The sequence below is a fragment of the Melozone crissalis genome, unplaced genomic scaffold (genome assembly GCF_028551555.1).
Source record: "Melozone crissalis strain CALT ecotype California unplaced genomic scaffold, PUWL_Pcris_2 ptg000004l_1, whole genome shotgun sequence".
NCBI lineage: Eukaryota > Metazoa > Chordata > Aves > Passeriformes > Passerellidae > Melozone > Melozone crissalis.
Genome location: NW_026535782.1, coordinates 28,900,988 through 29,035,862, shown reverse-complemented (window position 1 = coordinate 29,035,862; position 134,875 = coordinate 28,900,988). Strand labels below are relative to the sequence as shown.

The following is a 134,875-nucleotide window of genomic DNA, read 5'->3' as shown; positions in this document are numbered from 1 at the left end:
CAAACATGAACCATTGTGTGCCCAGGTGGCCAAGAAGGTCAGTGGCATCCTGGCCTGTGTCAGCAATAGTGTGGCCAGCAGGAGCAGAGCAGTGACTGTTCCCCTGTACTGGGTGCCAGTGAGGCCACACCTCACCAGTTCTGGGCCCCTCACTACAAGAAGGAGCTGGAGCATGTCCAGAGATGGGCAACAGTGCTGGTGAAGGCTCTAAAGAATAAGTCACATGAGGGGCAGCTGAGGGAGCTGGGGTTGTTTAGCCTGGAGAAAAGGAGGCTCAGAAGAGACCTTATTGCTCTCTACACCCACCTGAAAGGAGGCTGTAGGCAGGTGGGGTTGGCCTCTTCTACTGGGTAACCAGCAACAGCACAAGAAGAAATGGCCTCAAGCTGCAATGAGGGGAGGTTAAGATTGGACATCAGGAAAAAAGATTCCACTGAAAGGGTGAACATTTGAACAGGCTACCCAGAGAGGATGGATTAACCATCCCTGTAAGTGTTCAAGAAATGACTTAGCACATGGTGTTTAGTCAAAGGTTGGACTCAGATCTTTTACTGTCTTTTCCAACCTTACTGATTCTGTGATCAGTTGTTGCCTCATTAGATGTGATGTCTATGATGAATTTTTAATGGCATTCACAAAAGTCAATCTTATTTTATCCACAGTTTCTCATGGTCTAAACTTCAGATGGTGGCAAAGAATTCAAACCAAATTCTTCCCAAGATTTGCCCACCATGCTTACTGTGAGTAGAAAAACACAGTAACTATTCAGACCAAGGTCTGTGGTCTCTGATTTTTATTAAGAGTTGTCTCAATGGCCTGAATAATTGTGTTCTGACTTGCTCTTCTGTACTTGTGAATATTTAATGAACTGAATTCTTTCCTTTAATCAATGCTTTGTAGCTTTAAAACCATTTGGATTTACTGGGTTTAAAAACTACTGGCTTTACTGCCTTTAAATGCATTTCAATTAAAGCTTTCTACATTTGCTATCTTTTTCAGAATTGCCCATGTTTTCCAAATTAGAGTGTGTTCTTACTTAAAGTGGGGTTCTCAAAGAAGATTCTTCACTGAAATTCACTGCTTAATAAACTACTTGTCTTCATGCCACCATGATTTACATTTCTGCTAAAAAGTTATAGCAATTTGCTGTAGTTGAGGACGTCAGAAGTGCATTATGATGTGAATGTATTTTGTCGTATTAGATGTGCAGGCTCCCAGAAGACAAGCAGAAATTAGTTAAGTGATTTAACTCCTTATTCCTAAGGTCTGTAACTACTTCATTAAGTGAATATGCACTGACACTGTAAGCTGGAATGTTTAAGAGCACTTTGAAAAATCGAAGCACAGGCACACAAAGAGCAAACCTGCAGTAGCTTCACTTTGTCTGCTAATGGAAATACATCATCCTCACCAGGTTTGGCTTTGTTGCTGAGAGAAGACATTTTTACTGATTCATTTTTACTGATTCACTGATTAGGGCTAGGAAAAACTCATTTCTCTTCCATAGGTTATTGCCAGGTGATCAAATTGTGTGCATGCTTGTGGCCAGAACAATAAAAAGATTAAAAACATGTCTACCACTGTGTGTTTGTAGGGACGTACTGCTTACTTTTGGAGTTTGGTTTTTTGTTTTTATGTGCATTGGTTATTTGGTTTGTTGGTTGGGATTTTTTTGTTTATGCATTTTTTTATTGTGTGAGAGTGTTTTTTGTGTTTTTGTTTTTTGTTTATTTGGTTTTGTGGTTTTATTTTTGGTTTGGTTTGGTTTTAAGCATGATATCTCTGCATAGTAAAAAAGCCTAGAACTGATTTCTGATATGTTGAAGAAAACAGGTAAGTTTCTGTGCCAGAAAAAAAGAAGGTAGAAAAATCACATGCTTTTTTTTTTTCCTTGATATTACTCTAATAGTTTAACCTTCTTCTTTATACTTAACAATTCAGAGAGCAAGTTAGTTCAGTACTTGCTTTTCATGTTGTTAACCATCTTGTCTTTGACAAGTTGAGTCAGAACTATTCAGTTGTAACCATCAGCTGTCTCCACTGATGCAAGAGGTCTGTTTAGGTATTTGTTTCACAGGGGACATTTCATAATATTAACCAGATTGGAAGATACTTAGGAAAGAAATTTGCTAAGACATTATTTGCATGATGACCCAAGGAAATATCTTTATTTTGTGACTCCTGTACTTTTGTGATGTCCCTTTTTGACTGTGAGGAACTTGAGGCCTAAAGTTGATAAAAAATACCTTTAAGCAAAAAAACCCCCAAAACAAATAGATGCTTATCACAGGTTTCCTAATGTTTATTAGAGCATCTGTTGTGTTTATCTGGAATTTGTAGTATCTGACTACCTCTTTTCTGGGTATGTTTTCCTCCTCTCTCATGTGTTACATATTGGGTGGAATTAAATGGATATGTGCACAGAAACTTCAGTATCAGCATTTGCTGCCAATGTCATAACTTAGTGTGTCCAGTCTCCCCAGAGAAGCAGCTCTGAGTTAAGAAAAGTAATAGTAATTTCTTTGTGGTTTGATTTTTTGCTCCATTCTCATGAAAGATGTTTAATATTTTAACAGCTTTTGATGGCTTGTGTATGCTTTTTCTAACTCCTGTCTTCTGACCTTTTACTGTAATTTCCACTCCCAGTTTTAGGAGAAAAAAGGAACCTGAGAAATTCTGAAAAATGAAGGAAAACTGGTTTTTAAGAAGGTGTGATGGGTATTTAACTAATGAGAATTTAATTTAGGTATTTAATTAATGAGAATTCTCCCTCTAGACACTCAGCATGGCTTTCAAACTGCCCTTTTGAGTCATCTCAAAGGATCTCTTTGCTGGACTCCTTCCCAGTGGAGCAAGACCTGCGAGGTTCTCCCCTGGGACAGCTGAGGCCAGCAGGCACAAGCCCTGGTGAGAAGGGCTGCCCTGGTGGGGGCAGAGGCAGAGCTGCCTGCCTGTCTTTGGGGTTACATCTTCTCCCTCAGCCTTGTTCACTTCTGCCTAGACCTGAGATAATACTGTCACCTTTATCTTACCCCAATTTCCCTAAGCTTGCTTAACTCACACTCCAAAGTTCAGTGGTCAGAGCTTCTTTATACAGTTTTGCCAGAACAGGCAAAAAGTGCTTCATAACAATGTTGAAGCCATCAGCCATAACATTTCAGTCTCTCACACCTTGGGCAGGGACACTTTCCACCAGACCAGGTTGCTCAAAGCCCAATCCAGCCTGGCTTGAACACTTCAGCCTCTACTTTTCCACATATTTCTGTTCCATGCCATGTCTTATATAAATCTCTCCACTGAGGAAGACTCCATAGCCTCTCTGGCAGTCTGTTCCAGTGCAGCCAACCATAGTCAACCCTAATCATAGTAGCAGCTTGGGGTTGAGCCTGAGGACCCCAGGAAAGTGGGAGGCCCAGATTGGAAAGGTGTGAAAGGAGCAATGCTGATGCTAAGCTGTTCTCCCCTTGGCATGCTTTTTCCAGCCCAGGTATCCCTGGAGCTGTAAGCTTTGTAACTCTCTAAACCCTAGCACTAACCCTAATGGTGGCTGGGGGCTGAGGTGACATCCTCAGCACCCTGGGGGGCCCACATGAGGGGACAAACCTGCTTTGGGATGAGCATGCCTTAAATGATAACGGCTTTACACTGCTGTATACTTCACACGGGGAAACCCCATTCTGCTATAGTAAAGCACAGGTTAATATCAGTGAAAGCTAAAATAACAGCTTTGGAGATGTATCTTAAAGCAACCTTCCTTTTTTTCTTACAACTTGTGTTGAGTAAGTGAACACTTAATCACTCCTGTGTCTAATTCTGGGATCCTATGATTTGTCTTGGCATGAATTAAATCCTGCACTCACAGTGGTAAAATGATTCCCCTGAAGTAATTTCTTTTGACAATAGCATTTGCCTTGCAGATGCAGTGATTAACTGCAGGCTTCAGCTGTGAATACTGCAGTTGTTTTCATCCTCTACACATTCTTGAATTCTTCTCCGTTCTCAATGTTTCATGACCAAAGGAAATAGCAACAAAAGTTAAAGCAGTGCTTTTATTTTTCCCTTAGAACAATAATTTTGCAAGTGCCTGATGTAGCAACACAGTTTAAACCAAGATATTCTGCTTTTTATGGGCTTAATATGCTTTTGAGAGGTATCTGTTCTAGATATTATTGTTGCATAGGTGAAAGTAACCACAGGAAAGAGGCACTCTAAAAATTCAGTTATTTATTTATTCAAACCGGTGCAGTTAGAAGGGAATCAGTTGTCAGTGCCAGATAATTAACTTTCCATATTCTTCATGTTTATTTTTTGATACTTTTCCCCTTGTTTGAGACTATGTGATTTCTAAGTTCTCTTTCCAGTTTTATCTTGGTATGCCTCCAAACTTTTCTTTTGGGAGCATCCTTCTTGGAAATGAGCTTCTTCAGTAACACCCATAATGCTAAAATATGTTTAGAAATAATTCAAAATATGAACTAACATCCAGGAAGAAAAGTCCCTGGGGAAAAGGAGACAGGGCAGATAAAAGCAAATAGTAGCTGCAATGGTATTCCAAGTCTTTAATATTTTTTGTTCATTCATATCTTTTGACTTTCCTCTTCCTTCTGGAACACCAGTCATAAAGAAAAGCCTACCCTGTAGTATTGGTCCATGTAAATACTCTTCCTTCACATTAAGTCAGAAGAGATCTGCCTGGAAGAGATTTTACAAGGCTGTCTACTCCATTCTTCTGTATTATCTGAAAAAGCCCCACTTGTGCTGCTTTCTCACTTGTGATGGAGACTCCACCACATTCCCAGGTAATCTGTTCTGTTGCTGGTACAAGTTGCCTGCTGATTGACCTGAATATTTCTTGCTATGGTTTAAGCTGATTACAGTTACTGCAAGCCCATCCTTCCCTTATGTAACAGCTTTGAAAACTATTATTACATCCCCTTTGATCTGAAGTCTGCTAAATGTGGCTGTTTAGGAAAATTGCATTAACAGGACAGATTGAAGACCATTCTCATTTTTCCCCCATAAGTGCCAATGGTTACTTTCCTTGTGTTGATTTCAATGTTCTACACGAGGTGCAGGGCTCTGGTTAAGGTCCTGCCACTGAGGTACTTGCATTATGTAGCTTGCTTTTATATCATACGTCTTTTCTCCCTCTCTCTTTCCTTTCACTACCTGGTTTTATTAAGTCTTGCTGACATTGTGATTTTAACTCACAAATTTTCTTCTCAAGAACTGCTTTCTTCTAGCATTATTTCAGTTGAAGTGAAAGGGTGAATGCTACCATGCTTTGAGATATGGGGAGATGTTCTTGCTGGAAAATCTGGTGTGAGTGTCTCAGTTTTGTGGGAGCTTTGCTCTTATGCTTCTTTTCAGGCTCCTAACAGGTTTGCATCAGCTTTACCTGACTAGAAGTATTATTTCTCCTTCCCAGTTTAGCTTCATAGGATACCTGTTAGTGAAATCCACAGCATAAACATGGAATCTTTAGTGGAAAATAAAGAAGAACTGAACAATTTTATTTTTTTTAATCCTTACATTTTTAAGAGCAGGCTAAGGGTAAAAGGAAGCCAAACCAAAATGTAAGGTGTTTAACAGTAGCTTTTGTCAGGTGCTGTATGTAAATAGTCTCTTATGCATTTAATAAATGTAATATAATTATGTGTGCAGGAATTTATTAGAATAGGTTTTACCATTGCTTATTTTTGATACCATATGGAAATGGAATCTATGGAAAATACTTTGTTTCAGCTGAAAATATCTTTATGAGACTTTGAGATGTGTGGCAATCCCTGTTGCAGTCTGATGCACAGGAATGCAGGTAAGACAAGCCAAAGCTTGCTTCTCTACAACCATGTTTAAGATGTAGGATGTCTATTTCCTGCTCCTCTCTTTTCTTTTTTTACTTAAGTTAGGCTGCCTCTAACTGGGTGAAGTGAAAGGTTTTATTCAGTAAACATAGTGGAGGACTGCTGTTTCCAGGTGAGATTTTTCTTCAGCCCCCTTGTCAACTTGTTACTGTATTAATGTCTGCAGTGCCTTCCTCCTCCTCCTCCTCCCTGTGAAGTTACTACCATAAATAATACATAAATCTGTGAACTTCCTTTCACCCTGAAGGAGCAGTCCACAAGGTTGCCTTAGACACTAGTCAGGATTATGTCAAGATTACTAACATTTTAGCCTTCTTTTTGGCTTAATTGCATTTTTCTCTCAATAAAATAAAAGGAGTACTAAAAACTGTAGCTGTGTTAGTTCCAAATAACATGGACTACAAACTGTTCCTTTGCATTTCTACTTCAAAGAGTCTACTTCAGTCTTTTTGATAATTTGTTAGATTGAATTGTACTCTTGGGCTGTACAGACTATTTGATAGCAGCATGAATGTAGGTTGTGAATTCTTAACATATCTATGAGCAATTTAAAGGTGGAAAAAGATGGTTTTTTTAAAAAATCAATGCAGAATGAGGACAACATCAGTTTAGACTGAGTTTTAATTGCTGGTTTCTAATATCTGTCTTGATAAAAAGTGTTCAGAAGCATCAAACAAGAATTGGTATGATAGGTGTCAGTTTAGGTAGGGATCTAATAAAATGTAAATGGAGGCTGGTGTCGTGTCTGTGCTTCTGGAAATGCCTTATGTCCTCTCTATAGCAGGAAGCTGATTTTCCTGTCACCAAAACAGGATGTGGACATGCTTTTCCCTTTTGAAGAGATGATGAACCAGAGGACTTCTTACCCAGCTTGAATGCATTTTGCCTATGGGAAGGGCTGGGTGGCTGTAGGGTGGGAGCTGGCACATGGAACTTCCCCAAGAAATTTTCAAAATTAGTATTAAAAGCCTAAGCCAAGGAGTTATTAAAACATGTAAATGAACCTGATAAGCAGTGCTCCTTTTCCCCTCCCCCAGGATTTGCATAATATTCACATTAATTATGATACTGCTAGATTTTAAATTAGAGCTTCCTTTTATGGAGGAGGAGTACAAATCTTTTAGTCACAGTAGTGGGAGAAATTTAAAGGTATACTTAAGTCAGCAGCTCTGCTCTCAGAGCATCGTTTTGCATTTTTTCTTCTACTCTGCCTCCCCTTTTGCTGCTGAATCTCTTTGAGCTGGGACATCAGTGACTGTTTCATTAATGTGCTTTCTAGCTTTGAAGAGCCTAAAAGATGTGTCACGGCCTGAGCAAGACACAATGCACACCACTACATTGGGATATAATCCTTGCCTCAGAAAATTTAAAATATGAGTTGGAAAAAAATATGAGACCTGGAAGACATGAGGATGGGAGACAGGGATACTATGTTAATAATACAAACAGCCCACTTTTAATGTAATAGCAAGCATCTCAAATTGCATCTTGCTTAACAAGTACCTATGGCAGCAATTTATAGTGTGAAAAGATTACTGAAGAGTCAGAGCCAATCTTCAACTCTGCATAGTCTAGCAGAAACACTAAGATACGTCCCTAGATAGGCAGGGGTTAAAAATATTACAAGGATTTTCTTTGTTTAGGCAATTTTCAAGCAGATATTTAGAAGCCATTATTTTTTAGAGAGGGCCTTTGAATCTCCCATGTGATATTTCCTGGCTGTATAAAATTCTATAAAAACCAATTATTACATGATATGAGAATACTTCTTCCATTTGAATACTGAATACATGAGAATACTTCTTCCAATACTTCTTCCACTTTGACAGTGACATTTGTAAAAAAATATAATAGGGAAGATTTTGCTGGCTTTGTGTATGTGGTGTTGTGAACCTTGATCTTGAGGAAAAGCAGATGAGGACCTGAGTGGAACACAATGACAGCAAGGGGCTTCCCTGTGCACACCTTGCAAGCAGCTGTCTTGCACATTTAAGTGGTGTTTCCAACTACAGCTGATTGACCTCTGTCTCTCTGCCAGTCCTCTTAAAGGCCAAATTGCAAGCTAAGTAGAAGGGTGAAAGTTACAGAACTGGCACCTTGAATTCCCACCAGAAGCTGGTAGGAAGTTTGTACCCATGCTGCATATGAGCTGGGATCTTGAAGTGAAAATGTCTTCTGAAAAAGGGGTATTAAACTTTCAGGACATTTTAGCCTGTGTGCTTTCAAGCTGGAGGGAAATGGAGGTTTTACAGCAGCCCATTCTCAAGAAAAGGTGTCATGAGAGTTGTGGCAGGAGTGTGCTGCTTTAGGCAGCTGTTTTAGGGTACCTCTGTTGTCACACTCTTTAGGCTGCCTGCTTATTCCAAAGAAAAAGCAGAGCCTTCCAGAACTTTAAGGCACGTATTGTTCTCTTTCTGAATATATAAAAGTTTATGGAAATCACCACAGCTATAGTGACCAGCAAAAGTGAAATGAGTATTTACTCTTTCTATCTGACACAGATTTAGAGGTTGATCCCCATTTCCCTGTTTCTATGATTGAAAGGATCAGATTAGTCTAGGATCTGTGTCCTACTGCAGGAGGTATGGGTCTTGGATAAGACTGTTTATGCCCTGCTGGCCCCATTCCTTCAGTCCAGGCACATCCCTCCGCATCTCCACTTACACCCAGGACAGGTAGGTGCCTGTGGCTGGTGTTTTGTTGGTTGTGTCTCCAGGAGGTGCGCTCAACAGTATTTGCTGCAACAGCAGCCCCTCAGCCTGCACCTACTCCACCTTGGTCCAAACCAGCTCTTTTTTTTTTTTATTTTAAGGAAGGCATACTTCTTCTAGAGCACTGCAGTTCAAAACAAATTGGGAAAAGATCTCAAGGGTATCAAATGCTGCTGAAATGTTTACAGCATCAGCATGGACATGGCAGGTCCTCTGACAGCCAAGTGTAACAGTTAATGTGACCAATGTGGTTTTACTCTGTGACTAACTATATAAAATGACTTGTTCAAAGACATAGAGAAACTTGCAGTTTTACAACCTTGTATTATTTTCCTACTACTAAGAAGGGCTACTAACTCACAGTTAGTTAGGCTGTTTCTGGCAAGACTTCCCACCTCAGCATGACCTTGCACAGCTGTTTAATGCTCACTGGCACCTTGTCTCTGAGGAGGAAATACTGATGATGCTGTCTGCAGTGGATCTGGTGATTCCTATCTGGCTCTCCCCTGTCTGGTAGGGTAATGGTTCCAGTTTATGGGTCATAGCAGAAATCTGTAGCAGCACCTCTAACTTTGGTAAGCAAGACCTAAGCACAAGCAGAGGAGATGCTGTGTTTGTCTCTTGAGAATGCTGTTCTGTTTCCATGGCAGTAGACAGCTCAGTCCAGATTTGGGCAATCTTGTCTGCAAAGTAGCACAAAAAAAATTGGAGAGGAAAAACTTGACTGCAGCTGAATGGAGGCAGTCAAAATTAGTCAAGCTTGCATGCACTGAGATTGAGTCTGCCATGAGAGACTGCAGAAACTAAGAAGAAACCTCTTTGCTTCCCATGCTGCTCAGGCATCTGATTTCAAATCTGCCTGCCTCAGTCAGTGATGCTCTGTGGGAGACTTCTGTGCCTCAAACTCTTGGAGTTGCCTTTCTAACAGGTAAACTATAGCTATTCACAGTGGGAAGACAAAAGTGTTGCAAAACAGAATTATCAATCTTTGCATCAATAGTAGAAAATTATTATTACAAAGTATCCTCTATACACTGATAATCAATTAAATCACTGCTGCTCCAGGGTTGCCTCAATGATCATCAGTGCAAACATCTTCAGAAGATGATGTATTAAAGCATATGCCTGCATTCTTGAGGCATTTGTATTATGGTCTCTTCCTAAAAATTAACAAAAAGAATGGAGATTGCTAGTCATGGGAAGGAGGAAGATGATAGATGAGGATTCCAGTTGAACTTTGGTGAAACACAGAAACTAGGTGTAACAATGCCAGTCACTTGAAAAGCTCTGTAGTCCTTATAGTGTGTTTCCATTGCTTTTGGTAGCATGTGAGGGAGGGTGTGCTGCCTTCCTCAAATAAATCACTGTCATATGTAGATTAAGTCTCAGATTTGAAGTGATTTTAGAAGATTAGTAAAAGTTAGAATTAACTGAACCATAAGACTCCTTCCAGAATATTTTATTGAATGGACCTAATGTTTTAAAAACACATACTAGCTGTTCAATAACTGTTTGAGTATCAATTAGATGGTAGATAGAGTGTATGCTGGATGACAGATAATTTAATTTACCAAAATACAAGTGCAAAGGTCTCTTTTCCATTTTTTTCCCTACAAAATACAAAATACATCCAAGTCAGTTCAATCACTTCAAAGACTTAGAAACTAAATATCACTTTAAATTTCTTTCCAAGGTTGTTTAGTGGTACATACACAGTCCTCTATAAACTGGGTGTTTCTTGATACAGTCTTTGCCAGTGAAATGAAACTGACAGATGTTTCAGAGCAAAGTGTGTTACAGATGTTCTTGTTTTGTTTAGGGTTGTTGTGGTTGGTTTGGGATGTTTTGGTCTCTGTTCTGATGAGACTTCTAAAATTAGTTAATAAGGCACTTCTGTTTAGACAAGTTTAGTTCTTTCTGAGCACGCTCTTCTGTAGCTGAAGAAACCTAATTGTCCTGCAATCTAGGGGATTGTTCATTATTTATATTATATGAATGCTTAAGACTTGCAACCAGATGAGGACCTCATTATAATGACACGAAGTTTTATTATTAATGTGTTGCCCAAAAACTTCAGTTAAAATTAATGACAGGGATAATAAATGGAAAATCACAGAAATTTTAGAAGCAGAATTCCCCAAAATTTTCACGAGACTGACAGTAAACAGAAACTCCTCCAAGTTGGTGGAGACTACCTTGGGTCTGCTGGCCACGCTCTAAGACAAGATACACGGCTTTGGCATTTCCCCATTTTCCATCTCTCTGCACTTTCCAGATAGAAACAGAAAGCTTTATTCCTTTTGAATGAGGAAAGCTTGTACCTGAGAGCTGTTGGAGGTACTGCATTCATTTTCCTGTCTCTTGGGTCTCTGTATGCTTGACGAGGACATTCCAAGACCTGTTTCTTTCAGTCTCCTTAAGTACTAAGAGCATCTGGAAGAAGCTCAGTCCATGTATTTACACTTGAACTAAGGAGTAAATGGCTGTGGAGTAGCTCAGTACTGCTCTCACTGCCTAATGAGTCTTTACAAAGACACTGTCTCGCTGAGAGGTGCCAGACCCTTAGAAATGGCTTCATGTGCTGGCTAGTTACAAATGAGAAAAACACATCACTGACCTTTCCCTGAAATTGAAGGAAATATTCAGGATAGATAAAAAATTCATTTCAACTATTTTAGCACTGGACACTAAAAAATGTAAGTGTGGACAGAGCCTGAGGCAATATCTCCTTTTATAAGCAGAATGTAATATCCTAAAGCTCTTGAGAAAATCTGCATCCCACAAACATGAATCAGCACTGACGAAGACACTTGAATCACAGCAGAAGCAGGTGAGTAATCTTGCCTTCCACCATCTTGCATTGCTAATGCCTCTGGCATTGGTACTGGGCGGGAAAGGACACCCCAGGGTCATGAAGGAAAAAGGCAGTGACTTGAAGATTCTGGTGAGGATGACATTGGGCAAAGGCCGTGTGCTATTGACCCCTGATCTAAAGGAACAGTGGAACGGTGCCAGTTTCTAAGGAAGAGTTTCACCAGGTGAGAGCAGGTACCTGTGAGAAGAGGCACCTTGGATCTGAACTTTATGAGCCTGGAGGAGGTGATCTATTGGAAAGGCTGCAATTTCCTATGTGTGTTCTTGTAGCATCCCAGGCAAAACAATCCCGAGGTGGGGGATTTTCACCGTTGGACACCAACCTCTGCCTTTCTTTTCAAGAGAGAAACCCAAAGCCAGTTTAAATGTACACACACTTTAGAATTCCATCCTCACCACTAGGGAAGGCAATGATTTAACCATACAGCCTGGATCACACTGGGGATTCCTAATCAGGCAATGCAATTAGTGCTCATCTGTACTTTTTTCTACTGTGTCATCTCTTCTCAGAGGTCTCCAGTCTTGTGTTCACTATTTTTAATTTCCTGGATAAGTGTATTATAAAAGAACTTTTTCCAGGTTTTCATTTATTAATGAGAGATACCACATTCCCCAGAATTTCACAGGGAGGTGAAATGTAAGAGAAAGCATATAAAGCACACCTGTCTGTATAAAGCCACTCATATGGAGAGCTCTTGTGTGCTAGTGTGGGACTAAGAGTAGGCTGACTTCATCCCAGCTTTCACATTTTGTACGTCTGTCTTGTCCAATCTTACTTCTATTCATATTTCTCTACAATAAGATGTTTTTCAATAATTCTGTGTTATTGATCAAACCAAGCTTATATCTCAACTGCCTTAAAAAAAATGCAGTCCTGTACTGGAATTTACAAACAATAATAATAATAATAATAATAATAATAATAATAATAATCTTTCTGCTGGCTTTGTTTTGAGCTTCATCCAATTTAACTACACCATGGCTCCTTGCAGTTTTATTTCAGAGATGTTTGCTTAATCTATTAATTCAGGGTTTTTTGCAGTTTCAGAGTAAGATTCTGACTGATCATCAGTGTACTTCAGTATAATGTGGCTGCCATGTTCTGCAAGATGTATAATGAATTAGTACATGTAATTGTAAAGAGTAGAGATGATTATAAATACTAAGGGAAAATAACAAAATACATGAAAGAAACAAGTAGAGGCTTAATAAAATGTTAATGACAGTGGATACTTAAAATTATTTACTTAATGATTGATATAAATTGATATAAATAGATCATATTATATCTTTTCACTGTCTTCAGTTATAATTTTTGATTGTAAAATTGATTATTTTTTGTTTCCCAATTCAACATCATATGAATAATACAAAATAGTGATCTGCACTAGAAAAACTTGGTGGCTTCAACCCCTCATGTCCTCCTCAGGATGGCAGATATTATCTGGCCAGGTTATCCCTCCCAGGGACCCACTAGTTAACAGGGACAGATCTCCTCCAGAAGGTGATTCAGAGCATGACTTTAGCTGAGGTGAACTGTGTTTGTCCTCAAATTTGCTTTTCTTTTGTGCAAATCCCTACTTCCATTTACCCTTGTTGTTAGACAGCTGGTAACCCAATGAGTTTGCATTACAGTACTCAAGCTTGCACAAAGAATGATTGCTCCTAGTAAATAAAATGCTCATTTGCCCGGGTTTTCTCACAGTGATCATTGCATCTAATTTTATTGCTTTGCTGGTGAAAACCATAACATAGGACCTTTCCCTTTGTAAATGAATTATTAGCCAGCAGGAAAAATCAGCTGCGCACTGCTCAGTATCACTCAGTTCCTCAAATAAAGCCCCAAATTCTGAGCTACAGAAATGTTTTTACTTATATTTTAAATGAATATGTTTGAGCATGTGTGTAAATAGTTTTTGGGTTTGTTGGGGTTTTTTTTTCCCTTTGTAGACATATTTCATGGTAAGGCTCACTCCACAGACACATTTCTCTCTCTTACATATGTCTCATGCTTTCACTCTTACTGGAAGCACTGAGGAGTGCAAAAATTCAGGTCAAACTCTTGTAAGGAGGAAATTAATTCATAAATGTCACTATGTCTATGTAGGATATTGTGATTCAAGAAAATTTCAGCTCTGGAAAGTCAACATCTAACATAATTTCATCCTTCATTGAGAAGTCTGCCACATTATGAAACTACAAGGAAGAATGACACACAGAGAAATTAACAGCATTATATTTAGTAACAGACAAGTTATAGAATGTGAAATTTTTTATATGACTGAAAGACTATTATATTCTGGAAGAGACCATTCCTTTTCTTACCAACTGGAAAAATTCTTTCTGTTGCTTATTCCCACCATGCAATAAAACCCCCTGCATGCTTCATAAGTCTGAAGTGTCAACCAGTTGCTCATAAAAAATGCCTTTTTCATGGCAATGGTATTACAGGTATTACTGTAAAGATATTGTTTATGAGATGCCATCCTTGTTAGTCTCAGGTTTCTTAGGATTTTGGGTGGGTTGTGAGGGGTTTTTTTGGGGGGGGGTGGTTAGTGGGGCTGGGTTTAGGGGGGGGATTTGTTGATTTTGGTATTGTTGGGGCTTTTGATTTGTTTTTTGTTTTATGTGGTTTTTTTCTGGAGGGGTCAGTTTCTTAACTTGGGCACAGATGTGGGACTTGAGCAGATGGTGACAGTTCAGAAGGAAGTCCTGGTACTCTGTGATGATACAGTTTGTGTAGTGTTTTGGCAGCTACTGCCACCCTATGGTTTTCCATAATGGATGAATGCTGCAGAGCTTTAATGTGTTGCATTTCTCCAGAAACCTCTTACAGGTCAGAGAGAAGACAAAAGATATGCCTTTTGTCTTACTCACTCCTTTTCAGAAAAATCCCATCTGCAAAGAAAATCAAGTACAGCATGAGAGGCCATAGGTGGCATTAGGATGGTAGAATCTTTTCCACTGCATTTACAACTATGTAATTGAATATTAATATTGGTTCCAAGGGTTTTCACTAACTGATTATATCTGCTTTGGCAGGATAGATTTTACTCTTTTTTTTTTTGGAACTTCAAAACGTACATCTGGAGAAAGCTTCCAAAACCCATTTCTTAAAGTTACTGCTGCTTTGGGAGCCTGTGTTTACATCATGGATGCCACATATAGACAGATCTGGGTTAAAGCAATCTGGTCTAAGCAGAGTGTCCTCAGAGCATTGCTTCCAGCAGAGCTCTGCCCTCCAGACACCAGCAAGTGCCCAGCCACAGGCTCTGATGCAGAAGGAGGACGTTTCAGACACCATTATTCCACTCACTGCCCTCCTTCAGGCCAGGGAATACCCTTTGCGTGGAGGAAGACTTTTTTATTCTTTTGAGGAAGCGGCAAGAGGGATCACCTCTCATGTTGTATATCTTCTCTTTGGGACTGGAAGCTTCTTTCCCTTTCACCAACCTGGCTGAAACCAGGCAGCAATGTAGGCTATAGAAAATAACTCAGCTGGCTTGGAGGCAGGGATATGGGACTCTCTCATATATTGTAAGAGTACAGGCATAGGTTTCCCTCATATATTATTGGGGACTCTCGAGTTCCATCCCCTCTGCCACACCCAATCTCACACCTATGGAGCGCACGAACTCTGAAGTGCACCCACTGCTCTTTATCGTTCTTAGCCGACATGGGAACTGGATGTCCTCTCCTTAAGCCGGATCCCAAACCCCGCTGCGGGCGGCTCAAGAGCCGGCTCTGGGGCTCCCCGGAATCGGGGCACTCGCTCCCCGCCGCAGCCGCGGTGCCGGCACCCCGCGGCATCCCTGCCCGCCCGCCGGGCTCTGCGGGCGCTCCGTGACCCTCCTGGGGCCGGGCAGCTCCTCTCCAAAGCCACCTGTAGCTACGGCTCATTTCCCCGCATTTCTCCGAAAAAGAGCTCTTCTCAGCCCCGCTCCCTTCCCGGGTGCTTTACTTGAGTGAACCAAATGTCCATGTATTAAGAGCGGAGATGGTGCCTTTTGGGAAAGGTGCAGCGTTTGCGTTCGCTGTCGCCTCCGTGCGCCCCCCCGGCGGGCAGTGCGGGACCGGAGGGGTGTGTAGGGCCGGCTCGGCCGCCCTGCCCCCGCCCCGGGGCGGAGCTGCCGCCCCAAATGAGGTGCGATTTCACCTTTGGGCTCGTCTTCCCGGAGCGCCACTGGAATTACGGTCGTCCCGGTCCCCGCTCATGGCTCTGCGCTCCGCCGGTGGTCCCCGCTGCCAGCCCCGACGTGGAACGGCCGCATCCCCCCTGTGAAATGCGGGCAGCGGGATCTCCGCGCGGGCGGCGGGAGCCGCTGTTACGCCTGTCGGAGTTGAGCACGGAGGGAGGTGAAACAGCCACCTGAACGCGGAGAAACACCCGAACCCACAACAAGTAGTCTCGCCTGGCAGAAGCCGCTGTCGCTGCTCCGGCAAAGGTAGCGGCGGGGCGGCGGGAGGAGCGCGGGGCTGGCGGGGAGCGGGAGGCTGATCCCACCTGCCCTTCCCCGAGATGCGCGCTCGCCTTCGTGATTTGTCTGAGAAAGTAGCGAGCCGAGCTCCACACAGACAGCTTTTCCTAGAGTATGCCTGCTGCCTGCGCTGGTGGGGTGCTCTGTATTTCTTCCCAAAAAGCAACCCTTTCCTCCCTCCCACGGTGGGGGTGGGGAGGAAGAGAAAAATATCTAAGCCTAATTTTTTCCCCCTGGTTAAGCTGTTAGGACAATAAAAGATAGATGCCCATTAAATAATTAACCGTACACTTTCTGTTCCATCAGCTCGGTTCACACAGCCCCGCGAGGGAGAAGGGGGTGGGGACGGTGGCGGATCCATAGGCGGTCGAAGCAGCGGCAGTGCCATTTCGGTAGCCTGCTTCCAGGGGAAGCGGGAGGCAGCCCGGAGCTGTGCCCGGAGCGGGCAGGCGGCACAGCCCTTCGCGGCGGAGCGAGCGGAGCTGGCCGGCGGTGGGTGCCGGGCCGGGCCGGGCCGGGAGGGCTCTCCCGGAGTGCGGGTCCGCGGGAGATCGTGGGAGGGGTCTGGGACAGGCCGTGACCGCGGGGAACGGTCCTACGGTGGTGCTTGTGGGGCTTCTCCTCGATTTCTTCTGTTTGCGTTTAAGGCAGAGGCTCGTTCCCCACGGACCTGCCGGCGACCGGCTGCCCCCCGCCCAGCGACCGGCGCGCCCCCCTCCCGATCCGCGCCGCCGCCTCCCGCGCTCTCCCCAGTCATGTCCCACCCGGAGCGATGGGGAAGCTCGAGGACAACGAGAGGGTGATCCTCAACGTGGGGGGCACGCGGCACGAGACCTACCGCAGCACCCTGAAGACCCTGCCGGGGACCCGCCTGGCCCTGCTCGCCTGCGAGTCCCAGAGCGAGTCCCCGGGCGGCGAGGAGCCGCCGCCGCCCCCCAACCCGCCGCTGCCTCCGGCGGGCGGCTGCCCGGAGCCCGGCAGCGGCTGCAGCCCCCGGGGCAGCGGCGGCGCCAGCGAGTTTTTCTTCGACCGGCACCCGGGGGTCTTCGCCTATGTGCTCAACTACTACCGCACCGGCAAGCTGCACTGCCCCGCCGACGTCTGCGGGCCGCTCTTCGAGGAGGAGCTGGCCTTCTGGGGCATCGACGAGACCGACGTGGAGCCCTGCTGCTGGATGACCTACCGCCAGCACCGCGACGCCGAGGAGGCCCTCGACATCTTCGAGGCACCCGACCTGCTGACTGGCGAGCCGCCCCCCGACGGCGACGACGACGACTTGGCCGCCAAGAGACTGGGCATCGAGGACGTGGGGGCGGCCGCCGAGGGCAAGGGCGGGCGCTGGCGGCGGCTGCAGCCCCGCGTCTGGGCGCTCTTCGAGGACCCCTACTCGTCCCGCGCCGCCAGGGTAAGCGCCGCCGGCCGGCGCTCCCAGCGGGCGCTGGGGAGGCCGCGGGGCTGCTGGGGCCCCGGAGCGGGAGCCGGCATGGCGGGGAGGCTGCCCCGCTCCGGGTGTGCCCGCAGAGGGGATGCTTTGGTGGGCCACTGCAAGGGAGACATCGGCCCGCGTGGGGTGGTGATGCTTGAACCCGGTACGGCTGCAGGCAATGCCAGGCAGCACGGGGGTCCCGCTGTGCCAGCATCCTTCCCCTGGGAGTGTGCGGGGCTGAGAAAGGGAGCTGTGCCCCGAGAAGGCTCCAAGGGAGCCCAGAGTCAGCCCCTGGCCTGTGTGGGGTGTGGAGGGGTGACTCACTCACTGGTGGACCTGTTTGTGTGTGGGTGTGAGCAGGAGCAGCCCCAAGGCACCCTCATCCTCCCTGAGCGCCTGCGTGAACGTGCCTTTGGGGCCGGGGCAGGTGGCCTGAGGTCTCGGGTTTGGGGTCAGGTGGTGACAGTGACACCGGAGAGCGACCTCAGTCCATTCTGAGCTTTGCTCTGTCTGCGCTGGTAGGTGATCCTGGTTCAACAAAGCAAATGTGACAGGGGGTCACCCTGTCTCTTCCTCCATTGATTTCTCAGGGTGACCCTGACTGGCTCAGTGACTCAGGGACTGGGGAGAAGACAGTAAGTGATCATACTGACTTTCTTTTACTTAGATAGGGGTTTTAGGTTTTTATGCTCACTACTTCATACTTTGATGAGTTGGATTTTAGTTCTGTCTTTTCATTGCAGTTGTCAGGGGTGATGAGGGTTTGCTTTCTAACTCAGGGCTTTGGTGCAAACAAATGGTTGTAATTCCTTTGAGAGAAATATGCAGTGGTGTCTCTAATTTAACCAGAACAGCAACCACCAGCAAATCCTCCCTCCAATACAAGACAAAGGACTTGTAACAGGAAATGCTTGATTATAAAATGGCAATAAGTATTTTGTGGCGTATTTATCAGGATTTCCATGAAGTATTCAGAGCTAAACCTCATTTTGCAGAAAGTGTAGTTATGGTGGGTGTAATCTCCTAATCAGCTCCACTTATTCTGCTGGCAGTCTCATAAATGTGCACTTAAGTTTGTGGTTTAGCGACTTCTGGAATTGTACCCCATGACATGATGCAGTTTCTGCCCCCTCACCCTATGAACTTATTGAGGTAAGTTAAACTGAAAGTAAAGGTCCTCACACTTACTACTGTCACTTACTGAGTGCCAACGTTGTTTGTTTTTGACGGTTGCCTACCAGTATGTTTTCCCTCAACAGCTGGCTCCAGTTGATTCTTAAAGTATGTTTTTAATAAATAATGGGTTCTGAAGAAAAGTTACCAGAAGTGTCTATCTTTGCTCCTCAGAGCATACCCACATCTCAGCTGTCGGGATCCTAAAGAAAATGTGGCTGTCAGTTACCTGACAGACAGACTGTAGTGTGAGCAGTGATTGCCCTGCAGGTTTTCTTTCACCTACTGTCTTGTGGAAAGTTGCTGACAGTGTCAAAACTGCAGCTTTGGTGACAGAGAGTCTTCCTGCTCAACTTTTCTGGAGAACTCAGGAGTACGGAGTAAGTGTTAAATGGAAGATACCAGGAGAAGTAGGAAGGTAGGCATGCCTACCTTGGAGTTAAAGTTGGGTTTTCTGTCCAGTCTTTGACAGGAGCTATAGGCACTTGCTTTCCAAATTTTCCATCTGTACTAGGTCATCCTGAACCATTAGTGGCTTGGGTGAAGATATTTCAGGTTTGCAAAATGAATACTGTAATTAACACTATAGTGGGAAAATGCAGCACTGCAGTATTAATCTCTTAGAAGGCAAGAGTATTTACCTTTTTATAACTTAACTGGTTTTAAAGATTTTATTGTGATTTCAAACCCAGGCAGCCAGAATAAGGCAGTGTCAGAACCATAATAACAGCGCGTCTAAGTCTGTAATTTCATTTTCTGAAGATCTACAGTTGATCTTTCAGGTAGGGAGACAATTTCGAGAATTTCTGGTGAGTTTTAAAGCATTAAAGTGAATTTGTATTTAAGGACTTGCATGCACTTAGTAAGCACTCTTGAGCACAGTAATTTCAGGTGATGGTAACCTTAGTTTGAAACTGAGACATTGTTTTTCCATACCTGAATTGAGAGCCCTTATTTTCCCAGTATTCTGGCAAATACACTCTTGTTTTATGTCAGCTGAGATGATGACTAACTCTGAAAACATTTGAGTGAAATCCTGGGCTTACTGAAATCAAGACGAAACTCTGTGAACATCATCTTTGCCTCACAGTGTTAGTTACTGACTCATACACCACTGAGATTATGGTGGGACTGCTTAGTGGTAAACTTTCCTAAGAACTGTGATAATGATTTTCTTTTAGCATTACTGATTTAGGTTCACTAGTGTCTTTTTTTGGGAATTATGATGCTGATAAAAATAGGGTATTTTCTGTTAATGAAATGGTACTTAATATTTGTGATTTTCTTTATTTGAAACTGTGATCTCTAAAAATAGAAATTTATAGAAATTCAAATATAAGTTGCCATGGTAACCTCTTTGGGGATAGTGCACGCACAAGATTATTCTAGCAAGACCATCCAGTGATGTTATATAAATAGTGGAACTAGTTTGTTGACAAGAAGGTTTAGTTTAGTCAAGATTCTAAAAAAATTCAACTTTTAGTGTGTGCAGTTTCGTAGTCAGATAGCGACATCTACTAAACATGGGGTTTGTAAATATGAAATACAATCCATGTATATATGATTGCTTTGAAACCTGCAACACTTCCCTTTGTTTCCCAAGTTTAGGAGTTAGGTCTGAATGTTATTTCTGTCTTCATATTATCGTTTTGGATTTCACAGACCATGAAATGAAATTAGAGTGCAGTCCTTCTCCTTTCACTCCACGCGTAATGGAACGATCATTCACAAAAGGCTGTTTGACACAATGCTGTTAATGTAGATGTGGAAATCTACTGGCATAAGGTTCTCTCACAGGAGGAGGAGTGCTGGGTGACTAAATCTTTGTGTGTTGGTTTAAACCTGTCTGAAACAGGCACCTTATCTGACTAAAACCTGTGCACTGTTTTGTTGGTTAATATCTGTGAGTGATTTTGGTGTCCAGTGGCTCCTAGGTGCCAGGCACTTGTTTGAAAGCACAAGAGGCAATATTGACTGCTGAGTTCAAAAAGTGTCTGCAGGTGTCCAGCAGGGACTGGAATGCCAGTGCTCATCACAGATATCATATTTCAAAGTAATTACCTCTAAAGCCTTTTTACTTTTGAATAGTAGTTGTAAAATGATGCTGTTTAAAGATGTAATTGGTATTTGTCATTGATTTTTCCTAAGAATTATGGATTACTCCTGTACTGGGTGCAGGAATGCAAAAATGGCCCTGAAATTCACCAGGTCCATAGCTATATATCCTTAATATTTTGGGGAGACTGTGAATCTCTTTGTGGATAAGCAGTGTGGGAGTCAGCATGGCCCAGGGCACTTGAGCTGGCACTGCTGTTTGCAGCAGCTGAAGGCAGCTTACACAGCCCCTTTGATAGGGTTTTTATCTCTAGGAAAGATAATCGTTACTTAGTTTACAAGGAAATACAAATCCTAATTAGCAAGTATTTGTCAAGTTTGCTGGAAGTAAATATTCACTGCAATGCAAATAAACCCACAAAAGCCTTGCAGTCTAGGCATCAAGATATATCTTGAAAGTGTTCTTAAAAATACTGATGCTGCTTCATAGTGACATGGGGAGCTGTATTTGAGCAGTGGGTGGTATTTTTGGAGGGAAAAAATACCACCCCCCTCTACTGCTTTATATGATATTTAGTTGTCAGAGATTCCTTTCAGTGACCTATTGCATCTACACCAGCTTTGGACATTGGGTGAGGTGAAGAATCAGCTGAAATGAGTGGAGTGGGAGAGGGGAAAAATATGGTTTTATAGATTCCCTCGAGGCTAAAGATACAGAAATTATGTTGGAGAACATTCTTAACAAAGATAACTTAGGTCGTTATGTGGTGGCTTGCTTATGTTTTCTCCAGGTACCTAGATACCTGTTTTGATACCTGTCAAGAAAGCCTTGATTTAGGAAGCCTGTCATGTACTATGGTGAATGATTGAAGTGAGTTATATTTTTAGGGCTTTGCCTGTTCTGATGAAAGACAGGTTTTATTTTTGGTGGAAATAACACTGCTGCATCAGTCTGAAATACTGTGAATGGAGTGGTGGAGGTACATTGATCTCAGAATATATGTTTGTAGATTAATAGTGAATAGCAAAGATTTGCTATCTTAACTGATAGGATGCCCTTTAATAAATAAATGGAAATCTTTACTCTGTCTTTTATTCAATGAGGAAAGCAGGTATATTTTGGATTTTACCATTCAATTATTAGTTAGGCAGACATCTGTCTAATAATGGCTCAAGGGAAATAGTTAAGGTTGACACCTCAAAGAGTGTATTCCTTTTGTTGGTAATGAAAACACTGGATTTATTTACATGTGAGAAAATATTCAATTACATTAAATTAGTGAGAAACAGTCATTCTGCTTGAAGCATTTATGCTGTGGGAGCTGTCTATTTTAAAGACACATCAAGATATGTTCTTAATGACAAAAATCATACTGCATTAGCGTTACAGATATTCATACACTATGTAGCTTCATGCATACATGGGCTGCCCAAATCACATTGTAAGTAATTTTTATTAATTTAATTCTGGCATGCTGGCTTTTACAATTTTGACTGGAAATTTTAGCATAATACATGATGTATAATCAACTAGCTTGATCTGCCCTAAGTGTAAATGGTTTCTGATGGTACTGACATCAGAGAGGTATAATCAGCAAGATTTCTGCCTTCCTAACTTCTGCCTCTTCCTCTACAGCTGTTCTGCCTGATGCTGCTAGTGTTTCCATGGAAACAAGCCAGCTCTTCGCTTCCTCTTCCCATTGAAAACAGCCTTCTCACTGTCACTTATTCATCTGGGAAAAGGATTTTGTCATGGCTCTGACATAAATGACACAGAGATGATCTGTCCTATCATTTCAGAAATGGATGCTATTAGATATGTGCATACAGCCAGATTGTCCTTCAGTGACACTAAAATAATTTGGTTAATGGACTCAGGTTGAATTTGCTTTGGTGTAACTGGGAGTGGAAATCAGCTAATTAGACATAGCCCAATATAGTAACAGTGTGAGAAATATTTTAAATTCAGAAATCTGGCAGACAATGTTCTCTTTTTTTATGTAGTTATTATAGATAGTAGTATTTGTCATGTTTGTTTACAGTGATAAAATTCTCAAATGCTTTACTTTGAGGATGAGAATTTATTCTCAAACTGATTAGGATGGTGGTGGGAGGAATAGCTCACAACTTGGGATGAATATTGTATAGGTTTCAGTGCTACTGTCAGATGAGGAATCAGTTATCATGCACATCATGTGATGCAGTCAGAATATGAAATAAGTGATGCAAGAAAACTGGTATCTTCAAGGTCCTTTTAAGGTGTTTGGTACTTAGTCCAAAGTAAATATACCAATCAATACCCTGTGAAGAAAACAGCATTTTTGCTTGATTTGGAGAATTTGTGTTAAGTCATAATTGAAAAAGTTCAGAACTCAGACAACTTCCATATCCTTGATTAATATCCTTCACTGTAGGGACTTTAATATACTATAAGAGAAGTATGTGTAAAATTTGCCTATTCTTCTCTGCCTCAGTGATCATTGGCAGAATATTATTCCCTTCCTGTGAAGGTGCCTTGCAACTGGGGTAGAAGAATAAGAGAAGAGGAAAGGCTCCCTCTGTAAATTTTTAATGTTTTAGTAATCTCTTATAAAAGTGGTGTCCAGTAGTTTTAAGATGGAAGAAACAAGTTCTTCTCATGATCAAGTGCTGTTTCAGCATTGTTCATTTCTCCAGAGATGGTTCCTGCTTGTCCTATGATTGGGATTCGTGGCTCGTCTTAGGGAAGGAAAGTTTCCTTCAGCCATGACTGGAAAGAGAGGGTTTATGCTCTTTTATATTTAGCATCCAATGGAGGTAGTGTGTTCCCTTTTAATTTTAAACTTTTCTCTAGACCTCACTTCTGTCAGCATGGTTTATGTAAACTTACTGATTCAGTGTAAAAATTTGTGGGGATTGCTGCAGAGTTTCAGTGGTGGATTTTTTTTTTTTAATTGTGAGTAAATTAGTTAGGCAAATTAAATATGGGTATAGTAATATTCAGAATATCAAGCTATCGGCTGTCAGTCTACTTAGTGTATTTGTTATAGTTATACAGTTCCTTTACATACTCTTGTTCTTTCACAAGTGCACACTTTTCCAGTATAAATCAGTAATTACACAGGAATAAAAAATTTATTTTAAGGAAATGTTAAGCAAGACTATTCAATGATTTTATGTGGAGAGGAGATAAGGGATCTACGTCCACTCATATGTGTGCTCTTGCTTCCAAAGAGCCTTCTCCCTTACGTGAGGGCTGAAACACGAGGATATTTCACACGTCAGAAATAATTTATTCTGGTGAACAAAATATTCAGTTGGGGTAATGTGCAAGGACATAGTGGTATAAATTTAGCTTGGTGATATTTATCAACGTGATCAAAGGGATTCAAGTTGTACTGATGACCTGGTACATTTTTTCCCTGTAGTGGTATACATGTGTATATGTTGATATAACTAAATGGTAATTTTGTCAGATGCTATAGAAGTAGCTGTAGAGAATGAGCATGAATCACACGGTTTTGGGGTTTTTTTGTTTTGTTTTATTAATTTGTTTAATTAACATCTTTGTTGGTACTTTATGATGACTAAAGCAGTTTGGAAAGAAAAAATACACTTCCATCTGTTAATCGGAAGTGTTAAAAATAGAATGCCATCTAATCACATGAAATACAATGTCTTGTGATTTGTCATTTGCTTTACAGATTTCCTGGCTGAAGTGGTGGCTTGAAGCTTAAAAATCAAATAATCTAATTATGTATTATAGTAGTGTGTTGTTATTCCCCCTGCTGCTTTTAAGTTGAAAATTCTGAGGTGTTGCTGTGGTTTTGGTCTTTTTACCAGTAGGTTAATTATTACAGTAGTATGATAATTCACTTCTTTCTTGTTACAGACAGCCTTTTGTAGTTTCTTAGTGTTTCTTGGTGAAACTTAGATATTGGTTCTTTGATATATTCCAGCAAAAGGCTGTATACAGGGAAAAGTCTCTTAGCCCAATGCAGAATAGTGTGGTAGAGTTCATTAATATGCATGAAGTATGACACTCAATATGATCTAAGCTTGTTTCTGAAAAAACAGAAACAAACTTAGATCATATTGAGTGTAGTTTTAAATAAGTATAGTTTAAAGTGTTTACATTTTCATTAGTGTATAGCATAGAGAATTACATTTTTCCACTCTGCCTAGTCTTTATAAAAGGGTAAATATCCCTTGAAGGTTGTGCATTTGGCTTGGATAATTTTTAGAGTACTAAAGATACAGTAGATATATAGCAGTAAACTTCTTTTTAACTGTTTAATTCTTACCCTAAGAGAAATAATTCTTCTTTGGCAATGACTTTCACCCTGCTGAAATGCTTGTTTTGATAAAAGCACAAGGCTATTCCAATATTAGGGATCTGGTAGTACCTGGGATTTTAGAGCAACAGAAATCAAATGCTGAAACTCAGTTAATGGCAGAGAAAATTGCATTGGAGAAGATGAAATGTAGTGGAGTTGAAAGAGGGGGCTGTGGAACAGTGCTGTGAAGTGCTGGGTACATGTTGTTGCCATAGTGCAGAGCACAGGCTGAGTCTCTGAGAGGTTTGCAAGGGGAATGTGTTGGTGCCTGGTGCAGCCCTGGGCGAGAGTGTAACCATCCCCAACAGCACCCTGCTGCTGCTGCTGGGCACTCTTGAGGGGTGTCACATTCCTGTTGGCCTAAGTAATTTCTCAGATTGTGAATATTCACAGAATATATTAGGCTTTTGTATGCTGTGAACTAAAAGATTGAGGATAATCAAGTATGTAGTAGTTAATATTTTATATAAAGCCTGTGCAGTAGCAAAACTTTAATGTACAGGAAAATGTAAAAATATTTTTGAAGTATACTTTATGAAGTATAAAGTATACTTTATACTTTGAAGTATACTTTATGAAGTATATTTTATGTCTGAGTATAAATTTTCTTTAGTTCTTAGACAATATCAAAGGAGATGTCCTCAATAGTCCTTACTTTTACATAGGTATTTAAAAATTCTCTGAACTTTTCAAGTGAGCAGTAGTCTTTATTGGGTGTTGGTAATCCTACTAATATGAATGGCAATTATGTTTAATAATTGGTTTCAGGAGTATCTTCATTTTCCCAGGATTAAATGCTAAAATCTGAAAGAGGTGATTTTGATATTTTTTATTAGTAGCATCAAAAGTGTTACACAGGTCTTTTTTGTGATAGGAATTTTTCAGTATTCTAACTTTAATCCAGATATGGTTTGGAGAAGAGCCTTATTTGTCCTCCTGGTTTCTGGTCTCATTTGAAAAATAAATTTTCTTGCATTTGCAGTTCTAGATCTGACACCTACTGTCAGATTTTCATTTGAATTTTAGGACGTAATTGATGCACAAGCACATCTGAATTTCACCTTGAACATTCTTCTCCTGGTCTGAAAAATTATTTTAAAAAATGGTAAATAACTCAGTTGGGATGGAGTTATGCCTTTCTATAGCTTTCTGAGAAGGGAAAATGGAGAAGGAGGTGCTGATCTCCTGATATTCAGTAACAGGATGTTGGAATGATGCAAAGCTGTGTCAGAAGTTTAGGCTGGACACTAGGAACCATTTCTTTACTGAGAGGGTGGTCACACACACTGGAAAGGGCGTCCTAGAAAGGTGGTCAATGTCCCAAGCCTGTCAGTGTTTCAGAGGAATTTGGGCAGTGCCCTTAAAACCAAGCTTTAACTGTGGATTCAGCTGTGAAATGGTCAAGCAGTTGGATTAGATGTTTGTTGTAGGACCCTTCCAACTGAGAGAATCTATCCTATTCTAAAGAAGTAAGTTCTGGTTTTCCAACCTTACTTTCTTTCCCTTACAATGGAAAATCAAGTTCTTTTATCTAGTAATGATAGTGTTTCATATTTTCATAGTTTAAAAACAAAAGTGTATATAGTAAAAGACATATAATAAACGACATCAACTTTTTTTAGGGTAAAAATCAAACAGGGTAGGATTTCAGTGTAGGTTTTGAACATCAGCTTTGCTGTATAATTCATTATCACTTCATTATATGGTAATACTGTATGTTAAATTGATTTAAATTCTTAAGGCATCTTAATTCTTTTGCCCAGTGAATTTTATTGCTGGCTGTATTAAGAGATGGTTTGAATATAGTTCAAATTTGACAATTGAGACTCTTGTCAGCAAGACAGAGTTATTTTCCTGATTGCCTAGGTGATGTACCTGTGCAGCTTGGAGAAGAAATGGCTGTGGTTGTCATTCCTCCAAAACAGGCATGTGAAACTAATAGTGCAGTGACCTGTGAATGGTCAACGAAACTGGTTTGATGCATTGCAGCTGCAAGGTCTCCTTGGTTAGTCATTGCATTTTTAAAATTGGTGCTTTGATAGCAGAAAAAATGAAATGGGAGGAATTAAAAATGAAAATAAATATTTAATAACAGGGAAAATTGTGTCTTGGGAAAAAAAAAAGCTGCTACGGACTGAAGCAAAGTGTTTTCATTGTCTTGGTTTGTCAAATATAGCCAGCCAAACCTTAAAACTGGTTGCATGTGTGTTTCTTTTGACTGTGTTCGACAATTTCTTTTGACTATGTTCACTGTTTTAAGGATGGAAGATGCAGAGTTTTTGTGAACTGCAGGTTTATCAACTTCTTGCTTCAATTGCCATTTCTCTAATGGCAATTGTGAGATGGGAGCTTTGATCTTTCTGTCTTTTGTGAGATGGGAGCTTTGATCTTTCTGTCTTTTCAAAATTACTTCCCTAATGACTACATTATGACATTTTTGAAACAGCTATGGTAAGTAGGTACAGTCTGCACCTCCATCCAGGAGCTGTGACAGCAGTGCGTGTCTCTTAGAACTATCATTGAAGGCTCTCAGAATTGGTTCTTACTTGCTTCTTCACTCTTCAGCTGCACTGCATTGCATTCAGCATCTTGCACTGTCACCGAGCCAATGACTAGCTATTCTAGTGCTCCTGAATCAATGTCTTTTCCAATGCTTTTATATTAAAATTTACCATTTTGCTATGGCTTGAAGTGCAATGATAGCTGTAGATACCCATCAACTTTAGTAGCTGTGTTAGCAATTTTTCTTTGAAAGTGTGATAGCTTGTCTCACTTACTGAAATGAAAACTCTGCAAAATTCCAATGACTTTGTATTCTCAACAATTGAAAGACATTTAAATTTAGTATTTGGTAGCAGAAATGTACGCATTAGTTTCTAGAGAAGTGAAGATGTAGTTTATGTTGGGTTTGTATTTCATTAGAGCAACCTCTCTTGCAATGCAGTCCTGACAGATTTGTGAGATGAAGGCATTACTCTTTGAAAAGATATCTGCTTTCTTCAAATATCAAGAGCTAATTTTCGTAAAAGTGAAGAAATATTAAAATCCTATTTTGTACTGCTGCTGTTTGTATGCTCCTTGAAAATAAGGATCAGGAGGTGCCTGTTAGTAATTATAATGAACAAACTTTGCAAATCTTATTTTGTTTGTTTACTGGCAAAGCAATTTTAAAATAACAAGGTAATTGTTACAGTTTCCTAATCACAATATATGAGTAATATGTTGCCTCCAGAAACCCAAGCCTTGTCTGTGGTTGGGAAAGTCCCTGAAAAAGTGGAGACTAAAGGAAAGTGTGTGACCTAAATTTTTCATTGCAATTCTACTGTTCAGACAAGTAGTGTGATAATTGTGTGCACTGAAGAAATGTGAAAATGTGGTGAAATGCAAGTGTGAGACAGGAGGGAGAATGTTTGGGATCCTAGTGCTTTCACACTTCAGGTGATCTTATCCATATATATACAAATGTGGATGCAAGTATTTGCTGTGTGTGTATAAATGTATGTACATGCACAGGCACACACATACATTTATAAACAAACTAATACGTAGGTGTTTCTAACCTGTAATTATGATAAGATTTTCTTTTAATTTTTTTTATTTTCTAATTTGTCCTTGAAGATTTTAGTGAAGAAGGCTGCATCCTCTATTTAATTATTAATTCAATGTTCTTGCTTTTACATTGCTGGCTGTAAGTTTGAGTGGAGTTTTGTGGACTGTATGAGTATCTTGCTTTTTTAGGCTATGATGAGTCAATCTTACTAGATATGCATCTGTATTACAAAATTGGCATACAGTAATTAATCATTTTTGATAAAAGGAGTAGTGTTCCATTTGTTATAAATATTATCTCACTGAATGTGGGAGAAACCTGAAGGAGTTACATCACTTAAGACATCTTATTTTCTGTGAACTGCTATCTCATTGGTGACTCTCAGGGCTCAATAAAGTTATTCTTGTTTGTTAAAACATACGTTCATTATGATTTTTTATGAGACATTTTAATAAAGTCATGTCTCCCAGGGATGCAGCTTTCCCTCCTTCAGCTTTAGTAGGGGGATATATTAAATAAAATCAGATTTGGCAGTCATTTACATCAGGTCATGTTGATAACACACACAGTGATTTTTCATCTTTGAAGTATTACAGCGGGTTTTATTATTGATCTGTCTTTTTTTTTCACTTAGTTCTTTTTTTTTAAAGGAATAGAGGATCAGTTCAAGTTAAGTTCATACATCTCTGCTTCTTGTGTGGATTATTGACTAATGAGAAGCATAAAACTACAAAACTGACATTTAAGCAGAAGATGCAGAATGCCAATACAGTGAAAGCTGGGAATGCTTTGGAGATTATGTGACAATGAACTGGTCAGGCTTGGAGGGACATTGCGATTGAAGAGGGATCGGGAACTAAAGTGCTAGCAGGGAGTTCTGGAAATCCAGGTTTATGTCTCCTGTGTTTCACCCTTGACTGGAAACTGAGAAGATACAACCATTCTCTTACCTTACAAAAAAAAAAAAAACCAAAAAAAAAAACCCCAAAAAAACAACAAAACAATTAGTGCTCAAATAACAGTTTCTAAAAAAGAAGGACTTGAATTTTTGTTTGTGACTGTAAAATATAGTGCAATGAGAGCTAAGGTGATTTTCAAAGAAGGTTGGGGTTGTTAGCTGGTTTCTGTGCCTGAAAATGTAAGTGTACGTAATCATTTAACAGTCCCTTTTTTCCTTCTTTCTTTCTGTTGTTTTTTTTTTTTCATTCAGTGGCTCTGTGGTAGAAATAAAGTGTGACTGTGTAGCAGTTTGAATGTATGCAGTAATGAGTATGAGAGGAAATCCTCAATGTATTGATAATAGTGTTTGCAGAGCAAAGTTGGAGGAGTGTACTCAGAGAAGAAGGCTTATATCTTACACTGAGGGATACAGAAAAAACCCCAACATTCTAGCTTCCATAAGAAAACAGTAACAATTTTGAGGCAAAGTCTACATGGAAAAAAACTCTTCAGTCATGTTAGTAGTAGTTGCTTTGTTGGATATAAACACAAGGAGATTGAATTAAAATCGTAGAACAGCAGAAAAGACCTTTAAAATCATGAGTTAAGGAGGAGGTTGGCACATACTGGTCTGCCATGATTTTTCTTCCACAATTTTAGTAAGTAAAAAAGTTTGCAGAATTTGATACTGTTCACCGAATGTCTGCAAAGACCTTTGGTATTCAGCCCATGCAGGTAAATTCTAGCACAACAGAATGTGAAGTCTCAAAGTGAAAAATGTTGTTAAATCTTTACAGTTGGCTCTGCTGTCAATTTGATCTGCAGTTTATTAGAATAATGAATATGTTGAATGAGCTCATGTTGATTGTTGCTTGTGTTCTGTAGCTGCTTTCTAGGGGATGCATTTCATCGGGCTTTAAAAAAAAAAGAGGGTAAGATTCCCAGGGCATGGTCAGTGTCATCAGCACTTACAGTAGCACCTAATTTTGTATTTCAGGAGCATTTGTATTAGTTACTGAAAGCTAGTTGCTATTCTTTGCTGCATTTTAATAGGTTAATAGTTTGTACTTAATTACATAGATCAGCATTGGCTAAGCTTACAGCACTGTTGTAATTGAGTTACTGTAAATTTTAGTATGAGTTTTTCAACAGAAGTTGATCCTTAATTCTGAAATAAGACCCATCTTTGTGTCCTGCTTTTCATGTATAAGAGCTCTAGCTGTAAGTTTTCTCCATAGAGATGGATGAATTTTGTCCTATATATGGTGAATGCATTTTCATGAGCAAGATGTGTAATATGTTGCTTAACGGTTTATTGTGAAACAATGTCAAACATTTTGCTTATTTATCAGAAATGTGAACCGTTATCTAATGTGAAAGCCATGAAGAGGAAGAGCATTGCCATCAAAATTGAAGTGGTGTTTTGAAGATTCCTGGGGGCACTTATACTTGGATATTTTTTTTCTCTTTTCTCTCACAAGGGGAAACTGTACTGAGTTACTATATCAGGAAATACATTTTAAGGAAGCTCTACTGAGTTATTACAGGAAATTCATTAATGGTTTAACTGTGGTGTTTTCTGCTGGGGAGCAACGAAGCAAAACAAAACTAACATTGAGTTATGTCTGGCCAAGATTTGAGGATGTGCTGAAAGCATGTGACAGTATTGGCTGAATGAATTCCAGGAGACGGCAGTTGGCAAGCCCTAAGTCTGCTGTGATCGTGGACAGGCAAGCAATTTCTTCATTCAGTTAATTGCTTTGGAACAAACAAGATGCAGGATAAACAAGTGAGCCCGGTGTTTTGTTCTACCTGAAATGAAGGCTGCCTATACTTTTGACAGAGAATGGCTGTATTGTGGGGGTTTCTTCTGGGGCTTTTTAGGTTTGAAAACTCTTTTCTAGTGTGTTGTTAATAGCTGTGTAATACAGGGCTGGATTTCAGCATTGATGCCCAGTACAGAGTAATGCCAAAACTTAAACCAACATACAACATTTTACACTTAGAAATCAATGCACATTCCCAGTCAGTAAACCAGCTGTAAAGTATTTGTCAAGAGAAAATTTATGGCACTATAACTTCATGTCTGTCACATGCACTTTCTATTTTGTTCATATACTGTGCTGATGTTGTGTGTTGTTCTGAATTTGGCAAAGCTGGTTCTGAACCAGGAGTTTAAGGACAGATCTGGTTTCATGTTCATTGTGTATCTTAAAAATCCCCAAACCTTCCATAATAGGAGTTTAATATGAAAAAATAGTTCTGTGTATTTCTAGTTGTCGTTGCAAATTTCTGGCATGAGTGACTAGTTTGACCCTGAAAAAGCTACGAGCTGGTAGCCACGATAATAATTTGTAGTGTGTTTTAAACTGAGTTTGCCACTAGTTTTTAAGAAGGCTCTCCTTCACTCCTCTGATATTTATTAGAGTGAAAACCCTAATGGATGGATCTTCAAGGCTTACTTAGGTAAATACTCACCTTGCTTTTTGTGAAGAGTGGAGTTCATAGTACTGTTCTGTTGAGTCAAGGCTTTTTGTGCGTAAAAGAAGTACACTGCTTCCTGCATTAGTCTGGCAATCTCTGAGTCAGGAAAGGATTTCCTAGAATGTGCAGGGAATACTGGACAAAGTGAGCATTGTCCAACTGGTAAATTAAACATGCTAGAGGATGGAAATGTGCCTATAAATAGGAAACCAATGTGCAAAAAATACATAAAGATCTGGAGGAGAGATAATCTTAGAGGAGAAATCTAATTGGGGAATACTGAAGAAAAGTGATGCATTTGAAATGGCAGTTAAATAAAAAGAAAGGTCAAGAGTGAGAAAAGGAAAGGCCTGTTGGAGAGTGGTGTTTTGTTTGAAGACTATAAATTAAGTATAGCTCCAGAAACTAGGAACTGGTGATGCCCAGGAAATATAGGTTGTGTTGGTTATAGTTGCTTCTGGATTTGTTTTATTCTGCTGCCTAGGGAAGAAATAATACACATTACCAGTTTTGTAGGGTGAAATATTTGCATTTATCACAGTCCTTGGGAATTCTTCAGCTGATTAAAGTATTGGCAGGGGAAGAGAAAGGAGGAGGGCAGGGAGAAGCCTCAGTGTCCATTTGTACAAAGCTACAGTCTTAGGTTTTATTAAACAGTTGTTTTTTTACTTTTGAAAAGCAATATATTAAATCTTTGCATTTACCATGTATCTCTCTGAAGATATATCTGAATGGCAAAACTTCTGTGCACCACTGTAATGGGATCCTGTACATGCATTTGCTTTTTATTTTCTGGGGAGTCCATAGCTCACAATCCTGATGCTGTGCTTAATAGCTCTCTATTAAACATGGTACCTGTTGTGCAGTATCTGTCACTTTTTAGATAAGACATTTTGAAGTAAAATATATAACATATGTAGCATTGAGGTCTGACTATATTAGATTAACTATCTAAGTGTGTACCTGTATGTAGCCATATTAAGAATACTGTTTAAGTGGTGAATTTCAAGAAATTGGAACATTGAGTTGTTTTTTATTTCAGTTCAAAGGAAAGTAAAAAATAGGTCATGTAGGAAGAAGAGAGGCTAATAAGATAAATGTTTAATATTTGAAATTCAGGAAAACCACTAAGTGGCATAGAGTTTTATTTTTAATTTCAAACTCATTAGTTTTTACAAAATGGCCTTGAATAAAATTATCCTAAAGGGACTGTCTTATACATTCTGAGCTGATATACTCAAATGAAGGCTTTTTCTACATCTCACAACCTATTTTAGGGCTCTTGTTGAAAGAACATTGATAGTAAGAATGATGATTCTACTTTTTGTGGCACTAATCCATAGCAGAAGCAGTTCACTCTGAAATTCCCCTTGAAAATAAAGTAAGACTCCTAGAAGCAAGCAAAGGACTTCCAGCTCCAGATCACTAAGAAGCATGATTTCTTTACACAATATCAGAATTAGAGGGGCATGCCAAGTGAACAGTGAAGCAAACTGCCTCTTCTGTGTTGCTCTGAGTATAAAAAGACATTAAAAATCATAAACACTGTATAGAAAAAAATTCTTACTGCCACATTTTAAGTTTACAAAAAAAAAAAAAAAGGACTCTCTAGGATACATTTTTATAATTTTTATTATTTGGTTTAGGAGACTTAAGTGTCCATTCAAATAAGATGAAGAGCAGTAAAAATCAAAAATGAAGCTTGGAGATTTGTAATACGCCTTTTCCTGAATTATAAGTCATGGCGATTAAAGTGTCAGACAGTCTTGGTAATCTGCTTTTTCTGTGTTCATAATCAGACTACTTCATGAAAATTTGAATTATTTTGGAACAAACAGGAAGAAGGGGAACAACTAAATGTTTGAAAACTGATATGTGTGAATGATGATTTTATGACACCTTTTATCAGAGGTTCACTTTAGAATGCCTTACTGATAATTCTGTGGAAATGAAAATTCTGCCCAGATGTGCAGAGTCAGAGACAGTTCTACTTCTCCCCTAAATTTAGATTTTACTTAATTTTTTTTAATTAATGCATATGAATCATCATGATTATATTTCATGAATTTGTTACATTTTGGAACAAACTAATTTTCTTCACGGTATTTTCTACTTTTTCAAATTCACTTATTTTTCTGCTTGGTTTTTTCAGTTTTTTCCCCTCCCTATTATTTGAGGACTCTCTAAATTTAGGTAACCTTTTGCTCCTCTGGAGGAAGATTCATCAGCAAGGCTTCTTCCTGTAAGTGTGGGTTTTATATCTGTAGAGCAGTGGTGTATCTCATGAGTTCAGATATCTGATCCTGTAATACAGAATAAATGGGCAAAGTCCATACCCCCTTCTTTTTCCATTTTATTGAGTATTGTTAAAAAAAGCCATAAATCTCTACAGATAGGCTCACTGTTAAGTATAATGAACAATATTATTTTCTTTTCAAACACAGACTTAACAATCTTAAAACTGCAGAGAGAACTGCATCTAGTTTTTAATTCTCTCTGCAGATCTGTTATGTCCCTGTTACAGAATTCTCTACACAAAGTCTCCCTGAAAAGCTCTCAGATGTTGTGGTATATAATTTCTCAGTTGCATGGCCTGGAGGTGTAATTCAGTGCATCTAATATTAGGAATCTAAGTTCCCCATCTTTGTGATGATTTGAGGTACAGGCCTAGATGATTGAAAATAGCTGAGAGAGATGCATTCATTTGGACACAGTAAACTCTTTTGAGTGTTTTAAATATAATCCTGCTATATGTGTGACTGAAATGGGCAATTTTGCTCTCTACTTCACTGGACTGCATTTGTTTTCCCATATGCTCTACTAGTGTGAACTAAACAATGTGCAAAGTGAAAATTGCATTTGTGGCCTAAATGTAGAATTGGCACTGATCTAACTAAATTGTTAGCTAAAGCTGGTTTGCCTAAATCCATGTAGCAAGCTTCTATGACTATGCTTCAATCATTTAAAGAGTGCCCAGTACTCATTCAACTTAGTTTGGCTTCCAAACCCATTTTCCTACACTTAACAGAGTGTACTGCAGGCTGTCTCTGATGTAAATAAGTTACTTTGCAAATCAGTTTAGCTAAACTGGAGAAATTTCTCAGTGATTTCTGTAAAGGTCACTTGCAGTATTAAAGTGTTCTGACTCTTGTAAGAAATTCTAGGAAGCCACTGTTGCCTGTCTTGAACTATCAGTGTTGGTTCTGACTGCCTGAGATACAGACATGTAACCATAAATGGTTCTCTTGAAGTTGGAATATCTGAGTGAAATCAGGTTGAACTGACTCTTACCTACTTCTGAGGTACTTATTGCTTGTGTTTTGTACTTTTATTTTTCCAGTCCTTGCCATAGCCTCTTCCAGCTGTAGATTCCATGTACGTGCAGACTGATGTTGCCATATGTCTGCACATATTTGGCTTGTGTGTGTTTTGGATGGCACAGCATGAACCCTGGTAGGGGGAGTAATGAGTTCATAATGCAATTCACTGTCAAGTTTGTGACCTCATCTAAGTCTAGCATATTTTAGAGAGCTTGAATGTTCTTTTTTCATCAAGTCAGTAAAATCATCTTTATTCCATTCTTGCACATCTTCTTAATGTGGAGGAACTGTGACAGCTGCCAGCATGCTTTATTGCAATTTATAACATCACATAACCACCAATTGATTTTTTTTTTTTTCACTCCTTGCATTCGTGCTGAATTCCGTCCTTGTTTGCCATGCCCTCCAAATGCCCAATAGAGCCATTGAATTATCTTGGGATGTGCTTTGCCTGCATGGCCCCTGTTGGGGCAGACCTCTTAATCTACGACTTCAATATTAGTGATTTCCATTCCCCTTGGCACACCCCACATTCTGCATTTCCAAGCCAGGGAGCAGAGGCTGGGATGGCTGCATCATATGGGAGGATTTATATGAGGCTGGGGTTTGTTCAGAATCAGCAGAGAAATTCCTGTAGTGAGTAGCAGGCTTGTGTTTTTGTGGTGACTGGCAGCCAGGAAGATCACAGGGTGAGGGTCTGTTTTCCTGTGATGTGTGGGGCAGTGAGAGCAGTATTGAGAGGGCTGCCATGGGCAGCTGCCATGGTAGACCTGTGGAAGTCCATGGCTTTGTTTTTCAGGCCTTTTTTGGTGACAGAGTAAGAGACAGACCAAAACACCAGCAACCATAAAAACTGTTTTTCTACATGAAGGAATGGCAGTCACAGTCAAAATGGACGACAGCACGTTTTGATTCTAAAGGGTATGTAAATAGTCTCTGTTCAAAGGGAAAGTAAAGCAGGGGCTCAGCAGGAAGCCTGGGAAGAGGCTGCAGTAGGCTCAGCTGTGCTGAAGTGATGTTCTAGTGGAAGGCACAACGTGCTTATGCAGCATCATGGTAGCTCAGTTTAGTATCTTTTTATTTTATGAAGCTGGAATAATTCCCTAAGTGTAAATTCTAGTTCTGCTGTTTCAATTTTTGGTACAAGAAACTATTGGGTAACTTTTTGATAGAATAAACTATATTTTTGCCTGTTGCCCTCTTCTTCATTAACTGTCTCCTTTGCAATGCTGTGTATTCCTGTTCATTTTGAGGAAATAAATGTGGCCCTCTGTGTTGAGTGGACTAGTAGGTTATACAGTTGCAGCTTTTATATAATTTTCTGTGTCTTTCTCCCTGGGAAGCAGAAACACCAAGATCTTCAGAAGATTTTGTTGTTGTAGGTAATGGACACGTACTTGTGGCTCTTGTGTATACTCACAATATATAGCCTTTAAATGTAGAAATTGCAGTAAAAGACACTGTTAGCACCCTGAATTAGGGAATGCTGAAATTCTGTGTTTAGCAGTAACACCATCCTATGTGTGTATTTAAGACACAAGATTGTAGTACTGGGGGTACTGTTCACTTAGACTGTGAGGGCTGTTACTGCCTCTACAGTTTGTTCACCATACTCCATTGCATGATAAAGACATATTGGTAGGTAGTTACTAGTTTTTCATGTCCTTATATTTCCTCTAAAACTTTGCAATGGATTCAATATCTGGTGTGAAAAGCAATGATCCCAGTGTGGACTGGGACTTGCTTTCATTTGGGAATACTGTGTGTTCTTTTGTGCTAAAAGGGTTTCCCTTTCATTAGATTATATCTATTCTTTTTTTGTGGGAAGTGAAAATATTCTTATAACTCTCAAAGCCATTGAGTAGATGAAAGGAACAGATTCAGTGATTAAATGAAGAAGAACAAGGTGGTGCTGTAAAGATGACCTTGGTTTTCTCATTATACATATTAAGCTGCCTTCTCAACAAAGCTGTGGGCATCAGCATGATTTGTATCCATCCCAGCTGACTTTTTGTTGGGGTTTACTAATGTGCACACTGGTCTGCATGGACAGTTTGCTGCGTAGTGTTCAGTGGTGTCAGAGTAGACTACAAATGGAGACTTTCTGCCAAAGACCAAGAACTGCCCTCCAAATACTGCCAGAATAAATAAACAATCATGGAAAAACTGCTTCTGAAGAACTCAGCTCCCTATTGCAGCTTTGTTTTTCCCAAAGCTGGAAGCCAACACTTAATTGTCTTAACTGCAGTTAATGACTTCACCCATTTCAGAGAAGACTGTCTCCTAGTTTTTTAGAAAAAGAGATTGCTTGTCTACATGTCATTGTAAATGCCAGAAATATGAAAAAACCCCCCCTTGATTTAAATTTTAAAGCAACAGTTCTTGCCAGTAGGACCCTAACCTGGTCATGCAATGTGTGGCTGCTCATCATCATCTTCAACATCTTTTGTTTCCTATTTATATTATAGTTTCCAGCAAATGAGATGAATTGTGGGAACCAGGTTTGCTGCTTTACTGGATGGTGAATGCTTATGTAGTACATTAACCTCATACTGATGTATTTCTTTAATTAAGTTTGTTCCCAAGTAAAGTAAAAATTGTTACATTTTTAAATGTTTATGCTTACTGTAAGATCTGACTTAGAGAAATTGCTGTTTCATGATTTTGACCTGAGGACATACAAACTTCCAAGGTTTGGCTGTTGCAGAGCTTATGTTTAATTCTGGGTCCAAAGTAATATTTTGTTTCAGGAGTCAGGCAAGGTAAACATTAATGTCAAGAGGCACGAACGATCTCATTTGCTTCAGTGGATGCTGAAGCCCTGATTTGACCAAATAAGCATCAACATAATTAACCCTTTAACTGATTAACACATTAAAAGAAAAAATCTTATTTTTCTAGTTATATAATCTTATAAAAAATGTGAGTCCATTAACTTCAAAAGATTGTAACGTAAGGACTTAGATTAAAACTAAATACTGAGATAGACTGATATCATAAAAAATAATGCATTCATTAATTAAATTGTGAAATTCTAGTATTATGAAGACAACACTATAGAACCTATGTGGCTTTTGTGTTGTGCTTTACAAAGTTTTGTTGTTTTTCTGTAAAACAGAATTGTCTTAGTATGCACAAAAACTGTATCTTGAATTGAACAGCTGTATAAATATTTCCTGATGACTTCCTTTCAACAATAGCTGACAGACAAAAAAACCCCAACAAAACAAGAGAAGAATAAAAAATACCTGTTTATATTACCCTGAGCTGTAAAAACACCACAGTATTCCTCTCTCCTGAGATTACACAAAGCTCTCTCCCTTGAGCTTTGCCAGTGCATTAGTGCTCTCTTCCTTTTGGTGAGCCCCTTCTGAGTGGCTCTTCAGGGCCACCTCACAAGGGCTTGGTGGCTGTCATCCAGGAACAGGAGTAGTTTGGTGATGCTGCTTTTCTTCCCAGGGCGTTTGTGTCATTGGGTGGGCCAGGCTCGTTGCATCTTCTGCATAAATCATTTGATTATTGCCTAAATTCCTGTTGAATATCTTTTCATCATAGCTTTTCTGGTGCCCATACCAAGGAGAGCAAAATTGGATTTAACTGGAGCTGGAAAGATTTAGTATCAGTTTAGTTTAATTTTAGTTCAGTGCTTTAGTCTAGGCAGAACAGATTCTAATGATACTGAGCTGAGTCCATAAGTATGAAGCACCAAGACTTTGCTCCTGTCTCCTTGCGTCTTTCCACATTCTGTGCAGTTGCCAACATATTTTAGGATTTAAAGTTCAAATTGCAGTTCTGTAGCCAGACAGTTATAGAATAAACAAATAATTGTTTTGGATAAGAAAATCCATGTTTCATTCCCATCCACGCTTGTTTCATGTTTTTTTCTTAATTGCAAGAGTATTTTGTCAGAGTTTTAACAATGGTAGAAATTGTTAATAATTAGGAGATTATATATTTCTAGTCACAGAAATCTGAGAAATGTGCATTTGCACGGTATATAGAATAAGAGAGTGGTCTCAAATTATAGGTTAGGGTTTTGTGTTGTCTTGATTAATTTTTTTTAAAGCATTCTTACCGCATGTTGTTGATCTGTCTAGCTGCTAAAACCACAAAGTGACAAAAGCAGCTCCCTGTGACTCCTGTGAGAGAATTGTTGTGAGCTAAGAGAATTATGGAGTCAGAATGGAGACTAAAGTTATTTGTGTTCATATTTAAAGAACTGTGTAAAAATAGTGGTGTTGAAGAGAGCAATAGCTCACCAGGACGAGTTGGCTGGGAGGTTGGAACATTTTTGCTCTGCAGTCTCTATGGGCAGTCATGAATTTCTGCTCCTGGGTTTCTAGTCACGAAGCAAGCTTTAGGCTTTTTTCACAAATCTGAAAGGTGACTAAGGAGGTGCAGCATCCTATTGGTTTGGCCACATCAAATCCAGAATCGTCATTTATGATTTCTGTCACACAAATAAAGATTTATAAGCCTGTTTGGCAAAAGAGAAGATGCCAGCCAATTTGTACCTCTGTGTCTAGAATCCATATGAAAGACTTGCACTAGTTTCTAAATAATCCAGTGAGGGATCTAAATAAGCACAGGGAAAATAGAAACATTTATAGTTTGTGCCTGTGCCAAAAATACTTCATCTTAATTGAGAGATCTGTCTTCTTATGGAAAGTGGTAGCAAGATTTTTTACCTGAAATAAGATCTGAAAATAGATTCTGAAAGACTTGAAAATAATAACAGAGACCTTCTGAAATACCCTCCAAAACCTTGACATCAACCAGACGTTATCTCCCATATATTTTATATTTGTTCAACTGTTTCTTCTTCTGAATTTGTCATGCCTTCTTATGTTGTGCCTTTTGTTGTTAGTGCTTATGCAGGAAAATGCCTTTTTTATGCTCTTAAATACTTTTCTAATCAGGGCTGTAATGCTAACAGTAGTGAGTGTCTTTTATAAGTGGAAGTACATTCAAATGCATGAAAGGCAACTGAAATGCTGAGTAATTATTATTATTTGACTAGTAATAAGTTTGTCCAAACTGAAGCTTAGAGGAGATGGAATGTATTCATAAATTTTGTGTTGTTATTGTTGGATAATTTAGATCTGGGCAAGGAGAAACAATGGGAAGGGGCAGCATTTTAAATTTTTTTGAATCAGCTAATAATTCTGAAATGTCATATTCAGTAGAAATCTCACTAAAAATCAGAAAAAAATTGTAAGATAGGTTTTAATATTTTGATATTGAGAGAAAAAAAAAAAAACAAAAAACTCAACCCCAAATAAAACCAGAAAAATTTCCATTATAGACTGATCTCTTTTAATGTTTAGTTTTTCTGTGTGCGTCTCAAACTGAGAAACTCATTATTTTTGTTGTTGGAGTGACTGTCTCTGGTTAGGCATTTAAGGCTTTCTGGGGAACCAAGAAGAAAGCAGGCAGAATTTGGAGCTCTCTGGAGGACTTGTACAGTAGCAGCATTAAAGGGCAAACCACGCTTGGATGTCAAACACCCAAAGCAAAACCAACAGATGGCTCAGGTCAGAGAAGCTGGTGGTGTGGGTTAAGGCTGCCTGAAACGTGTATCAGGACGCCTGAGCCATGTGCACTTCAGAAAACTTCTGTGTGGCTGTCAGGAGAAGGTTCATTAATTTCAGAATAATAGTTGTCCTGGGAAAGGAGAAGTGGAAATCTGGGCTAAGACTTTCAGTACAAGTAAGAGATGTGAAAAGCATTTAAAAAAGAACCCAAAGCCTGGTATGGTTGGTGGTCTTAATGAGTTCATTAAATCTCAAGCTCAAGTAGAGGCAAATTTTAGAAAAATATAGATGAGATTTCTTTTATAAACATGAATGTATTTCATTAAAAGCCTGTGTAGATAGATGTAGTGAGACTTTATGAACATCTGTTGACTTTTCCTCAGAGTTCATTATGCAGAAATATGCCTCTTCTGCTCATTTTGAAGTTTGGACATGAAACTTAATTGATTCATAAGAAGGTGACATGGATAATAGACTGCTATTAATGTGCATAACTTACTAAGGTGAGCTTTGTTCTGCTGAATTAATAAGTGAATTTTAGCAAAAATAGCCCAGTTGCCAACATAAAGGGAATAGAACTCCTTTGTATAAATAAGATATAAACAAACTTTATCAATCCAGATTTTTCTCAGTGGAGGAGAATGACAGAAGTTTCAATATGAGAAATCACAACAGTTAATGTTGCTGTTAGAGCAGCTGTCCTGAATTAATGGAGTATGACTGCACACAGGCAAGGGAAGGGCTTTTCCTCTTAAAGAAGTAAATATTATCCTTACAGACACCCCTGGGGAAAAACCCCACCGCAAACCAAAAAAAACCAACCAGCTTTAGAGGCCATCTCTGCTATTTGGAATGCCTACACAAAATTTATTTTTATATGCTCCTGCAATTTGTGCCATGATGGATATTCTTTACACTGAGAAGTTTGCGTTAGTGCTGTTGTCCAGGTGTCACTGAGTTGTTGTACAGGTGTGCAGGCTTGTCCCTGCCCTGTCAATGGCAGCTGTCCTGCAGGGGCTGGGTTACCTGGTGCCACTGGTGTGAGATTCTGCTGTCAAGTCCCACCTGGCTGGTGTGTTGGCAGCTTGCTGACCCATGTGAGTCTTTCGCTTCTTGAGAACTTTGTAGACCTACAGTGAGGGATTTTCCTTTCCCTTTCACAGGAAAACTAGGAACTCCAGCCTACGTGCTCTCTCTTTACATGTGTTGTAAAGTCTTTTACACAGCACTCAGTTTTGACTTGGCTTCTTTGGTGAAGCTCATCAGTCTCAGTTTCGTTTCCAAAGGTTGAATGACTGTATCACTTTAAAACTCAACGCAGGAGAAATACTATTTCAAGTAAATGGTATTTTCACCAAGGTGAAAAAGTTCTGATTGAGTCAGAAATTTAGACCAGAACTGTTCTTTGCAAGAGTAGTTACTGGTTGCAGGTAAATAAGCTTTTGAGGAGAAAGGGTTTGTACAACTTGCTGGCAGTTTCATACGAGAGGAGTGTACTGCTATGTGTTCCCTGTGCAAGGAGCCTTTTACAAAAGTATGACATAAAAGCTGTGTTGTGTGAAGGAATAACTACTAAAAAAATCCTAATCCGTAGGTATTTTAATTTTTTTTATTATTAGCAGAATTTTTCCCAGTCCTTATATTTGCTATACTGAGTGCTGTTTCTCAGTCACTGTAGTATGAGTTGAAATATGAGTTAACTCAGTTCAGTGATCTGTTTGATGGAGTAATGAAGATGGACAGAGTCTGAGGTGAAGGCCTCCTGTACAGGAACATCAGCAGGCACGTATGCCCACCATGTAGGCTCATTTTGTTACTAATACTTTAGCTCACAGCACTGTCTAGGTTAACTGTCTTCAGCAGATGTTTTACCAGGAGTGTTACATTCCTGATGTTACTGAAAGGTTTTTGTTGGAGAGATACAACAGCATGTTTCCCTGGTACTCACAGTGCTGTAGAAAAATTGCTTTCAGAGCAATTTTGCTAAAGGGAGAAAGAAATGCTAAAGTGGAAGAATGTGTCTTGAATATTTAAGGTTAACAATGTCTTTGAATGATCAAAGCTGCAAATAATTCAATCCAAAGGGAAGGGGGAGGAAAGAAGCACTGAAAATATCAAGTGGCCTCTGATACCTGTATGACCAGATATGTCATACTGATATATCTGTATGGGATAGATACCCCAGATGGGCTTTCTCAAATGAGCCCAGAGTTTGAGCAGCGCCAGGATTATTTTGACAGCTATGCAGAAATGGGCAGTGTGATAATTCAGCTTGTGGTCTTTCTGCTTGGGAGTTTGAAACATGACCTTTATGTCCTGTTTTATTGGCTGATTTGGCTGCCTTACAAATTAATAATTGGCCAGATAAATCTGGATATTGAATACAATTGAACCAACAGTAGACAGGGGGGTGAGCAGTGACCCACATAAGGATCTTTTTGAACTGACTCTCCAGAATATACATTGTGGGGGGATTTTTGGAGCAAATTGACCCTCATGGTTGTTGTCTGTGTTAAGGAGACTTCCTCAGAGAAGGAAAAGCAGTAGGAAAAGCTGTGGTGAGGAAAGAGCACAAAGGCTAGTTGGAAATGTGTGTGGTTGAAAGGGCCAAATGCAGCATCTCTGCTCTTCCTTCTGGCCATCCCAGGAGTAGAAAGCCAGGCCAATTTTCTAGAGTGCTAGACAGAATCTGCTTCATAGCATTTCTAGTATGATTATAAACTGGCACTCTTTTTGGAAGAATGTTCTCTTGCACCAGTGAATTGCATTGGCTGCAATCAATAGCTTTTTTTACAATAGAATTGTATTAATTTTCTTAGTAAAAATGGGTGTTTTGCTCTCTGTTTAGTTTCAGGATATATCCAAGGCAGTTGATCATGAGTTTCTTGCATTTAAAGAGTACCAAGCAGTCTAATGAGCAAGTGGGGAAAGCACTATAGAGCTCTTTCAATCCCAAGGAAACCATGGTAAACGATTTATTTGAAGAAGTCTGCCAAGGTAAAGGCACTTCTAGCTTAACTATTACTGATAGTAAATAGAACTTGAAAAAGCAGAGTTTTTATGTCCATCTATTCTATATGGAAACTACTTGTCATAAAATAATGGAAACTAGAATAAATGTTTAATTTTTCTTTATTTGGAACAGATAGAATAAGGTGAGAAGAACAAAAAGAGATGAAAAATGCATTTTTCTTAAATTCTCTCTGTTTATGTCTATCTGGGGTTTTCTCAATAAAGTGTGTTAGTGTGAATAACAATTTACTAAGCCATATTTTTAGTGACTTCAAGACAAGTTGGCTACTAATGATGGGAATAGAGGCTGGCAGATGACTACCCCAACTCCACAGTAACATTGGTTAAATCCGTGTTTTCTTGCTGTGTTAAATAGAGCTAGTAATCTGAATATATTTTCTCTTCAATGAAGAGTGATAACTACTATAATTATTAATGCAATGCCAGTCACTTAAACATGTGGTATTTAGTATGAGTAATAGTCTTTCTTTTAAAACAATTTTTACTCCCACGGTCATAATTTCATTACTTACTTCATGTCATGTTATTATTAAATGGAGTATACCTAAATGGTCTTCAAAAAAGATATTGCTGGCTAGGTCTAAATTAGTCTAGGTCTAATTAAACTTCCAGCATAACAGATCAGGTATTTGGGGTTTTCCAAATTATCTTTTTTTTTTTTTTTTTTTTAAATAGCAGGTGAAGTGCCAAGGGAACAGAGAGAGAGAGAGAGAGAGAAAGACAAGTTGCTGTGACATGCTTTATTTGGTCAACCATGCCAGAGTCCTTTTCCCATGTAGTGGAAATATTAAATGCAAAGTGCCAAGTGTGTCAGGACACAACAGAAAATTAAAACTGTTACATTTGAATGTCACTTGGGATGCCACAGAGCTTTATAAGGCAAAGTAAGTACATCTGATGTATTGAAGCTGATGGGATTACTGGAATTGGTAAAAGTCTTGGAGAAGCCCGTTTTGTAAGTTAATGTTATTAATCACTATCTTCAAGCCTAGAGCCTGTTAGGTTTTCATTAGCAGACAAATAGTGAGGTTAGGTCCAAACATTAGGAGTCCTGAATGTCCTCTTTTGATATACAAGAGTCAAATGGTCTGGTCCTCCCAATATCACAGTGGTAGAATGGTTTGTGTTGGAAGAGACCTTAAAGATAATCTAGTACCAATGCTCCTGCCATGGACCAGGTTGCTCAGAGCTTCATCCAGCTGAAACACTTGCAGGGCTGAGGCATCCACAGCTTCTCTGGGCAGCTTGTTCTGGGCCCTCACCACTCTTACAGTCCAGAATTTTTACGTGATTTCCAGCCTGAACATGTCTTCCTGTTTAAAACCATTGCACCTTGTCCTGTCACTCCTTGCTGTTGTAAATAATCTCACTTCATCTTTCATGTGGGCTCCCTTCTGGACGGCTGCATTTATGTCACCTGGAAGTCTTTGCTTTCCAGGCTGAACAAACCCAATTCTCTTAGCCTTTCTTAATAGGAAAGGCGCTCCATCCCAAGTGCATCATCTAGAACTTGGTTTTGTTGTACTGCATGAGATTCCTCTTGGCCCATTTTAAAAATTAGTTTTAGGCCTGTGAAACACGTCAAAAGAGTACTACCTCCAGTGAAATTGCAGGAGGGATTATTTACATGTTTTATTTGCTTGTGTCCTGATCGCAGCATGAGTTTCTGATTTGTGGTAGTTGTATTTTTTTTGGTCTGGATCAGATGGAAATATTTGGAATAGGTTTGAATTTTTCAGCACTAAAATGTTGGAGAATGAAACATTTGAGAAGGGAAATCATGGATCTATTGCATCCACAGTTCTGGAGTTAAGAGAAGTGTCACCTGATTGTCTTTTTCTTGCATGCAACGAATAAAACTGCTGTCACATGTGACTTTTATTCCAAAGGAAGAATTAAATGATATTCTGGCTTCTTTTTGCTGATATTCTCCAAGGCTCAGAGTTGTAGTTTTCAAAGGAGAAAACCCAGAATTTGTGCCAAATTGTATTGAATGCCAATAATGTTTCAGCTTATTAAACTGCTCTGTCATTTCTGCTTGACAGAGGTCAATAGTCATTTATCACTCGTCTTATAAATTGCTGTAAACTGGGTGTAATGGATAGTTGTTAGTTTAGTGGAGAAACTCTTTGTTTATACCATAATAGAACCTGTCTTTTTTATTTACTGAATGCACCAGAAAGCTCTTATTACTTTAATTTATTTCAGGATTTTTTCCCCTCAGTATCATTATCCTTTATTAAGTAGGAAAAAAGTCTCAGTTTTGTATGCAAGAATTCCAAGGCTAAACTTTTGATAGAAATTCATGTTCTTAGGTTTTTGCTTATAGATCAGATGTTGAAAAATATTTATTCTTTTGACTATTCCGTGCAAAATTGGCTTGGGAGAATATTTTAGTTTTGTCAATTTTAGGGGTCATGAAATGATTATTTTATATTAGTCCAAGTGCATGAGAGGCAGTTGCATAAGAGTTTGGCAAGGGGTTCTGCTGTGTATATCTGCAAACCTTTAAAATTAAGTTAGTGTGGGGTGGAAACCAAAATATGGCGCTATTTATGAGACTCTGAACAATTCTAGATGTAGTATCAACTTCTTGTTAAATATCACTGTCACAACCGATGGAGGTATTTCCTAGATCTGGTTAGGATTTTGATTGCATGCTCTTACTTGTTGATAGTTACTTGCATAATTTGATGATACAATAATTTTTTTTTGCAATACTGATTATGTATTTATTTTCCTCTAACACTGGTAGGAGTTTGAGCCACATTTTTTTATTTTCCTCATGTAGCACAGCTGTGTTTGCAGTTCTGGCCCAATTAAGATCATGAAGGTGCTTTTAAGTCAGAGTTGAGCCAGTAGGTTTGTTTGTTGACTTCACTGTTCAGGCTAGCAGGAGGGCTGAGGTCATGGCACACATACTACAATGATCCAAATGAATTCCAGTGAAATCACAGAATGGTTGAGGTTGGAAGGGGCTTCTGGAGATTGTCTAGTCCAAAACCATGCCTAAAGCAGGGCAGCCTGGAACTGGTTGCTCAGTAATGTATCCTGTTTGAGAATAGCAAAGGATGGGGACTCCACAACCTCTCTGGGCAACATGTGCCAGTGCCTGACCATTCTTACAGTAAAATGCATTTTTCTTGCACTAAACATAGTTTCCTATATTCCAGTTTGTGCCAGCTTCTTTTGTGCTGTCTCTGGGCAGATATGAGAAGAGTCAGGCTTTTGTCGTCATTCATTTTCACTGAAGCATGACTGAGCTGGGACAGCCCTAAACTTGTCTTGAATCATTGTGATTACCTGCATCAAGTTTTTTGTATGGAGAGACTTAAAGCATTAAGATGAAGATCTAGTTTTTTTTCTAAGACCATATGGGAAATCATTATTCTTAATGTTCCATTTGGTGTTATTTACTAGTGTTGCATTTTGATGACTTTTCAGTGTTTAAAATAAATTATCACTCATTTGATTAAAAATAAACACTGGGTATATTGGAAGAAAGGTAAATTTCTATTTCAGAGGAAGCAGCACCTTCTTATTGCACAAACAGCTGGTTATAGCTTTCAGCTTGTGGAATATTGGGGTATTTTACTTTCAGCAAGGAAGAAATACAGCACAGAAAAGAAAAAGTCCAGATGTTTACTTCACAACATGGGGAAGAACTTTACTAATCTTGCCTGCCATACCAAAGGGTGAGAACATTTTTCTCTGTTAAAGCTTGTGTAGCCTTCATGAGTTTATAATTGCCTACTCTGAGCAATGCATGTGCAACCTCCTGTTTTACAGTGGAAAACATTTTAATAAATCCGCTTGAAGCATGAGCACAGCACACTAGCAATAAAAACCCATCTTGGATTAATAAAAAATGTTTTTGTTTATAGTTTCTGCAGTGCTGAGCCATTTCCCTCTTATGTAGGAAGCTTAAACAATTTGAAGCAGACTGGACTCAGAAACTGCAATTGCCTGTTCCCAAAGCTCAGGCCTTTTGATCTCTTGTATTTGGGGTCATCTGTGATCATCAGAAAAAAATCATATTGTCTGGACAACTTCTTTTGGGTGGCATTAATAACTCTACCACTACTCTCGACCCTTGTTTCTAAGCTACTACAACAGTTCTTCAAAGCTTATTTAGCAATCACATTGCTACTTCTGTCCTCAAACAATTAAGGATATGTCAGTGCTTCTCTTTTAAGTCATGGTTTTCAGGATGTCACAATGTTCTTTCTGCTCAGAAATATCATGGACAAGGTATATTAATAACAAGATTCGGTTTTAATTGATTTGTTCTGATGGAAAGCTCTTGATGACTTCGGCTTGGGTTCAAAGCTTGTGTGAATCCTGTGGGTTGCTGTGTTGCCTCACCCCAGCATGCAGCCCCAGCCTTCCATACATTGTCTTTCCTCTGGGAGGCTTTGCCTTAATGGTGAAATGATAAAAGGCTGCTGTGAGGGCTTTTCTCCTCTAAATGCTTAGGTTAAGAGAAACAGCCACAGTTTCATTCCAGCTAAATATTGAGGCCAGTTTAATGGAAAACAAACAGTTCTGTTATTAAGACATTCAAATGCATGGTTTTCTGATTTAACTAGTTCATGTTCTCTGCTAAAATAAAAATATTTATTTGTGGAATTGTTCTGCATCTCCAACAGCATTACAAATAAAATTTGTGTACTTGCTTTTCAGATAAGTAGAAAACATGGCTTGATAATTACTTAAAGAGGAAATAGCAGAATTAGGTAGAAATATCATGGTCTGCTTGTTTTAAGCCTGCAGATTTGTATAGGGGCATGAGCCTTCATATAAATAATTTTTTGGTGCTCTAGTGGGACATATGTTCTTTGAAATTGTTCTTCCCTGAAAAGAATATATATATATATATATATATATATATATATATATACACACACACACACACTCAGACTGTTCAAAAGTTAAAGCAATAGGACATTGCCGCTGTTGTACTGTAAGAAGTCTGCAGGCTTTGTGAAGGATAATTGCAGTTCTTTTGGGAAATAAAAATCCCTTCTCTTCAGAAGCTGCAGAATATATGATTAAATATCATGAAGCATTGCCTTGGATTATAACCAGTCTGATTGGTGAGCCTGAAAATCTGGTCCTTTAAACTGCCTGCTGTTTGATTATAACTCTGTGTCAGGATTTGGGATTACAGCAAATGACTCCAAAGAGCAGAGTACCAGAAGTAGATAGAAAACAGCCCGTACACTTCTACATATTCCCTTGTGGCTGGTCAGGAGTGTACATGCATGTGTGTAAATGCTGAGAGGAGAGTGAGAACTTTCTGTTTTGAGCAAGACTACGCATTCCTTGACAATCTGCTCATCTGGGGGTAGTTGCGGATCTTTCAGGAAGAGGGCAGCCATGGGTGGCAGTGCTTAAAAGGGAGAAATGCTCAGATGCCAGGAGAAACTACATATCTTTGTCTTCCTTGTTTTGGTCACTCTTTTTATGCATTATGGCTTTTTTTATGGACTCTAGTGGCAAAATCAGTGTTGGTTTAGGGTAGCTTAGGCTTTTCACTCTCTGAAACTAGAACTCATTCTGTCCAACAACAAAGAAAAAAATTATTTAAGGTAGAACTTGGTAAATTTATGGGTGGACTTGGGTGATAACATTGCTAGAAATTGAAGCAGCTAGTCTGAGTTCATGGGTGTCCAGCATGATAACCCCAAAGGAGATATGACTGGTATTGACAGTGTTTATCTCTATCCTTTGTGTATGAGTCATTGCCCACAGCTTACTGGAATTGTCCCTGGGCCTTCTGGTGTATTTCCTGTCGTCTCAGGGGTTTTCTCTTTTCTTTTTTCTTTTTTTTTTTTTAATTTTATTTTTCTTTTTTATTGTTTTCCTCTTTTTTTTCTTTTCCTTTTTACAGGTCTTTTCTTTTTTGTTTGTTTTTTTTCCCTTTTTTCTTATTTTCTTCTTTTTTCTTTTTTCTTTTTTTTTTTAATTTTTCTTTTTCTTGTTTCTCTTTTCTTTTTTCTGTTTCCAGGGGTTTTCTTTTTTCTTTGTTTTTTTTTTGTTTGTTTTTTTTTTGTTTTTTCTTTTTTCCTTTTCCTTTTTTAAGCACACAAGAGTGTCTGCAAGTAGATGGGAAAAACTGGTGGTATGTGTTGATGCTATGAGAAGTACGAGTATGTCATCGATCCCTGAACAGTTTGTCATGTTCACATGCTCAGACATGTCAGCACTGTTAAAGGTAGGGGAGTATTGTCACCCAGGTTTGAAAGTCAAGAGTTGGTCGGTCGGTCGGTTGGTTGGTTGATTGGTTGATGTGTTATCATCTTAATTCCATTGTAGAGTGGGGTCTGGGTCACTTCCTTTGTTTTTAGATCTCTTCTAGGACAGAAGTGTGAGGTTTTTGGTTTGGAAAGGGTTTTTTTTCTTTTAAATCATATGGTAAAATGTTTGTTAGCAGGAGCATGGGGTCACATCTTAAAAAACATTAAATATCTGTTGTTTACTTGCCTGCAATACCAACACTTGCCTACTTGACCTCTGGGCTTAGGATTGATGATGGTGGTAACATGTTCTGTTCCTGTGAATGGAGCTGGAGCAAGTGAGTCTGGCATTTCGGTCTTCTGAGTATTTGATTTTTATGATCTCATTAATATTGTTAATGCCTTTTTTTGTGAGTGGAGAATATAATGCAGAACATTGCTTTGTGCAAAACGTTATTATTGGAAAAATACAAATAGAAAAATATCTCATTCTTTTCAGTTCTAAAAACCTACAACTTTCATGTGTAGGAAATACCTACAAAGGTCATTCAACATACTTTTTCCATCAGTTTGGAGTATTTGGTTTTTAAATGATTTAATATTCAGTTCCTTTAAGCATTTGCTAATTTACTTTGTGTTGACATAGTCCACAAATATCGTACCTTTTCATTCAGGAGGTATTTTATTCAAACATATTAACAGATTCCCATGTTTAATGAGTTATTTTAAACTTCTCTTGCCATTATGTAGGCTGCAGCTGTTAAGAATTGACTAATGATTACTCTTTTATGTACATCAGTGAAGGAATTGTTTACCTAAATGGTATTGATCACCTGTCTGTGAGCTGTGGGAGTGCTTATTATAGAAATTTTCTTTTGTCAAGAGAAGTAAAAAACTGCTTCAAAACCTTCTGAATGGAGCACTGGTCCAGGCTGTGTTTGGAAATAAAGCTGCTGCCCTCAGAAGCTTTGCAATATGTCACCATGCCATCTAACTATAAAAGCTGTGGTCCTGGAAGCTGTCACCTCTCGCTCTGTTTGGGATGTGGGAGGCAGCATCACAGGAGCTCTTGGGCTGAAAGAGAAGTGTGCTGTGAGCTGGTGTGACCCTGCAGGGGTTGTGAAGGCCTCCACCCCAAGAGACATTACGAATTCAAGCGATGTGGCTACTGACTGCTTTAACTCACTACAGAGCAGGCACAACCAACATGGAATCAATAGAGGATTTTTTCCACTTTCTTGAGCCTCACATTGGGCACCACTAGATGTGTTTGTTCTGGTTCAGGGCAAATTTTGGAGAGACCCCCCAAAGGGGCTCCTGTAGGAAAGCAGATTCAATTGGCCCCTCCCCAGCCGATCAGAAAAATACCTCCTTGGAGAGAAGTGGAAAAAACCCTGTTTATTAAACAATGAAATCTAAAATAATATTAATCAGTGAAACCACTTGGTGCTCCAAAACAGATGACAAACTGAGAAAGTCCCCTCCCCGGGTTGCAGCTCAGCTCACTCAGTCTCTGATCAGTCCCTCTGGTGCTGGAAATGCTGCGGCCCAGGCCTGGCCCGGTGGGCCACAGGTGCAGCTGCTGGTGCTCTGCTGGGTGTTGAGTCCAGAGCAGGTTTGAACAGGTCCAAAGAAAAGGGAAAAAGAAAAAAAACCCCACAGTCCAGGGAACTTCTTTGTCTCAGCTAGCTAAAACTAGAGAGCTCTGTCCTGCTGTCTGTCCATCTGCAGACAACACAGTCAGGAGCAGGAATGTGGAGGAGTGAGTGCAGTGTCTGAAGACAAACCGCGCACTTCTTCTCTCCTCCCTTCACTCTCTGGAACAAGTCTTAAAGGTGCAAAACTTATTATTCAGCAGAACAGACGATTGGGGATAAAATCATGATATAGTCAACCTAGGACAACATGCAGATGTCCTGGGAAGGGTCCCAAGGCTGGTCCTTCATTGGCGTCACAGGTGGGGCCAGGTCTTCTTGAGGCCTTCGTTGGGGCCAGAAATCAGTCTGGACATTGATAGGATAACCAGTTTAGGTTATCCTGGACGTCATGTATGGCTAGATAATAGATAGTAATGGGAGAAGTGCAAATTTCTCCTGTATTCCTCATATGATTGAAATTCAAATCAGAATTAGGATGAAGATATTTAATTCTGTAAGTTTTTCAAACTAAAGGTGTGCTAAAATTTTCTTCTCAGCTTACATTTCCTCATGTGGTTTTTATTTTTTACTTTACAATACTTGTTTTCCTCTAAATAAATGCTTCCCTTGGTTGCATTTTGCCCTGCTGTCTTACATAAATTCTGATGCTTTTAGCAGTGTTTCTGCTTGAGTTGGAAAGACAGAGGAAAGTCACCAGCCTTCTTTGTCTCTTTTCCATGTGATATAATGCCTTTTGTGACAGGCATTGGCGGAGAACCAAGGTGCAGAAAACTGTGAAATACATGAAAATCCTAAAGCCATCATATAAAAAATTGAATATCTAAGTGTATGAAGCTCACACAGCATATCATCCTGCTACATATTTAACAGTTTTTCCTGAGTAGTAGGCAGCTAGCTTTGGAAAGTCCATGAATATTTAATTCTGTGAGATGAAAAGTAACTATGTAGCAAACATATAAGACTTTTTGTTGTTTGTGGTTGTTGTTTATTGCTTTTATTTGTGTGTGCTTTGTTTTCATATGGATGAATCAGCATGTATCTCCCAAAACACTTCTAAAATTATTCCTTATTCCCATCAAGTTAGTAGTACTCACTGCTGAGGCAGACCTCATCAGCTGGAGCTTGCCTTTGTGAAGATGAGAGCTAAGATGCAGAGCATGACTGTTTCCTTAGTCTTGGGGCAGTTTGTAACAAATAAAAACAAAGGGAGTTCTGAAACTATAATGCTGAATTTCAGTATTAAAATACAGTTTGAACCCTTCCTGCTGCTGCAGACTGTAATCTTCTGTAACCTTCTGAACTGAGGGGAGAAGCAGAAACCTGGGATGTTGGCAAATGGTTTTTTTGACAGCAACTAGCTGGAGAGAAGTGAGCTGCCCTATATAAGCTGTTTGTCCTAGTTCTGGTGTTCAGGCTGTTGTAGTTCTGCTAGAATACAGATGGAAGAGAAACATGATTTACAGGTAGAAATAAATATTTTGTGAGATCAGAAGGCACAGAGGGAAGAAATAAGAAAGGCTTTGGCTGTGTAAGCCCTTGTCAGATGAGAAACAGTAACAACAGAGATAGTAGGTTGATAACAATTGCTATGAATTTAATTATGTAGATCATCTAGACAAGTCAGAGAAAAGAATTCTTCCTACCTGTGGTGCAGAGTGCTGCTATGATAGATCATATTGTTTGATCTGGAGGAGGAGAGCCTTAGGCTGGTAAAATTTGCTGACATGCAGATTTTCCTTCAAGTCTATAGGTATGTTGGGGGAATACATACTCATTTTTGTCTGGGAAATTACTTTGTCACTATGCTAGAATTTATTTTGCTGCTTGTTGACAGAAATCTGTTCAAATTATTGTAATACAGTTTTAAAATACTGTTTTATGTCTTTTTTTTTCTTCCCAAGGACTATTGATTCTGTTGCACTCTGCCCTCATTTTTTCTAAAAAAAGTTTTCTTTCTTCCCTCTGTCTCCCTCCCTCCCCCCACCCATCAATCTGCTTAGCTTACATCTCACTCTCATTTCTCTTTGTTAATCAGAGTTCTCTTTTCTGTGGCAAGATACCAGGGAAGGTAGCTGAACATGCCAGTACAAGTTCCCCTGATGTCAAGTCACATGCATGGTATCTAGAATGGAATGATTGCTCAGAAAAAATAAAGACATTATCTGTATGTAGTGTTGTTGGAGGCAGAGAAAAGGAAACCTTTCAGCAGCTGCCAACATTTATTTAGTACAGGTGCTGAAACCAGGCAATCAGTCTGCAGCTGTAGTTCTGAGGTGGCCAGATCTCCTGTAAGGGGCCACCAACTTCCTAACTGTCTTTTAAAAAGAATGGAAGAGATAGTAACTGGTATCAAATTCCAAAGTTGTCCCTTGGAGCAGAACACATGCAGTAGGACAGCCAAGAGCACCTGCACAATTCATGCCTGTTGAAGGGGGCATAAATCAGTGGAAAAGACAGTTTATACCAGCTGGAGAGTTGCCATCATTTGTTGTTTTCCTTCTGTAAATCTTAAAGTGTGTAGTAGTATTCTAAGTGTGTTATCCCTTAAAAGGAGTAAGCCAATACATGCAGAAAATACCTCCAATATCCATAGCTCCTCGTTTGAAACTGAGAATTTGGAACACTGGTTAGTGTATGCTTGAGAACACTTCAGGATATTTTGTGCCTGCGCCTTGTGTGTAATAAAATGTGTTTGTTTACAGAGAGAGCAGTTGGAGGTGAGAAGAGAAGGTTTTGTGACAGCCTATTGAAGGGGTAATGTGTTGAACTGTGTTTGGCACAGGAAACTCCGTGAACCTGCTGCCTTTCTTCCACTTTGTACAGTCTAAAGACGGCTGCACAAATGGGCCTGCACCTGCCTCCCTTGAAGGGACCTTTGCTTTGCAGATCTATCAGGAAAGATGAGAATTGCAATTAGAAATACACTAAGTGACTGCATTTTCCCATTTGCACTCTTGATTTTTCTTTGTTTTTTTCCCTTCTGTGTGTGTGCCTACCTTTCATGCAAGGGTGGTCATGAGGATTAAATGTACTGTCATGGTATTGCAAGCTGGGCAGGAACTCCTTGAGTCCTCCTGCAGTTTTTCAAGTCCTGATTGCTTTTCTTTTTGCACATGAGCTTGAAACTTTGCAGCTCTTCAAAGCCTTTAGGCTTTTTCCTCAGCATATGTTTATACCAGCAGAGTACCACTGAGTATTACTTCATTACATTCATGCTCCCTAATCAACACTGTCTCTGAAGGTAAGACAGATGGAATTTGTTTGCTCATGAATTATGTGAAATTATAGTTTATCAAGTTCCTGCATTTTAATGGACAAATGAGCCAATGTCTTTCGTGGGTGAGCTGGGTACCACACAGTGTGTAGATGGACTACAGTTGTTTCAATTTGCCAACTGTACTTTCAAGTACACCTGTTCTGCATTGTGGCTTTCAGTTGGAAAATCTAGAATCAGACGAGGTTTGGAATGAAAACAAACAAAAAAAAAACTCAAACCAAAACAGAATGGCCATCAATTTAGGTCTATAAACTTTTTTCTCAGCTGAAAGAAAGCACTTTGTCATGGAACTTGCTAACAGAAACAACTGTTTGTTGAGAAATATAAATATAATTAGAAAGCAGAGTTTCATATTGCATGCTAATGGGTGATGAAAGAAGAAAATGAGAGAAATATGTGAAGTGTATTGGCACCACTTTAAATTTTGCAGACTGTATTGAGTCAGAACCCATTATGGCTTGAAGTGGCAGTTTGTGGAAACTCCATTTTTTTTAGTGTTCTGAGAGACAGAATATGAAGCTCTGATGCCTTTTTTTATTTAAAGAGAGTGAACTGGAAAAGATAGGATGACAGGTGTGTTATTTGGCTGTTGCCTAAATTTATTTACTTTGCATACAGACAGGACATGGGCATCTTTTTTGTAGCTGGACAAAGTTTGATGCAAGATTCTTTTAAAAATCATCTTCAGTTTTGGTTTTGAAGGACACTGCACCAACCCAGTTTCAAAGTAGTAACCCTAAAGGTAGGAGGAATTGTATTACAGAGTCTCCAGTAGTGTAGTAAAAGGCAGTAATTAAGATGGCAGAATGAATCTTAAATTACTATGAGTTTTCTTGTAAACATGAAGAGTTAACAGCCCTGTAAACTTAAGGAAAAGAACCAGTACATAAAGAGAAACAAGAAAAGTAGGTATTAGCAAATTGATGTTTAGTGGTTAGTTTTATAGATCCTCTTTATCATGGTGCAGGAGAGTCAGAAACTGAAAAGATGAGCTAAGGTAAGCTTTTTATATACACTAGTGTCAGTTCATTGATCTTGGTGTGATTGCAAAGCTCTAGCAAATGCTGAAATGTGGCTCTTAGGAGGGAGCCTGAATGAAAAACCATTTCCTGCACTGCTGAGGGCAAAGGCAGATGCCCTTTCCTGCAGGCATCAAAGACAATGTTAACAGTTACCTGTGTATTACCACCAGGATAGAGGTTATTATGACTGAAGAATAATAGTTGCAAGGAAGAATAATTTATCTATTTGTCATCCACATGTTATAAAATGCTTTAGGAAGGTATTTAGAGCTAAGATGAAAAGCTTTGCTTTGAAATGAATGAAATGAAGATACTTAGAGGTTTTTTTTTTTTCCTATGGGACTGATAAGCCATAGGAGAGGACAGGTAGTCCCAAAATAGTCAAGGATATCTTCTTCCTGGTTCTCCAGTCACTATTTTTTGGTGATTACTATTTCCTGTTGGTATTTTTATGCCAGAGAGAATGATTTTAGGTGTTGCTTTTGGGGATTTTAAATATTTTCCCCCCTTCAGAAGGGGAGTATTTTACTGCTGATACTGCAGGATGCATAAATGATGAGCACTGATGACAGCTGCTCACTCACATTTGTCATCATTATGTAAACTGCCATCTGCCAGAAATGGGCGCTGTCCGAATAAAAAGCAGAGGAGCTCAGCTGAATATCAACCACTAGGCTGGGCTGAGCTTCAGCAGAGCTTGATCATAAAGATCATCTGGTCATAGATGCAGCTTCTTCTTCTTCCTGTGGCTGCCTTTCAGACAGAGTTGGTGCACCTTTTTTGGGCATTTTGCATGCCTTGCTTCTGATGCTGTGTTCCCAAATGAACATTCAGCAGCAAAGAGCAAAGCTGATGATCTAAATTGTTTCCAACATTGCCACTGACCATGGTGGCCTTTATACCATGTTCACTGTGTACGTCAGTGCTATATTTGGGAGAAACATTGGATGACCTGGTTATTGCTTTTTGCAACAATAAAGCTCTGAAACCCTGCAAATAAATAATGAAAGCATTCTGTGGCCAGAAGAGAAAGAAAAGTAATGACTGATCTGAAACAGGACAATAGAACTGTTTTTTACTTTGCAAAATGGTGTAGCTTGGATACAAGCTGGATCCATTTTTGTCCAGTTAGTAAGAGATTATGCATGAGAAAATTCCACTTAAATATGTTTTAAAAAATCCCAACAACGGTTACAAATCGTTGTAGAATCAGCACCAGTTGGCAACTGTGATGCCTGTCTTCAAGAAGGGCTGGAAGGATGATCTGAGTAATTACAGGCCTGTTAGCCTGACCTCAGTGCCAGATCATCTTGAGTGCCGTCACACGGCATGTGCTGGACAAACGGGGTCAGGCCCAGCCAGCATGGGTGAATGAAGGGCAAGGTCCTGCTTGGCCAGCCCTATCTCCTTCTATGGCAAAGTGACCCACTGAATGGATGAGGGAAGTGTTGTGCATGTTGTCAACTTGGACTTTAGTAAAGCCTTTGACAGGATTTCCCACAGCATCCTTCTGGAGAAAGGGATTGCTCGTGGCTTGGACAGGTGCTCTGTTTGCTGGATAAAAAACTGGCTGGATGGCCAAGCTCAGGGAGTGGTGGTGAATGGAGATACATCCAGCTGGTAACCCATCACTAGTGGAGCTGCCCAGGGCTCAGTGTTGGGGTCAGATCTGTTTAATGTTTTTACTGATAGTCTGGGTGAGGGGATGGATCAAGTGCACCCTGAGTTACTTTGCAGATTATACCAGGTTGGATGGGAGTGTTGATCTGCTGCAGTGTAGGGTCTGCAGATGGGGCAAGGCCAGTTGCATGAGGCTTTAGCAGGGGAAGTAGCAACTGTATGCAGCAAACAGGCCTGGGAAAGTGGCTGGAAACCTTTTCCAGTGGAAAAGGACTTGGGGGTGTTGGTGAACAGCAGCTGAACATGAGCCAGTGTATGCTCAGGTAGCCAAGAAGTCCAGTGGTATTGGGGCTTGTGTTAGAAATGGTGTGGCCAGCAGGGCCATGGCAGTGATTTTCCCTTTGTGCTTGGCACTGTTGAAGCCACACCTTGAGTCTGTGTCCAGTTTCGGGGATGCCTTTGTAAGAAAGACACTGAGGTGTTGGAGTGAGTCCAGAGAAGGGCAGCAGAATTGGGGAAGAGTCTGGAACACAAGTCTGATGAGGAGCAAGGGAGAAAGCTGGGGCTGTTTAACCTGGAGAAAAGGATATTCAGGAGAGATCTTACTGCTCTCTGCAACTATCTGAGAGGAGGTTGTAGCCAGGTAGGAGGTGGTCTCTCCTCTAGACAACCAAGGATGGAATGAGAGGAAATGGCCTGAAGTTGTTCCAGGGGAGACTTAGATTGGATGTTAGGAAATTTCTTCACCAGAAGGGTTGTTAAGCATTGGAAACAGCTGCCTGAGGAAGTGGTTGAGTCACCATCCCTGGAGGAATGTAAAACAGGTGTAGATGTGGCATTTAGGGACACGGTTTAGTGGTGAACTCCAGTGTTAGGCTAATGATTGGATTCAATGATCTTAGAGATTTTTTCCAGCCTAAATGGTTCTATGATTCTAACCTCTGTGCTGTTTAAGTGCTCTTTTGCAAGTTTATCTCCTTATTTTTAACTTGTAGCTACGTTAGCAGTAATCTAAACCCAGCAGGGTAATATTCCACATTGGCCATTATACAGTAATACTGTAGTGATCAAAAGCTGAGACATTTTCTTCAGCAAGAGGATTTTATTTTGTTCACGAGCATTAGGTTGCTGTAATGTTCAAAATTCTCAGTCAAAATTACTGATTGACTGTGAGTCTTGATTAAAAAATATTGAAACTTTGATTTTTCTCACATCCTGTGGGTAAGAGTCATCAGAGAGTAATGATGCCTGCCTCAACAATGCTGCAGCACAGTGCTTAAACAGGGCAGGAGACGAACAAGGGCTGAATTTTGTGTACTTGAGAGGTTTACTGCTCTGTGTTGACAGTGACACAATATGGTAAATCCTTCTCTTCATAACAGGGCCATTTAAAATGTGATTTGTGCATTTAGTCAAAACCTAAATATAAATAGAAAATAACCATGCATATAAAAATGTTTGTTGTGTGTAGATTTTTCCCAGGAGCAACAAATTAGCCAGTAAGAGGTTTTGTGCAGTTTTGTGATGTTTATTAGTTACTGTGCCACATTGCACTTTAGGAAAAAAAACACCTCTATTCAGTTTGATGAAGCGGTAGAAGAACTTGTATTTGAACAGTTTGTGACTACATGTCTCAGATGATGGGTGCAGGGAACAGTAAAGTTAATTTTTAGTTTAACTTTGCTTCATCAAATGCTTAATGCATTAGAAATAAAATAGATGCATTAGAAATAAAAATGTTTTTTGTTGCAGTTTACGCTTGGTCTCCCTTATCTGAGGAAGCAGATTTTGTACTAAGGAGTTTGGAAATACAGGGACACCAGTTCAGGGTGTGTGGAGTTTGCCCTCTGGAGCAGAGCTATGGACCACACAGTCAGGTAGCACCAGTATCAACATCCAGTATGTCCAGTCTGTAGACTATAAACAGTTCTGTACACACACCAGCAAACAGCCACAGATTTTCCCCCAAGCCTAGACTCCTCCTTAACCTCCTCTCTGTTTCTAGCAGTGACACAAAGCCTTCCTTGCTCACGCTTGCATTATTTATGTTTTGCTGCCAAGCCTTTCTCCTGGTTCTTCTTAATCCACCTTGAAAAACCTAGTTTTTTCCCCTCCTCTTTTGGCTTTGCTAGGAGGCAGAAAGCTACAAGTCAGCTATGTTTTCTTTTTCTGTATATAATGCAAATCTCTTTTACTGCTTTCCAAACTCAGTTAGTCAGCTTCAGGCATCAAGACTCACCTGTATTCTTCTGCTGGTGACTTGACTTTAATACTAAGTGTATCCACACCATCTTATTGGGTGTGATACATTTTTCAGTAGTCTGTGGCAGTCCATACTGTAATGCCTAAGCTTTGAAGTCTCTTTTGTCGTGTTAGCTTGGGGCTTAAGTTCATGCTCAGCCTCAAATTCTGTATTGTCCTTTTTTATTCGGTTTGGTTCAAGGGATGTAGCCCATGTAGTTGTGACATGTGAAAAGAGCCAAACTTCTGGTGGTTTTCCCTGGTTGGTACTGGTTGAAGGAGGACCTTCAACCAAAACATAGGCTCGGTGATTCAGACTTAAATCTTCCTAAAGTGAGCAGAGTATTTCAAAGCCTTTTTCACTTGCTGTTTGCAAGGGATTTAGGATAAAAAGATGCATGAAACATCTGATATAGACATTCTGCTAATGTAGTTGGCTGTCCTTGGGTGCCAGATACAGAAGTACCTTAATTCCAAGTGATTTTGCAACATTTATATTAGGAAAAATTTATATTTGCAGTACTTTTAGAACATTGAAAATAAACCTGTTCTCCTCCAACAGTTACAGTGGAACAGCTTCTTCTTTTGTGTTGAGTTTGGTTGTTTTCTTCTTATTCTTTTCCCTTTTAATTTTCACCTGAGAAATGATTAATAAGATTTGTTAAATCTTTCTGTAACATGAAACATTTCTGATTCTAAGAAACTTTTAATTGTTCATTTGCTGTTGAGATAAAATAAGCAAGGGGAAAAATGGAAAACTGCTTTGCGGAAATGAACCTTATTACAGCTTTGAGGAAATGACACTGTAATTAAAGCTGAGACAGATATTCAAATCCCTTCTCTTCAGCTGTGCATAGCATGTTGAAAATAATGCTGTGATAATTTATCATGTTGATGCTCTTTAATGGACAATTTGTGGAGACAATTTGTACTTAATTCTGAGAGAGAAAATAGAGTATTTCTGTATATATTTAGACTTGAGTGGATGTTTGCAGAAAGTAAATTGGAAGCTGGCTTTAACTTCCTGTTTTGTCCCAAACTCTGTGTAGATTCTTTCCATGAATGTTCCTATAGAGTGGAATTCTGTCTTCTCTCAAGAGCCATAAAATCAGAGTTTGGGTTATAACATCAGTATATATGATATTTTCTAATGATGAATGATTACTTTGCCAGAGCAAAAGTGGAAAGGGAGCAAACAAAGAAAAAACCCACCCAAAATAGATACAGTGGACTAGTACTTGTGTTGCACACCTTACTGTACCATGATGAAACTTTCCATTTGGGATTTTGGGGGAAAAATAATTTTAAAAAAAGGATATGAGTAGTTACTAGTGTACTTGCTCTCATTTGCTCCCATCTCAGACATGTTTACTATTGAGCTGAAAAAGCCATGAGATCAGATTTTTTTTTACTTGGAAAGACGAGTTGCTCTCTTCTGTCTTTCTTTTACAATTCATTTCCAGTAAGTCAATTAGATGTCAGTTCTCATTTTCACAGCCTTTCCATCCCTTTTTTAAAACCAGCAATATAATGCTGGTAATAATTTTTCCATTTAAGAAAAAAAATTAGAATAGACAGACAAAATATTGCAGAATTTATAACTATTTATAACTTACTCAGACATGTTAGATAATTAGCTGTTCCCCTTGTTCTGGTTTACAATGCCTCATTTTCTCTTTTCAGTATTTTCTTATTGCAGCCTTTTTTTAATGCCTTCTTTTCATTTACCAACAAACACTATAGTTTTTCAGAGCACAAAGAATCATTTCAGGTTCTTTGAACACAATGAGAACCAAAACAACTCATAGCTGTAGCCTGCAGTTAGATTGTCTGTTATTTTTTTCATTGCAATTCCAGTTTTTTTTAGTTGCTTATATCTTTGTCAAAATCACTCCACACTGATAAGTACTAAACTAATTTGCACTGCAGAGAATGCAAATTTTATCAAGCATATTAATTTCCCTGGCAAAGGAGGGCTGTGCTTTAAAAGCTTTGTGCTTACATGAGGAACCCAGGTTATATACATGAAATATAACATATTTCATATATACATACAAAAATATACAGTAGTTGCAAAGATGGAAATATAAATATTTGAGGAATTTAGACTTTTTTAAAAAGAAGTGTGAGTTTTGTGATAGTAAGTGACAGGTTTCTGTTTTTAGACAGCAAGAGTAATAAATGCTATTTTCAGTTTTCTTTGCTGGTGTAGGGTCAGGGTTTCCAGCTATGAAAAGCATATAAGGTCTTCAAAGTGTTTTTTAAAAACTGCTTAAGTAGATAAGTGGTATCTCATATTAAGTTTGAAAACCTTTGATACCAGGTGTGCAGGCTAAACTAAAATCCTTTCAGGTGAGGGGAAGGGTAACTTTCTGGCCTGTGCTCTGAATTCATATAGAAAGTTTAACTACTAGCTTCTGACTGTGAAAATTCATGGTATATTGTCAGATGCAGAGGTAAAGTAGAGAAGCAACGTTTTTTTTTTTCCTATTGCAAGCTTATATTTAAAAAAATGTTATTTTTCTTAGCAACAGGAAAAATGAAAGAACAACTATCATTAAATACTACATGGCTTAAGATCTTGACTGTGAGGAACACTTACCTGAAAAAAAAATAAAATCTACTCCTGCTTCAGCTTTAATTATCTTTTGTGAGAATATTTTCACAGGTGCTTTTTGAGGAGAGCCTCCCCAGTACAGGTGCTGAGCTGGAGGGGAAGACCTGATCAGCCACTCTTAACAAGATCAGATTAGTAAAAGGGTAAGCTCCTGTCATCTTGATCTGTAAGATGAAATTTTTAAAGTTGTTCTAATAAAGTCTGTGTGTAGCAGCAGATAACTTATTTTCAGTTGTCAGTTTTGAAGTCACACTGAGATATGTAAGATTGTTCAGAAATAATTATCAATAGTGCCATGCACCAGAAAGGTCTGTGATGCTTCAAAGGGATGCACAAGCCCTGGAGGGATGCTCAGAGTTACTGCTGTGTGTGATTGCAGAAGAAAGTCATGAGGCTTGCACACTTCAAAAGTCAGGGCATGCAAAAGTTCAAGCAGCTCAAGCAAATTCTCCTCCTCCCTTCTGCTTGCTCATTATAGTGCATATAATTGCTCAATCAGTTTCATTTCTTTGGAGCATCTCCTTTAGCAATTAAGAGATTTGATGATCTAAGTATGAATGGAGTTCTTAAATTATATTTTTTGGTATTGAGGTTTTCGGCTAAGTAGAAATGCAGACTTTTTGTTTCATTACTGCTGCTTTGCCTTTACAATCAATTTTTTTACTGTGATCTGATCTATTAAAGATCTCTCCTGTGTATCAAAGCAAGATGCTGTTCTCAAATGTCTATATGGTGCATAATTTACTGGGTTTTTTTGGTCTATGGGTAGCATTTTTATATGCTCCTATAGCTGAAAGAAGAAATACACATGAACAATACCCTGTTTGCCAATGTTTAATCTCCTCATGGAAAAGATTTTATTTCCATACAGAAAAGAAACACATTTCCTTGAAAAAGATAAGAGTAATTTCTTCACGTGTCCAGAAAAATGACCCTAAGGAGATGCAGACACATAAAGGTTTAAGCCTGGCATAGTTTAAGCCCTCTCTGGAGTGTATAAAGGAAGGTGAAAATATGCTGATCAGTGTTACAGCTTTATAGTGTAAATAACAGTAAAAACAACAGCAAAAATGATAATAATGATGATGATACAACTGCTACTACTATTGCTTTTTTATTTTTAGTGAGAACACCCAGCTTTCTTTATTAGACAGACCAGTCTTTGACTTTGGTTTCAGTGATGTCAGGCCACATGTAGAAGTGTTCTGGATCTGGTCTTGTCTCTAGCAAAATAAAATTAATCCATTCTTAAATGTGACCTCAACAAAAACCCATGACTGCACTGCACTGTCTTCATCCCTGTAGAATCAAGTAGTTTCAATGTAATGGCTTCAAATAAGCGCTTTTTGACATTTCCATTTCTTGAAGAGCACTTTCCATAAAGATAAAGGCAATAAATGGGTTACAAATATTACTGTGAAGGATTTTTATGGTGAGGCAAAATAGTCTATATAAATTTTTATTGACTGATTATACTTTAGACAGAAGTGGTAGATGAAGTTTGATAGATTTGACGTGTACTAATGACTCTAGATCTAGCTGTTGCTGACTTACTAGTTAGTAAAGATATACAGTAATGTCAAATCTGCAAATACAAGCTATATTAAAGTATTCAGATTTATGTTCATAAAATATTCTATTCCCCTGCACACTGGGACAATTTACTTCCAATCACTGAATTTTGAGGTTTTGATGAGGCTACTGCACTTCAGGCTCATGTTTAAAAATCAAATAGTTGTGTTTTTTTTTACTCCCGTCTCCCTAAACAGAGAAATGCTAAAGCTGTGGTGAACTGGGATGTTAACAGTGAAAGAGAAGCAAGGCAGAACATTTTGAAAAAGCTGGTATTTATATTAATGAAAAATTATTTTCGAAGGAAAAGGAAATTGCTTATAACCAAAACAAAGAAATAAGAATCAGGAATGATCTTTATTTGCAGTGCTAGCAGAAGATTTAAGAAGTCACTTGATATTTTTGCATGTTTTTGTTTCCATGTCTGTAAAATGGCATGAATAAGGTGTACAAGTAAGGTTAGTTAACTCAAGGCTGCTTTTAAAGACCCAGTGGATGTGTCAGATGAAAACAACTGCAATATCTTTCAGCCTGAGAATTTACCTTATTTAAATTGAATTGATTACCATACTATTTACTTTTTTATCTAGAGCATAAAGCTATTGAATGGCTCAATTTTGTAAGTCATAACTTTTATAAGTCATAAAAAATAGGGGAAAAAACTAGAAATTAATGTCATTTTCATATCACATAAGAGAGACCACTTGGAAAGTCTATATTGAGTTCATTCCAACACTGAAAGAATGTGGAATTCCTATCAGAAATGTGTAACAGCAATAATTTTCAGCCATTATCTAAAAATATAAAGTATTTTAGATTTTCAAAGAAAGTAAAACTTAGAAATGCTGATAGCTTTAACTCAAAAAGCTTATTTGGGAACCCTTGAATTAACTAACTTTCACAGATTTTTAATGGATGATCTGTCCTTCCTGGCTATCCTACCTATTTGATTTTAGAAATGCTTTCAGGGTTCTCCAGACATCATTTGTTTGGGTTGATAGGGAGCTGAAGTTCTTTGGAAGTACTTTGGTTAAGATGATTGAAAAAAAGTGTTTGGCTTTGAAATTTGGATCTGGTTTAATTTCACATTACAGCAGATGGTGAAAAGTAAATATCCTTCAATACAATTGTTTTCAATTAGTCATATTTTTCTAGTGGAAAGAAACATTATATTTTATAAAATAACTATCCCATTAGGACTGAACGTACCATTGGTTTTTATTTATTCTGGATTAGAACAGTTATTGTCCCATGGTAAAATATTTAAGAGCCAGTCTGTGCAAATGAAACAAACAGCTAAAAATAAGTGAATAATGAATTAATCAGATGCATGTTACTTACTAAAGTGTCGCTAAGGATTTATTGCCTTAGTGAAAAGAAAATTAAATATCGTGTGTATTTTTCTGGTGGAAAATCATTCATCAGGAGATGCTGTCTTTGCCATGAGTAACCTCTCTGGGAGCAAATACCGGCAAGAAAAATCTGAAACCAAATTAGTTCTTCATCCAGGAAAAAATACTGAAAGTACCAGGATCAACCTTCTTTTAATTAAATGATACACTTTTGCCAAGGTAGACAAGTACCTTATGTTTGAAAATTTTATCCCTAGCATATTATTGTAGTTACTAATTTTGCTGTGCCAAGAAATATGGATTCATAAAACAAGTGAAATGAGGAGGTTATTTGAGATCCAGAAAGGAATACTCATTTAGTGTTTTCAAGTTTGCAAGAACTCAAGGGACTTGTTTGCAGGGTGTTATATAAGAGAGAGGAATGAGCAACCTTTCAAAGCGCATGCCTTCCTAACACAAAATCAGTGTAGATTTCAAAACCAAATAGTTACCAAATTCATTCCACCTTTTCCTCCTGTACTCAGCACTGGTGAGGCTGCATCTCGAGTCCTGTGCTCAGTTTTGGGCCCCCCTGCACAAGAAAGTCATTGAGGTGCTGGAGCAGGTCCAGAGAAGGGCAGCAGAGCTGGTGAAGGGTCTGGAGTGCAAGTATGATGAGGAGTGGCTGAGGGAGCTGGAGCTGTTTACCCTGGAGAAAAGGAGGATCAGGGGAGACCTTATAGCTCTCTGCAGCTACTCGAAAGGAGGTTGTAGCCAAGTGGGAGCTGGTCTCTTCTCCAGACAAGCAATGATGGAGCAAGGGGAAATGGCCTCAAGTTGTGCCAAAGGAGGTTTAGATGGATGTTAGGAAAAATTTTTTTCAATGAATGGATTGTCAAGCTCTGGGACAGGTGGCCCAGTGAGATGATTGTCACCATCCTGGAGGCTTTTAAAAGAGGTGTGGATGTGGTACTTGGGGACGTGGTTTGTTTGTCGACTTGGGCCATACTGGGTTAATGGTTTCACTCAATGATCTTAGAGATCTTTTCTGACCTAAATGGTTCTAAGATTCTATATTGTACCTTTATGCCAGAAAGGATACCTTCCTCATTCCTGGCTGCAACTTTGAATGAGTTTTAGGTTATGCAGTCCACATCTCTTCCAATGTGTAGAATAAGAATGATAGGAATGAATCAGTCCAGTGAATTGACCCAGCCTCATGGTGGTAATCAAAGTGAATGTGCCAATCTTTTTTTTTTTTTTAAATTTATTTTTTAATTTGAGGAAAGAAGCTGTGATTTTGATTGTTAGATCTGTTGACACGCTAATCTCAGTCCTTCACAAGGCATCCCTACACATCTGTAGTTTTGTATTGTTCCACATTGTCAACTCTTAAAAAAAAATTGATCTAGTGTGTCTGAGGCTTTTCCTTAGCTACTTGTCTTAACTGCTTTACTTGTTAGTTCTTACACTTTTTGCATGGCAACTTCAAAAGCTATTCCACAGTCCTGCCCAGACAAAAGTGGTTGTTTCATGGATGCAAAAAGCTGTCTTATCAGAGCTAAGTTGCTCACTGCAACTAAATCAGAATCAAGTATAAGAATTACATTGTAGCTGATAGGCTAAAGATGGTGTTATGAAGCTCTTTGACTTAATAAATTACAATACTTAATTGTCTCTGTTCCTTCCACTCTTAGAACTGTGGACATTTGTTTCATTTAAGTAAAAATTAGTTGAAATAAATTATTTACTTTATTCTTACTTAAATCTAACCATGCAGAAGACAGAAAAGTCTTAAAAGTTGAGACAAGAAAAAAATAAATTCCACAAACTTTGGCTTTAAAAATTTTTATTTCTGTCCTGTTTTATTAGTGACTTTGGAAAAGAACTGAACAAGTGAGCTTCAAGTTGGCTTTTCAAAATGGGAAAGCTGTAGTTCCTGAAAAAAAAATATTTGCACATAAGCATCTTTGTCTTCACATAAAGGTCTGACTAGAGCAGTTTTTATTAGCTAGTCATATGTGGTTTCTTATATGAATTTTCTTTGGAAAGCAATGACTTACATTGAAAATCATGCAAATTAGAATGCTTTCTAGAGACCTTGTCCATAGAAATGGTAGTTATGAAGTGTAGGTTAAACCATACTGATCTTATATTGTGTTACATAAAACTTTAGAAGGCTGTCCAGGCAGAAAGATTTGAAACACTATATGCATCATCTAGTGTGAATATGCATGGAAAATTAACTGAATGATAACCTAAGCTCATACGCAATTGCCTGTAGTTACGTATCTTGATGTATCTGTAGAGAAATTCAGAAGAAATTCATCAGGGGAAGATTTTCAGCTTTCTCATGAAGTTCTTTTTTCCCCCATTATTTAAATGCAAAAATTAGGAGGCAGATATCTGGGTGACAGCTATTGGAAATAGAAAATGAGAACTTTTTATGAATGGGAGTAGGATTATTCTTGGCAATTTATGTCAGGCTTGTAAAACATCTTTCGCCTACTCTTTCAGAACTACAGTAGCAGATTCACACTGAGCTTGAAAGACATCTGGGCTTTCAATTATCTTTCTTCCTTTTTGTTCCTAATAGATTGAACAACATTTGGTGCTGTCTCAGGGTTGTTACCTATGCTGGAGAGCCGATGATTTCACCATGTTTCTGTTAACTTCATGGGGAATCAGGATGTGTCTGGTTTTTCTGAAGTTCCAGCAGCTTGGCTTCTGAAGGGAGTTACCAAGTCTCCTGGATTCTCCAGAGTGAAGATTAGGAAACAAATGCAATTGTTTATAGTACCTCTGAAATCTATGAAACCTTTCAGAAAAAAAAAAAATAGTACTGACTTTTGTCCTTTACACCTTCTGATAGTTCATGTTCTACCCTCATTACAACTTCCAGGAGCTATTCCTGAAGCTCAACACTCATTTATTTGGCAGAGGCAGGTATATTCATTGGAATGTCACATGCATAAACTTCTTGTAAATCTCCTTGGGGTAGTGGTGATGATGATGATGTCATGATGATGCACATTGACACAGGTTAAAAATAAAACTAAGTGGAAATTTCTCTTGTAGATATTTAATTCCTAATTTCTCATATTACATGGCTTGTGGCTGGGGGCCATGCACAATTTTTTCCTGCAGTGGTATAAGTTGTCCAGTGATGTGCATGTGGGTCACTGACGTGTTACTCTTCATACTGGTGGTAGAAATGGTCAATGAGCAAACCATGCTCTTTGCCTGGCGTAATCTATCTAAGCATTGTTTGTCTGTATTCCATTAGTGTCTGCACTCTCACCACAGTCCATGGAAAGAGTTTCCAAAGGATAAGAATCTCCTTCCTGAAATGCTGCCTCTCTCCAAAGACTGTGAAAGAGTAATTCTGCTCTTGATTCTTCATCCAACACTCCTCCTCCAGCATATTGCTTTCCTGAAGGCATCCCTAGTTCAGAATGATGTTTGACAAAAGTATTTGTGTTTCTCCTAACGTACTGATTTTTTTTTTCCTCATATTATGTGCAACCAAATTTATATTCAAACAGCCAAGGGTATGTATTAGTCCTACCTGGATTTATAGTATGAAAAATGCAACCCTTAGTATCTACTTTCTTCCTGCTGATTTGAGCTTGGCTGTTGTGGTACTTCAGGTTCTTTGACCCGAATCCATCCTGTTCCTTAGTACAATCCTACCTGCAGACCTACCCAGGCTAGAAGGTCAGTCACTTGGGTGTGTGCATGACTCCTTGGCTGGAAGTATTTGACATGTTTTACACTTGAGGTTTAGACTGTTCATTCAAAACTAAGCCTATTTGCAGCAATTAGGCTTTTCCCCATGGCTTCTCAGCAGCCTTTTGCATGTTGGTGATTCCAGCTGCTGCTGACCCTCTCTGCAGTCACTCCCCTTCTTTGTTTCACACTGGCTTTCCTTCTTGAGGAAACCTTATGGAGGAGGAAAAAGGGAGAACCATTTTGTGTTTGGAAATGACAGTTTCAGGAAAAGTCAAAGCAAATTCTTGGACCCATTTTCAGAAAAATTCCCAGCTCCACCTTCAGCCACATGGTGTGAAGGAACCTTTTATGCAGATGGAAAAGACTCTTTTAAAACACTGTTAAGCCTATAAACCAAACTGGATGATTTTTTTCTTTTGAACAAAGTTTTAGTTAGGATTTACTTTTATGAAGCTTTCCTGAGGGCTGATATTTAGTTGAACTGTTGTCTACTGCAAAAGGGGACAACTGAGTGCTCTCTTGAAGTCCCTTAAGCAAATGTTAATTGTCTACACTACATAAGGACAGTAAGTGCTGGAGGAAAGATGCTGCCTGCAACCTTGTGGTAAATAATCAAAGATTGACTGGAATGCAAGGAAGGTAACCCTTGGCTAAAGTTAGACTCAAAGTGAGATGTTGCCTGTGAAAATCTGAGCTTAAAGCAAAAACATATGATGGTTGGGGATTTCTGCTAGCTAGAAAATCTTTCTAATAAGAAAACAAGGACAGGCAGGGTAGTGCTACTTTTAGCAGAAATTCTGCTCCGAGGCTCAGGCTTGGACTATACATGGAAGCTGTGACTTTGTCTCTTCTGTAAATTTTATTTAATGAGCTGTAAATGTTATGTGCGAATAACCATCTTAATATTTCTGAGGCTGTCTGACACACCAAATACTTAGCTCATCCTCAGATAAGCCTATAGACTATGCAGATTCCATGACAGATTTCACATCTAAATATCTAAACATTAAAACTGAATTGAAAAGATCTGTAAAAGATGTATGAGTGTAGACTTCATAATTTTCATTTCAGCTGCTTTTATTCCTAAGAAAACACTTTAAAGACAAATTTCTAGGAATTATTTCAATAAGTATTTATTAGAATATGTGTCCATCTCTCTGCAGGCTGATACAGTCTCAAGGATTTTGAAAAATTAGCGGTGTTTTGGAGCGCAGTGCTAGTGCAAAACCAAGTATCAGTCAGACACCCTAAAGAGATGTAGGATTTAATGCAGCAAAAATATATACAATCAATGTGGAGAAATGGTTCAATGATAATTTTTCATAGCCCACGAAAATGTCTGTTTTGACTCTGCTGATATTTTTGGTAAGAATCATTAGGAACATGAGTTTGTATGGGTCCAACTATTTCACTGTCCAGGGAGAAAAAACACTAAGAAAATACACCTAATCTGAGTAATCTTAGTTGAGCTTAGTGACTCTGTAGGAAAAATACTACAGGTATTAAGAAATCATTTCCTCTCCTTGCCAAAGTGTTGTGGAAAAAAATGGGAGTGTGAGCCCTTCCATGTTTTAACAAGTGTTTTCTGTTTCTTTTTGAAATAGCCATGTGGTGTATCCAATCAGAAACTTAATTGAATTGCTGAGCTTCCATGTGTACTTTCCCTCTTCTTAATGGCCTAAGAAAACTACTAACTGACTTCCAGTAATTTGTTTGCAGACTAAAATAAATCAGTGTGGGAACCATTCCATGGTTACCTACTGATTTTGAGCATTTCATCTTGAATTGTAATGCACAATGTCTGCCTACATTGGTCACGCTAAACTAATAAACTTAAAAGTTTCAGTAAATTAATTCTAAGACTAGTGATTTATTAAAATGTCTATTGTTTTTTTCTTTCAACTCACATCAAGCAGAGAAGCTTCCAGATGAAAGCTGGTTAGCTCAGTGGTTGGGAGAAGTTCAAGGCCAGCACTGAAGTGTATGGCATGAGTCCCATGCCAAATGAGAACTCACAGAACTCACAAAAAAATTGAAGAACAGAAGTTGTAACCTTGGTGTACAAATTGCACAAGAGCATCTCTTAGCAACACAGCTCATAACATAAGGAAGCTAATTTTTATATCAGCACCTAAAGTGCCTGTCACTCAGATATTGTGGCTGCATGGGGTAGTTCTGAGGTGGGATGAAAAGGCAAAATAGTTCCTGGCTTCATTACTCGGCGGGAGGAGTGTTATGGAATCTCCTTCCTTATTTGGCTCATCTGATCCTGTCTGGAACACAATAAGGCCCAAAAGGTTAATCTACTAAGAAATGGAGGGAAATGCTAAAGGATCCAATTTCTTTATCATCCATAATCCTCAATTCCTTCTAGCTGGTACATTGCCTGGTGGTTGCTGGTATTTGTATTGCATTTTCCTTTGAGGAGACAGAGAAGAACCTCTGCAGCTGCTGAAGTTAAACCACCCTGGACTTAGTTTGTGGTGTTTCTACGGGTGTAAAATTTCTCCTGGAACTATTTAGTTTGTTCCTTCATGTCAGCTTCTCCTTCCACTTGTCTTTGTGTACCTTTCGCATACGGAGAAAGGACATCTCCACCAAAACTTCCCACTTCTCCCAGCTTTTCTCTGTAGAGCTCAATTAAGATGTTCTGGGACCCTTCTGCAATGGCAGAAAAAAATCTTTGAGATACTGCGTCTTCCATGAATGTTTATTTCTCTCCCCTGGCTATAAAGAGAACCCAGATTTAGATATCTACAGATCAGGCATCTGAAATTAATCATTAATGCCTGCCGTATGCTGTGTGTGCTAATTGTCCTCTCTTTGGATTGCACATACAATTAGTTATAAGAATAAAGGAGAGAATAATCCTTCCATATTTACTCTTCTAGTATCATTTCAGTGATGAGATCTAAGGATGAAAAGGAAGAAACTGGTTGGCAGGCGCAAATGCTGTGTTAGAGCACTGTCAAACCCTTGCTTTACCTGACTGCAGAGAAAGCCTACTTTTAATAAACTGGGAGGAAGGCAAGTTTCCATAGTGCCAACCTTCATGTGAACAGGTTCTAGGAATATGTTTTCAGAATGAGCATGGAGAACCCACATTCTTGTTTTTGAATATGTTAGCTCATTGAAAGTGCAAGGAATGTTGTCTTTATCAACGAGTTAGTGGTTGTGTATGTATAAATTCTATGTAATGCATATATTTATTTATAAAACATATTTATTTATAACTCATAAATTATAACATATATGTATTTTTGGTGTGTTTTAAAGAGAGAGAAAGAATCAGCTACTGTGTAACTGTTTTAATTTCACATAATCCATGCAATCTCCTTCCATTCTACTTGAGTAATAGATATGGTGTACCTTTTAAGCATAAAGCTACAGGGCTTAACAGATTAATTGCTGTAATGTAAAATGACTCCAATGTCCCTGCAGATCACGCTCTGTGAAAATTGCAACTAATTAAGGCTTGTTGGCTATCCAACTTGATGCAAGTAGAAATAACTGTACACAAAGCTCTATTTTTGTAATGAATTAACTAAATAACATTTTCTCTAAGCTTTTTCAGAAATTTGTAACATGCTCCCATCAAATGGATATATTAATCTAAAATTTTGAAGCAATTAAGCCATTACTGCTTTCTTAGATTTGAATTATGCTAAAAACAGTTGGGGCAGAAACTTGTCACTTCAGAGTTTGTGAAAATCTGCTGTCATTGCAGTGAAAGCTCAGTACTACCACAAATGTTTTAATAGCAGAAGGTAGGAATCCTTGAATTTCATCTATTTAGGATGTGTATTAAGAAATTTATTGAGGTTTTTACTTTGGTTTTTCTGAATAAGGCAAATTTTACAAAGACTTTCTTAAAAATTGGCCATTTCATATTTTTATTTTCACAAGTACTTTACAAAAATGATATATTAATTTGCATCTTCCTATGTAGTAGATGTCATAAATTTGTGAGATTTGTGCATTGTGAGATTTGTGCATTTGCATTTGAGATTTCTCTGAAGAAATGTCTCTTTGTACAGGCTTGTTTTCTTCCTTATGTAAAATATTTCATATTTATCAGGGAAATAAAAAGCCCTTTAAAGTGCAAGGACAGTATAAATTAAAAAAGCAGAGAAACTGAATGTAAAGCCTAGAACCCATTTATGTAATGATCTGGGTGTGCACATCTTAACTTTTGAATGAGTCCTGGTAGTTACAGAGATAAAGAATTTAGTAATAGTTGAATTGCAGGTTCTGAACCCTTCTGTGCTGAATTGGTGGCAGTTCATGAAAATATTTAGAGAAACTGTTAACTGCAGTATTTATGAGTATTTACAAATCCTTAATGTCTGCTTAGCAGTCAGATAAAAAGATTATTAGATATGTGTCCCAAGCTTCTTAAAAAGAGCTTAAGAAGAGTGGGATATGACTTATTAAGCATAACTAATGCTGCACACACTACCTCTCTCTTCATCATATATTCAAATTTGCATGGTGTGGTGACATTTCAGTCATGAATAAAGCAAACCTGTGCCTGATTGCATCCTGACTGTGGTACATTTATAGTGCTAACCCTTGGCATAATCTCTGTGATGTTTGCATGTTTAGGAGAGCTGCATGCATCTATTTTGTTTTCCAGCTTTCAGCTAACATTTTCAGGTTATTTGGGCATATGGAAAGGAGGCAAAACATACCCCAGCCTGATTATTGTGAGGCTGCAGAGCATCAGGAACCTGGCAGAAATAAATTGCTGCTGCTTTCAGCATCTCACACATTGTTAAGTGGCTTGGGGTAGGTTTTCTCACTATCTTCAGCTCACCCTCTGCAGTCCAAGAAGCAAGGTGACTTTTGGGGACTCCCTCCTGACACCTATCCCAGTCATTATCTGCAGCTGAGTGACTTTTCCTAGCTGCTGATTCAGGCTGGTGATTAAAAAGCATTAGCTCAGAACATATAGTTTGTTCTAGAGGTTTATCTAGAGTAATTTGTACAATGCATAGTCATCCCTGTCTCATTTATCTAATATGGGTGGAAAATAATGCAGATTATGAAATTTGCAAGGAAATCTTGTGGCCACAACATTTTGAAAATAAAATACATTATTATTGTTTATGCTTTTGTTGCTCTTTATGCAAATTAGCTGATGAAAAATGAACACAGTATATTTTCTTCTGTAGGCAAACTGAAATCCTTTACCCTTCATAACTCTAGCTCATCAGTAAACCTGAATGACTGTTTATATATTTGATTTCTTTTCTATGGTGTAGCATGGAGAATAGCAATGATAGTTACTGCTTTAATGAATATGTCACTACCTAATCACACTGCATCATATATGTTGAAGTAAAGTTAGAAGTACTTTGGATGTGGTGCTCATGCAGAGATTCCCATTTCTACCTTTCAATACATTTCACATCCAGGGAGCAATGTCCTGCACTGCCTCTCTGAATAGTGCCATGATGGTGTCCTTTTCTCTTTGCTGTCCTTCTTCTGCCTTTAGATTTTCTGGTAAATCACATCTCCTCCCTTGCTGAACAAGCCTTTAAATTCTGATCTAGGAATCAGGAAACTCTGCAGCTCCCCCATGGATAAGCTATGCTCAGTGCTGCAGCACATACCCTGTGTGCTCACTGCATGCACTTGGACAGTAATTCCTTGTCTGATTACCTGGCTCACTTCATAGAGGAGCACTGGGCTCCTTCCCTTGGACTCAGACACATGTGAATCTCATCTCATCAAATTTTCTCTTTCCTATTGACCACAAACTCCTTTGCTGACAATTTTGGTGCTGTCAAGGAAACAATAGCAATAGTTTGCTTGTGTCTGTATAATGTAGGCAGATCATCAACGAGAATACCAAATGCAGTCTGTTTAAAAATGATGTGTGGCATTAAGAATTGAACATGTCTGTTTATCTATATTGACTAGATCAATATGTGATCAATATTATGTCATTTTATGAGTATAATTTCTGTCCTCATTTCCACAAAAGTAACAAAAAAATGAGTGAAAACAAAGCTGTTCAATGATTTGTCATCTATTCCATTTAATACTACCAATAGATGTGTATCTTACAGGCCATCTTTTGAATGTGTTAAGATTGACTTTGTCATCTTGCAGGCTGTTCTGTTTCACCATAATGATGTATCATCTCATTGCTTTCACGTAGTAAGTGGTCATATTTCATAAGGTTTTTTTACTTTTTCTCAAACTTTGCCAGGCCGAAGTTAAAGCTCATTGATCTTCAATAGTCACCTGGAAATGTGATGAGGACTTTTCAAAATTTCAGTAAGTCTAGAAATTAGATGCAAGATTGTGCTTTTAAGGGCTTTGGTGGCTGGTAGAGCTCAGGAAGATGTAATGGGAACACTCAGGACCCTTTTCAGAAGAAATGCCTTTGCCTTTGGAGGAATTCTGACAATTTCAAGTGTTAATGCTACTGGGCATTTGAAAACACAATATTCTCTCATCTGTCAGATGACTGAATGAGGTACCTTTATTTCATAAGCACCTTGCTCCTGTGCATTGGATAAAATTCATACTGCAGATAGTGTTGCTAAATCTTTGTCAAAGTTCTGACTAACCACCCACTTCCAGAAGGAATTATTACAGGGAAAGCCAGCTGTTACCACTCCTCATGTTGTCTATTTTTCAATTCCTTGTCCAGTAGATTCTGGTTCCTTTAAACATTTCAGGGAAGTTGCAATGGAGGGTGAGGAAAACAAAGAAGTAAAAGAAGATAGTAAGGAGACAGTAGTCTTATGAGAAGATATTAACTTTTTAACTATTATGCATGGATATATTACCCATACATCTGATTGGTTTGAAATAATATAATAGATATACAGAAGAAAAACAATCACATTGCAAAAGCTGGAAAATATTGAGACAAAAAGTCACATGAGATAGCAACTACAGGAGAGAAAGGAAAAGTCCTCCATCAATTTCTGAATTGGCAATGTGTTTTTCAAATAAAAATACTGATATTTTTGGTAGAATCTAAACATGTTATTGTATTACATATGCCAATGTAAGTTAGAAACAAAGTAGTTTAAACACCTCCCTCCAATTTTTCAGCTGCTGAGGAAGATCCCATATTTCTCTTAAAGGACTGTTGAAATTATTTTAAAATTATAAGGGGAAGAAACTATAGCTATTTTCTGCCAAGGTTTGGCGATTGTGCTGAAGAAATCAGGCAGTGACACATGGAAAGAGAGCCCTGTATACAAATAAATCATTCTTGACATATCCCTTAGGCAGTTGGCTTTCTTATGCTCTGCAGTGCACTGGGATGTACTATTATTATTTCCCATGTGATTATATGTGTGCATATGCTGTCACTTTCCATTGCTGGAATAAGCTGTTTGAGCTGGATTTTTAAAATATTCCCTCTTTATTCATCAATGAAAAGTCAGTTTGATGCAAATGAAGGCTTTACTGAATTTCATTAGCAAGGGAAAAAGTCTTTCTCTCCTCTGTCCCATCTCCAGTTGTGCTGCTAAGGCAAGTCAACAATCTTTAAGGTGTTGCCTTAGATGCTGGAAGCAGTGTGAAGTAAAATTAAAAAGATGCAGCTTTAGCTATCCATCTCCCATTTGAAGGCCTCCAGTTTGAGTGTGTTTGTTGAGTGTTAACAGCTAGCACTGAGACCCAAAGGAGCTGTGTGAGTTTTCATTATCTCCCCACGTTTAGACCTAAGGAAAAATACCTTCCATTAAGCAGTGGGAAAGATAATTGTCTTTTGTAAATCGCTGCATGATGCCCTGTGCAGTTTTCAGGGTGATTTTGTTTGTGGCTTTCTGTCCTTCCAGCTCGTCTGCTTAGAGCCTGGTAAGATAACAATGTTTTCACTGCATTAAATCACGACTAAGACCTCTGTGACTCCTGGTCACAATCATCTCTTTATCCTAGAGGGAAGAAGAGTCTGGTTACGTTTGTTTGTTTGTTTGTTTATGAATGCTGTTCTGTCATATTCCTTTTGACAATTATAATTTCTCACTGGCTTTAAGTGCTTGTTGTAGGGGGCAACATTGTTTAGCATCCTTGTCAATACATGGAATATAACATGCTCAGTATTTTGCAAAACTAGTATTGATCATTCTGTGGCAGATTAATTATTCTGGTAAGTATTGCTGAAGGTTTTATTGCTGGAAATGGATCATTTTTTTGTTGATCACTGGGTGTTTCAGGATGTGTGTTGCTGTGGAAAGGCGCAGGCAGGCTACAGTGAGACTGGAGCAGCTTCTTAATGCAACAACTCTTGTTTGCCCTTAGGTTGCTCATATTTTCCACCTCTAATCACAAAGTTGTGGGGGAAGAGAGGAGATTTCATCACCCAAATTCAGGCATTTCAATAACCAGCCCCAGCCAAGGGTTTATCAGACAAAGCCATATGTGATATTGGCCTGTGGCACTTCTGCTTTGTCATGGATGCATCATTTTCCCTCCGACTTTGCTCCCTTTGCAGTTTTGCCACAAAGCTTTGTGCAGCTGTGCTGAGAATTGGTTTTGGAAATGAATGACTTAAGAAGTGCGTGAGCTGGGAAAATTTAAGTCAGAAAAGCAGTGTTTCTGATGAAAACACTGGCAAATTTAAAGGATCATCTGAGGAACCTTATGTTGTATGTGAAGAGAATGAGTGATTCCTTTATAATTCTCTTTTCTGTACAGAGGGAAGTGGCTGAAAGTTAACTGGTGTCCACACGTTTTATAAAACAGCAGAGGAGCTGTAAGTATGAAAGCCCTGCTTTGTAGCTGTCATTATGGATTTTTTTTTAACAAGCCCTCCTTTGCTCAAAAAGTATGTAGGATCATGTATCTTGTGCAAACCAAGTTGCTACCAATGACCTGAGCACAAATGGGATGTTTTTCTTGCATTTATTCATTTTACCTTCAATGGTTCACTGGTATCTGCTCTCTCTATGCTTTGTGAGAGGAAATACTGTAACCTAAAGCTATTTTGTGTTTCTCCTTTAGCAACTCCTCATGCCGGAGACTTCTGAGCTTTTTCTCATCCCCTGGCTGTTGTGATGGCTTTTGCTGTTTGCAATTAATAGTCACTGTGCTTTGCTGCAGCTGCTTCAGAGCCTGCTCACTGAGCCAGTGCTTTGGGCAGAGGAGAAGTGAGAAGACGCAGCCTGAGGGGTTTGCCTTCAAAATGCACCTAGCTCTTGGCTGGTGATTTCAATCAAGTTTATTTCAAAGTGTCTCTGACTAGCTGCGCAGGCGTGTGAGTTATCGTGCCATCAGATGTGCATGCTGGATCCAGCTCAGACCTCAGAAGGTTATTTCAGCCTTCTATTATTAAAGTGTTTAAAAATAAACTGTGGCTTTCAGCCGCTGTCCAAGGTGAGGGGATGGTCAATGCGCCCTTCCCTGCTGGAAGCGCAGCTGAGAGCCAGGAGATTCAGCTCTTCCCAAATAGTCAGGAGGAGGTGAAGAAAACTATGCAGCTTCCTGTCTCTTCCCCATATTCAATATCAGACTTTGCATATTAGGATATCTCTTGCTAGGAAGGGAGACTGCTTTTGACTCTATGGGTTGCAGAGAGGTACATAGGAACTACTTGATACATGAAATTATGGGTCCATCCGGGCTAATATTCTTTCATAACTCAGATCAGCCAGCAGCATTTCTTCCTTCTCTGCTTTCTCCTTTTTTAACTGTGGGATTGGTCTTAATACAGTAGAGGCATAGAGAGAAAATTGTTTCATATAGAAAGGGATACTGTTTTAGGATTGCAAATATTGTATTGGAACATACAGAAGAAGCTTATTTGGAAGTGAGAAATATGCCTTTATGCATGTCTATACACAGATGGTAATTTGAAATTATTTAGTTTGAGATTGTATACATACTGTCACTTCAAAAACATGTTCTATATTTTTACACAGAGAGGGTATGTGGAAAGTATTGTATATGGTATATGGAAAGTATAACTTTCTAATCCTTGTGGTTGTGTGTATGTCAAACAAATAATTCAGAAGAAAGTATTCAAGGCCAAGGCCTTCTAAACAGAAAGGTGATTTTATGGCTAGCCCCAAGCATGTCCCCTAAGAGACCATTGCAGAAATGAGTGTTTTCTATAACTCATTATTTCATAGTTTATTTCATAATGAGTATCATAGTGAGTCAACTGGAGTATGAAATTATGTAAAGCAACCATTTCAATACCAAAAAGAAAATGCAATCAAAACAAGTATTTGAATATCTTCCTTTGTTTCTTGTTTAATGACAAATGGAACAATAGTTAAATGATATATCCACAATAGAGTCCAGTAAAATTGAAATTGTGCAAAAACCATCTGTTGTCTTTTGAAACTCTTTCTTAATGGTATCTTATATGTAACCTTCATAGTCAATGGCAAAAACATTTCCCTGCCTCCTTTTAATTTTTTCTTTCATTTCTTTTGCCCATCTAACATCTTCAGTTTCAGCCCCTTAGTCAATTGGTTGTTCTCAGAGTGGCAACGTCCTGACTTGCGTGGTCACTTGTGTAAGGCATTCCAGTTGGTGTCATGCCCATGTTCCTGCGCTGTGAAGGACCTACTGTAAAGTGTAAACCTTGCTGCTAAGCCATCTTACTCACCCATGGTAATGTACTCTGAGGGCCAGATGCTGACACATCATGGGCAATCATGTAGGTGTTCTGTGGGCTGAAGTGTGCCTCACCTCCTGTGTGCTTGTCTCATGGGACGTGCTTTTCACTACTCAAGCTGCTGACTGCTCATAGCATGAACTTTCAAAATGACAGTCCTGGACTTATACTGGTAGTTACACCATCTGACTCTGTGAGAGTGCCCCTTTTGCTGCATTTTCCCTTCTTACTGGCTTCTCTGACCTTTTTACTCTTCACAGCTCCTTGACTATCAACAATCCCAATCTTGCATTGAGAAGATGTGCAAGAAAAATGTAGTTCTGGAGAGGACTGTATAAAAAACAAGATTTTGTTGAATATTAGGAAAAATTTATTGTTTCCATCTCTTCTACTCTCCCCTGCCTCCATATTTTAAGAGGCAGATGCCTGAAGGTGAGGAGAAATTGCCTGTGAAGCAACAAATAAATTTGCCCTTTTAACTTGCAGAGGTGGAAAATACTGAGAAGGTTCAGGGAGGGCTTTGTCACGATTATCTTCTGAGCTTTGAACAGTGAAATATAGACTTCTCAGCCCTCTAACTGAGTGATAGCAGATGAAACAAGGGAGGAATGCTGTTTTACATTATATGATAACATGCTTGATGGAATTCTTCCTTTCCATTGGCTTTCTGCTGGTTTTGGTGGTGAGTCAGAAATGCCACCTTCAACCCCACGAACCCTGAGAAAGGTAATAATAAGTAAGCCAATGAAGCGTGCTGCAAATATCATAGCTCTTCATGTGAAATGTGAGCTGAGCATTCTGATCTTTGTTCATTCAGCATGCTTGAAGAGCCTCTTTGATGTATAACATCTCAAGGGCAAGCACAATTTGATTATTTTTTGATCTGCAAAAGGAAGACACCTGGTTTTATGTCTAATTAATTACTGTTAAATATTTGTAAGCAGGAGGACACAGTCCATACAAGGGAGTAAAATTAAGTCTTCTTGGAGAGAGAAAAAAAAATTCATGGAATTATAAATGTATGGGAACTTTACAGTTAAAATGAAAATGTCACTGAAGAAATTTTCATTATCTGGAAGCAAATTTAAAAGTCAAACCAAACAATGTTGTGCCACCATTTACTTCCCTAAATTGAAGTTGCTTCTAGGTCTCTACAGCGTATTGATAATTAATCCCTGTTTGGCATGTGAATAGCAAAAAATGAAAGCTGTAGCAGTTCAACTCACATGTAAACCTATCTGTTAGGACTCAGGCAGTTTTTTAACATTATGTGATGTCTAGGGATGAAGGACAAGGAGAGTAAGGCAACTAAATGCTTTAAGAATTCTGAGAACTCCCAAGTTAGTTCATGAGTCAGACATCCTTTTCCCTTGGGAGGCTTACTGGTGGAATCAAATGAGAACAGAGTGCTTCCTTTCTTTTGCACTATCACTTCTGAAGCAATAGGGAAAGGAGTTAATCAGGTACTGAATTTTTGCTTTGATTTTCCTGTTAAACCAAGGAGGATTAGATTTTTGTTTTGCTTGCATTCATAATTCCATAGGAAGATGCAGTCTTTATATGTGTAGGCTAAGGAAGTAAAAATAAAAAGGAAAGTATCACAGATACTTTTTAATTATATGAAAACCATATTTATTTGTTAGAGAATGAAGAAATAATGCCTTCAAAGGCTGTCAAAACTTTTTTAGTTTTACTTAAATTTCATTAATTTAAATGCTTCTAATTCCTAATCGCTAATAATTTCTAAGCTTTGAAGATTTAAAGAGCGCATTTTTGCTTCTTTTGAACTTTCATTATTATTATCTTTTTTCATATGTTCCAGAGCAAAAAAGAGAGCATAGAGGCTAAAGGTGCATCTGCCAGGCAAAAAATCAAAGTTTTCTCTTCATATGCTGAAAACCTAGGAGTATAAATATATGTGTTTATCAGCAATTCCAAAGATCGGCAATGTGAAAACTTAACTTTTCAATCCAGAGGGACATTATTTCAGTTAATGCTTGCACTCAGTGCTTATAAATCTGCTTATGTTAGTTTATAACTGTTGCTATTTCTTACACAGGAAAAGTTCACCAAGCAACAAAATAATCACCCACCTGTTGTGGGTATATTAAAGTGTTTACTCTTTTCTATTCATCTGTGTATTGTTGCTGTAGTTGCATGCATATAAAATCCTGAAACAAGAAATGCTAAATATACTACAGTAAAATATTTCTAATTTAGGAAAATGTAGTAATGATAACACATCTAGGAAGCAGCACATTGGTTGTGAATATTACTGACTCATTTTTTAGATATTTTGAAGCGAGATGTCAATATTGGCCTCTGTGTATCCTGGCTGTGTATATGTATGTTGTGAAGCAAGTTCATAAAAACATTCCAGAGGGCATTTTTTATAGAGCTAGAGTACTGTGGTATATATTTTTATTCTAAAATAGTTTTTCTATGATACTGTAATAGCTTATTTTTAGATACAATAATTGTAATAGCAGCTATGTAGCATTGTATATCTTCAAAACATTGATACAATGGAGAAAACATGAAGAATCTTTTTGAAAAAGAAAGTGGTCATTTGTTTTTTCTCATAAAAGAAATTGCTTGGTCTGTAATCACTTTTCTCATCTTTGGATTCAGTGGCATTCTACCTTGGGAACATGAGGGAGAATTAGTTAGTAGTTTGTAGTCAGAGTGGGAAGTAGCCAGATTAGATTGGATTTGGGTAAACCAGAAAATATGTTGGGAGTTTTAGTGAATTAGAGACATTCTTCTGAAAACTGATTTAAGTGACTAGTGAGGGTACTACACCTGGCTGCATGGGATGGGAGGGAAATTCAGTCCAACCTCCTGTTTGTAAACTCATTTCACGTTATTGAGTGTCAGTTTCTTAATTTTTAAAACAAAGATGCAAAGGAGGTGTGCTGGGATGGTTTTCTAATGTTTGTGGAAAAAGTTTGCTGTGTTGCAGTCACTCTTGCTCTCAGCAGCTCTCAGTGCCTCTGAAGAGCCCACTCTCAGCCCTGAAGTCTTCTGAACGGTTTCACGTGTGTGTGTGTGTGTGTATGTGTTAAGACACCTTTGAATTTCCAATGATCTCTGAAAATCCAGTCTTGTTGGTGGTCTCTGGGGAGCCCTTCAGAACTCATGTTCTTTTAGTCATGATGTCTAGCTTGAACAGTAGCCAGGAAATCTCTGGCTTAATGGGTTTGCCCCTGTTAAATAGAATTTTGCTAGTGGAACAGGAAATGTCACTGGTCCCTGGGGTTATAAGCACTCCTTAAATCATACTGTACCAAAGACACTTTTCTCTTAAACTTTCCTGTGCACTGTTTCTCTAGAGCAAAATATTTCTCAATTTATATTTAAAATAAGAATGTTTGTTCATTACAGTGCATTGTTGCCCTAAGATAGAGGTTCATTTGTAGACTTATTAATAACTAATTGTTTCTCTACCCTAGGTTGTATAACTGCTTTTAAACAGAAAGAATTGGCCAGTCATTCAACCAAATAGACTGTATCTCAAGATCAAATTAAGATGTCACACTTTGTTTCCTGAAGAAGTTGCAATGTCATTCTCTTGCTAAAAATTTCTTCTGATCTGGCTTTAACACTACATTGGGAAAAAGTATTTGAAAACCTGCTCTTATATTACAATTTCCTTTAATGCCTAAGTTAGCAGAAATTTCCTGGGACATAATTTTATTACAGTATTTAGCTACAGTATAACTATAGTCTGAGATACAACAAGCAGAAATTATTCTGTTGTGTTTCAGGATCTGAGGCAAACATTTAGATTTGAAATTAAAAAAAATAATTAATGGACTTTCAGAGATATCTGAAGAATGTGATGCTGTCTGGTCATAATGAAATTATTTCAGAGGTAAAATAATCTCCCTGATTTTTTTTGAATGAAAGTCTGTAAACATTTTGAATCTTCTCTCCATTATAAAATCTTGTATTCAGTGTTTCAGATTCTTCTCATGTTATGTAAACTTTACGTCTGTACTCTCCCTCTCCTCAAAGCTAGGCTGACTGAAGCCTAAGAGCTCTAAGTACAGTTGCTGTCACTATCAGTCTTTTGTCTTAAGAAATCTGCTCTCTGAAGTATCCTCAGGTTGTTTCAATGGTATTTGTATCCCAGATGCATTAGAAGTGAAGACGCATTTTCTCAAATGTTGGTGCGCACACAATTGTTCAGACTGATTTACCTCCATAATCCACAGTCAAATGTCCACTCCTGTGCCCTGGGTTCTGTTCTAAAGGAGACCTCATTGTGGGCCAGATGAATGCTAACTCAGAATTGCCCCACTCTCTCTGTTGACTATCAGGAGAGGCTAGAAGGTAGGAATTCTGTGCAGACTTATTGTAAATGTCAGAGAATATCTACTTTCTGGAGCCCCAGTGAGCTTGAAGAGAACATAGACCTTAAAATTGCCCAAGTGGAGCAGCTCTAAATAAAGAGACCCTCTATGTTTCCTAGAAAATTATGAAGACACAATAAGGAGTCAGCTGGTAATTTTGTGCACTTCCAAGCTCAGAGGACAGATAGGAAGATTCTTTTACATCATAGCTTTGGTAATTTTCAGGACTGTAAGTCACATGGTCACATATGACTATTACCTCTGAATTTGGCCTTATTAACCTAGGAACCTGAAAAAGATAGAGGTTTTTAGCTTGGAAAGAATTGGCACAGAGGTGCCAATTGAGAAAAATAGGCAAGTGCTAGATTTTCAATGCAAGCCTATTTTCCACTAACTTTGATGACATTTATTATTTCAACAATAGCAGGAACTTACAAGATGTTAGAAAACATCCTTTAAAAACACCCCTTTGAGATAACTTCCAGCCTGGTTAAGGATTTTTTAACATTTGCCACTCAAAGATGGTTTGTGCATGGACATTTTAGATACAATAATTGTAATAGCAGCTATGTAGCACTTCATATTTTGAAAGAATTTCAAAGCACATTTTCATAGTATTATATGTGGTTTCAACTGCCCTATTTCAGCACTTAAGAAACATACATCAAAGAGTTTTAAATCCCACCAATCCTACAAGCTCTGGTTCCCCCTTTCTACATAATTAAGTTAATCTTTCAAGGCAAGTTGACACATGTAGTCAATTGGTTACAGGGATTTTTAAGATCATATTTTGTATTCTTCTAACAGGCTAGTAACTATGGTGAAATCTAACTTGGGAAATTTTCAGCTTGCACTGACAGTTCTTCATTATTAAATTCAAAGGGCATATATGCTGATTGATTTCTGATTAAATCTGTGTCTTCTGGAATGCTGCATGTAGTTTATCTAGACAGTTTCTTTTACAGTCAAATATTAAGAGGGAATAATTCACTGTGTTATGTGCAATTATTTGAAATAATAGTGTTTTGAACAGTAATATTTCCAGAATTCCAGACATTGGCAATGTAAGCTGCAATAAAATGTTCATTATGGTTCAGATTGTTACAATTTTCCTCCTATTTAGCAGCTTTCATGCATTATTAGTTGCTGTGAATTTTATAGGCAGCTAGAGAAGCAAACAGCTACCTAATGTGGAGTATGAAACCTGCATTTAGTGACTGCTGGCATCTTGACTGATGTGCTATTATGCTGAAAACAGGGTATGTAAACAGTTTTCTGATGAAGGAAGATATTAAGGAGAAGGTCATGGGCAGAAAATTGTTTTACCAATAAGTGGCCTGATAATCTGCAGAATGAAATCAGGTACTTTCCATGACTGATAGCCAAAAGGAAGAATGTAGTAGGGGCTACAAAGATAAAAGATTTAATATCATCACAGTGAGCTGATGGTGGGTCAGATGCTGCTGCTGACACACCACTTTCAATCTGGACTTCTGAAATTGCTGAACCAACCTGGGGTTCTGTTGCCTTTGTTTTTCTTTATTGCATAGTTATTTCTGCTCAGTGGTTTCTGGAGCACGTGTAGCTATCCATTTTTATCTCTGCTTGTTCCTGTATCCCTATAGGAGCAGCATCCGAGGGAGGTGAGCCAGGAGGTGAGAGGGACTGGGAGGTCCCACTAGGGTCTAAGACCTTATGCCTGGGGCTGTTTGCTGCCCTTTGGCTTGCTGAACCACCATAACCAGCCTTTCCAGCTGGCACCAGGGGCACAGCTATGATGAAGGACTGAAGATACGGGACTGTTACATTCAGTGGAATTAGTCCAGGCTTGCAGTAGCTCAAGTGGCCTGTTGTTGACAATGGCACAGCTGTTGTTGCCATGGGAAACCAACTACATTCTGGCAAGAGAAAAAGATTGCAGATTGAATGTTTATGGCATATTTATTTACCTTTTCGCTAGGAAAGCAAACAAATTAATTGCCTATTGCATGATCAATCAGGTTAAAGACAAGATGATTTTTTAACGTTCCTGGTGAAAATATGGTCTCTCTTTAGATGTGCTCTAAAACCTTCCTGAATTGACCATCTAGAATGCTGAGGAACTTACAGAGCAGCCTGTAGCAATGGCATATTTTCAGTTATGTGCATTTGCCAGGAAGAGATCCTGTCCTCTAAGGAGCAGCTCTTTCTCTCTGTCCTTTGTTACAAGAGCAATTCTCAAAACCGTTACACGAACAGGAGGAAACACTTCTTTCATTCAGTGGTTTCCAGTTATTGTAATTGTGATCAGCTCTTTCCTCACGAATTTTCAGTGTTAATTCACCACCTGCAGACATGCCTGTGCAATACTAAAAGTGTCTGATCTCATCTACACACAGTTAGTAATCTGAGTCTAAACTACACAGCTAAACCCAGTCTTTCTGTAGGAGGTGGTTGATGTTTATGGAAAATTTGGTTTTGGTTGTGGCACAAGTGACTGCCAAAACATGTGTGAAGGGCTAATTATGTTAAATAGGTTCCAGTGATCAGTGATCAGAGCATGTGTTCTGTCCATGTCTCATTTTTCCTTAACCAGGCTGCCTACTTGAGGAATCAGGATACTTCTCCCAGGGCTAAAACTGTAAATAATCATCTAACTGAAGGTCAGCTCTAGGAAAAGAAGCTACAGTTATTTGTGGTGCACTTTTATGCTTATTTAAAGGTACCCTCCAGTTCCCACTTGTTGATATGTTTCCTCAGGTAGACTGGCTCCTATTTTAATGTTTCATTCCAATATCTAGTGTTGCTTTAGGAGGTCCTGGTGGGTTCTTTCTTCTTCTTTGCTTCTTCCTTGAGTCCACCAGGATGAGAAAATAAACTTTTGAAGACTGGGATGTATTTCATCTTTCTGTGATTGTAAGAAAATATCTGTCACAGTTGTCAAAACATGAAATGTGTTATTGCCTTTTCTTGGTTCTTACATTTTCTTCGTTTCTTAGAATTTTCTCCTTAGTAAGAATGTAGGCTGAAAGACTAAAATATGTTAGAACTGCACAGGATATTCAAACACACACAAGAACACTTACACATGCAGAACAGGAAGACCTCCAGAAAATTTAAACCTTTGCCTCACTGTGTTTTTTATGTGATTTTGACCAAATTACATGTATCTAAGAAACAGGAAATTCTGAAGAAGTGCTCCTTCAATACTGCATGGAGGCAGCAAGCCTCTGAAGTAACTTGCCCTATTTGCACGTAACTTACTAAAAAATAAATAAGAGGACATTGAATTGAGAAAAGTTTTATTTTTCTGTATCAAGTATGCGAGCCTTCCTTCCTTTCACTCCTAACTTGGGAATTCCTCCTGTCTCCTCCGTGAGCTAGTTAGCCCACATATGATAGCAGCTCTCAAGTCTAGCCTGAGGTTCAGAGTAAATTCATGCTGAAGATCAAAATGAGGCTTCTAATCAGCCTTTAATTCAAAACATTTCTGCTGGCATTTCATCAACTTCTGTTGCATCTAAGATAAGAATATCACCAGAGGTTGAATAAGGCTGTGTTTATTTTTTCATTTGTACTGAGCTACATTGTGTGGCATAATTATTAGCACTATTCTTAGAAATTAGGACTCACTTTATGAAAATAATGTTTGGAAATAGCCTCAACTGTTTGTTTCCTACAAGTCATTCCAGCTAGTAATCTTTAAAAAGGCAGTGTCATAATCTTAAAAGTAAAAGTGCACGTAAAAATGTCTTGGGGACAGATGGGTAAGTTTTATTTTACTGTTTTCTGTTGCACTCATGCCTGGGTTACAGTGACAACTGAGTACTTTAAATTTGGCTGGTTTGGTATGTAAAGATTCCAAAGGCTTGATGCATATGTGTCATCCAGATTTAGTTCAATGAACACTTCTACCATGGCATTAGCTTAGTGGAGATATTTAACAGGACCTGGGAGAATTGGAGCTTTCTCACATACCCTGTCACCTAGATCAGGATCTTGCTGTGTGTCTGCATATCTTACAGGACTGTACTGAATATATTTGTTGGGTACTTCGAAATTACATGAGTTTTTCCAGATTTATTTGGAGTAAAAGAAAGATCCTAAAGTCCCTGTTCAGAGCAATGGATGTCAGGTTTTGTTTTATGGCTCCTGTATAACTTTATTGCCCCTCGTTGCTGCCGACCAGCACAGCAGCAGCCTGTGCACATTGAGTGAGCTTATGCATACGTGGGCACATGGAGTCAGTGTCACATTACCAAAATCTATGTGATTATTGCTACCTTAGCAAGATTCTTAAGCATGTGCCTCATTGCAAACTCTGAATTGCAGTCACTGTTGCAGGTGGTCTGACATTGCCAGCCTAGGTTACTTTTTTGGCTTACTCTCTCATTTTCCCATTTTTATGAGATTTGGTTTGTTTCTGTTCTCCATTCAAACAGCATGGAACATCATTGTGTTGTACTGAGTTATTTTGTTATTGCACCAGTGCAGCTGCATTTGTAATCAGGTCTTGCATGGTGATGGTCAGGCACTAAGGGAAGTGATAAGCTGATTCACAAGCCTGAATCAGCTTATATTTTTGGAAAAGTGTCATTGATACTGGGAGCATTACAGGAAAGCCTGGATTTGAAGGAAACTAGGGAAAGGTGTCCTTGCCTGTGCATGCTGTTGCTGCACTATAATGTGGATGCATGTATACCACAGAGTCTCACCTGATGGTCTCTTGCCTCCCTCTTGCCTATAAGGTGAGCCTTGTAAATGCACATTCAACTGGTAACTTCTTTTGCTCTGGCATGTGACTTACCTTATTGCCTTCTATGTTCTTTCATAGGCCCACGTTTTCATTTTTGTGGTTTCTTTTTCAGCCAAGAAACCACAAAAGTGTTTTAATATTTGGTTCTATCTAAACAGAATTTGACTCATTTTGCTTGGAAGTTTTCCACCTACCTTATATTCTTTCCTTGGAAAGTTCAAGAACCCTGTGGTCAAATCAGTTATAGCAAAGTCACACCAAGTGGCCTCTTCTGCCTCTTGCAAGGTACATATTTTGGTAAGAGCAGCAGAAAACAAATATAATCCTGTCTTCAGACAGTACTATTATCAGATTAAGTAAAATAAAATAAAAAATACTTTAACTCCACCAGTATGGGTAGTGACTTTATGTTTTCCTGTTCTGGTTGTCCACTGTGGTCATGGATTTGTGACAGTGGATATGGCAATATACCAGTGGTTGGTTCATCTAGAGTGGGCTCAGGTCTATCTACAAGTGCGCAATAGCCTTCCTAGGCTTCATCCTCAGTTTTTAACATTTGAGTATTTGCGTTGTTAGCCAGTGGTACATGGAAAGGAATTTAAAAATAGACATTTGAATACTTTTCCTGGTCATATCTTGCATAATTTTTCATGTATTTGAAATAAACTGTTAATATGAAGTTTTGAAGCATAGACTTTCAGATGTCATATCTGAAGCATTATATGACTTGATAGCATTTCGTAGCCAAAATTTTGGATGAAATCCCTACATGTGACATGGGAAATAAGGCTTCATTATTTTAAAATGTAGATCTATACTCAGTGATCAAAGCTCCATCTTAGCTGTCCTGACATATATTTCAGTTGGGGTCATAACCCTGTTTTTCCAAAAGTAATCTCATAGCCTCTTCCATATTGGTAGTCTGCTAAGAGAGGCAGTATTTCTTGCTTCCCAAGCTCTCGCTATCCATAATTTTATAGCTTTTAGAATATTTTCCCAGGCTGTGTTGTTTATGTCTTCCCCAGGATGCCTATTAATATTGAGATTCAGCTGAAATTTTATGGCTAAAAATCTAAAAGAAAAAACCCAAACAAAAAACAACCTCCCCCCCCCCCCCCGCCCATGAATAACAATCTGCTCTTTGCACCACAATTATCAGTGCCTGAAGGATTAGCTGTTTCCTACTCATTTACCTTACAAATAAACTACAGTGAATTTAGGAACAAGAAAGGCCTCACAATGAGGAGACTTGTGTAATGGCCACGTTCAGCAAACTCTTTTAATCTTGGTAGTGATGTAACCTCATGTAACATAGAGAATTTTCTGAATCTGAGAAAGTGTTTACAGATTGGACCAAAAGAGAAAGCTGTGTATGTTAATGTGGGTAACTGTGAGAGCTGTTTCCACTGCAGGAGGTGCTCAGTATTTCATAGTGTTGAGCCTAAATAGCTACATATATTTGGTTCCATTTGAGTTCCAGATAGTTGTTTTTTTTTTTTTCTTTTTAATCAATAGAAATAGTATTGGTGCCAGCTGTGCAAAATGGAAAATAAAAACCCCAAACCCATACAAAAAGCTCACCCTTGCTTTGTCTGATTTCTTCTGGAGCAAAGCTCTGGTATTGAGTTGAGTGCCTGGCCAGGCCATTTGTCTGGAGGCCAGATTTTGTTCTGGACTGGCAGTACAGTATTTTGTGAGCTCCCCCCTGCTATCACTGCAGCTGCACCTGGCAAGGGAAACAACCCACAATCTAAAAAGCTCATCAGAACAATAATGTCTGCTTCTCTCTTGACAGGTTAATTAATTGCTTGCTATTATATTTTGTGTGTGGTTTTGGATGGTTTTGATACTTCTCTTTCACATGTGCTTCCCAGCAGGATTTGAAAAGGCTGGTGCATTGTCTGCCTGTCTGTCACTTCAGATGGTGCTTGATGCAGAAAGAAGAGATGGAGAGGAAAAGAATGAGAGAGAATATGTTGGGGTGTTACAGTTAGAAAATCTTGCTCACTGGGAACTGGGATAAAGTAATGGTTATGGCCGACTGGAAAACAAAAGCTTTTTAAAATAAATTTTGGGGTTTGAAGTTTGTTCAGCCCTTTGGAAGGCAGGGAAGGGAGGACTTCTCATCTGGGTGGACTTCTCACTTTGGAAGGCTGCACTTTGGGCACACATTGACTCCTGAGAGACTTTAACATGGTCTTTCATCACCCCCATGAGCATCTGGATCCCTGGATACTGAATTTCTTTTGGTGGTGCACCTCTTTTGTGGGAGGTGAGACAGGGGAGAGAAGAAATTAAATTCTCTCCTGAGGAGATTGGAATCCCCAATGAAAATGTCATGAGCAGTTCTTGTCTTAATAATACCAGCTTTTCACCTCTTGGATTACATTATTCTGGAAATTGAAGTAGCAATGTGCAGATGATGTGCTAGAACTAAGGGAGTTGACCAGACATTATGATTTTTCAAGCTGGAGCATTTCCAAATATTGTATAACATTTCTTTATGTCCTCCCACCCAGAAATATATTGAGACTTATGGGAGGAAGAAGTTTGACAGTTTTCAGTGTTCTGGGAAGATCCACTGCCACAGAAAGTTTTGAAATATTTAAGTGCCTTATTCATGCATTAAGTCTGTATCAATATCCACATTCAACATAAAGAAAGATATTACTAGAAGAGTGTTATTCATGTCTGTAGGTTTGGAGGGCATCTATTGTATTGCCTGAGACAGAAGCTTTGTCTCCACACAAGAACTTGGCAGTGAAAGATCCTGCATGCCATGCAGGGTGTTGTCCTTCCAAATGTTCACAGTAAGCTGGAAATGTACTGGAATTGCTCATGGCTTTCACCAGGCACTGCTTTTGTGTCCACTCTGTGTGTGGTCCTGATGCAGAAACAGAGTTCAACTTCACATGAATGAAGGTGAAGGACCAAGAGAAAAAAAAATCAACTGAAGCACAGTGACTTATCCAAACACCCTCACTTATAACTGGATGCCATTCACAGTTTAGGGAGTTTTCATTTCTAGATTAAATGAATGCAGTGACAGAGAAGTGAGAGGCCTGAAGGTCTCGGAAGCAACGAGACTGCATAGATGTGGGAGACAGGTTATTTTTATCTGAACTTTGATGGTTTTCATCTCTGTTCTATATGAGGAAGCTGGAAATAGTCCTTTTTTTTGGTACTGGTACAATCTATAATAGTGTTGTGGCCTGAGAGCTGCCTGCTCTTTCTCCAGTGGGGTGGAATTGAGCTCAGAATCAGGAAGAGCTATGGGCACATGGAATTCAAAATGCAATCCCACACAGTAAAAGTGGTATCAGGAGTACTTGAGCTGGGGAGGATGAAAAATATTCAGTATAGGTGACTCTTTATGTACTAATTTAGAAAGTAACTTCTCTTTTCATTGTTTTCCTCTAGAGAAGACTGGGTTCACAGATGGGGGTCACTATGGCATGGTGAAATCAGATGAATGTATTTATTGCAGTGCTAAAAATTCCCTTAGTCACAAGGTTCTTCCATTTATTGCATGGAGATGCTACTCTCAACCTTGGTACCTCGGTAACCTGGCACCACCCCTGTCTCTCCCCAGGGGCCAAATTCATAATTGAACTGAGAGACATGTCCCAGAGCAGCCTGATGTAAAACTGCAGGTCAAACACAGTGATGTATAAGTAACCTGTACTGCAAATATAATTGTAAACATAGAATACGTGGTGAATCTTGCACACAAAATCTTGAATGATTTTGTTCTGAGCTATTCATCTGTTGAGGGTGGGGGTAAATATCTGACTGGCTGGGCTAACATTTATATTGCAGCATCTCCTTTAGTAAAGGAAGAATCAGCCTTTTATTCCTAAAAATGAATGCTGTCTCCTATGTGCTGCAAACTAGAAAGAATCATTTCATGCATTTAAGTTTTCTTCTGTTTCCCAGTCTTCCTGGTTTGTTATATGCAGTCTATTAATGTGTCTCTGCTCTTGCTTGGCAAAGTAATCCTGAACACTGCAAGTGATAAGCTTTAAACTATTTTAATGATCATCATCTGTCCAAGTAGTTTCCATCCAAAAACAACTCCCCCCTTCAGAAGAAACCCACAGCTGATGTTTTAATGCAGTTTTGTTACAGTTCTGAAGGGACATCTTAAGGAACAAAGAAACTTCATGGTCAATAAATGGATTTAGGAGGTTGGTAAGTACACTGGCATCCTGCTAATTTTTTGGTTTGCCTTATAAACACCACCAGTGACCACCTTCTGCTGGTATGTTACATGCATGTTTCATCAGGGACAACACTTCTAATTCCATGTACAAGTAACCTGCTCTATTTTAAAAGAGAAGTATGCAGGCAGATGTAACTAGTCTTGAAAGGAAAGTGCCAGCAGTAAATATGCCATGTAGAACTTAAACTGGAAATAGAAGCTGCACAGTGTGCCTCAGTGCAGCATTGCGTGCCACTCCTTCTGCAGATTACAGTCACAAAAGGTCTCTAGCGAGCATAATCTGCCTGGTAGTGGCAGCAGTGGCAATTCATTCTCCCATGATCCCCTTTGTGCATAATCATCAACAAGGTCGCCTGACATGTCAAAGATCTCCTAACTCTGGTTTCACCACAAAAATGCTCTCTGGAGAACTCCCTTAATGCAAAGTTTCCACTGAATGCTGCAAATGTTGCCTTTCATTGCTGTGAGAATCTTTGGAAAGACACCAGCCCAAATGATAAATAAAATAAAAATAAAATAAAATAAAATAAAATAAAATAAATAAATAAAATCAGCCCATTGTAAAGATAGCCAGTGCAGAGTTCTTTGCCTTTAGCTTGCCCAAAGCCCTAGTTGCACAGAAAAACATCTCCCCCAGCAAACTCAATGGCATGTTCACTCTGACACATACATGATAAGTGGAGTACTTCTTACTGGTGGCTGCTTTACTGTAGGTGAATTTTGGACATCCAGAACATCAAATTTTTTTATTAGATTTAATTTATATTTCTTCCCACACTGCTTTGTGTGGAGAATGTAATTAAAAGATGCTGAAATGGGTCTGCTGTGTTTATTTCAGTATTGATTTTTTCCTAAGTAAGCTAATAATGTAAATTAAAAAATAAGTGGCATTTGGAATCACAAGGAAAATGATAAAGCGATTTATTTTCTGAATAGCTGTAATACCTCTGAAAGAGATGAGTTGTCATAAGCAGTAGACAAACAGTAGCTTTCCCTGGCATTTTGGGAAGGCTTCTTCTGAAGCCTCCTGGATTGGGATGAGTTCTCTTGTCCATATCAGCACCTGGTTGTGAAGAAATATATATACCATAGTGGCTTGACAGGTCTGACACAGGAATTCAGTCCTGGGTTTTCCTGAAGTCACAAAGCAAGTCCTCTATGGTTCCCCTCTGCTGTTAGCAAGCTTCTGCTCATCAACAGCAAGCTCTTGAATAAGGGAATCTTCAGCAGGGTGATGCACAGCGTTGCTGGTATTTGTCCTTGTGCTGATTAGTCCAGCTATGAGAGTAAGTATTAGTGTCAGTCCCTTGGGCAAACTGGTGATGAAGCTCTAAGAGAATGTTTAAGCTAAATAATAGGAATACATTTGAAATGGTGCTGTTCACAGAGTCGGGGCTAATGCTTGCAATGGCAGTAGCTTAGAACATAATCTGTGTATTAAATAGACGTGTAAATTGGATTTGAAAATATTCATGGGGGCAAGGGGCTGGGGGAACCTCTTGGGTCTCTGATTCCAATCCTCTCTTATCACAGGCCCAGTGTCATATAATCCCTCTCATAAACTTGTGTAATCTCTTTGCTATGCTTCTCTCAGGTTCTAGAGGAGAGCCTTGAACTATCGTTCATCTCAGTTCAAGTGTCTGCTTTGAACAGAGGATGAAATCTGAATGTCACAGTTGTCTGAGTATCCTAAAAGCTGTTGCACTGGTAGCTTTTCTCTTTCTTACATTTGCTTTCTCTGCTCAATTGAGCTGTCACTTCTGCGTTCCTGGAGACAAGTTTAAATGGAATTTTAATGTATTAAAAAGTGGAAGTAAGCTACATATAGTTATTTACCTATCTTTCAAAAAACCTTCAACAAGATTCTGGGTAACTGGTTGACCCATGCAATTTTTTTGCGCTGTGGAGCCAAAAGATAGGTCTGAAAAAACATGTGAACTAGTGTTGTCTGGGGTGATATGCTTGGTTCCTCAGGGTTCAGGTAAGCCTAGCTGTCTACAGTTGCAATGAATAATTCACAGTCTCTAAATTTAGCTTTGATCTATGTGTTTGTGTTGTGAACTTGAAACATACTCACATACATCAGGCTCAGGAGTTTCAGCAGTCTTACCCTTCCCTCTCTCATAAAAACACCCTTCTGACCTGAAATTCTTCTTCAAGTACTTCTTTTGGTACTCTTTCAGCTGTACCAGAGTGTTAAGGTGCATTGATTTAGGTATCTCAAGTATTTATTTTTAAAAAAATATTGAGACTTTTCAGAGGGTCATGTGAGACCATGGAGGAGCTGCAAGGACACTGTCCTCTCTGGCCTAGGAAAAGAGTAAAGATGAGATACTGTTTCTATTTTATACATTGTTCAGTGATTTAACTATAGAAAGATGTAAATATTTCTCTGAAAAGGAGCTGTTCTAATTTTATTAGAAGGTAGATTTTTAAAATTAGGGTCAGTATATGCTCCCTGCCATTTTCCTGGAATCTCAGTGATGCAGGGGAGGAAGCTTTGATCTCAAAGTCAAACCAAGTTTGAAAGAAAAAATATCTTTCATTAGACCAGTAGTTCAGTTGGAAAAATAAGATGATTTTCCAGGCACATGTGCCCTTCAGATACAAATATAAAAGTCACAGAAACTGCACAGGGAGTGTAGCCTGGCATAAAAATCCTGATGAGGTTGCAAGATGAGGAGAAAAGATACATGACAGTGGGTGGCCGGACCAGGGGACCATGGAGTGGTATCAGCACTGGAGCAGAAGGAAGATCTCTTACTTTTGGAGATGGAAAACAGGAAAGTGGTTGTGATTTATGTCAAAGGACAAGGGCTTGAAGGTCCAGAAATGTGGAGAGAGGTGGAAAGATAAAGAGATTGAGACTAACAAGCTGAGCAAACTAACTGAGCAAACAGCCTGGGACAGGCAGCCAGGTAGCAGGTGAGGTGAAGGCTGAGTCTGGGGCTTGGAAGAGCAGAGGCACATCAGCTCTGGAAAGAGAGCTGCATATGGCAATAAAGAATTATTATTATTAGAGATATAGGACATGGATATACAAATAAGGTAAGAACAGGTTGCTCAGAAGAAGAGAGGAAGGAAGTCTGGGATCCAGCAGTGAACCTGAGGAACAGAGCTGGGGCTGAGGAGGAAGGGAAGGACAGGAGGAGAAAGTACCAGGGTGGGGACACATTGGAGTTGGAAATGCAGAAAGGGTCAAACTCTTGACATCTGAGGGTGGGGAGGAAAGATCTGTACTTCCTAGAGGATTTTCAAGGTAGAACCAGGGAGCTGGAGACTGCTGAGCCTTGGGACTGTGTGCTCTGCCATGAGTCAGTTAAATATTCCTGCTGTTGGCTACCCTGCTGGTGCAAGTGGCAGAGAGGTTTGCTCTGTGGGATTGCAACTGTGGCAGTTCCTGTAGGAAACCACAGGCTGAAGTTTCTATGTTCATGATTTGCTTTTATTAAGCTTAGATTGCTCCACAAAGCCTGCTCCACTGGAAGCCCATCATTAGGACTGTCTTACCAAGCAACTAAGGGTTAGGCAATGCCACAGTCTGGGCATCCTATTCCTTATGGTTTTGCTTTCCCATAACTACGCTGCAATCATGAAGCAAAGGTACTAATTAGTATCAAATCTATTTTTGTACTGTGGTGCAGGTATGAAAAACTAACCCAGTGCTACTTGAATAGGGTATGGAAGGAAAAGCTTCCAGTCAAATGAGACCTGTTAATCAGCAGTTTGAGGACTTTGAATACACTTTTGAGTAGCTAGAAAATGGTTCCATCCCTTCAATTTTTAAGAAGTAGTTTAGTAATTTTCATTCCAGCACTGGCAGTAGGAGTCTTATTATGTTGTACAGGAAAGACACAGGCCTGGAAAACTAGTGAGTAGTTCCAGAATGTTTTGATTAGTTTCAGGATAACAAAAAGAGGTTACATGAGTTAGTGAAAAGGCTTCTCTAGTGAAATCTGGGATGGGCTCTGTGACAAATCTTAATGGACGTCAAGCCTCAAAATCTCTTCTGAATTCACCCAAGTGTAATTTTAAATTAGGCCATCAGACTTGTTTTCAGGGAGAGGAAACATAGACATAAATGAGCCTGAGAGCTTAAGTGAGATGGAAATGATACAGATGAAAATGTTTCTGTAATTTTAATGGATGTGAGATTTATGTACTAGGCAAACTACATTATAATAGAATTTTCATTAATTTATATTAAGAATGTCTCTCTTTTCTCCATTTGTCTGCATGGGTGTAAAAGTCTATTAATAATAAATAGTATTATACTGAAGATTTTTTTTCCAGTTTTGACCCATTGAGGCAAATGGGAACTTCTCATGATAAATCAAGTGCAGAAAGAAAGATAGTGCCTGTGTAGTATTTCAGGTTGCCAGGTCCCAGAGCCTAATCTTTCCTGTAATGAAGTGAACAGCGGGTAGCCTAGAGAAGGGCAACAAAGCAAACAGAGAGGCTAATTTGACACATTATGTAAATTTGGGATTGGCTGAAATGCACACTACAAAATCTGCATTCTTCTTCCCTTCAGACAGTTTTAGCTCATTTTGGAATATGCTCTTTTAGTAATAAGAAAGCTCTGAATGTCTTATACCAGACCAGAATTCAAGCTGTGAATTCCTCTTTTTCTCACCTTTGCTTTGACTCAGGGAAGAACATCCGTTGCATTTTTGCAGCTGCTATAAATATTTTGCCTGTTTGATTTACAGCAATGTTTAATGAATGAGTGGCAGTGGTTTGCTTATCAAGCCACATAGCCATGCAGACCTTTTCAGTAAGACAAGGGCAAAGTGAGCCTTGCTGTGCCTTTTTATAAAATGATTGCTAGAATATAAATGCCAAGTCTAGTTAAAATAATGCACACAGCTAGCTGTTAAACCAAAAACATTGCTGCAACAGTCACAGCTCAGAAAAATCACAAGTGAAGCAAGCTTCATAAATTCAAGTGAAAGGAAAAGGAAGCTTCTGGAGGCAGTGTAATTGCTGTTCAAGGACTTCTGCTGAGTCTCCAAGAGGCAGTAGCATGCAGTGGAATGTATGCTGTGTGTTGGTGTGACATGTTTTACTGAGCTGCTCCATGGGACAACAATGTCAGATGATTTTGATTTGCCTAGTGGGAAACAACAGTGGTCATTTAGGAAATTAGTAATCTTCTTGGATGGTAGGCAGTGAGGGATGGAGTATGAGGGAATGCCCTGGGAAGCAGATCAGTCCTGTCCCCAGGAATCCCACTGCCTGAGGTGTGGTCCTGCTACAAAATTCATGCTCAAGTCTTCTTTCCAGTTACTTGGCAGGGGAAAAAGTTTTCCATGCTGAGCAGGAGAGCATATGCCTAAATCAGGGTAGCTTTGTAAATCAGTTTTGAATTCCTTAGAAAGATATATATCAATTAAATGCAATTAAAATGCAGAATGATTTGTAACTCTGGTTTTCTTTATGATCTGGTTTAAAATGTAGATGTGACTAGGATTTGTTGAATCAGATATGTATCTGGGTCAAACTGGTGTTAGACTGCTGATTTACCTAACAGCTTGCTTAGAGTGACTTATTTTTGTGCCTGGATTTCTAAATATGAAAAGATGCATTAATAACCTTTTTATTTGTGCTCCAGCTGGTAATAAAAAACAACAGGTTTTAAAATTATAACAAATTAGAAAAGAATGAGTGAGCAAACAAGAGAACATTTATGTTCTCACTACTACATACAGACAGTAGTCACTCTCAACTGTAAATACTGCTGCACTATAAATCTAACATTGGACATTAGCTATAGGCTGTTCTTAGACAGTATATCAATAAAAGTATTGCCGTACTGTTTTTTTTCATTCACTTATGAGTATGTGTAGAATTGTAACAGCAGCAGTTTAATTGCTAAATTGAATGCCAAATGTTGTTAGCAGGAGAGGATATAAATGAGGTAGAACTATACTGGGGATTTGAAAAGAGTAGACCTGTCTTTTGTAGGATGAAAACAAAAATATTGGCAGGAACTGTTGTAGCTGTGGCTTGATGTTGGTTGAGATATTATGGTGGCCAGAGTTTCCCAATTAGGATGCTAACGTTGGGCTGGTAAATCTTTATGTAGACATTTAAAAAAACCCACTTTAATGCTGACATTCCACATTATTCCCCAGAAAGAGGACGCTTTACAGATTTTTAGAGACATATAATTTGACTTAGTGCCTGATACTTTATGTACCATGTTTTTGTTTGTCCTTTGATGGTTAGTTTAAAATGCTATGTCTGTACTAATTCCTTAATCTTTGGAGAGAAATAATGTGAGAGAATATGATTTATGAGTGGTGAAGTAAATTGATAGTATGTTTGCCTTGAGCTTATAGTTTAAATGCCAGTAGTTTGGTTAGTAGGTTTTGATGGTATTTGTTTTCTTACTAAGTATATCCTAGTACTTCTTACTAAGTATATCCAGATACAGTGCACTGAAAATGCATCATGCCCTAAAAACTTGTGACTTTGCCTTCTTTTTAGTTTTTCTTGAAATGATAGTTTTTTATAGGCAACTGACAGCTAAGGAAGAATAGCAGCTTTGAGAAAAAGAGTTGTGAAGAGGTTGATGGTATGTGTGGTGAGGTATTTGGGTTTATGTAAAATGCCCAATAATGTTCAAGTTGTGCCACACAGAACATTAAACTACATAGAGAGGGAAGTTCATCACAAGAGCTCATTCTGATATCACATTAGGATTTTAACAGCCTCCTGATAGCCAGATGGAATCAAACAGAGGAAAAAAAAATCTATCATGTTGAAATCAGAAATGAGGACAATCTGTCAAATCTAAACAAAAGGAACTCTCTTTAGAGCTGGAAGTGGTATCTAATTCTGTGATTTCATTGCCAAGGTTAGTTGCTACTTTGAGTGAAGCATGCCATGTACTTTACAAATGCAGCTTCTTTTTCTGCATAAGTAACATTCACAGTTGAGTCATATTCTCATTGAATGCCCAAATTTATTGCATTTTTATGGGATTTTTTTTGAGACTTTGGTTTTATATGACTAAGCAGCTATAAAACTAGATTAAAAAATCAGCATTGCAAGTTAGATAGGACTGATTAGAAACAGTATGTGATTTTGGCTCTATTCTCTGTTTGACTGGGTCTCATTCAGTCTCCCTGCAGAGCGAGAGGAATTTCAGAAACTGACAGTTTGAATTTCTAAAAGAATAAAAAAGGCTTCTGGAAAATATGACCAGAAAAATTTATGGAAGATTTATAGGAAAAAATACTTTGCTTTCCTGAACCTTGACAGAGACAAAAAAAATTAATATAAGCTTATTATGTTTATGATGGGAGTATATAATTTTGGTATAACAACTGTTAACTATTTCAGCCTAAGCAATAGCTCTATGAGTTTAAAAATACATGTGAAGGAAATCTGTAAAATAAAATTTTGTAATGCATAAATATGACTTAACTTCTTGCAGTCAGTGAGAGTAGGTGCAGGTAATGCATAGATCAGCTTACTTTTTGTGGTCAGAGGGCTGGTATGAGGAAGAAACTGAATCCGTTATTTTTTTCAAATAATTTGTTTTATATTCTGAAATATGAAAAGATGAGGCTTAAACTAACAAATGTGAGCAGACATCACGGAATAATTTTTAAATCTCCAGAGTTTGGACCTTTTTTTATTTATCAAAATGAGTATGGTACTACAAAAAAATACTGCTTTCCATTTAAGTTTTCTATTGTCCAAAAGAATTTGCCCAGTTTTGAGGGTTCTGGTTAGCATGAATGATCTGGGAAAGCAAAGAACCCATGGGTGGAAACTCCTCTACTCTTGTTTTGGTCAGAAAAAATAAGTTGTTCAGTAATCTCTTACCTTTTTTAATGAAAGTAGGATTTTGATTATAATAGTGAGCAAGCCATCAGAGTTAGTTTCTTTAGAAAAAAATCATCACAGTCTCTTTTCTTGGATGCTTTATAGTTATATTTTTAGTCTGTGAGTGTGGTGGGGAGGAATACTGATTTTTAAAAATCATTTTAAGTTCTAGCAACACACATGTATTAAATCTCATAATGTGCCTGTGAAGAAATTTATTTAAAGAAACGTTTTGATCTTAGTTCTTTAAAGGCAATTCTGTACCTGCATTAGAGAACATTAAGTGTTGTATTTTCAAGGGCTTATTAAATATTCAGTCATTTTCTTTTTCCATTGTCAAGTATGTCAAGGGCAAACCTTCTGTGTCCTGGAATGTAACTCAAACTAAATGATTCTTAAAAGCTGCTACTAAGTGCTCATGATACAAAATATACATTACATTACAGAGAGGGGAGTTGAAAGAGTAGGTGTTGAGAATCCAACCGCAGAACAAGTTGCATCCAGACAAGATACATATATTTTTTTGGGATTGTTTTTTTTGGGAAAACACTGAAATATGGTGAGAGATTTTATTCAAAACTTAAATATGAAGCGAGAAGTTAGGATGACTGTGGCAATTAACACTTTGCTGTGCATTAACCTCTTCACTGACTATGACCTGTCCATTTTGGAACATTAAATAACTATGTAGAAATAATTGTCTATTTAGGGGCATGGGATGGACAGAAGAAACCTATTTTAAATATGGATTAGGGTCAGTCTGATTTTATGAATATGTATAATACACCTAAATGCAAGAATCAGTTTCCAGCTCCACGGTTGCTTTGTTTGGGCTCTGTCTAAGCTGTTGAGCCTTAGAATGGCTCAGCAAGGCCCTGGCTCCATCCCAGGACAATGACATGTCTGGGTTTGCTTGAAAAGGAAGCATATGTTTGTGGGTCAGGTGTGAGCCACAGCTTCCTCTGACCTTGTGCCTTTTCCTACTGGAAAATCCAGACATAGCCTGTGAGCTAAGACTGTTGTCAGGTCATTTGCAGCCACAATTTTTAGTGACCTTAATTTTTCTAGGCACGTAAGGAGCTATGTGCAAGGTAAAACATGACTTTGGACTCATAAAAGTTCTGCTAATCCGCAGGCTGCTCAATTTGGTGTTCTAGAATTGGTTGTCAATTTTGAAATTGCTTTAAACTCTGAGCTGCTCGGTCCCCCATGAAACACTGAGTTCAAAGTAAGAATCATAAAGTTTTCTTTATAATTTCTAACAAGTTAACTGCAGGCACCTCACACTCTAGATTTATGTGCTTCATTGAAAATTGAGGTATATATGATTAATCCACTTACTGTGAATGTTAGTAGAAGTTAGCAACAGAGCTTGGCTGGTGATCCTGTCAACTAGACAAGCTGGGAGATGGAATCTCTACTGTCTGAACGTGTGATGCTGACACACAAGAACAAAATTGGGTGCACACTGCCTTCAAACTGTGAGCAGAGGGAATCAGCAACCTCCTGAGAGCTTTAACTGCTCAATGAGGAATGCTCTACATGCTGTGTATTACATACTGAACATTTTTGTAACTTTTAACTGCTCTCTTATGGAAAAAATGGACTGAACTTTTTATTAATTCAATTTGTGTTAATTTGAATTTCAAACGGTGGCCGCAGAGTGTGCCAACAACCATTCTGTCGCTTAGAAAGACGGTTCCTTCAGGAGGAAAAAAGAAAACCTAAATGAAGAAAGTTAATTTTATCTCATCCATTGAAGCAAACAAGAACCAATTACTTAAAAAAAAAACAACCCCTTTTTAAGAAATGAGGAAAAGATCATGATTACGTGGATATTATTTGAAAATTTTTCTTCAGCTTTTTTTTGAAGACTGTCAAAAAATGTGTTAGTGCTGCAATGTTTGGTTTAGAAAAGGGAGTGAATAAGATGTTTTGCTCTGTACCAAGGCTGAACTTGTCTTGCAACTAGTCAAAACCAAAGTTTTCAGAACTTCTCATGGTGAAAGGCTGCTAATGATTCAAACGGAAAATTGTCTCTTGCTGTAACCTTTCTGAAATAATGATCACGCTAACTCCTTTTAGATTTTTGTGCTTCATAAAAGTAAAAAGCTAAAAAACCAGAAAGCTGTGTGTGTTACCCTGGCTATTGTGGACTGAGGAACTATTGCAGGACTGAGGAATAGAACTTGGCTGGGCACATCCACCAGAGAATCTGTGACTTCAAATCTGTACTGGCTTTTTCTGTAATGTGGTACTTGCTTACATGACAAAAATGGATGTATTTTTAGAGGCTAATTACTTTAGAGAAGCTGGAATTAGGATGAAGGAGAAGGAAAGCATAAAATGGGGATAGCACATGACTTCATTTAGTTTCTATCATTGCAGCTGTGTATGAAAAACTTTTCAACACATTGCCTGACAGGTAACATAATACTAACAAAGCATCTTTGTTAATACAAGATTAATCCCTAATCATTTGTTGTTTTACTGATAAAATGTTCCTACTTGCATTGTTCTTTGCATTTGCTTCTTGCATGTTCTCTGAATCCTCTCATTATTGCAGTAACAGTGTAGGTCTCATGTATGAGGCTTCATCTTGCTAGATGCTATGCAAGCTCCCTCCTTATCCAAGGAGCTGGCAGTTTAAAACCAAATGCAATGAGAGATAAAAGGAATGTGTGTCTTTGCTCAAAATCAGTGATGGCATGCATATGCATGGAAAAATGTGTACAACTTATTGTTTTACATTTATATGAATGCTTATTGCAGGCTTACCGAGAAATCTGTCGCCAGATTGATAGTGTTTTCTTGTCTTTGTTCTAACCTCTGGAACATGACTATCTTCAGGATAGATTTTGGGCATGACTGAATGTCTTTTTCCTTTAGGGATAATAAAACACTGAATGTAGGTGCACAGCTAAAAATTTCAATCTGCCTTGCCAAGTGCAATGTCAATGCAGTGTCAATGTTAAGCAAAACAGTAATAAATAGCTTGTCAGGCAGTTCTACCTGTAGTTACTCTCGTGGCATTTGGCATTTTTTAGAAGGTTTCTGAACCTGAATGGACTCTGAAATACAGTCCAGAAAACAGTGGTAATTATTTACATACTGTTGGCTTCACTGCACTGTTGAATGCACAGTTAATCCTTGTCATATCTGAGTTGTTGGTAAATTATTCAATTGTTGGTAAATTTTACTTTGGTTAGGCTGAATGTAGTTTTCTTTTATTTTCAGACAAAAAGATTTTCACAGTTGTCTGAAATCACCAGTATTGCTGTTGAAGAGGTTGCCCAATATTTTGTCTGCCAAAAGTTCCTTCCCAAACTACAATGCTGACTTATCTTCAGTGACTCAGCCTCCAAAGATTTGTTTGCTTTTTCCATGCTTACCTGTGTAGAAGGATTCTGGAGGATGCTCTAGGAGACACCCAAGGGTCATTCTTAGCCCACCAGTGGCTTAGAGTCTGATACACATTCTCTGTTTCTCTTGTGGAGAAGTTTTGCAAAGATCTGCTGAGATTAATTCACTTAGGTTTTATAAATCTGGTTGTATTTGCTGACTCTCACAAGTTGTCCTACACAAGACTGAGGCTTTTTTGTGTATGTTGGTGTCAGGTGCTGTGAGCTATGAGCATGCAGCAAATTTGTAGCTAAGGCAAGGGCAGAAAAGCCTGTTCAGTAAAAATCAGACAGTGTAAGACTGTTTGCTTAGCTTGTGGCTAGAAGTCCAGACTGGATGATAAGTGTTCAGTTCAGTCTCTGAGTCAGTACTTTTTGAAAGCTAACAGATTTAGAGTGTTTGCAATTGTAGGGCATGGTGTAATAACTTTTGTTTCCTTGACTGGGGAAAGGAAGCCATAAATAACCTGCAAACATCTGATATAGGTAGTTATATGGGTTTTTTCACAGATCCATCTCATGAATCTGAATGTAATAAATTTGCCAGACCTGCACTGCAAATTCAAACTTGTTTCCAGAATAAAAGGAATTCTCTTTACAGGTTGTGGCGACAATATTTTATTGTCTAACAAGTGTTCTGTGTTAGAAAAATACCAGCATTCAGTATTGTGCAAGCCTAAATGAGTTCCTGTGACACATAGCACTAAATATGAATGCTAATACTAAATTCAGTCATGGATATCCGAAGTACACAAAATTAGTTTTGCCACAATGCTGTATCTTGGATTAAAGTGGCAGAACAAAGGCATTCCGGTTTATGGCTGTTATTTTATCTGCCTTGCATCTAGATTTTTCCAATTACATTCAAGATTTCAGTGTGGTAACTAGATACTAGATATTCTTAACCTGGTTTGGCAACTTTTTGCCTCCTTGGGCCCCTAACATTTTCAAAAGTCTTCATGTCTCCAGAAGGCTTTTTTCCCCAGAATAATATTGGCTATAAAATATTTATTAAGATGCAAATTCAAAATAAAAACTGTTGTTATTTATATACTACACCACTGCTGCTGAATGCTAGCTAAACTGGTTGTGATGTCGTTGAAAAGAAGTTGACTATTGTAGCAAAGGAGCAGTTGACCTCAAAACACCTTCTCATTTGGTGTATATTCCTCAGTGTAAGAAAATCTATCTCCTGCTCTAGCTATTTGGCTCAGTGTTCATTTTTGAGACCCTGTCCTGGATGTTCTCTGTTATTCATCTGTGATGGCTGAATTGAAGATCAGGCAGTCTGTGCTTTTTAAGTCCTAAATAATCTTTTGTGATGGCTGTTTCCAGATTATTTACCTGTATTTTATTAATTCACGTGCCTCTACTAGAACTGAATTTGTATTTCCCTTTTTGTTTGTATTGCCCTGAATTTGTAACCTGGTTAGCAGGATTGTGGATCCTAAGAATGTGACAAAACTCTGCCACCACAGTGTGTGAGGTTCTGGAAGGGTTACTTTTAGTGCTGCCCAAGAGAATCAGTGATGGATGACTACAAACATAGTAGGCTATGCAACCAACTCTACCTGTAACACAGAAGGCATTTTCTATCGGTAAATATCCTGTATTTTTAAATCATTGAAAATCTAAAGGAAACCCAGACTTTGGATCTGGTCCTAGATCCCTGTGAGGTGCTCTTCAAGACAGGTGTGAGTTCTGAACCATAATCTCAAGACTGTTAGGGTCAGCCCACATGTTTCACTGTGTGAGAGCTGGACGTGTGTAAATACTGCTGTGGTTGGTGTGTATGGGGACTGATTGAAAGGAACCTTGACAACTGAATCAAGTTCAGACAATTTAGAACAGATTAAAGAAATTGTTGTCACTTTCCTAATGAGTTGCATTTTGTCATGATTGACAAAATCCATTGCCAAGGCTTTTCCTGCTCCTGGACTCCTGACCTGCATGTGAGAGCTGTCTGCTGCTCTTCTCTGGCCTAGATGGAAATTTTTATGTGTATGAATTTGTCTGCCATTTGGGGAAGAATGAGTAAAAGTTTTACTATAAACACAGACATCATTTGTGTTAATGTGAAGACCTGTGTGGTTCTGATGTCTCTTTTTATCTCTTTGTGTTTCAGTTCATCGCTTTTGCCTCTTTATTCTTCATCTTAGTTTCAATCACAACCTTCTGCCTGGAAACACATGAGGCTTTCAACACTATTATAAACAAAACTGAGCAGGTCATCAACGGGACAGAAGCTGTGTTACAGTATGAGATTGAGACAGATCCTGCACTGACATATGTGGAAGGAGTCTGCGTGGTATGGTTTACATTTGAATTTTTAGTACGTGTTATTTTTTCTCCCAACAAACTTGAATTCGTCAAAAACCTCTTGAATATCATTGACTTTGTGGCCATCCTGCCCTTTTACCTAGAAGTGGGCCTGAGTGGGCTCTCCTCCAAAGCTGCTAAGGACGTGCTTGGTTTCCTCAGGGTGGTAAGGTTCGTCAGGATCCTCCGGATTTTCAAGCTCACCCGGCACTTTGTGGGCCTCAGGGTGCTGGGCCACACTCTGCGAGCCAGCACCAATGAATTTCTGCTGCTGATAATATTCCTGGCACTTGGTGTTTTGATATTTGCCACTATGATCTACTACGCAGAGCGGGTGGGAGCCCAGCCTAATGACCCGTCAGCAAGTGAACACACACAATTCAAAAACATCCCCATTGGCTTCTGGTGGGCTGTAGTCACCATGACCACCCTGGGATATGGGGATATGTATCCACGGACTTGGTCAGGCATGCTGGTGGGAGCCCTGTGTGCCCTGGCGGGAGTGCTCACCATAGCCATGCCCGTGCCTGTGATAGTTAACAATTTTGGGATGTACTACTCCCTGGCCATGGCAAAGCAGAAACTGCCAAGGAAGCGAAAGAAGCACATCCCTCCTGCTCCTCAAGCCAGCTCACCCACCTTCTGCAAGACAGACTTGAACATGGCCTGCAATAGCACGCAGGGTGACATCTGCCTGGGCAAGGACAACCAGCTGATGGAACACAACAGATCATCAGGTAGGACCCCACTGGAAATGCATGTCCTCTGAAAACACTTTATAGACCAGTATGTTTGGTAGGGGTCAGAAAGCAGCCAGTCTTTCTGCCAGGAGAAGATGTAGCTCCCACCCTTCTCCCCTCCAACATTTGCGTGTGTCAGTCTCATAGAGGACAAAAATAGGTATAGTGATGTTCCCAAACCTCTATGTAGCTGGTCTATACAGTTTTGCTTGCTCTGTTGAGAATGCTTTCCTGCTGATGATATCAACCTTTTCTTTTGCCTGTTGTTTGTTGCGTTGTATGGATGTTTCTTGTTTTTCTGCATGACTGTGACTATTTGAGCAGCCACCGTGTCCCACCCTGTTGGACTCCATGGTGTTTTGCCTCAGTGTCTGTCTCTTGTGTCAGCTTTGCCTGTGCCACATCGTGGCCTGTTAAGCAAGATCCTACAAAGAAGCAGTCATTTAAAAGGAGCAGGTGCTTTACATCCAAAGCCCAGCACTCAAAGGAAATAGGAAGAAATTTTCTTTCTAGTTTTCTTTCCATTTGGCATTCTGCTTCCCTGGCTAAAAGAATCTCCTTCATCTGTGTTAGATGAAACATTGCATGATATTTACTCTTCATTAAATTATACTAGCATAGCTGATGTAAATCTTGTCAAGAAAAAAGAAAATGACAGCCCTTAGCACCATCATCGCTATTACAGTTGATTTTTGTGATTTCTATTACCTTATTTGTTAGAGTTCCAAATGATGAATAAGGAGTATTTTTTGCTTTACTCAGTGAAATTGCCTATCAAATGACAGCCTCAGTTCCTCCAAGCCACTGCTCCATGTTCCAAATCTGTTGCAATTAAAAAGAAAATTTTACCTCTCAGTATAATTAAATAGTTTAGCAGCAAGAATATTTTTTTGTTTCTTAAGTTTATTTATTCTTAAGCCAAATACAATCTGTTTAAAAGCTCACATACCAGTCATGAGATTCCAGCTGTAAAGCTGCTAAAGCATAATAAGAGCAAAACCACTCATGACTGGTGTAATTCAGTAATTGAAATATAGATTTTAAAAAGAAGAGTCCGGAAAATCCATCTCTGAGCAATATCCTTCTTCGGTCTGTTGCTCTGTTACTGGAGAGCATTTCTGTTCAAGGAAGCTCAGTTTCACTCTCTGAGTTACTGTTCACAAATTAACACAGTTTTTTGAACATCCTAAATGTATTTAAAAGGATGGAAACACTTGAAAAGACTCAGACTGACAGTAAAATATGGGTAGTTTTTCAGTGCTTTGACTGATAACCTTTGAGGTAGCATCTTTAAATTGTGAATGATAACACCTTTTTCATGCCATCAGGTCCTACCGAAGGTATTCTGGATGGAGACGGCTCAGTGTGATCACTGTGTCTCTCATTAAGAGACACTATTTTTTTGTGTCTGCAGCTTTATTTACAAGGGGTTATAATCCTTGAAGTTAGAGAGAAAGCAGACACGCAAGAAGAAGCCATTTTAAAGTGTTATCTTCCTTTTCAGTAGTGCCACCACTCACATCATGCACTGTACCTTTATTTCTGGTAGAGAATGTTATTAGAGTCACTATGAATTATGTGCAAAACTTCAAGGCTGAATTCTGCCCTTTGCATTCTCAGTTCAGAAAAAAAACCATGTGCAGGTTTACATGCAAAGGTAAAGCTGAAGTTATGTGCTATACTGAGAAGAGATTTTCTTTCCTGAAGTGTGGCCTGAATTTGAAACAGTAGATAATTTTAAAAGAGAGTCCTTTGGGAGTGACAAATCAGGAGAGGTACAAGTTTTGCCGTTTGACAAAATAAAGTACAGAGACCAAGACAGCATTTAATGTTGGGTACTTATGATGACAAGCAGTGCAAGTGTAATAAATATGGAAATGAAAGCTAAGTGTGTTAATAAACAGTGTATAGTGCCAAATATTGAAAATATAGTCCTTCTGGGTGAGGGCTTGTCTTTAAAACATTAAACTATATATTCTAAACAAAAACGCCTAACATGACTGACCTCTTGTTTAGCAAAAATGATAGCCAAAATAGTAAATAAGTGTTTGAAATATCCAAGGCTGACTGTGTTCTGACAAGTTACAGCCCAGAGTAGGTGAATAACTGAGCCTTGGTTTGATTATTTCTTCATGTTAGTTTAATCTAATTTTATTCAAATTTTAGAAGAAGAACAGGAAAGTCAAAAGATTATTTATTCTTGAACAAAACGTATATCTTTTGCCATTTTGTACTGATTAATGATGAATTGCAATCTTGTTTTCTTCTAATGATTTACTTTATATCTACTTTTTGAGTGATGGGAATATCTGGCATTCAGCGTAAGCTCTTTGTGATGTCTCATTTCCTCATTCATTATTGTCTGTAAATGGGCATGGTGCTTTAACCAGTGTTATCAGGTGAAGACAGTGCAGGAAGTGAGCAGCCACTCTCACCTGGTGAAAGGCTCCCTCCCATCAGACGTTCTAGTACAAGAGACAAAAACAGAAGAGGGGGAACATGTTTCCTACTGACAACAGGTGATTACACGTGTGCTACTGATGGAGGGATCAGGAAAGGTATGGACTTCTTTCATTAGATCATAAAGGTTACTCAGCAATGTGCTTGTGGAAAACAATCTTAGAGTAAATGATGTGCACAATGCTCTAAGAGGAAAGACTGTACTCACAATGTACCTTTTTTTCTTTACTTCTAGTCATTCTTTTCCTTTTAGAAACACTCATCCCCTTTAGTCTTCAAAAAATGTGCTTGATGTTGGACACTCATTTCACTTGTGTCTTCATTTGCCCGTAATCTCTAGTGGAAAAGCCTGCAATTCAGACCTTGCTCATTCAACCACTCATCACTCAATATAACTTGTCATTCTAAAAGACAAATTAATCATATTATAACTGTAGTCTGCTCTTTATAAAATTTACAGCTGAATAAACTTTTAAGGTTGACATGTCAGAAGTAAACAACATTTCTGAACACAAAAAAGCATATCCTGAGATGCTAGTTAGGTTTCTTTCAAACAAAATTTTGAGCTGATAATGCCAAAAACTATTTTTTCCCTTGGTAATACTAACCACTGATACTAAAATATTACTGTCTACCCCATCCATAATTCAGCTATGTAGTAAAACAGTGCTTAACCTTTCAAGGTGTTAAAAATGCCTTTCTAGTTATTTAGCCTCTTCAAATCTGATTACATCCTGCTCAGTAGGATGGGAGTGCCCAGGTGGAGTTTGCAAAACTGTTTTGTGCTTGTATCTCCGACGTGACTGATTATTTCTACCCCAGCAGGCCACATCTGGCTGTGGCTGCAAACCTAACATCAGGACAGAGCCCTAAGATCAGCATGCCAGTGGTAATCTTCCCATTTCCTTAGATAGGAACTGCTTTTGTTTCTTGGCAAATTATATTCCTCTGACCTTGGATCATTCAGACAGATTTTGCATTCCTGAGTGCTGAAGTGTAGTTGTTCACCTCAGAGTTCATCTGAAGTAGCCATGTGGCACTGGACAAACATTTTTGCCCGAGTTTTTTCTGGCTTTTTTTTTATTTTTCCCAAACTTGCTTGGTGTATAGCAAACATAGCTGTCCCAGCCAGCCATATATCTAAGGGAGTTCTCTTGGATTGTTCTGCCAATGCTCTTTTTGCCCTTCAGAGCATAAGCTCAATAGTTTAAACCTGTGAAGGCAGATATACAACCAGTTCCACGTGTATGGCATTTGCAGAGTATGACTCTATGCTCGGACATTTTATGTACTCCTGTATTTAATGTTTAGCTTAAATGAAAAATCATTGCAAGCATGTTTTTACACGAATTTACTACATTTTTCACTGAGCGTATATTTCACTGTCTTCTCAACAACTAGGATTATTTAAAATATCTCTAATGCTAAGAGTCTTTGAGGAGGTCAAGAATACCTGGATAAGGTAGAGTACCATGGCATCTTGCATGATCAGCTTTTTGACTTCACTCAGCAAGTTATGGTGGTAACCATGACTAGAGCAGATCAGAAATAATAAAAGAAGTTACCCATCAGCTACTAAAGACGTATTTATATAGCAGTAAAACCTATTTTGTCCTGGAACATTTTAATTTGTAAATCTAGATTTAAAATAAATTTTTTTTGGTAACTTTTTTAGATTTTGTAGTTTTTACTAGAAAAACTGGGGCTTGAGTTCAGAATGGGTAGTTTTTTGATGAGAAATATGCTCTTTGCCTGGCTCTGATGATAATCTCAATTGAGGCTGAAATGTTTTAGTCATTGGCTTTGGAGTGTATTTTATACAGAGTGGAGAAGCTAGCCCATAAGCAGAAAATATCTTCAAATAATATACAAATAGGTTTGAATGCTTGAATGTCATTCATACATCAAGTCTACTACTTTCACATTTTGTTTTTACCCTTTCCTTCTTTCCTTCTTTTGGTACATTCTTCTTGTTTGGTTGGTTCCTTGGTTGATTCTTGGTTGTTCAATTATAATTTATTGTGAGCTTTTTGCATCTCCATCTCCAAGATGATACTGATTCAGACCTGATCCATTAATATACCTGAAAAGAACTGATTTTGGATCAAGCATCTCTCACTATTCATCTTGTGTATCTCGTTTTCATTTTTTAGGAGTTTCTACTTTCTTTATAATCATTACCATCTTCCTCTCTCAGTTCTTTCCTTTTATCATTAGAAGAGTAGCAAGAAAATAATCTTAAAAACTACTTTCCTATTTTTATGCGGAAAAGCTACCTGATTATTTTGATTTTTTTAATAAGCTTTATGTTTACAGGGAGTTTAAATATATAAACTAGCATTGTGCTTCTCTTCGATTCCCTTTTCAAACAAAATTCTTTCTAGTCTGTTTAAATACTGATAAAAACTCAGAAACTGGAGGCTGTTTCAGAAATGTATCTGAATTCTGTGTAGTATCACAGTCTAGCCTGCCCTTGCCATCTGGAGGGAACATTGCACAATGTTTTAGTAGACATGAGGTTATGCATTTGCTTTAAGTATAGTTTCACAGTGTGCAGATTTCAGGGTAAGAAATATGTTAATTGTCGTAAGGGGAGAGCTTAAGATATGATTTTTCCTAAAGATGCCATTAACTGTCTGTTACCTAGAGACCTGGAATTTGAGCCAGTAACTGTTTCAATCAGAAAGAAAAAAAAATTGCTGACATTCCATGTGGTATTTAGCTTTACTGTCATTGGTACTGTCTGGGGAAAAAAGTCTCATTATTTCCCTATAAGCAATTTTGACCTGAATATTTTAACCTGGCAAATGCTTAAATGCATACTTGTCTTCAAGGAAATAAGTAGTACCACTGAAATCAGTGAGACTTCTCATGGTTGCACTGAAGCATGTACCCACGTACTTCAGGAGCAAGGTCCTGCCTGGCTCAACCTTTGTTGTATTTCCTTGCTGATATCTTCAGGCTGACGAGCAGACCTGTTTCCTAACAAAAGGGGTTATTCAGCAGTTGCTGAAAATACTTGAATATGAAGATAGTGATTCAGTGAAAGCAATGCTTTTTTTTTGGTTTACAGCATAGCCTCTACAAAGTGAAAACAATCCACACTAGCAAAAAGGAGGTAGCTAGAGCTCACAGTGTATGTGAACAGAAATATCTGCAAGTGCAATGTTCCCTTCAAATTGTGAAGCATTATGTGGTTGCCTCATTTAATGATTAATAATTTACTACTTGCTTATATGAATTAATACTGTTGTTTTTGTTCAAATCATCTGGAAAAGAAGCACAAATTCAATGTTTTAAGTTTGCCATTCAGGAGGCATTTACAAATACGTCAAGCTCTGCTGTCTTATTAGACTTCAAAATTAGAAGCAAAGCCTAAGAGTTAATATTTTTGAAGATAAAGCTTCTTATATTATCATTCAATCCTCTGCAGAACTGATTTACACATACTGTATAAAATTTATCTGGTTTCTGGTTTATTTATTTTAAAGAAAAAAATTGTACTATATTAGGAATTGAATGTAGCAGACATTATGTAATTTTGACAGTTCCTGCAGTCTGTCTTAATGGGTTTTTGATTATGCTTAGCCAGATAGCTCAGTCACCCTGGTGGGATCCCTTATCTTGCTCTCTGTGACACCCTGCTGAAGCCCACAGTGTGATACTAAGTGCAAGATGGGATGTGGAAGAGCAGGTCAGACCTCTTGTGTGGTGGTCTGTTTAATTTTTTTGGGTAAAAGTGGATGCATTAATTTGTAAATAATTTTATTTATTAGTATCCTTTGGTAGTAATGTGTCTCAGCACTGAGTTCTTTTGCAGGCAGATTCCCTCTGAGTCCCTGATAGCTCCTTGGATTACATTACATTGTACTGTTTGTCTTTGTCTATTTTTTGGCTGAATTCAACTGATGTCTGTGCATTTTCTCATACAAGGCTATGAAAAATCCCGAAGCCTAAACAACATAGCTGGCTTGACAGGCAATGCTCTGCGACTGTCTCCAGTAACATCACCCTACAGCTCACCTTGTCCTCTAAGGCGCTCTCGGTCTCCCATCCCTTCCATCTTGTAAACCAGATGGCGTCAATCGGCTACATAGCATTAAATCAAATACTGTTTACCACATCTTGGAAATAAGTGTAGCATTAAGCATAGGCTCCAGAAATATGGTCTAAATCCTGCATGATACAACTGTCAGTAGTAAGAAAAGCCACTTGGGTACCTGAAGATTTTTGTCTTGGCTTTTAAAGATTACTTCAGGTAGCATTTCTCCTTTTATCTACTATATTGTCCTACTTTCCTGTGGCAATAAAAGGACAGTTAGTGGATGCTGTTGTCCATATATTCAATAAATAAGCATATTTTCAGGGAGATTTACTTAAAATAATGTGCTTCCAAGTAATTATCAGTCACTCCATTGAACCTCCATTTCTTGTGACTCTAATCCATTCTGAAGATGTCTGCTCTGAAGGGTCTGCTCATTTGCATGGACCATCCTGTCTCCATCACCTGACAAGCAGTGTTGCGGATCGTGGAGACCACAGAGGGCTCTGAATGTGTGTTCTCACATTGTTACCATCCTGCTGAAATGAAAGCACTGATAAACTGGTCTGCATGTGGGATTGTTTTTCTGTGTTTAACCTTTTCTTTTATTTTTTAACTATCTACTTGTTTATAAACGACTTTATTTTGTGATTAACTTATTTCGGTACTGGATTGCTGTATCAGAGTTCTGAATGTCTCCGGTTGTTTGCACACAGATAACTGCAAAGAGGTTGTCATTACTGGTTACACGCAAGCAGAAGCCAGATCTCTTTCTTAATGGCTTGGGGAAGGCACAAAACATGCAAGAAAGGTAAACGCCATCCAGACTTGCAATTTTAAGCTAGCAAGTGCTGCTTGGTACTGTAGTATTTTCTCTACTCCAGGGTTCTTCAACATTTTCAGAAGCTGAGTACCAAGTAAAATTGAAACAATTACTGGGGGCTTTTTTTTACCATTGTAAGAGGGTAGTAGTTCTCAAGTCGGGTTTTTGACCAGCATTATACCTCTGGCTAGTGGGCTTCAAGAATTTCTTCAGTCAATGTTTTTTGAGGTGCTTTGTCCTATGTGTTGTTTGTCTGTCTGTTTTGCAACCTGTCTCCTTGTATTCTCCATCTGTCTCCATAAAGCACAGAGATTCTGTTAAAATGCCCCCCTCTTTTAAGATGAACTAAGAACACTTTTTTCTCCTTTTCTCTTTTTTTCATATGCACTATACATCCATGTGTAGATAGAAATATACATATTTTTCAAGTGCAGTTAGTATCATCTAGACTAACTCGTGTGCACTCCTAAGGTTTTTTGAGCGGCTTTTCAGCACTGACCGGTTGCCTATTGCATCAATCTTCCTCCCAGCAACCAGCATTCATTACAATTTTGAAACTGTATCTCCTCTAGTGGCTTTTTCATTCAATACTAACCTCTGTTTATGCAACAGGACAAATGCAATGGCAAATTTGAGGTTCTGGGCTGGTGAGGAAAAATTACCCTTAAACTGTAGAGTTTTAGAAGGCCATAATGACTGAAATCTTCTTAAGTGATCCTTGAAATTGTTGAATAATACCTGACTGTCATGTTTTACTTTTTTGTTAGGAAAAGAAATTAAATTTATTGTTGACCATGTAACATGTTCTTCTGTATATAGCCAAGCCCAATAGCATGACCTGCATGTCAGAATTCCTGTACAATAATGTAGTTATCAAAGTATACATTTCTGATATTTAGAGATGTACATTGATTTACTTTTGGTAAAAATATTGTCAATAGAGAGATAATTGCAAACAGCTTTTAGCAAATGAATTAATATAATATCTGGTGCTGCTGTTATATTAACTACAGTGTTGTACAGAATTTATCATGGATTTTTGACTGCTGAAAAAGGGACAATGGAATTTAGCCATACCAAGGACTGTACTGGAAAGAGACTGCTGCTGCTGAATGGGCCCTGATAAACGACTCACACCTTGAGGAGGTCACTGAGACTTTGCGTGCGAAGCAGAGCTTGTTAAAGAAGATGAAAGACCGCTCGTAATTACTGCTGCCAGAGGAAGGGGTGACTAGTCACTGTTGATGAGTCAGTGTAAATAAAACATGTGTGCATGGAAAATCAGTTTTTATCTATATCAAGGAAAGCTGAATTCATGTCATCATTGCTAAGGTTCCATGCAAAGACCCCCACCCCTGTGTTTATTATTCCTGGTTCCTGCAGTAAGCTGTGCTGTGGATCATACAAAAACACACGCTTAATAATGATAGTGATGTAAACTACATCTGTCTTGACTTCTGTCATACTAATGGCATATATTGCAAAAGTCACAAATTTGAACAGAATAGGTTTGCATAAGTCCTTGCTTTCTCAGTTTGCCATGACCTAAATTGTTATGAATTGTAGTGTACATGCCAAGTCCTAAGTTTACTTTTCACTTTGATAACAAAAATGTGACTGCAGACAAACATCACTGACTTTGTTCACAGCACACAGTCTTCTTTCATTGTTACCTCAAACTATAAGTATTATCAGAAATAAAATTCTGGCAGCAAGAATATTTTGTGGTTTTCTTTTTAATTCAAAGTGTTGCAAACCCGACATCAATAAGTATAAAAATTGTATTAAAATTATATTCTACAAATGTATATTTTGCATAAAATATATATATTCTTTGATAAGTTATTTTCTGTGATTTTTGTGGCAAATGGATCTAGTCTATTCTATGTTTATGAGACATTGTAGTGCTACGATGTGGTAATTATGTTCTCTCCATCCTATTCAGTGGGAAATTCTCCAGAATCTGTTTTGTCACCCTGGTGTCCCAATTGTAGGGACCTGTCCCAGTTGTGAAACTCTGTATTGTGGAACTTCTGTGAACATGTCAAGGTGCATGCACAATCCTGGTGGAAACCAGTGGAAATGTAATACCTGAATTGGAGAATAAAAGGCAAAAGACCTGGGGAGGAACTTGGAACATATCTTCTGAACTGGCTCATGAGCTTTCTTTAGCTGTATCGGTCCCCTACCTGGTAGTGGCCATCCCAGTTCTCCATCCAGCCTCCTGGAATGCCTGAGGAGCTGATTCAAATGCTAGCATAAGGCGGCTTCTGCAACAATTGAAAATTTATCAGGTTGTTAATGACCCTGTGCCTCATGTGAAAGTTTCTGTCAGGCTGGGTATTTTAAGTCTTGATGGGAGTTTTGTTGCATCCTGGTGTGAAGTCAAACCTAAAAAAAGGAGGTGATAAATGGTTGCTTAAAGCTTCTAATATACTGTATTTGTGGCAACCAGAAATCCCCAAATACACAAGCAGATTGTCTGAGAGCAGCGAGGTAGCTAGTACAGTTCTACAAATGATCTTAGAGGCTGTAACACAGTATTTTGGCATATGTGCTGTAATGTAAGAGAAGTTCCAGAAAACAGGATCAGAGAACAGGTGTTCAATTTTAGAAAATGTGCTATGATATGTCAGGAAAGCTCACTGTGCTGTTTGCCCATGAATTGAGAGTTGCCTGTGCTGTGATTGTGAGCAGTATCCAAGGGAAGAAGAGGTGTAGTGGTCAGACAGCACAAGGCTCACAGCCAGCCCCAGTCACCCAGGGTGATGTCTGCCCCAAGACCTAGAGAGAGGTGTCTGGTTTCCCTCAGGGCTACACAGGGACAGGGATGATCCCCACGTGGGATGCAGACAATGGAGTGCATTTTGTTGGTCAAGACTGTAGAAAACACTGATGGCCACATGGTGTCTGACATCTTCTACTGTCTGGATGGTAAGGAGCCTGGATGGATCTCCACCAACACTGGACTTTGAGTCCACAATATCCTGGAATCAGTATTATTTTTCTGCTAGAGAACCAAGCCCATGTTTAAATGCTTTCTTTTAAAACACACCTGGAGGACAAGCTGATGGTGAGTCTGGTAACTGTTCATGTGTTTTGAAACTACAACCCAACTCTGACTATTCTAAGAGGAAAAAGGTGCCTTCACCACCAGCCCCCTCCTGTTCCTCACCTGTGTCTGGGCACAGGAAGGGGTGAAAGGGCATTTTTATGAGAGGTGGGACACCAAGGTTTAACTTTCTCAGGCTGAGGATGTCTTTGAACCTAAACCTCACTCTTCAGGGTACTGCAGTGTCTCAGATACAATGTTAAGAGTGGGCTGCACATTCTCATTCACTTCTGGTTTTGGCCATCTTTTAAAGGAAAGCAGATGAATGATGAGAAGCAAAATTGCACCAGGAGAGTTTTGGTGCTAGCAGGAAGATTCTGTGTCGGTATTCTGGGGACCAAATACCCACCAAAGGGTGCTTGTGGCCATCTCTAGGCTTGACTTAGGAGTCTGAAAACTTACTCAATCCTTGTTTAAGTATTACTTAAGGGTTAGAAGTCAAAACTAGAAAACAGCTGTGAATTTACAAGCAATGCATCTGCTAAAACAATTTAGGAGAAGCTGTTACTCATTTGCCTTTTAAAATTGTGAAGTCAAGATATCAAAAATGAGCATCCTTTTGAAAGATGAGCTAGTACAACAGCAGGATTTGTGCAGAGATCAAAAGCTGTGATATATTTTCTAGATGAGCAGATTATGGGATGTTTGGACTTTGAAGGCAGTTATCGTTCAGCACTCAAAAAATGTTCCAGCAAATTTTGAGACATTGCATTATGAGTTTTTATAGGTGTATACTGCAAACTGGTGCCAGAATTGCTAAGAAGCACGCAGCTAATAATAATGAATATAATCCTGTATAATAAGGGGGTTTTCTTATGTGTGAAAAAATTGATATTCATGAAAGTTCTCTTACAAAAGGTCTGGATTGAATTAAAGCTTCTAAAAGAGAGGGAAATTTAAGGAATCTCTTCAGATGGGTAACTGAAAACTACAGAGAAGAGGGATCATTTTAATGTGAGTAAACTTGCCAGCATAGTTATGTGAAATATGAATTTTAAAAGCCTTGAATGAATGAACTATATGAAAGAGAGCATTTTATAATCTAAAAAACCCATGCAGAAGTCAGATAAAGGAAATTGGAATGGAAAACTGCTATTAGAAAAAGAAAATTAATTTATTAATATGCTGTATTACAAGCAATGGCTTGAACAATTCCATAATAGAGCCTTAGAATACTGAGTGAGAAGAAATTACAGAAAAGCCGAAAGGTTTCTACCAGGTCAAATTTATCAGAATTATTAAAATTTTTATAATACATTATCTTTCTCTTGGAAATAAACTTTATTTATTTAATTTCCCAAGAGAAAATTTATTTTAACAGTGGTGGGGTTTAAAAGCCAAGAGTTGGCTTGAGGGCAAATACTGAGCTGTTAGTGCTGGGTGTTGGGTACCTAGCTGGTGTGCCATTACAAACATTTCTCTCCTACTTCAGTGAATATCCCTGGGACATGTTGGAATTGCAGAGGTGCCTGATTTCTAGCCCCAGAGACAGGGATCTTTTGCATGCTGTCCCCATGGGAAGGCCGGGATGCTCTCCAGCCAGGCTCCTGGCTCTGCACCACAGCCTGCAGAAGCATCCCAAGTTTGGTCTAGGTGCAGCTTCTCATTGCCTTCTGGCAAAATAGGCACCATTCCCTCACCCTCTGCAACCTCCTCCCCAAAACCCAACCTTCTGTCACTTGCATTTTTTTTATTACCAGCATGTTGATGAACAGCTGACAGATTTCAGATTCATGCTTTCACAGCTTCACATTCGCAGATGGCAATATTCTAGCATATTTTTGAAAAATGAAGTTGGAGGTGGACACTTTTTGAAAATTTGGCACAAAAATGTTATGCATTTCATTTAACATCTCCTGTATTATTTGCAGGTGGAAGACTGGAGATCAGTTTAAACCCAGGGCACAACTAGACTATTCTGAAACTTTTAGGATGTGTTCCTTTTATGTTCTGCATCTGGTTAGAGCATTGCTACATTTTCCTATCACATGAAGCTCTCAGTTTTCTCCCCAAATGGGATTTTGAGATAGGATACCAGAGCAAATCAGAGAATACTATTTTAAATTGTAATTGGAACTGGCTTCCCAGGGAAGGGGTGGGATCACCACCATCCCTGGAGGTATTTAAAAGATGTAGATGTAGATGTGGCACTGGTGGATATGGTGAGCAAGGCAGTGCTGGGTTAGCAGTTGGACTCAATGATCTTAGATGTCTTTTTCAAATGTAGTAATTCAGATTCTTATAGGATTGTAAATGTGAATTGTACTATGCAGAAAGAGATAGTCCCTGTGAAATACTGAAGCTGTAAAAGATGACTGTAGCTTAACAACTCTTTGTTTTAGAGAATGGTATGGGCACCTTTTTAAAACATGAAAAGCAGAAAATTCTGTGTTGGCCTCCTCAGAGCAGTATTAGACTTGCATAAGACTATGAAATACTAAAGAGGAAAGTGGAAGTTATTCTCCTTGACCTTAAGACTGCTTATTTGCAAAAGTAGCAAGATCAGACTTCTTGAAGAAGCCTGGCATTTTTAGAGAAACAATGCAAAACTCCATCAATCTGAAGAATACTAAACTGTAGCCACATTATCCTATTAAGCTGATGCTAAATATAGAAAGGATTTGCAGTTTCTTACAGGGATTTCCTTGCTTGTGACTAAATGCAGCACCATGGTTTTATGAAAATCTTATTTTCTTCATGCCTTTGAATGTTTTTGGTGCAATGAAGTTTGGCAGTCTGATTGTCTTCAGACGATGCCATTGTTTAGATGCAATTTTTACATTTTTCTAGCATAAAAAATAAGGTTTTTTTATGAACTGGACCACTGGAAAGGGGGGTAGAGGGAGCACTGAACAACATGGTTTTCTTAAATTCTTATGAAATCTTCCACGTGAAGCTGTGACCACATAGAAATAAAAATACACAGCTTTCCCTATTATGTCAGTGTCATAACATTGACTGTAACTCTTACATTTCTGAAACTCCTCTTAGTTTTGTTTGGAAATCACAGCAATAAAATTTATTTAGTTACTGCTGTTTATAACCTCTACTTAAACTTGGAGAACTGTGCTTTATACCTCTGAATAATGGAGCAATTAGAGACCTTAAGAGCATGAGGACTGTGCTCAGAGAAGAACACATGCACAAATTTAATAGCTCCATCTGTAATTGCCGAAGTGTTTCCTCAATACAGGACATTATCTGAACAAGGTCCCAGTGTCAAATAACCTCTCTAACATGAATTGCAAAACTGTCCTTGGCTTACTTAGCAAGACCAGGTCTTGGGAAGCAACTGGCTTATGGCATGGGCATTTCCAGGACATTTATCACCAACATCATAGAATCATACAATAGATTGGAAGAGATCTTAAGATAATTGAATCCAACTGATTACATAACAAGTCCAAGTCCAGTGCTAGACCAGCTTTAAGTGCCACATATACACATCTGAAACTGCAGAACTTTTGGCAGCATCTCTGCTCTGTGCAAACTCCAGGCAAGCTGCTTGGGCTTTTTTCTCCAGAGATAAAGAAGATGGATGGTTCATGTCTAGAAACTGATGTTACCTTTGTCTTAGATGCCTCTTTCATTAAGGGTCAAATTGATAAATTGATCTTTGTGAGTGTCTGTTGACAGAAAAATATCCAGATCTGTCTGTCTCCTCATTCAGGGACTGTAACATGAAGTAACATGGCCCTGCTGCAGTGCCTCTCACAGTGTTTTGCTTGCTCTTGCAGATGTGCAGGGCCAAGGCATGGACATTTGCCCTCCACTGCTCAGAAACAGTTTTATTTTCAGCACTTGGGCTCTTCTGAGAAAGGAGTGTGCCACCAGAGCCTGCCTGAGAGGCAGCTCCTGCTCAGGTGTCCATGGGATGAACATGTTCCCACACTGACTCCTGAACTTGCTTCTCATTTTTTGGTGTTGCAGGAAATCCCTGGTGAAACCATCCTGTCATGTGAGCTCCAGGTGTACTTCAAGAACTCTTAGTGGAAGAGCATTTGGCTATGTTAGAAGCTTTAAGCAGTGTTCATATTACCAGTTTGCTTTTATTTTTTTCATTCTGCAGGCTACTGAACCCACTATGTAGATTATTCCCTTGTTTTCTTTGCATGTGGCTTCACTGCTGTCTGTCTTCTGCAGTTTTCCTAGCTTCAACGCTGCCCATCCTGTATTCAGGACTTCCCCCCCTGGCTCCTTTGCCTGTCTCCTCATTACAGTGCAGCTGTAGCCTGCATGAGAACTGCTGGGAAGAGAAAAGGTAAGTGAACTTGGACCCAAATCACAAGGACAGAGGAGCACAGGACTGAGACTTCTTTTTAAGCCATCTAAAACTTGTTGGAGATGTTGTCTTTCGCAGTTAGGTCCAGCCCAGCTTGGAATGAATTTGCAGTTCTCTGCAACATCTTTTGTATAGCTGCCACAGTTGGGAACATTAAATTCTGGAACCACAAAATGCTGTGTAAAAAGCAGCACAGCTGTCAATGAAAAGCAGTTTGCAACTGGAATATGTCCAGTGCCTGAGCCACTGCAATGGAACATGCCAAAAAACCAGAAAGAGATGATTGCTTAGAAACCAAATTCAGAAATTAGGTTTTCCAACCACATATTTACTGAACTATTCATTTACTAATCAATGATAGCACTGAGCAGAATGATTGGAGTGCTGAATGTATATCATAAGCTATCAAAAATAATGACAAATACTGACATGATTCTGTCCTTTTTAAGACTTACTGTAATAGTGAATTTCCTTCAGATCCAAAGATAAATATAACAAAAATAGGTGCATTAGCCAAATTAATGTCAGGAATTAAACATTCCTCAGAGGTAGCTACAAGAAGTTACTTAAACAAAAGTTTTTATATTCTTGTCCTAGACAGAAGCTCTGAAATAAGTTTTATCCATAATCCTCAGTACCCTTTAGAGAATAATTTCTAGACTTCTGTTGTCCTTATTACTAGGAAGCCTGTTTCACTTGTCTGTGTTTAAATCTTTAGGCAGTAACAGGTAATTTTTTTATTTAATAATTCCTGCATTGTCTGTGTCTTTTTAAAAATACTAAACAAACTATGTTATATGCTTATCCAAGTTTTCAAATGAGATGTTTTGTAACAGCTGGCAGGGCAGGCAGGCATGTGCTTAGCAACAGATATGCTCCAGGTCATGGTCTGTAGTTCACAGTGGATCCCTGGGGAAATTTGTGGGCATGGCTTTGTCTCAGTGGGGCTGTTACTGCCATGTCTAAGCTAAAGGAAGGGGTTGGATTCCCTGTAGAAGTTTCAGCACACAGAGCAGAGAGGTGCAAGCAGCTGTCTATGGCAGCACTGGAATTTAATTCACTGCCTTCCTACAAAGCCCAGCCCAGCCCACTGGGCAGTGTGGCTGTCCTCTGCAGGGCACAGCTCTGGTGTTCCAGCTGCACTGCCAGCAGCACTGCCAACACCCTTTTGAGTTCTGGATCTGATTTCAGCCCTGCAGCCAGTTGCCTTGGTTGGGACCCAGCAGTGGTGTAAGTGTAGAGTATCCAAAGCTTGATATTAAGCTGTGAAATTCCTGACAAAAGTTTTAGGGAGTCAGATGGAACATGCTGCCTGTCCAAGAAGCAGTATTGTATGACAGCCACCATGCTGCTGTGCTGCAGCATGTGTCTGTGTCCCCTTCTCCTGAGGGTTTCACAAGGATGTTTTCTCCCTTTGTGGTGGGCTTCACTCACTGGGATGCTGGCAGGGAAGCAGAGCTGTGCAGTCAGTGCCACACGTCACAGCCCCCTCCTCATTCCTTTTTGCCTCCATGGCTTTGCAGAGTAGTCACATCATGACAGAAATATTTGTATCATGCACATCTCGGTGTTTAACAATATCATGTGCTTGGTATAAGCTGCAAGTGGTACCACGTGGCACAAGGCAGTGGGAGGCAGGGGATCTGCTCCAGTCTCTCTGTGGGAGCTCAGCTGTAGGTGATTTTATTTTCAGAGATAGAGGAGTTCGTGTTTTTGCCCACTGTGTAGGTGGATGGATTTGGATTATGCACGTCCCAGTGGGAGGAGGACAAAAGTGGACTGGATGGTCCCTGTGTCTGTGCACTGGGCTGTCTGCACCAAGACCCCAGGGATCTGTTGGATGGAGACTGTGCTGTGAGGGCTTGAAACAGTCTACCCCAAATCAGTCTCAGTGGCCAAATCTTGTTGGTCCTCCTAAGCTGGGGCTTAGGGAGTGAGTGGGCTGGAGGGATGAGCTGTGCTGTACAGGGAGGCAGACACTGCAGAGGGGCAGGTCAGTGGGGAGAGCTGTGCCAGGGCCTGGGCACAAGTATGGGACACCTTGGTGGGGTGCAGCATCACTACTGCATGTCCTCTCCTGCTCACAGCCAGAGACATTGGCCCCTTTGCCACAATGTTCCACCTCGCTCCTCCCCAGTCCCCTTGTTTTCTCTTTTAGGGCTTGGCTTGGCTCCTACACACTGAGGGACAGAGCATCCCCCAGGATGCATGCACAGAAAAGCATTTGCTCCCTGGGTGCTCTAGTTATAAGATCCTCCTTTGCTAGACATCACTACAGCCACCAGCTTATCTTCTTCCTGAGCCGTCTTGTCCCCCATGCATCCCCAGCAGCTGGAAACTGAGAGACGACTCTGCATGTCTGATCCTAATGCAGTTTTCTTCCTGGTGCTCTATGTACTGCATTGTCACAATGAAGGTGGTGCCAATATGTTTGTCAGCAGAACCAGCCCAACGTGGTGTGGCCAAGGTTTGTCTGATGGCTCTGTGGGCTTGGTGTGGACTCTAGAGGCCTAGTTGTCAGAGATGCAGTTGTCATTATGCATTTTGCTTAAGGGATTGTGTAAATTTTCTTCATAGCAGCTCATGTGGCATATTTTTTGGATCTTCAAAAAAACCAGTGTTGATAATACACCCACGTTTTAGCCCTTGCTGAACAGTGCTGACACAGGATTCAAGGCCATTTCTGCTTCCCAGCTCCCTTGCCAGTGACCAGGATGAATGTGCACAAAAAGCTGTGGGGGGACACAGCTGGGACAGCTGATCCCAACTGACCAAAGGAATGTCCAAGACTACCATATGACATGATGCTCAGCTGTAAAAGCTTGTGAGGGAGGGAACTCTCCAGGGCTGCTGTTACTTGGAGTCTGTCAGCATTGATCAGCTGGTGATGAGCAACATTTTGGGGTTTTTTTCCATGACATTTTTTCTTGGCTTTGTCTTTCTATTTTGTTAGTTTTAATTTTACTTATTAAACTCTCTTTATCTCATGAGTTTTTCCAATTTACACATACTCCTAGAACTGCTTATGGTTGCGTTTAAGGTGATAAGAGGGCTTGTTTGTTTTTCTTGGATGTTTTTACATCCAATTAGGCTTAATTATTGAATTTAGCATATACATAGAAAATGAAATTTTTTTTCCTTTTCTTGCAACACTATTTTCTCTTTCAAGACTAACTTAAGGCAGTTTTAAGAAGACATCAAAAGCACAGCAGCTGATATTGAAATGCAAGTACTGGCTTCACACAACTGCATGTGGTCTTTACCCTCATTGGATTACAAAGCCACCAGTGTTTCTGAATAAATTTTACATAGCATCAAGTAAGTTACAATACAAAATAATACAAATGACCACCTTCCCCCCACAAAGGATTCTAAGCAAAACTAAAGGAGAATGCTATCCTTTCACTGGCATGCTGGAGCTTCATGGACAGCAGACGTTGCTAAATACTCAAGGAAGGATCCCAGGAGCTTTTGAAAGGGGCTTTGTGTGTAAGGTTCTCTGCAGGGGGAAGCTGGGACATTACTCTCAGCCTTGGAAAAAGCCCTTCCTTGTAGGCACCTGTGCTGTGAAGAAGCAGCTCATCTCTTTGGTCACAGGTGGCTCAGGAGGTGGCTGATGACTGGGAAGGGTGGCTGATAACTGGGAAGGGTGCCTGATAACCTCTCTGAGGCTCCACACACTGAGCTGCAGGTGAGAAATCTGCACAGGGCCTGTGGGTGCTGAGGCACTGAGAGAGACCACTAATTCCCAGTCATGCTATACTAACAGGGAAAAAACCCCAAGTCTGTGTTATCATCCTCTCCTCCCCCTGCAGGTAATGCTTGTGTGTGCTTGCAGTGAGCAATTTGTGTGCAGATGGACTGCATGTTTCAGAGCTCAGCACTGAATTTTTAGAGCTATCTGGGCTGGTCTGTTGTGCCACTGGTTGCCATCACATCCTGCAGAGCTGCCTGGAAAGCAGGCAGCTTTCCTGAGAAGACACAACTCTGTCTGGAAGCTTGAATGTGGGTTTGTGCCTCGAGCCAGCAAAGCTGTGGCAGGCTGGCTTTCACCTCTGGGGAAAGGAGTTTGGTGGTCAGGATATGCTCTCATCACGCTGTCTGTTGGGCAGCATCCACACATGCTGTCTCTTGAGCAGCATCCCCCAGGCTCCTTTCCTTCAGTGTATGGGCACTTAAGCCCTTGTCTGTGGACTTGGATTACAAATTTATTTGCCAGCATTCTCTTTTTACTTTTTTCCTGGAGATAAAGGAACAAGGATTGATTAAAAAAGTAACAAAGATGAAAAGTTATACTTACAAAGGAGTACTGTATATCTTTAGAACACATCTTTAATATAATAGTTGTCCTAAAATAATGTTGTCAAGGAAATCACAGAAAAAAAAAATACTTTGGAAAAATTCATATAGTTTAATGGATGTCCATTAGTGCACTTCCTTACTTTTTGTTTTCTTAGTCATTAATCAAAAAAATTCATGTTTACGGTTTACAAACAATAAAACTAAACTAATAACAAAAGTAAATCTCTTAAATAATAATCTCAAATGACTGATACTGTGTTTTTGTGATCTTGATTGCACTGGGTTAATTTTTTCCCATCTCAATAAAAACTAGAAATTTTTTTAAACTTTTTTTTAACACTATCAAAATATGATTTTCTCTTGTGGAGTGCAGAGACTGCTATATGTTGGATACATACGGTTTTCTCTAGAACTAACTTTGTACTTCTAGCATGTGGAGAAGTGAAAGCATAATGTTTTTACTGCACAATAATAAAGAGATTATGGCAGCAGTTGTGTTGTGTGGGTCCTGTTTAGAGTTAAGGGTTCTTAGCCTTTTGGCTTCCCCCCTTTTGTATCAAACACTTAATGAATGCCGTTGTAAGGTGGTATCACCATGAACAAATGTTAACAAGTTACGATGGAAAGCTGAAAGAAGTACCTTGTGTAAAAAGTCTTTGTCAAATTTCTGTTTCAACAAAGTTACTTTCAGATTCCATATCTATTAGTCCTTTACATTGAGACCATCTTCAGCTGTCCTTAAAAAAAATTTGCTGAATTTGCTTTAGTTTCTAGGTGAGCTGCTTCTGACATAGTAGCCTTTGCAAACACGTTCACATTCTGAAGAGGAACAGCACATCAGTCCTGTTTCAGCATGCACAGGTTAAATGTCACTTGTCACACTGACCCTCCAAGCAGGATGGATCTGAGAGGACAATGAATGCTGCAGAGGGAGAAGTTATTCTGCTGCAAATGTGTGACACACACAAACATGTTCATGTTCACAAGAACACCCCAGTAGTCATTAAAATATTCAGCCTAACCCAAATGGAACAAAGACTATTCAAACACTCCTAATTGACATGAATACATAATTTATCTTATTTTCTTCTATTCATATCATAGCAAATCTCATTTTAGGGAAGATATTTCTTCCTGCCAAGTAGGACTGGGAGCACGGTTTTAAACTAAGAAATGGAATTTGCAGATGAAAGGGGTATGAGAACCATGAGAGGACACAGTGTGTGCCCACTGCTCAGTGACAGGAGGGGTGAAAGATGAGGGGAGCACTTGACAGGACAGAAGAAAAACTCCATATCAACCATAGGTGGAGTTGTTACCATGGAATAATGTTAACAAACCTGTCAGTGTTGTCTGGGGTCAAAAGAGAAAAAGGTAAACCCCAGCCTTCTATCTGGGGACCTGTGAAAAAGTTTAGAAATATTTGCTTTTCTGTTGATCTTACTCAAATCTCAGTGCAGCTTGTTCTCATAACTTTATGAAGATTATGTAATGTAAATTTACTACAGGAAGAGTTCATTTGCAGTTTGATGAAGGAGAAACCTGGTGACTCCTGGCCAGTGGAGAGATTTGGCACTGACTAGAAAACTTGGAGGCCACTTGCAACACACATCAGATTAAGGTCAATCCCTGCCTTTGACGTGGGATGCCCAAGGTTCCTTTCCTTCTTTGGCCTCTAACTGCAGGTGTGAGAAGACCCAGACTGTTGCATCATGCTCATGGGAAAGTTGAATTGCAGAAGGAAAAACTAAGAAATAAGAAAAAGGGGAAGTACAAGGACAATAATCTTTCTTCAGTTTATGTGGTTTTATGTCTCACTCTGCCTCTCAGCATGTAAGACACTTACAAATGTAGCTCTCTGGGCCACCAGAGGAAGGATATAAATGGTTTTGATAGAATCAGTCAGAGTGATGGGCTGCGAATGCTCCATATTGCTTTACATGCAGCCTTTGAGCTTCTGCCCACATTTCATGTATGCCTCACCAGCAGCAAGATAAGTTTAGAAATATGACTTTTCCAGAAAACTCACATGAAAGTGCACACTGGTTTGCAGATTGGCCTCAAGCATATTTTTGTTCCTTTTCTCAAAAAAGCATCAAAATGGCATCTGCCTTCATATTTTCAAACCAGAGTGATCCTGTGAAATTGTCTTTTGAAATTGCACAAGGATGAAGAGTACTAATGCAAGATGAAATAACTATCTATTCATTATAATGGAAGATTGAACCTTAAGATTAAGAATAATTGAATTAATGGAAAAAGCCTTGGTGAATGCCATCATGTAAAGACATTAGAAGCCACTGGTTAATATGTAGTGTGCCAAGAGTAGGCATTTTTAAAGTATTAAGGTGTCTTTGTGCAGACCAGGAAAAATGCAAGAGAAAAATAACATGCTGAGTCTAAAATTTTTACTGCAATCCATTCATCCAAAGTCTGCCCCTGAAAAGATTAATGTCCTAGAAATCTAACTATGAAAGGAAATCTAGATTATCTGCCCAACTCTGAAAGTGAAAAACAGTAAAGGAATAAATGGCAATGTAATAATTCAGGACTAAACTAGAAAGTTTAGTCTTTTTTTACTGCTTTTGATGATATAGGTAGATACAGAAAATGATTTCCGGGAATGGATCTGGGGGAAAAAAATTATATTCTTTTAGTGTATTTAAAGTCTTTGAATTAAAACTTAGGCATACGTTCTGGACATTATTATTTTTCTTCTCTTCTTGTAAGATTACTCCTCCTCCAAAAATGTCCATATTGATAGAATTTGGGAATACCATCTAACATATGAAAGCATATCTGAATATGGCTTATTGTGAGTGTAGAGTCCATGATGACTGTGAGTGATCCATGTTTCATCTGTCTGTGGTCATCTTTGATTGCTTATAACAATCATATCCCTTACTGGACTTGCATTTCTGTAACAAAAATTACTAAGTGGGAATTGAAAGTTTGTTTTTCTACAGTCATGTATGTACACAACTTTTTCCATCAAAGGCCAGTGCAGTAAATACTCACAATCCTAAACCTGGCTTGTTCTTTTGTGATAATTAAAATAGTGCATTGAATTTATATCATAGTCTGTGCAGAGATGGGTTTCACTCAAATTAAACAGAGGTTCCAGTAATATTCAATGACAAAAGTGTTTGTCGATTCAAAAATGCTCATGGGTATGATTCTAATAAATGCATTACAAAATATGTGATGACTCATGCAAAATATGTCAAAGCATGTGTTCAGACTAGAAAGGAGTGTCTGCTAGTTTAGAAAAATATTTATAAATAAGAAACAATTTTTTCCACCAGATTAAACAAATTGATGCTTACTTTGCTTCAGGCAGCAAGCTTTTGCCTTCTCTGTACCACCAATATGGGTTATTTCACTTGTCTTGTCTTGTATTTTGCTACACTGAGAAACCTTTAGACATTCCATAATGCCACAGTTCATCTGAGGTCAACTGAGGTCAATCTAAAATGTGTCTGGTTCTCCTCTGAAATTTTTCAATCCCTGAATGACCCTCACAGAGCCTTCTGAATGTTTTGGGGTTTTTTTCTGTAAGTGTTTAGAAAAGATGGACTGTTACTAGAAAAAAATTAAAGAAATTCCACTACTGAGAACTCTGCCTCTCCCTGGTGCAAGGGGCTGAGAACACAGCCCAGGTGGCATTAAGGATGCAATAAGGATGCTAATTGCTTCCGTTTCGTCCTGCCAAGCCTCATCATTTTTATCTGAGCTCTGGCTCAGTTTTCATCAGGCAGTACAGAATCTTGTGCTGGTCCTTGTTTGCTGCACTTGAAGTACAGGTATCTGTGACCTCTGGGCCCCTCTTGCACTTTGAACTCTTCCCTGTCTGGAAGTGCAGGAGTCAGTAATGCCCTTTGGAAGTGGGAATGCTTCAGTCATTTCCTGGTAATACTACTCTGCTAGGAAGTGCCCCAGTATTTTTAACATGATTTGCAAAGGTCTTCATTATCTGTATGTTTAAGTATCCAGTAACATTCTGATCTCCAGTTTTCTTCACAGTGTTGTAAAAGTTGTCCAGTTGACCATGGAAAGCTGAGAGTTTATCTACAAAGCACACCCTGGTGTTTAAAGCTCTATCTGACATTTGCAAGATCTAATGAAATCAGTCAACATGGGTTGAGTAGCCTGTTCAGGAGACTGGCATAATGCAATGACGTGTTCTCCAGCACCTGACAGAATTTCTACAGCCTCTCACTATCACTTACTGTGTCATTGTCATTGTATGCTGCTGTCACTAAACTTCAGGACTTCTTCAGCTTCTGGAACTGTTGCTTAGATTTTCATCCCAAGTCGACTTAAAGCCTCTGCCTTGTAATTGCTCTTAATGCTGGCAATCTGAGCAGGGAAATTAGCCCCAAATCCCTCACTTCTCTAATATTTAGTCTTTGGCATCCTTCCTGGGTGACACACACTCTAGTGAGGGCACCAGAATTTTATTCTTTTAACCTCTGCATTTTTCCACCATGGATTTTTTTTCTTCACAGTAGTCCTGACCCCAGGTTGTTTATCAGTTTTTTGCAGCCAATCTGGAAGCTGTCTGCTTTATCCTTTTTTTTGTAAAGTTTTGGCATATCCATCATTTAACTCTCTCCAATATAAGGCAACCTTCTTCTAAGATGGAATGTGTAAGTGCTTTTCACTGTGCATGTTTCTGCCAGAAACTCTTGGTCATGCCTGCAGACCACCGAGATGAATGTCAGGGCTAGTATCTAAACCTTCATGCTGAGAAATGATCCCTTCCTAGCAGAGTAGGTAGGCACACTTGAATGAATGCACTTATGCAAGATCCATTGATTTCAGATGTGCTTAAACCATGTCTTTGAGTGTCTTAGTGAATCACCTTTATGATCAAAATCCAGATTTCAAAGTAATGCCCTTTGAGGAGATAAAGATCTTGTAAGGTATTTCTGTGAGAAACTGCTTAAAGATTATTTTCTTTTCTAATTCTTCAGTAAGGTGACTCAGCTCCTTCTGATCATTCACAAATATCTGCTGGAAATCTTTAACCAGTTCAGGAAAATTCTGGCAGCTTCAAACTGAATCTGTCTTTCAAATGCAACTGTTACCTCTGCTTAGTGATAGTCAGAGAGCAGGAACAAAATCCCAAACAACCAGCATAAATTAACCTGAAAATAGAAGCATTAAATATTGAATGGCTCTGGAGACTCTACATCTTTGGGTTATTCATTAACATAATTATATGTAAGGTTTTGTCCAACAAAATTTTTCTTTGGGAAATCTCATACCTTTATCCACAGTTTATGAAACCCACCACCTCAGGGTGGTGGTCTCACCACATTTCTGGTCTCACCACATTTCTGGTCTCACCAGTCTCAGGGGCCTGAAAGGACTTAGGTACTCACCTGACTTGGCCCCTCCTCCATCAGCACTTACATCCAACACCCAGAGCCTCCAAGTCATCACTTAATATTGCCTAATCCCAAAGGGGTCTTGTTTTCCAGCACTACCAGAAGTAAGTCTGTACAGCTTCCTGCACAGCTGCCTCGGGTGTGCCAGCTGCTTTCTTTGTCTTTGGCAGAGCAGCAACTGGGAGGCTGCAACCCTTCCCCAGTTTTGCAATGAGGGCTTCATGTGCTCAGGTTTGTGGATGGAGGTACCATTGTCAAATCTTGAGGCCCATAAATTGCCTCTGTGCACATGGAAGTGGGTCACCCATGTCGTTGAGTATCCATCCTTTCAGACTTTCCTGAGCTTCCTTGCCCCCACATTGTGCTCTCTAAAGAAAGACATTGCACTATCTATAAATTTTGATCTTAAGGGTGTGTATCATAGAGAAAAAGCTGATAAGGTAATATTTCGGAAGCTGCATTAATCAAATATTTATAAACTAAAATACAACTCCTTAGAATATCATAGAGCTATTTCCCACAAATAGAACATTAGTAAATTTTTTAAAAACTCATACCATTTTGAACTGCAAATTTAATAGGAACACCTGAGCGACAGCTGGCTTTCATGAACAGAAATTTAGCTTGGAGAAAAGAGGTGATCAGGCTGGCCTATTTTGGGGAATGGCTGGCTGGGCACAAGGGATTCACAGGCATGGAAAGCATGGAACTCTCAGACAGTCATAAGGGAAACTCACAGGGTATCAGGCTTGCTGCTGTGATCACTGATTCATCTCTTTCCTTAGAAATGTTTTTACAGCAGCTAAGGAAGAGCTGGTGCTGTGCTTTCTCTACCTTGTTCAGAGTGCCATTCTGAATTTAACCGTGTTAGTGGAATACAGCCTCTTAAAATTTACTCTGTATTCCATACTCATCAAATATCTGTTGCCCAAGACCTGCTTTTCTGTATACCCATTCACAGTCCACTGTGGTAAATGCACTATTACCTTACTGGTAGTATTTTTCCCTTCTTTCTTTCCTTCTTAGTTTGACTTCCTGTCTGTTCACGATGCCTTGGTCTCAGACGAGATCTTGGCTCAGTTTGCACAGACCTGATGAGGATGGGGCCTGGAAGGTGTCTGTCCTGCAGGTGGATATAACCTGGTTGCCTTTGATGGGCTCACCTCTACAGAAAGCAATCAGACTCTTAGGGTGCAAACTGCTTTTCTCTCCTCTCCTTGGTTTCTGAGGCTTGCAGCCTGCTTTGTGACACCCAGTGCACATATATAGTGCAGAGATGGCAACACAGCTCTTTAAAAGGGGAGATGTAGCCTGATACACAAGAAACCTGCAAGTTAAGAGTGCTTGAGTTGTCTTCCCAGGATTGCTTCTGACTTGCTGGGAGATGTTGGGCTTAGTCTGTTCCCCAGTCCTTATAACTGCATTAGTATTGTAATATGTGCTGATGTCTTTAATAAAGTGAGTTTTATGAATGTCAGAATGATGATCATTTGGCTCAGACTCATTCTTCTGAAATGCTTACTCACATGAAATTTTTTTTTTCTTTTCAGAGGTTTGAAAGAAAATTTGGCTAGATTGTTCCTTTCAAGTAAAGCAATCTCACATTTGCCATGGTTGGATGCAAAGTTGTTCAGCACTAGCTTGCCATTCATGTTCTCAAAGAACTTCAAAAGGGATGCTTTGATGTATTTTATGGACTCCTTCCAGCTGCTGTATAGCTCATAGTGTCTGTGCTTCTGTAGCAAATTGTGACTTGTGGGATTTTACTATTTTACTGACTGCCTGAGGAAGTAGTCTGAGGGGTGTCTTTTGAACAACACACAGGAGCTGGATATCAAGAATTACAGTCATAAATGGAATATTTACATCAGCAGCAAAATATCCTGTGCTCCTGAAAAGAGATAGCCATTTCTAAAATCTACAATTCCCTATAGCTCCTTAGATTTCTGCAAAGGGAAATGACAGTGTGTGGCATTGTGCTTGTTTCTTGGCTTCATTTCCCCCTGTTTCTCAGCTTCTGAAAAGAGTCCCACTGGCTCTGCATGTCCCGTGGCACAGCTGTTATCCTCTCCAGGTGGTAACTGGGCTATTAAGCCTCCTCTCTGTGGGAGCAAATAGGTAGTGCTGGGAAGGGACCAAAGAAGCTTTAGGAACCATTTTACATGGTGAGAATGCCTGGTGCAGCCTGGCAGTGGCTGTGTGTGCATGAGAGCGTGCACTGCTGTCTGTAAGAGGGATGCTGGTGATGTCCTAACAAAGCCCTGCTCTCTCCAGGGCGTGTGTATGGAGTGATCTGTGTTGTCACTGCAGGATCCCTCACCTGGGGATTTGCTGCAGTGTCCCCTGGCCGTGGGGTAGCCTAAGGATAAATGCACACCTGGGAGCTGCACAGGCTGACTCAGAGCTCCGCGGGTCCAGCACTGCAGCCAGGCAGGGGTACCAGCCACAGCTCTGCAGGCACAGGAGCTCAGCTCTTAGGGCTTGTAGCTAATTGCCAGACTTTAATCTTTATTTTGAGCCTGTGCCCATCTACAAAGTGTCCTGACATGCTGGGGTCAAGACCAAAGCTGGTACCTGCCAAGGGCCAAGTGGTGCTGTATCACAGGGGTGAGGGCTGTCAGTCCTGGGGTGGGCCTGACTAAGCCAAGACTGTGGAGCTGATCATGCAGGAACTAAGGGCTGTCACTGACCATCACATACTCTGATGTTAAAAGCCATTGCTTTGAGTGGCTGAAATACAAATATTTTAAAAGAAAACATGCATCGGACCAAACCAAAAATCCCCTCAAAACTGAACGTTCCACATGGTCCAGACTTCTACCTCTGGGGCAAAGCTGAGAAGCTCAACTGTGCGTGACTGATTTTTAAGTCCATCACTTAATGCACTGTCTGTTGTTCAGATGCTATGATGAGGAACATGTTATAAGAGCTGACATGGAACAGAATGAGTTTGAAAAAAGTCAGACATCATGTTGAATTTGCGATTCAGATTGAAGTGCATTAATAATAAATTGAAAACATGTATTATACATGGAGGTTCCTATTGAAACATGTCTTGAGGGCAGATGAATTTTAGTGCCATAGCAGAATGATAATAGTTTTAGAGGAAATGTAGATTACTGTCATTTCTCTTGCAAATTGTGTTGAGAAAAAATTATGAACAATGACAGGGCTGCTTACACAGGGTATA

At 39.1% G+C, this 134,875-nt stretch overlaps 1 protein-coding gene across 9 annotated transcripts; it reads left to right on the top strand.

Annotated features, from left to right (window-relative positions):
- Window positions 1–16,615: 16,615 nt before the first annotated feature.
- On the top strand, window positions 16,616–116,737 carry KCNC2 (potassium voltage-gated channel subfamily C member 2). 9 transcript variants are annotated; one of them, XM_054279286.1, is made up of 6 exons: window positions 16,616–17,332; window positions 106,338–107,268; window positions 107,596–107,727; window positions 109,662–109,829; window positions 114,490–114,584; window positions 115,610–115,696. In XM_054279286.1, the coding sequence occupies exons 1-5, from the start codon at window positions 16,700–16,702 to the stop codon at window positions 114,549–114,551; spliced, it is 1,926 nt and encodes a 641-aa protein (XP_054135261.1). In that variant the 5' UTR covers window positions 16,616–16,699; the 3' UTR covers window positions 114,552–114,584; window positions 115,610–115,696. The 9 variants fall into 9 exon arrangements, with proteins under 9 accessions (XP_054135261.1, XP_054135242.1, XP_054135252.1 ...); XM_054279267.1 differs by lacking the exon at window positions 114,490–114,584 and having other exon boundaries at window positions 115,610–116,737; XM_054279277.1 differs by having other exon boundaries at window positions 114,490–115,697.
- The last annotated feature ends 18,138 nt before the right edge of the window (window positions 116,738–134,875 follow it).

What these genes read in the sequence shown, in the direction of transcription:
- KCNC2 (XM_054279256.1), top strand. Translation starts at nt 16,700, where the DNA reads ATGGGGAAGCTCGAGGACAACGAGAGGGTGATCCTCAACGTGGGGGGC. An exon ending in GGAACACAACAGATCATCAG is followed by an intron (nt 107,269 to 107,595) that starts GTAGGACCCCAC and finishes CTATTTGAGCAG; the next exon opens with CCACCGTGTCCCACCCTGTT. An exon ending in CAGTCATTTAAAAGGAGCAG is followed by an intron (nt 107,728 to 109,661) that starts GTGCTTTACATC and finishes TGCTTTAACCAG; the next exon opens with TGTTATCAGGTGAAGACAGT.